The 144179-nt window shown below is 36.0% G+C and overlaps 1 protein-coding gene across 2 annotated transcripts; it reads left to right on the top strand.

Moving 5' to 3' along the window:
- Positions 1-60304: 60304 nt before the first annotated feature.
- LOC145252792 (transmembrane protein 33-like) lies at positions 60305-127239 on the top strand. Of its 2 annotated transcripts, none has more exons than XM_080112752.1 (8): positions 60305-60411; positions 81065-81168; positions 84780-84874; positions 109440-109624; positions 116077-116144; positions 116394-116527; positions 121721-121804; positions 127046-127239. In XM_080112752.1, the coding sequence occupies exons 2-8, from the start codon at positions 81079-81081 to the stop codon at positions 127176-127178; spliced, it is 789 nt and encodes a 262-aa protein (XP_079968878.1). In that variant the 5' UTR covers positions 60305-60411; positions 81065-81078; the 3' UTR covers positions 127179-127239. The 2 variants fall into 2 exon arrangements, with proteins under 2 accessions (XP_079968878.1, XP_079968868.1); XM_080112742.1 differs by having other exon boundaries at positions 60404-60549.
- Positions 127240-144179: the final 16940 nt, after the last annotated feature.

Below are 144179 nucleotides of genomic sequence, written 5' to 3'. Positions count from 1 at the left end.
TCGGACTTCGCCGCGGTTTGCTTGATCTGTGTTTGTTAACAGACTTTCTTGTGCATGACGCGGTTACTCAAGTAGTAGAGAGCCAGCCTTGCCTGCAAGAGACGAGGGTTTCGAACCCCGAGTTCGGATGTGTTCATCTAACGAGCTAAAAATGAGGGCGAAACTCGAGTATTGGCCTTTCGGTTTGTTAATTAGCATCGCTCTTTTGAGCTGCGACGTTATTTGGCCGTGGAAATAATTATATATATATACATATATATATATATATATATATATATATATATATATTTCTTTTGATGAGTTAAGGGCATAATAGATTCGCTGATTGATATAATAAAGTGATTGATTTTGCGCTACGAAACAGATACTGTGAAGAATTGTATAAGTCAACTGAATTAAATGAATAAATTATAAGATGGTCAACATCATGAATTTTGGAATATAACTTTTTGTCTGTTTCTCTCTCTCTCTTTCTCTCTCTCTTTCTCTCTCTCTCTCTCTCTATATATATATATATATAAATATGTATATATATATATATATATATATATATATATATATATCTGATGAAAATAATAGAAAGAGTATTCTGACAAAATAGAGAAATAAAAAGGAACAAAACGAGTTATGTGTTCATCAACTTTTCGTCTTTATTTCATCCAGAGGAAGTCTCGAAATAAAGACGAAACGTTGATGAACGCATAATTCATTTTGTTCCTTTTTATTTCTCTCTCTCTCTCTTTCTCTCTCTCTCTCTCTCTCTCTCTCTCTCTCTCTCTATATATATATATATATATATATATATATATATATATATATATATATATATATATATATATATATAAGAACTAGTAGTTGATAAAACATGTTAAAAACACTTTGAAAAAGAGTTAAAAACATTTATTTTTAATTTTATTTTATTTTATTTTATATATATATATATATATATATATATATATATATATATATATATATATATATATATGTATGTATGTATAATGCAAAAATTAAATAATACAGACATAAATAATACTGAATACTCAGTTCCCTCAAATTCGCATCAGCGTGCAAGGTTTTGGATTCCGTATTTTTGGTATGCACAAGGTATTTTGTTCAGCAAGGAGATGATTTTAAGTTAAACGTATATAGCAAATTAAAAACGCATCTAAAAATTAAACAGTAAGGTTTTACATTTATCAAAATCATTTGAAAAGTTTATGTTTGAGTCGATTAATGAAATATGTTTCTTACGTGAAAATTAAATAATAAAACATTTAGAGTTTGATTAAATATGAACCTGGATTAAGGTCGGGGTCATTTAACGTTAAACTGACATCATCACATGAATCACTGTTCTAAAAATAAATCGATTTTACAAAATAGTGCTTGATTAAAGACTGACAACGAGGGTACAAGCGATTTGTTTTGAATCAAAAATTGAGCCCGATTAAAAACTTCAAAAAAAACATTAAATCAGAGAATTATCTGATAGTAATGATTTTCTTGGTATTTATTAATTACTTCTTAATTCGCTTCTTACTTTCTCGTGTATGTGTTACTTTTTAGGGTTTTGAAAAGATTTCCATTAACTGAAAATACTTTACAGTTCACGCGCCTATGTCCAAGGGGAGTGAATGCCAACGAAGCGAAAAAAGAAAGAGCGTGGCAATTTTAGCCAATTGTATTTCAGCGTTCGTAAGAATCACTTCGAAATTTAAGTCACCACATTTCATCGATGTACCAATTTCCATAATAACCTTGTAATTTTTAAACATTAAATTTCAAAGAAAAAAAGATTAAACGTGACAGACCAACCACAAAGAAAAGGAGAAACGGAACAAATACACAGAGCCAGCCAGAGAGCTGAAAGGGATATGGAAGATGAAGAAAATCAAAATAATACCGATAATAGTAGGAGCACTAGCAACAATCCCGAAAAACTTCGAAAAAGTATGGGATACATTGGAATCAGAGGAATAACTGGAAAAAATACAACGAATAACAATGATATAAAAACAGCTAGAATATTAAGGAAAAGCCTTGAATGCGGAAACTAATACACAGGAGCCATGTGAGTGGGTCAAATAAACTGCTGCGGAGGCAAAACATGAAGAAGCGTCACATGGAAGCAAGAACATTAAAGTTAAAAACCTATAAGTTCTCTATCCCTTCCCCCATCCCCTCTACTTGCTCCATCACCCCCTCCCAAAAAAAAAGATTGATACCAAATAACCGAGAAGGGTCAATGAGGATGAAAAAACCGAGGAGAGAGCACTAACCAGACCTCCGCTCGACACATGCGAAGAGAACTTAGGGAGATTTATTGCTACTCAAATTCCAGTGGAGACCAATGGCCACTACCAGCGAGAAATCAATGGTAAACGACTGTTGCGATAACGCAAATTCATTTGCAAATGTTATCGAAAGAGGTGGAGAGTACTGGAAATAAGGGGAGACTTGTTGTCATTCAACTTCCAGGGAACACCACAGGTTGTCTTCAAGAATAGATCTTTGATAACCCCTGTGAAAGCTCCTTGAGAGCCAATAATAAGAATAAATAAATAAAAGAGGAAAAGTATCGATGAAAAAAAATACTAATTTTTAATGGTGGAATTGAATTCTCGTTCCACCAAAAGATCACGCGAGATTAACGTTTTAATTTCAGTCACTTTTTACGCGTGTTTGGAAATCTAATTTGAACCTTGAATAAGGCAGAGGATGAGGGATGGGGGAAGCCGAGTGCGTTCTCGAAGGAAACTGATACGAGACCATTAGACAAGATAAAGCTGGTCTCACCCTGTTCTAGATCGGCGTGCAAGGCGAATAGGCCAACGCTATCATAGCCTGAAGGTCTGCAGGGCGACACAGAAGTTAACGTGTTTGTGTTTTTCTCAATCTTATCAGCGCTTATTGTCTTACAACTTGTTCAGTACGGTTCAGTGGCCGCTCGTTGCGGTGTGGATTTGACACGAATTGAAACCGGGTCTCCTTTGCTCACACTGGTAACGCGTGCTAACACCTGTCGCAAACGATGCTGCCACCCACGTGGATTGAGAACAAAGAAAGTTATGCTGTCCTTTAAGTCGACGTGTATACGATTTAGCTTACTTTCAGAAACAAGAATATATAAATCAGTGGTTTTCCAGAATAGTTTAAAAAACAAGGGGGGGGGATAAATATATAATAAAAATAAATATATAATAAAAATAAATATGCAACAAATAATTGTTACCAAAGGCAAGATAATTTATGCTGACGACACTACCATTTATGGTAGCACATCTAAGACAGTAAACGACCAAGTTCTCTCCAATTCTCTCTCCTCTGATCTTGAGCACGTAGTACAATGGGGAAAGGAGTGGCTGGTTACTTTTAATGCATCTAAAACCAAGCTTCTCTCTTTACATCATCAACATTCTGATCCACATCTGGCATCAATTGAAATGAATGACTCTCATCTTCAGGAGGCCTCAAGTTTTGACAAGCTTCTGGGCTTGACCATTACTCCTGATCTTTAATGAAACACGTACATCAAATCTGTTGCCAAGGCCGCTGGAAAAATGGTGGGATCTTTCTATCAATCCGGTAGATATCTCACTGCTGATGCAATTCTCTATCTATATAAGAGCCAGGTACATCCAAGGATGGAATACTGTTGCCACATCTGGGCAGGAGCTGCTAGAAAGGACTTGTCCTGCCTTGATAGAGTTCAAAATAGACTTCGTAGCCTCGTTGGAGATGTCCTTTTCTCTTCCCTGCAACCTCTATCTCACAGAAGAGATGTTGCGAGTTTGTCTCTGATGTATCGTTATTTTCATGGAAAGTGTTTGACTGAGTTTCAGTCTATGGTTCCCCCCTCGCCTAACTTTCACAACAAACACTCGTCTAGCTGTAAACACTATCAATAATTCCCCCCAATCTTTATCTGTGCCTAAACCTAAACGTAGATTCCATGAACAAAGCTTCTTTCTTAGAACTGCACGCCTGTGGAATTGTCTTCCGTTTTCCTGCTTTCCGGCTGACTACAATATGGTTGTGTTCATTACTAATGATTACTATATTGTCCAATTTCTACTGTACACTCTTTAACCTTTATCCTTGAGTGGCCTCTTGGCCTTGATAATGTGGTGATGCCTATGTAAAAAAAAAAAGAAAGTTACACTTATACCAATCTGGAAAAGTATTTTGTGTTTTAACTTATTTAAAAAAAAAAAATTACTTAAAAATAAAGGTGGCATAAAGACTGTTCATTTAGAGTGAAAAACAAAATAGTGGTTTCATTCGAGCCATGGTCGAAGCTCGATAATCGCTCAAACATCGAAAAATAAACAAAATACCGGTAAAACATTACATTTTCGCACGATTGGTGACATTGATTGTATATGTTTCGATCAGTATTTTCTTTAATTTTCGACTTTTAAGCGATTATCGAAGTTCAAATGAAACCGACATTTGTTTTTTTTTGTTCTAACTCTACACGTTTGACACTACCTATATTTTTTTTACATACGAGTTACCACATATCAAGGCCCAGAGGTCACTCGAGGATAAGGGTTAATGAATGTACAGTAGTCAATGGGACAATATTGTAGTCATCGTTAGCAGTGGACATTTGGTAAATTAGATTACTTAAGGGGGCGGCTCATCAAGAACTTGTTTATGTTGGACTTGAAGACAATCAGATTGTAGTCAGCTGGAAAGCAGACAAAAGAAACAGAGTTCCACAGGCGTGCAGTTCTAATAAAGAAGCTTTGTTCATGGAATGTACGTTTACGCTTAGGCACAGATAAAGAGTGGGGGGGGGGAAATTATTGATAGTAGTTTCAGCTAGACGAGTGTTTTTCATGAAAGTTTGGTGAGGGAGGGGCCATAGATTGGAGCTCAGACGAGCACTTGCCATAAAAATAATGATAATACAGAGACAGGCTCGTAACGTCTCTTCTGTGGGAAAGAGGTTGCAGGGAAGAGAAAAGGGCATCCACCACTAAGCTATGAAGTCTATTTTGAACTTTGTCAAGGCAAGATAAGATCTTTTTAGCAGTTTTTGCCCAAATGTGGCAACAGTACTCCATCCTTGGACGTACCTGGCCCTTATATAGGTAGAGAATTGCATCTGCAGTGAGATATCTACTGGAACGGTAGAAGGATCTCACCATTTCTCCAGCGATCTTGGCAATAGATTTGATGTATGTGTTCCATCTCAGATCAAGAGTACAGGTCAAACCCAGAAGCTTGTCAAAACATGGAACCTCCCCAAGATGAAAGCGATTCATTTCAATTGATGTCAGACATGGATCAGAGCGTTTATGATGTAAAGATAGAAGCTTGGTTTTAGATGTATTAAAATTAACCTGCCACCTCTTTCCCTATTGCACCATGTGCTCAAGATCAGAGGAGAGAGAATCAGTGAGAACTTGGTCATTTACGGCCTTTGATATGTTACTATAGACGGTAGTGTTGTAAGCATAAATGTCTACGAATGATTTTAGAATATGTTTTGAAGTAGATCAGGAAGAGAGTTGGGCTCAGTATAGACTCCTGAGGAACTTCGGCATTAATACTGTGAGCAGGTTCTGGATATGACCTAAAACTATATCCGATAGTGAGGCCCCACCTTACGGGCCTTGGGGAGTGTGGAGCCACCCTTTAATTGCCATTGCTCCCAGGTCCACTCTGACTCGGATTGGTAGTACCTGTTAGGGTCCCAACTATGGGTTAAATAGAATCCGACTTAAAAAACAAATATACTCCATTAAAAATCGTTCCTCAAAATAACTAGATTCGGCATTAAAATAGCCTGAAAAAGGTTGATATGCCGTAAAACAAAAACAACTAACCAATCAACCAATACTGTGAGCTCCTGATTTGTGCCCATCAACCACTACTCTTATGAACCTATCAAAGAAATGATTAAATAATTGAGAAGACATTCCCAGCTATACAATAGCTGGAGATTTTGTTGAGTAGACATTTATGCTATACCCTATCAAAGGCCTTTGATATGTCAAGAGCAATTGCCCTAGAAAAGAAGCATCTGTCAACAGATTCACTAATCTTATGAGATATAGCCGTTAGCATATCTGCTGTAGATCTAGCAGAACGGAAACAATGCTGCATGTCACTAAGAAGGTGATTTTTGGTGAGATGGTTGACAATTCTCTATTTAACACAGATTCCAGCGACTTACTCATGGCATACAGAAAACTCATTGGTCTGTACTGAAAGGGAGATGATCGATCAACTGAATTCTTAAATACGGGACATACTGATGAGGTTTTCCAGGGTGTTGGAAAGCAGTTAGTCCAAAGGCCACACTTAAACAGCTTTGTAATTATAGGAGCTAGTTCTGGTTGAAGTTTTTTCAGCACTTACAACTGGAATGCCGTCAGGGCCAGTTGTTTTACTGGAATCCAAAAAATTAAACTAAAAAACACTTTAAAATAAGTTAAAGCACACAAATAAAAAAAAAAATTATGCAGGTTGGTAGAATAGTAACTTAGGTTGGCTTTGATAACATATATTTTTTGTGTAGTATTATTTTTTATTTATTTATTTTATTTATTTATTTTTATTTTTATTTTATTTATTTATTTATTTATTTATTTACTTTGTTAGCAATTCTGAAAAATCACCAACAATTCTAAGGATTGTGCAAAAATTTGCGTGGCATGTCAACATAATTTGAAAAAGAAAAAAGTTATGATTTAAGTTTGATTAAACTTCAAGAAAATTTGAGTACTGGTACACCACTGAGAAGGAAACATTTTTCTTGTTTTCCAGTTTGGAGATTTGGAGAGTTCATAGCAAGAGCAGACAAATGCAATTTCAGGAAATCGAATTGAAAATCTCACAACAATAAATGCATGTTTTTTTTTGTTTTGTTTTTAAAAAGTTTTTTGTTTCACATTTATTTAATGAAAATAAACATAAGAAAATTATAATAACACAAAAATAATTTTTTTTTTGCTTCTATTTTGTGTTATTGTAATTTTACTTAAATCTATTTTAATTCAATAAATGTGTAACAAAAAACTTTCTTTATTCTTGAGATTTTCAATTCGATTTCCTGAAATTGCATTTATCTGCTCCTGCTATGAACTCTCCAAATGCCCCAACTGAAAACGAAGAAAATTATTCCTTCGCAGAAGTGCACAAGTGTCGAAATTGGGTATTTTAAACGTGTATCAATTGGTTACATTATCAATGATGAACTTTACTGGGAGCAACTTCATCGATAGTAGAAATGTTTCTCAAGCTAATATTTTATTATATATTAATGAGAGAGAGGGTGTGAGAAAGAGAGGGGGAGAGTGTGTGTGTGGTTATGTGTGTGTGTACGTGTGAATGAGAGTGTGCATGTGTGAGAGTGTGTGTGACAGAATGTGTAAAAGAGTATTGTGTGTGTGTGCGTGTGTGTATGTGTGTATGTGTGTGTGTGTGAGAGAAAGAGAGGGAGAGAGAGAAAGCAAGTGCAGAAGAATTAGAGAGAAATAGTCATTTATTTATACAAAATACTTCACTAATAAAATTTAATCCTTTAGAATGCATTCCAGTTGCTTTAAAACAATTATTTTAATGAATTGTAGTGTAAAAATAAATTTCTGATTTCTAAATGAAGATTTGTTTCTAAAAGTGATTCTTGAGTTGATGCTAGACATTTCGAACTCGAATAAAAAGTGCAGTAGTTTTCCTGCTCTCCTTTTTTTTTGGGGGGGGGGGCTTTTAGAAAACAAAATAATTTCGTGAAATCAAAAATTCTATTTAGTAATAATTTAGTCATTAATCTACTAAAATGTATTTCGATTTCTTGAAAACAAGTCAGCCATTTTAATGCATTAATCTCTTAAATAAAATTCCGATTTATAAACAATAGTCTATTTTTAAAATTATTTTTCTCGTGGTGGTTCCAAGCATTTCGGGCCCGGATCAAAGTGTAACATCTGTAACAGACGAAATTGCAACAAACACAGGCAGGGGCGAATTCTTGCGGCTAGAGATTTTGAATTACACTTCCTTCCTGGCTTGTCTAGTCAGAAGTCAACTCTCAGTCATGTGACTGAGTTTATAAAAGGTTAAACCGCCAACACACACTCTCTCTTTCTTCCTAGATCTTGGACTGACAATAACTCGATGTGGAACAGACCTGTCTACTCCACAACTTCTCTATTGGAGTTCAATAGAACTCATTCGGCCTTTGGGGTGGGTTTCAACTAAGACGTGAATACAAACAAGCCAAGATGGCTACCTCCACATATGGACTTCCATGCGGTACACGCCCAAACTCTCGTTCTCATCCTATGGTGCTGTCTTCAATCATTCGTGACGCATGCTTCTGTAATATTTGTTTATTCGTTGTTATAACTGACAAAGTGGATACAAATATTAGCTTGAGAGGAATATTTTATTTTCTTAGTTTTTACATACTTTTAGAATTCTGTGTCTGCTCTTTGCAGGACACGTGTGACAACGTAGAAACCTCGAGACTGACTGACTCATCCTTTTTAGGTCAATCCCACAGAAGAGACGTTGCGTGCCTATCCTTGTTTTATCGTTATTTCCATGGCAGGTGCTCGTCTGAACTCCAATCTCTGGTCCCCCCTTGCCAGTCTTTCACGAAAAACACCCGTCTAGCCGAATCCACTGTGAAAAATTTCCCCCACTCTATATCTTTGCCTAAATCAAAACGCGGATTCCATGAACAAAGCTTCTTTCTTAGAACTGCACGCCTGTGGAACTCTGTTCCGTCTGCCTGCTTCCCACCGGACTACAACTTGGATGTGTTCAAGTCCAACGTTAACAAATTCCTAATGAACCGCCCCCTTAAGTAAACACTTCATCAAATCTCCACACTAACGTAATGTACTTGCAATAACCCTTATCCCTGAGTGGCTTCCGGGCCTTGATAAGTGGTGATCACTGTGTAAAAAAAAAAATCATCGGTCAAAGAGAGAGAGAGAGAGAGAGTAAGTGTGCTGGTGAGCGAGCAGCAACAGCAGAAGAGAAAAGGGAATAGAATTTTGGGTATCTTGGTTAGTTGAGTTCTTTTAGAGAAAGAGAGGATTAAAGAAACAATGTCTTTTCTTTATGGTAGCCTTTATGTGGCCTGAGGTCACTTAGGTTCACTCCTACACTTTCACTACTACTTTAGACACAAGCATACATGAACTCTGTCTCTTTCAACATATAACTGTATAATCTTCAATCTACGTCTCCACACAGGAACACTTTCCACGATTCCTTATTTTTACTAAAATGAGATTTCTTTTCTTCATTTCCTGTCCTCGGTTAAAGACGGAAAGATCTTTTGGGAGTGTTTGACGGTTTCGTGGAAAACAAGTCAGCCGTTTTAATAATTTAAAAAGAAAAAGAAAATAGCTCACCTGACCACTAACCATAAGTCCAAGTGGATGTTCTCCCACATTTATTGTTATTGGTAGAGTAAGTCATTTTCGCTTCTTGTTGTTTTTTTTTTTGTTTTTGTTTTTTGTTTTTCTTTCTTTTAATTTTTCAGAAATAAAGACTATCGACAGTTAAGCAACAAGCGGACATTTTTTTTCTCGAATTATGTAAAAACAGTTTTAAAATATTAACATTTTTTTCTCTCGAATTATGTAAAAACAGTTTTAAAATATTAACATTTTTTTTCTCGAATTATGTAAAAACAGTTTTAAAATATTAACATTTTTTTCTCTCGAATTATGTAAAAACAGTTTTAAAATATTAACATTTTTTTTCTCTCGAATTATGTAAAAACAGTTTTAAAATATTAACATTTTTTTTCTCGAATTATGTAAAAACAGTTTTAAAATATTAACATTTTTTTTCTCGAATTATGTAAAAACAGTTTTAAAATATTAACATTTTTTTTTCTCGAATTATGTAAAAACAGTTTTAAAATATTAACATTTTGGATTGACATGTGTACACACCCCTTAATTTGTTTTTCGTCTTTTTTCATTTTTTTTTTTTCAGATGATTATTATCGATTGGACATTAATCTAATGGATTATCAAAAAATGCAAAGAAAAAAATCAATATTTAAATATTTACAGGTGGTAAATCGATCCCCCATATTGGAATACTCAACAAGAACACGCACACCATTCTTATATAAAGGATTTTCCATTTACCAATCTAAGGGCAATAATTAATGGTCAATATGCTCTAGAATACGAACTAAAAAATTACTTTTAAAATAATTTTTACATGTATTGGCGTTTGTTTTTGAATGACTATCACAATTAAAGTTGTCGCCGACAAGTAGTTTTTCTGGTATTAAGACCTTTATTATCCAATGTATTCCATGTTGCTTTTACTGATTGCCATGTTTTTTGCACGCATTTAATTTTTCAATTTATTGTTTGTTTTAAAAGAAAATCGTTTTCTTAAGTTTTAGAAGACGATGTTCTATTCTTTTTTATAGCAGATAAACATCCTTCATAGTGAACCCATATCGTATAGTTTTGTTTTTTAATAAATCATTGTATTGTTTTTTGTTTTTGTTTTTTTACATGGAGGTCACCACTTATCAAGGCTCAGAGGCCACTTGAGGATAAGAGTTAATGGGTATACATTAGTCATTGTGATTTTAGCGTAGTAAACATTAGTGGGAATTTTGTAACTTGGATTACTTAGGGGGGCGGTTCAATAAGAACTTGTTCATGTTGGACTTGAAGACAATCAGATTGTAGTCAGCTGGAAAGCAGGCAAACGGAATAGATTTCCACAGGCGAGCAGTTCTAAGAAAGAAGCTCTGTTTATGGAATCTACGTTTAGGTGTAAGCACGGATAAAGTGGGAAATTATTGATAGTGGTTTTGGCTAGACAAGTGTTTTTCGTGAAAGTCTGGCGAGGGGGGACCATAGATTGAAGTTCAGAAGAGCACCTGCCATGAAAATAACGATAAAGAAGGGCAGGTTCGCTACGTCTCTTCTGTGGGAAAGAGGTTGCAGGGAAGAGAAAAGGGCATTCCCCACTAAACTACAAAGTCTATTTTGAACTCTGTCAAGACAGGATAAGCTGTTTGTAGCAGCACCTTCCCAGATGTGACAACAGTACTCCATCGTTGACCGAACCTGGCTTCCATATAGGTAGAAAATGGCATCAAGAGTGAGATATCTACTGAAGCAGTAGAAGGATCCCACCATTTTTCCAGCGACTTTGGCAATGGATTTGATATACATGTTTTTTTTTTTGTATTTACATGTAAGTTTCTGCATGATAAATAAATGATTATTAATAAACATGATATTGCCCAACTAAAAGCACAACTTAATTACTATGATTAAGTTTATGATTAGAAATCTAATTTCTAAACTTATATATCATGCACTGGATAAGGCAGGAGAGGCTAGGGCAGTAGCTCTAGATATATCTAAGACCTTTGACAGCATTTTGTATGATGGTCTTCTCATGAAAATTAAATCATATGGTATCACTGGACGAATATTTAACATAATTAAATCCTTCTTTGATAAGAGAAAAATCCAGACTGTCCTCAATGTCCGAACATCAAAACAATATGATATAAATGTGGATGTGCCTCGGGGATTTTTATTATTCCTCTTATTGATAAATAACCTTCATGATGAAATTGTATTTGAGATGAATATATGTGCTGATGACACCACGCTCTATACCAGACATGAGGGGAAAACTAATGAACACATATCTAAGGAAACGGCTGAAACCCTATGTAGTATACTGAGGGTGTATATAAACAGCGTAGCTGTATAACGAGCGTATATATGTTTTCTTGTATATATATATATATATATATATATATATATATATATATATATATATATATATATATATATATACGAGTGTATATATAACGGATGTGTGTTTCTATAATGAGTCTCTTTTAAATTATGAGTGTTAACGTTCTGATATGTGATTCGCTTAGTGCAGTGGCGTAACGGGGGGGGGGTCCACTTCGGGCGGCACGTGTCAAAGGGCGGCATTTTTAGAGGAAAAAAATAGAAAATATAATAAACAAAAATAAATAAAAGCTAACAAAAAAATCTGAATGAATCTTTAATGTTGTAAAATATCGGAACTTTTGAGGTATCGGAATCGGACAAATGTGTCCCTATTTTCGGATTTCAAAACCGATTGTTTTAAATTTTTAACTTAGTTGTTCATTATTGGTACTAATGATAGATATTTATTGTTTTTAAATTATCACTAAAACTAAAATGGCAATAACATCAAAATATGATGTAAATTTATTTTACGATGCTATTATAAAAACCTTTATATTGCAAAAGCATGTGGACCTGATCTGAGGTTTCTCCAGTTCTCTCCAAACTTTACAATAAATGCCTCAATGAATCTTGCTTTCCTGACTTCTGGAAAACTGCTTCTGTGGTACCAGTTTTCAAGAATTCTGGCGAAGAACTGACCAATTAAATTATCGCCCCATTAGCCTCTTCCCACTTTTTGCCAAAATATTTGAGTCCATAATTAACCAAACTCTAGTCCATCACCTTACTTCTGACCAACCAACAATATGGATTTAGGCAAGCCCATTCCACAGCAGATATCCTAACTGTAATCTCTGAACGTATATACCATTCACTAGACAAAGTAGGGGAGAGTAGAGTGGTAGTTCTGGATATATCTAAGACTTTTGACAGGGTATGGCATGAAGGTCTTCTCAAGAAAATCAGATCATACAGTATCACTGGAGGAATACTTAACATAATTAAATCCTTCTTAGATAAGAGAAAAATCCAGGTTGTCCTCGATGGCCATACATCTAAACAATATGATATGAATGTGGGAGTGCCTCAGAGGTCTATCCTTGGACCTCTGTTATTCCTTATATTCATAAATGACCTCCCTGACAAAATTGTCTGTGATATGTGTATATTTGCCGATGCCACCACTCTCTATAACAGACACGACAGGAAAACAAATGAACACATATCTAAGGAAATGACAGAAACACTAGAGGATGACCTCCAATCTGTAGTGAAATGGGGGCAAAAATGGATGGTCACATTCAATGCTGCCAAGACTAAGCTTGTTTCCTTAAATAATTACAAGAAACCTTCTCTACCACCAATAGCAATGGCCAAGAACACATTATCTGAAAGTACTTCTTTTAAACTCCTCGACCTAACGTTCACAGGAAACATGAGTTGGATCAATTACATTGAGAGCATTGCCAGAACAGCTGCAAAGAAGGTAGGCTCTCTCTACTGTGCTAGAAAACTACTAACGCCCAAAAGTATCCTGTACCTCTATAAGGCCACCATTCGCCCATGAGTATTGTCATATTTGGGCTGGTGCATCTGCTACTAGTCTCTCGCTCCAAAGTTTAAAAGAGAGTCACCAACCTGATAGGTCCTGAACTGTTATCTAAGTTTCATTTTCAAAGGATAAAAAAGAATTATAACAATTATTTATTTATTTTCACCATTGAAATACTTGTAGAACAGTGATGCAACATTTTGTCGATGGAACAGAAGTTGAAGCCTAGAAGACAGTTTAGAACTTATCAGGTTGGCAACTCTCTTTTGAACCCTTTTGAACTTACAGGATACTTTCAGGCGTAACTTTCTAACATGGTAGAGAGAGCCCACCTTCCTCACAGTGGCTCTAGCAATGCTCTCTACAAAAATAAATATTCTGACAGTTTTTTGGAATTTTGAAAGTTAACAGGTTATCAAATGCCAGGAAGGGGCTGACAAATTTTACGACCACCTCGAACAGCAAAAACAGTTGCTAGACCACTGGTCTAGTGTATTCTTTATTGGGTGTTGATGTGTGTATCCATGTATTAACATTTTATAGATGTCATTGTCGGTTGGAACACCAGCAAAAACATTCCTGAAATCTTCCTTCCATGTGTCCTTTCCATGTGTCCCTTCCATGCATCCTGAAATTAAAGGTGCTTCTCTCTGAAAGTGAAAACACTCAAACGGGAATTATATTTTGATATATAATCATTTATTCTTTGCTGGGTTCTTTTTCAGAGTTGCCACACTTTGTATAAAATTACATTTTTCTAAGTCGCCCCCTTCTGACTTCCATGGGCGTTCTATCATAAACTCCATCCGAGGAAAACCTCCAGTCTTCTTTCCTTTAATAACTACAATGATAGTCATAGCTATGATAGTCATGGCTATGATAGTCATGGCTAATGATACATTAACTGAAAGTACTTCGTTCAAACTCTTCGACTTAATGTTCATAAAGAATATGAATTGGAACAGATACATTGAGTGCATTGCCAAGGCTGCTGCAAAGAAATTGGGTTCACTCTACCGTGCTAGAAAATTATTTATGCCTGAGAGTATCCAGTACCTCTACAAGGCCACCATTCGCTTATGTATGGAATATTGTTACCACATTTGAGCATCTGCTACTAGACTCTCCCCCTTACACAAGGTCCAAAAGAGAGTCGCCAACCTAAAAGGTCCCATATTATCAGCTAGGCTTCAACCTCTGTCCCATCGACAAAATGCTGCATCCCTCTGCCTGTTTTACAAATATTTTAATGGAAGGTGCTCCGACAAACTACAAGCCCTTGTACCCCCTCGACATAAATACTCCAAACAAATCTCACAAGCAGCAAAATCCCACCCCTACACAGTAAAAATCCCTATATGCCAGAAAACCTTCTACTCCTATATTTTCTTCTCTAGGACTCCTAGACTTTGGAATTCCCTTCCAGGTTTCTGCTTCACTGACTGTACTGACATGCAGAAGTTCAAGTGTAATGTAAACTGACATGTTGCTGCTCAACTCCCTACATAGTATCCCTGCAAATTATGTGCCAGATAATTTTGCAGTATATTTCGTAGTTTGAGTTCCAAAATGTAATGGCTGTTTGAATTGTTATTTGTTGATTATTTTAAAATTTATGACCACCAATGAATAAGTTCTTAAGAACGTTCAAAGAAATTCTTCTATGTAGGTTTTAGTGTGGCATGATCTTGAAGCTGAGACCCACTACAGTATTGTGGTGCTAGTACTTTGGTGTTTCCATGCTATAGAGAATTTCTGTAGGGCTGTTATTTCCTGGCATGTCCAAACCAGCTTCCAAAGGGATATACGATAGGAACATCCTCTTTAAAATGTAATCTTAGGCCGGGTTAAGACATCATTAATTCTCTCCAGAGAATTAATTATTAGAGCTGAGGGAAGCGTCATGCTGAAATTGGATGCTTGTCTAAAAGGATTGAACAACACATATTTTTATGTCAATCATAACTTTTACGTAAGGTATTATGTCAGGAAACATATTTCCATATAAAAATCTATCACGTTTGACTGAATCGAGATACGATTTGGATGAATATTAAAAATCAAAGGCTTAAATAGCTATCTACTTTCTTTTTATGCTTTGTGACAATGCGCTTCCCTCTTCACTTCCAAAAGCAATTCCTATTTACACCTAATAGTATGTGTATGTAAGTAATATACTTATGTATATATTTGGCAGCATGGTATTGTGCATGTGTGTGGGTTTACCTTGTTCTTGTTAATGTGTATCAACAAGAAGAAGGTAAACCAACACACATACACAATACCACGCTGCCAAATATATACATATATTATTTACATGCACATACTATTCACACTATGAACATTTTAACATACACATCTATAAGTCTTGTCTAAGTCTTTTCCTTATCAAATTGATTGAAAATAATTTTTAGAAAATTTTAGATATAAAAATATTTTGTTATAAAATTTCATTTTTTCTCAATTTTTCATTTACAAAACTCTGTTTATGTTTTAGTTAGCACTTGCTAACAGGTGACCCCTTTATTCTCACAATGTTTCATCAAGCCTACGTGTGCTTTCGACTATGCTTTTAACAGTGCATTAGTTACTTATATTTTCTCTGCTGCTCTTGTTGCATATTGGTTATATTAGAAGAGTCTTAGTGAGAGAGATGCTTAGAAGGAGTCTTATTACAGTGAGGGACGTTGTAAGACTCAGAGAGAGAGAGAAGTTGTTGTACGAGACAGAGAGATATTGTTCATTTATAAGAAGACTTATATATTAAAATGTTCTTTCTTAGATCTTGCTGATGGAAGAAGGAGAAAGCTCTTTGAGTGAGGACATAGTGTTCAGACAGTTCGGACATTGTGTAGACATGATCATGTTGAGACGTGTATGTAAAGACATATATTAACACAAATATATAATACAATTCCACTTTTCGTAAGAATCATAAAACAAGACGAGCTTTACAAAAAACACTTGATGGTTTATTCTTCACACGGCCGTGTTTCCATCACCAAGAATTCAAGGTCTCACATTTTTCCTTGAAGTGACGTCTCGCTCCTAGACGTCTGACTCCCTCCGAGTTTCTTCACTGACTGTTTTCTAACTAAAGTTTTTCTCTATTCCTAGAACTTTCTATTTTCCGTGACGTCATACACATGTTAAAACATATGCATTCTTTCACGTGTCCTGGACATACGTGTCCAAAACTTTTCCTATTTCTACAAAAGGAATTTTAACCTATATTCGATATGTTAAAAACATTATCTTATAAGCTGCATTCTTTCAATTTAAAATTTCATAATAAACTTGACAGCTCACATTCTTTTCTTGAAATATTTATCTATTTCTAAACAAATGTTTTGTTTTACATTGTTAAATTCTCACACGTAATCTATTTCTGAACTAGATTACGAGGTTCGAATTTCGCCTATGCCATTTCATTTTCATTTTAAACTAAATCTCTCCATTTTTATACTTACATGAAAAGGGGACAGCCCTTATCATGTAACACTCTCCTTCGTATCAGGATTGTACCGTAATCGATCATGTCTTTGATCATATAGATGAAGTACTTTCATTAGATATTGATATCTAAGTACATGTGTTTAGTGATTTTAATGTCCGCCATAGTAATTAGCTTGGCTTCTCAAGTTACACTGGACTCATAGTTTCTCTATAGTTTATTCCTTTACACAGATGGTTATGTTTCCGCTTCTAGATCATGAAGACGAACAAACTTCACTTCTAGACCTATTTCTAAACCGAGTACCAGAGGATTGTGTGACAAATACCCACAGTCCACACAAAAACACAAACCACCTAGTGACATCAGTAGACATCACCTTTAAATCCCAACCCTAATTTGAGGAGCTGTTGTCAAAATGACAAAGCACTATAAAAAAGATTGTGACGTCATCAGAGAACATATGTCTTATGAACGAATATCATTTCTCTTTCTGCTGAATAGTTTGCCAATGAGACAACCAAATGGAGCAAAGTGGGCATTGAAACGCATATTCCCACATGGAAGTATTATAGCAAACCCCATTCACCCTCAATGGGTCATTTCAAATTGTGCAGCTGCCATCGCATTCTGCTGATTCATATGTCAAGTACAAAAATATATAAATGCTAGAAATCATTCTAAGAGTGAAATAGCTGCAGCCAAAACAACGAGGAAACAGAATCACTGAAGATAAAAACTCATGATTCTTGGAAAATTTATAACAGTGTAATAAATAAAGAGCAATCAGTAGAAATTCGTCCACTTTCCAACAACCAGGAGTTTGATTGCACGGCAGCTGAGAAGGCTGAACTGCTTGCCTGGTGATTTGCTTTTAACCTCAACAAACTCCTTCCCAAATTTCCCTATGTGAATTGAAGCTTCACTTGATGATCTGAAAATCTCATGTCTGTGATATCATAAAAAAACGGAGATACCTCCAAGGCGTATGGGTCTGATCACATACACAGCTGAGCTAGCTCGCATAGTTTCCAAACTCTACAACAAATATCTTACTGAATCTTGCTTCCCATATAGCTGGAAAATTACTTCTGTGGTGCCAGTGTACAAGAATTCTGGTAAAAGAACTAACCCGCTCAATTATTGCAAATCAGTCTCTTCCCTCTCGTCATGAAAACCTTGGAGTCATTACTGACGCAACCAATCACCTCGTAAAAATTGATTAAAAATTAAAAATTAAATTTCTCTATAACTAACAGTATGGATTTAGGTAACGCTGTTTTTTTTTGTTTTATTTTTTTACTTTATAGTTATCAAGGCCCGAGAACCACTCAAGGATAAGGGTTAATGCATATCGTGATTGTAGAAATTGGATAAATTCATTTATTTTGGAGAACAACTTGTCAAGAACTTGTTTACATTTAACATGAAAACGCCCATGTTAGAATCAGCCAGGAAGCAGCTCTGTGGCATTGTGTTCCACAGATAAGCACTTCATGGAAAAAAAACTCTGTTCATGGAACTTTTGTTTAGTTTTCGGCACAAATTGATAGTACGGAAATTGATGCTAGTTGTTGTTGTTGTTAGTGAAGTGATTGCTGCGAATGTCTTACAGTGAGGTGGTCCTGGATATGACCTAAAACTATATCCGATGGTGAAGCCCCACCTTGCGGGCTTTGGGGAGTGTGGAGCAACCCTTTAATTGCCATTGCTCCCAAGTCCACTCTGACCCGGAGTGGTAGTACCTGTTAGGGTCCCAACTATGGGTTAAATAGAATCTGACTTAAAAAAAACAAATATACTCCATTAAAAATCGTTCCTACAAAATAACTAGATTCGGCATTAAATAACCTGAAAAAGGTTGATACGCCGTAAAACAAAAACAACCAACCAACCAACCAACCAACTTACAGTGAGGAACCATAGATTGGAGCTCAGTCGAGCATTTGCCATGAAAATAATGATAGAGCAGGGATAGACATCTCTTCTGTGAGAAAGATGTAGCAAGGAGTAGAAAAGGACATTGCTCACTAGATTTCGAAGTTGATTTTATACCCTGTCCAGGCAGGAAAGGGCGTTCTGAGCAGCTCCTCTGCAGATGTAGCAACAGTACTTCATCGTAGGGTGTATTTGGCTCTTATACAGGTAAACGATTGCACCAGGAGTGAAATACTGGAGTAGTGGAATGATTCAACAATTTTTCTGACCACCTTGGCAATGGACATGTTGCATTTTAGATCAGGAATGAAGATCAGTCCCAGAAGCTTGTAAAGACATGAGAGAGAGCCATTCATTTCAATTGGTGCTAGAAGAGGATCAGAGCGTTGATGATGAAAAGAGAGAAGTTTGATTTTAGATGCATTAAAATTATCCAACAACCTTTTCCCCATTGCTGCAGGTGCTCAACGTCAGATGACAGAGAATCAAACAGATCCTACCATTCTACTGACTGCATCAGTGGCGTAGCAAAGGAGAGCAGGAAGAGCAGTCCACCTGGGGTGACATGTGCCAGGGGGCGGCATTTTTAGGAAGTAAAAATAGAAAATAGAAAAAATGAAAATAAAAAAAAAGCTAAGAAAAATGTTAAACCAAAATGAATTTTTATGGTCGTAAAATGTTTTTTTGTTTTATGTGTGAAATATGTTTTTTTGTTTTATGTGTGAAATATGCTTTTTTGTTTTATGTGTGAAAAATGTTTTTTTGTTTTATGTGTGAAATATGTTTTTTTGTTTTATGCATGAAATACTGTTTTTGATCCTTGATTGTAATTCTTTGAAAATAAATATTTTGAGGACTTTCTGGAATTTTGAAGATTAACAAATTATCAACAGCTAGAGGTGGGACAAATCTTACAACAGCCCCAGATGGCAAAAATAGTTGCTATACGACTGGACAACATATACTATGCACTAGATAAGGCGAGGAAAGCCAAGGCTGTAGCTCTTGATATATTCAAAGCCTTTGAAAAAGTCTGGCATAAATGGCTCCTAATACAAATGAAATCATACGGTCTAACTGGATGAATGCTAAATATAATTAGATCTTTCTTAAACAGATTGTCGGTGTTGTTGCCATAGAAACCAGGGCAGTAGAATGTGATGCATACTCCACTCTGCTGCTTGCCTCCCGTAAGTTCTTGAATTCCTGAACCTGCAACTTTAACTCAAGCTCACTTCCAGTGACTCCAGTTTACTTCTGGGCTTCCAGCTCACTCCTGCAGTTTCCAACGACTCCAGCTCACTCCTGCAGCTTTTAACGACTCCTGTTTACTTGTGCAGCAACCCCAGTGCTGCCAACTCTCTCCTGCAGCTCCTATGGCCCTTAACGTCCAGCTATCCGTACTAGTGCCCACTGATGTCCAGCTATTTATACTAGTGCCCACTGAAATCCAGCTACCTGTCCCAGTGTCCACTGACATCCAGCCACCAGTTCCTACTTCACAGAACCAAAAATATTAACCTTACAAGATACCCATTTTCACTCTAGCTGATCTGTAATCCATTGCCGTACATTTTTGTGAGCTGTTATGTCTGCTAAATTTGGTTTGTGTCTGGCCCAAACACAGACGCAAAGCAAGTCACATGCATGTCACAAGTCACATGCAAAACAGCGTTACACTGCATGTGACTTGTGACACGACATGTGCACCATTTCCTGTGACCTTTGACCCGTTTTCGTTCTTCCCTTTTCGTTCTTTTTCTCTTCTTGCCTCGACACGACAATGAACAGATGTGACTAAACTTTGCTCCACATATTCGGCCCAGCACAGAAATGACTCTCGCCTGCACGCATGCATACATTCTCAAGGTAAGAGAACTTGATTCCGTCACAAACAAAATCGTGAACAATTAATTCTTAATAACAATATTCAACGAGATTAGGAGAACTTTGTCAGCTCACACACACATATAAACGCACAACGGGTGCTTCACCATTATGCATGCTCATCCATGTGCACCTGCACACACGCTTTTATTGTTCATTTTCCATTGTGTATAAATGTCCCTTGCATATATGTAGCTGCATGTTCATTGTACTAATTTGAGGTTGGAGTCACTTTTATATCCTCTACAGATCGGTAACCCTGATCTCCACACATTTGAACTTTTTCTCGGTAAGCAATAAAACACGATATCCTACCATCTTTAACCAAACATCCATGTTTGTCATCTGTCTTTCCTATAGCTGTTAGGCCCTGTCGGTGGGGCATTAGAATACGCCGACTGCCCCTCTGCAAAGGGTAAAAGTCCCTCAATGAGGGTCCTGGATATACCTTAAACTATATCCGATGGTGAGGCCCCAGCTTGCAGGCTTTGGGGAGTGTGGAGCCACCCTTCAATTGCCTTTGCTCCTAGGTCCACTCTGACCCGGAGTGGTAGTACCTATTAGGGTCCCAATCATGGGTTAAATAGAAACTGACTTGCAAAAAACAAATATATTCTATTAAAAAAATTGTTCTTCAAAATCACTGGATTCGGCATTAAATAACCTGAAAAGGGTTGATATGCCGTAAAACAAAAAACAACCAATCTAAAGCCGTTGCCTCTTTACCTTGTGTTTACTTTATTCATTGTATGGTCGATTGGCACCTTCACATTTGCCTTTCGCCTCTCTGCAACACGTGTGACTTTTGCTTTGTTTTGAGAAAACATTTGTTTAAAGAAAATTTGAATAACACAAAATAGAATTTAGTTTTTTAAGTTTTCTTTTGTACACAAAAAATGTGTAATATTATCTGAACATTTATAGATTAAACTGAAATTAAAAATTTTTTTGTCTCCCCCTTATTCAGCACTCTTCAAAATAAAACCAAAAAAACTTGTGCCATAACAGTAATACACAAGTGCCAACAATTTTACTTAGTCATGTCTGACAGAACGAGAACAATCAACCCCTATAAATTATATGAATGGTTCAGGTTTATTGGAATTTTAACCTATGTTTTAAAAGAGGTAACTCAATTTTTCTAAAGTAGTTTTAAAAAACTCATTTTTTCTTTCATTTACTCGAATGTCATAAGAAAAATGACAACATCGTTGCATTTTTTTTTTTTTTATTAATGTTATAAAACTTTGTTACATGGAATAAAATTGTTGAAAAAAGTTATTTTTTGATAATTCTTAGTAAAATAGAGTTTTCCTCCTTCAGTTAAAATTCCAAAATAAACAGGTTCATTTCTAAATTATATATATAGGTTCTCGAATTCAACAAAAGTATTCCCGACCTAAAAAGGATGCACTTAAATATTTTAGAGATTACATCGGCCGAAACGTAGTGAAAATAACAACCAAGAATGCAAATTATCTGTTCCGTCTGCCTGCTTCCCACCTGACTACACGTTAACAAATTCCTAATAAACCGCCCCCTTAAATAAACACTTCATCAAATCTCCACACTAACGTAATGTACTTGCAATAACCCTTATCCCTGAGTGGCTTCCGGGCCTTGATAAGTGGTGACGACTGTGTAAAAAAAAAAAAAAAAAAAAGTCCTCATTCCAAAAAATTCCGAAATATTTCAAAGATTTTATACATTTTTGGACAATGGAATTGTGTGGAGGGGGCTTGGAATATTGAAAAGATCTTGTATTTATTTATTTATTTATTTATTTATTTATTTATTGAAAAAAATGGTAAAAAATAAATCAATAAAATGAAATCGTTATAATTTACAACAAAATTTGACAGTGAAAGGGAAGCAACTCTTGAAAACGAAACGAAACAATTTGTAAAATGTTTCTCAAACTCGGAAACATTTTACAGCGCAAGGGAAGCAACTCTTCAAAACCATTTGATTTTGATTTCAAGAAAATCACATTATAATCACATTAAAATCTTTTTTATATTTTTAATGGGTAATAAACTCATCTGTCCGATTGTCACGCTTAAATCAAAAATATTCTTTTTGTATTTGTTTACATTGGTGATCTTTTGCGCCACAGCATTTCAGGTGAAAAAATTATTACGTACTTACATGTCTTGGTGAAATTAGTATAAATTCCAAAAATTACGAAAAATGATCTTGTAGAAAAATAATTATAATTAAAAGTAAAATTCATCGAATTATCAAATTTTACCGTAGATGGCCTGTGGAAGAGCTGTGCGACTAATTCAGTATGGCAAACTGATTTTCTCCTTTGATTTAAATTGACTTAAATTAAGGGTCTGCCATTTTTAAACAGAATATAATTGTGCATGGTTAAAAAGAAAAATAGATCAAGCACATTTTCTACTGGATCATTTTCTACTGGATCATTTTCTACTGGATCATTTTCTACTGGATCATTTTCGGGAAAATGAATGAATATGCTTCTAAGGTAAAGTCTGAAACTTTAGAGGAAGACAAAAAATAACAATTTGTTAAACAAATAATTTTTTTATGTTTTTGAACTTTTTAGATCAGAATTTGTTTTTTGGTTTGTTTTTTTTTGTTTTTTTTGGGGGGGTTATTATGTTTTTCTTGGGGGGGTGTATTATTTGGACAACTGTTCTTGTTTTGCATGCTATTTCCACAACGTCCGGCCTTCTTCAGGTGTATCTTATCAAACTCAGAAGTCTTTCTGTTGGACTCGTTAATCCGCACAGAATTTATAACAGAACTTTCTATTTAATCAACAGGAGTAGCATGTTCTTGTTTTGTCAGCCATGACTGGGTAGAGGTTTGAAGTAATTAGCAAGGACCCATGGTGCAATGAATAAAATACTTGTAAATATTTGTGTAAAAGTGAGAAATTACTGTAAGAAAAAAAATGTAGGGAAAAATTCAAGATGGCGCCCGACTCTCTCTTTAACACGGTAAGATATCCTCAACACGGCACAAGAAGCAACAGCCACACGATTCCCCAGCCAACTCAATCGTCACTCCCCACGTCTTTCCCCTCACCCGCTTTTATCGTCGTTCTAGGTCGGCTAAATTTGCATATTCCGAGAATTCGTGTGACTTTGCGAGACATCATACTTTACAAAAGATGGCGGTCGCCATCTTGGTCCCTCTTTTCTATTTTTGGTCGGTAACGCTGAGCTGGTCTCGAGGTAAGTCTTTTTCCCCTCATCCGTCTCTCCCACGTACCCACACAACACGCAAACACGCGGGCGCTTATCTCCTGGATGCACGTTACACTCCCCCCTGATCTGATGATCACATAGAGGGCACTGGGGGGGGTGGCCTTTTAGTGCGTGTGCTTCTGCGAAGAGGTACATTCACTGTTTCAGATTCGGGCTCTGGATCTGGTTCCGCCTCATCAGATGAAGTATCGCTATCAGTCTCTGGAAGGGGCTCACTGAATCCGTGCATCGGCAGCTCATCGCTAGACGCTTCACTGCTTTCTTCTGTAGTTGTATGACGCACCTCGGTAGCTGGGCGAAGATCTCGCACATGTCGTGGGGTTCCATCGACCAAAACAGACTGCTGGCTAATCACTCCAGATATGTGTCCTCGCTTAAACTTGTCGGTGCACCGATTTCCTGGAGGCCGCACCCACACTGGATCTCCCACTTCATATCTGTTATATGTTCCCTTGTCGGTTGGCTGCGTAGTGTTGATTCCCTTCACTCCGACTTGGTACGTGTAAATAGCATTCGCAGGTGCGGTTGAAGGGGACGTCTCGTCCTTTGGCGTAATGTTGTACCAATATGTTGCTTCCGCAATAGTACATCGCTTCCTGGCAGCAATTCTCTTGATGCTGCGATGGCTTCTTTCAGCAATGCCATTTCCTGATGGCACATGCGCACATCGCAACCGTAGACGGACGCCCCACTCATCTAACAACTGCCGGACTTGCTGGCTACAAAACGCTGCATCATTGTCAGTCAGGAGCTCTTCCGGCGCACCTCGCTCAAAAAAAATGGATGATAGGTGGCGAACAACATTTGCTGAATCCTGTCTGGTCATCTGCCGCCACACCGCAAATCTCGTAGGCCCACAATCAATGAGAGTTAGAAAGGGCTTGCCACTGTAATGGGTAATATCCATGGCCAGCCGCTGCCACACACTCTCAACTTCCAAGCGACCCTTCTGCCATCGCTCTGGTGCAGGATCAATAGACTGGCAAGCCTCACAATTTCTGACGATCTGTCTGACATCCATCTTGGTCACTGCTGGGTATGCACGCCTCACAAAATAAAGGGTCCTCTTGATACCCGGATGTCCGCTCTGTGCATGAATTTTTTGTATTTGACATGGGTCGATTGCAACTGCACAAGATCGAGCAGTAATCTCCATTCCCATCTTCGCGGCTTCATACCATTTGTGAGGTACACGGGTCAGTTGGTCAGCACGATTACAATGTGATGGCACCAGAGTGACGCTCAGTGATAGCCCATACTCAGATACCAGGTTTTTTAGCGTGTCTAGCCTTCTCCGTATTAACATTTCGCTTGCTGCCTTGGTACGGATTCGTGTCCGTCCTGAAAGTGTGTCAGACACTCAGTGGTAGACACAGAGAGAATCTGTGTACAAGGTCAACTTCTTAGACTGCCACTGCAGGGCCAGATTTACCCCCTTTACAACAGCGTCCAGCTCTGCCAGGTTGATATGCTGAGAATCTGTTACGGGCCGCAGCCAACATGCATCCTCGAACACGTTTCCTCCTTGCTCCAACGATACTCCCAACGCCAAAGAACTGGCATCAACCCACACACCTACGTTGTCTCCGTTAACACACCACCGCCCACAGGCAGGGTCCTTCTTGTTCATTCTCTCCAGTGTCTCCTTAATCATCAGAGTTAGTAGGACATCATCGGATATGTCATCCCAACCCGTGGTTGTTAAATTTGCTCTGCGTTTAATCACACCAACAGCTGCGCGGAGCCAGCCACAGACCGGTAAGTGACCAACAAGTTTTCCACACCAAGAAAAAACGGTCCGCCTTGTAACGAGGTTGGGGATGCTTGGAATTTAACTGCCACGCCTCCATTGTAGGGTGCCATCCTCTTCATAAACATCCAATCCCAATACACGTGCTCCTTCCCTTAAACGTTCGGGATTCTTGCATTCCAGACCAAACTGAGCCAACTTTTCTTTGACACACGACGCAGACTGTACATCTTCATTGACGTATACGTCATCAATGTAAGCTGACGTTGAGTCCCTCATGGGCTTTTCTTGGGACAATACTGTGTTGACAATAGTCTTCATGATCTGTGGTGCCACATTTAGGCCGAAGCCAAGGCGTGTAAGGCAGTACCTCTGCCCCTGGAACCAAACTGTCTGGAACGGCCACAACGTCTCATCAACTCGCACCTGTAAATAGGCTTTTCGTAAATCCAATATTGAGACATTAGTGCCTTTCTGACGCCATTCTGGCGCATACGTCAGCATCGGCAGTGTAGGCTTCAATATGCTTGTTAAGCTCCCTATAGTCCAGCACGGGCCGTACTTTCGACTTGTTATGCTGGACTACTGCCATCAAGGGTATTAGACCCTTTGGAGGCCCAAGCTTGTCCATCTTGGATCCACGCCTTTAGTTCCCTTTCGTATTCTGCTCGGGCCTCACTGGGTATAGGGTACTCTGCAACCCCATTCTTGAGTTTAGTCGGTGCCATTCCCTCGGTCCACTTCCAAGATGCAATCCAGGCCCTCTTGCGCGAGTCGTAGTCCACTGTAAAATCCGGCCGATCGATATGGAGCGCTGCACACACTGGGGCCTCTAAGAATCGCACCTTTCCATCCCGATGAATTGCGACTCCCCCCAGCGCCTTGATGGCATCGTATCCGAGCAACAGGTCAAACCCCAGGAGATTTCCTTGGGTCACGAGCACATTGATCTTAGTGGCTGCACCGGTGTCCGTGTAGATCTTGACAGTTCCAGCTCCACAGCATGTCTGGGTCTCGCCTCCTATCGTGGTGACTTTGATCTTCCTCTTAGTCCAACTTGGACACAGCCTGGTGCTCACTATAGTATGCGAACAGCCTGAGTCGAGAAGTGCTGAGCAGGGTATCCTGTTTACGTAGACGGTTATTACTGGTTGCGCCTTGTTCAAATTTTGCTCGGGGAGCAGGGCGGCGCTGACGTCCTCTCCCCTGATACGTTTCCCGCACAGTTTTGGGCTAGATGCCCCAAACCGCCACACTTAAAACAGCACACACGCCCCCTGTTGGTGCAATTCCTTGCAAAATGTCCGCGTCAGCCGCAGCGAAAACATTTCCCATTGCTTGCAGGGTTCTGATTCGGAATCTCCCGAGCGCCAATCTGGCCTGTCTGTGTCGCCATCACAACTGGTTCCCCCAGGTCCTCCTCATCTTTGATGATGGCTCGAGCACGTTCCATCAAGTGTTCCATGGTCGTTGTTGAAACGCTGGTTGAGGCTCTCAGTAGCTGCTTCACCCGAGTGGGAAGGCCCGCCACAAACGCGTACGCAAGCGTCCGCTCCGACACCCCTCCACCGAACAGAACTGCGAGTTTCTTTAACTCAGCGAAGAAAACGTCCACGCTTTCCTCCGGTAGAAGTTTTCGGGAAGCAAATTTTTCATAGGCCGTACAAGGATCCATGGCAAATGCCTTGTACAGCGCAGCTTTAATTGCGGTGACATCTCCCTTTTCGGCAGCACTGAGTTGCTGATATACACTCAAGGCACCCCCAGCCAATCTCAGGGGAATTACAGTGTGTACCCTTTTCACCTCACAAAGGTCGCACGTCAGCTCGACCCTTTCAACCCAGTCGACGATGGACGTGGACCCGTCAAACTCGGGTATGAGCTTTAAGTCAAATTTCGACTCGGTCATAGTCCTAGAGGCCAAATGGCCGGAATAGCTTGTAAAAGTGAGAAATTACTGTAAGAAAAAAAAATGTAGGGAAAAATTCAAGATGGCGCCCGACTCTCTCTTTAACACGGTAAGATATCCTCAACACGGCACAAGAAGCAACAGCCACACGATTCCCCAGCCAACTCAATCGTCACTCCCCACGTCTTTCCCCTCACCCGCTTTTATCGTCGTTCTAGGTCGGCTAAATTTGCATATTCCGAGAATTCGTGTGACTTTGCGAGACATCATACTTTACAAAAGACGGCGGTCGCCATCTTGGTCCCTCTTTTCTATTTTTGGTCGGTAACGCTGAGCTGGTCTCGAGGTAAGTCTTTTTCCCCTCATCCGTCTCTCCCACGTACCCACACAACACGCAAACACGCGGGCGCTTATCTCCTGGATGCACGTTACAATTTGCTGTTATCTCGTTTGAATAAGACACAACACAAATATTAATTTGAAGGATTATTTTATTTTCTGTTAACACCGCGAACATGGTAAGATGACGTGAGTACAGCAGTCGTCAAAACATGTGTGTACTGGACGTCGACTCAGTGAACTCTGCCTCATTCTCGTTGAAAAGACACCAGCGTGCTCTACTTGGATGGTAGCAGCAGACTGGAAGGGGAGGGGCAGTAAGCAGGGTGACTAGGTGTAAGGAAGGGTTAAAGAGTGAGAATTGTCTTTCACACTGTAGGGAAGAGGAAGGTTTAATATAGTGCTGAAGAGGATGGTAGCAGTGGTTTTGGTTTTGTGACCTAAATCTTTGGTCAGTACAGAGAGGTAACCTGCCAGTAAACAGAGTGCTCATATATATGTATATTTTTTAATTTATTTATTTATTTTTTTAATAATAAATGTATTCATTGCCTTTTTTCCATGTAACTCTCCTACTTGAAGTTCTTGTTTTTATCTTATGTTCCTGCACTTTTTCAGGAAGTAAAATGTCGGGTTTTTATTTTTGTTGGTAGTTGTATTTTGCGTACATTTTTACTTGTTTTCAATGTAAGGTTTTAAACGGTCTATTGAAACTTGTGTGTGCGTGTTTGGGTTCGTTTCTATTAGGAAATATTTCGGTGTTCATTCGAGTACAATGTAAGGACCTGAATAGGTTGCTTCTAATGGTTTTCGAATGCGGTTTATCCTAATCCAAACTTTATCATAAGTTTGAAGTTGATTTGTTACGTATGCTTTCTTTGTTGATTTTTCTTTGTTTGAAAAATTTGTCAGATCAAATTTTGCCATAGTTTTGTGTAGTTCTCTTGTAAAATTTTGTGTAATTGTTTCTGTATTTTCTGTACCAATCATTAGTTGTGATAATAACATTTGTGTACCTGTGACCGCATAAAATGGGGAAAAATTGGAGCAGTTGGGCATACTTCGAATTCCCAAGAGGACTATTGGTAGAGATGAACTCCAAGCTTCTTTTCGGGTAATTATAGCTGCTTTAATAGTTTTGTGGGCTCTTTCTATAAGTCTGTTGCATTGTGGATGATAAGATGTTGTTCGTAGCCTATAGAATCCAATAATTTTTGACAATTCAAGGAATAGTTCGCTTTCAACTTGTGTGTCTCTGTCAGTTATGACATGTAGTGGGACACCAAAGCCAGTAATCAACGTGTTAACAAAAGTTTCTGCTACAGTTTGTGCTGTAATATCTGCTATGGGTTGTGCTTCTATCCATCGACTGGTTTGATCTACACATGTTAAAACATACCGACATGGATTTGTATAAGGATTGTTGGCACATTTTGCTGGGAGTAATGATCCAATTATATCAATGTGTATGGTATGGAATTTTGATGATGGTATTTCCAACGTTTGAATTGGTGATTTGGTTTGTCTGTATATTTTTGCTTGTTGACAAGATGTGCATGATGCACATAATTCTTTGAAGGTTTTATCCATACGCGGCCAGTAAAATCTAGCCTTAATCATTTTGATAGATGATTTTATTCCAGGATGTGATACTGAATGTAAGCCGTCGAAGATAGATTTCCGTAGTGTATATGGTACAAAAGGTCTAGGGTATGACGTTGATGTATCACATAACACAAATTGATCTTTTCCATATAATGTGAATTTCTTTAAGTCTGGATAGGACTGTATTTCGGTGTCTCTTTTCTGTGCATCTGCGAGTGCAGGGAGGTCGTACATATCTATTTGTACAGCAAATGTTGGGCGAGATAAGCAATCTGCAACTATATTTTGGTCACCCTTCACATGGGCAATATCTGAAATTAATTCTGTGATAATGGCTAGTTGTCTTTGTTGCCTATCTGATTTTGCAGGTTTTAGACTGTGAAATGCAACACATATTGGTTTGTGGTCTGTCAGAAGCAATACTTCGTGACTTTCTATTATGTGGCAAAAGTGTAATACAGCCAAATATGCTGCTAAAAGTTCACGGTCGAAAGTGGAATATCTTGTCTGTGTTGCTGTGAGTTTTTTTGAGAAAAACCCTATTCGTACTGGGGTTTCATCTATGACTTGATGTAAGGCAGCACCTACTGCATATTTGCTGCTGTCCGTGACCAGTTGATACTGTGTACAAGTTGGTTGAGGGTGGGGTAATTCTGTTAGGTTACCTAGTATTTTTGTCATAGTAGAGAAGGCTTCTTTTTCCGAGGTATTTAAGGTGATTAAACCTTTCAGTGTTAGTCTCATTCTCTCAGATAAATGTAAGACTAATTTCGCAAATTCTGGTATTAATTTTCTATAAAATCCTACCATACCAAGAAATCTGCGTAGGCTTTTTGCATCTTTAGGGCACGGAAAATATTCTATTTCTTTAACTTTATTTGCAGGGTGTGATTTCTTTTGAGTTGATTCTAAATCGTAGGAAGTCAAGAGATGTCACATTGAAGATGGATTTGGAAAGTGATATTTTTAGGCTGTTTTCTAAGATTTGAAAAACTGTGTCGATATCTTGTTTGTGGGATTGTTCGTTGTCACTGAAGATCAATATGTCGTCTATATAAATAAAAACACAGTCGATATCTCAGGAAATTTTGTCCATATATCTTTGAAATGTAGCGGCTGAGTTTTTTTAGTTCAAACGGCATGTATTCGTATTGATAAAGTCCCATCGATGAGATTACGGCAGTTTTTGGAATATCATCGGGGTGCATCTTAATCTGATGAAATGCCGAAATCAAGTCAATTTTTGAAAATCGCTGTTCATCAGTTTAGCCGTAAAGGAGTTTATATTGGGGATGGGGTATCTGTCACTTTTAGTGATGCTTTTTAAGGCGCGGTAGTCTCCACAGCAGCGGTAACTTCCACTTTGTTTGGGTACCAGATGTAGTGGGCTTGATCACTCACTGTTTAAAGGGGTTATTACACCTTCGTTTATTAAACGTTTAAATTCCTCTTTTGTCGCCGCCAGCCTTTCAGCAGACAGTTGTCTGGATTTAGTGAAGACTGGGGAGTGGTTGCATGTGTCGATTCTGTGATAAACACCACAGTACTCACTGTTTTTGTTGGTGTGCGGAGAAATAATTTCTGGGTGTTTATCCAGGCTTTTTCTAATGAATACAGGCAGTTCTATTTCATTTATGACCACATTTACTGGTGCTGCAGAATTTAATAGTAACTTTTTGTTGGTGGTAGTAACTGGATCGTAAATTGTTCTATTTTTGCAGTCTATTGTAAGGCCAAATTTATTTCAGAAATCAAGTCCGATCAGGGGATTGATGATGTTTGCGATAACAAATGTCCAGGAAAATGATCTTCTCAAACTTGGTATCCCAATTTCAAGGTTAGCTTGGCCATGGTATTCTATTTTCTCACCATTGGCAGTGGTTAGTGATACTGGTGTTGGGTGTAAGGTGACACCGTTTATCATGGCTGCTGGTATTATCGAGATACTTGCGCCTGTATCTACAATAAATTTCAATGTTTTTGTCCCTAGTCTTGCTTTGACTTGTAGTAGTGGCGAACTCAAGGGGACGGACATGGCTCGCGCTACTAGTTTTCCGAGTCACTTCTCAGCAATTACTACCATCCATAGTTGTTGTCGTCTCACCACGTTTTGGATAGAGATGTTGAATCTCTATGGTTCCAGGTGAAAATTGTCTGAAGATAACGGTTTCAATCCTATCCAAAACCGGCCAGAGGTTTACTTGGCCAAAATGTGGTGAGATAACAATAAAACTCAGTCGTAAGTGACAATCTTATGGAGGTTGAAGGTTCAATTTTCAGTTCAAGTGATACAAAATATACAATTGCAAAAAGAAATTAAAATAATTAGATAATAAATAATTTTATAACGTATAAAGATGCATGGATACAACTAAAAAGTAAAAAAAAAAAAAAGAAATTTGTTTTTAAAATAGTTTAAAAAAATGGTTGAACAAATAATTTTGTAAAGTTTTTTTTTAATCATAAAATCGCTCCAATTCTGAAGATTGCTAACAATTCTGTTACACGTTGGATTATTCAGATCACCGTTCTCATTTTGCTTGCTATTTTGATGACGTTTCATTAAAAATATTACCAAGCTCAAGGACTTACGGTAGAAGGGTGAATTGAGATATTTTTCTGTAAGATACAGAAATTTGCCGACCTGGGTGACAAACAGGAAGATTATATCTTATTTCTCCATCCCCCTTTCGACGAAAGGTTTGCAGATGAAGAAGAAGCCTGACGACCTTTTCAGAGAAAAGGAATTTTAATTCAAGCGAAAGAAGAAGAAGCAGAAGAAGAAGAAAAACAACAACACCAAGAAAAACTAAGGAAGACTTTTCTATCGAGATTTCCTTCTCTTCAAAGAAGACAAAAACATTAATACCAGCATTTATCTTGTGTAGGGAACACACAGCGTTATGGACTCTGTCAGGGAATACAGGCATGAAATTATTTTATTTGTATCCTTAAAGTTTAGCGTGGTCACTAAAGTGGCTTTTTAGTTTTGATTAATCTCCTTTGAATTAAAAGTATCATAGCCATCACAAAGGAAAAATATTTACCCCCTTCATCCTCTTTAAAGTCAAAAGGATTTATTTTGTTGTGGCTCCCATTCGAGGAAAAAAACCTTTTTGTTAAAAGAAAGACTGAACTTGAAACAAGAATTTAAAAGAACTATTTTTTATTTTTTGTATGTTCCTTTCCTTTCAGCCAATCAAGTAAGAATTGTTGTTTTCTTGTATTTCTTTTGGATTTGATATATTTCTTTAAGGGTTTTCTTACTCCAACTTTAGAAAATAAAAGCAACCGTAAAAAAATTTTCTTTTCTTTTAATAAAATTTGGATCATTTTAATCACATTTCGGGTCTGTACTTCATTTGCTTATTTCTTTCGTTTCCCATTTACGGAAAATTTGCTATATATATGTTTTTTCCCCAGTTTTCTCTTTCAATGTGTTACCAAGGAACACGGATTTTGATAACCACCTAAAAATTCTGTTAATGTTAGAAGAGAAGATGCAAGAATAAATACGTGAAAAGTAATAATATGCATATCCTGTTGGAAGGAAACAAAAACATTGCGTTTGTGTTTGTGTTTGTATTTGTGTTTATGTTTGTATTTTGTGTTTGTATTTGTGTTTATGTTTGTATTTGTGTTTGTGTTTGTATTGGTGTTTGTATTTGTGTTTGTGTTTGTATTTGTGTTTGTATTTGTGTTTGTGTTTGTATTTGTGTTTGTATTTGTGTTTGTATTTGTGTTTGTGTTTATGTTTGTATTTGTATTTGTGTTTATGTTTGTATTTGTGTTTATTTTTTATTTTTATTTGTGTTTATGTTTGTATTTTTGTTTGTGTTTGTATTTGTGTTTGTATTTGTATTTGTGTTTGTATTTGTGTTTATGTTTGTATTTGTGTTTGTGTTTGTATTTGTGTTTGTATTTGTGTTTGTCTTTGTGTTTGTATTTGTGTTTGTATTTGTGTTTTTGTTTGTATTTATGTCTGTACTTGTGTTTGTATTTGTGTTTGTGTTTGTATTTGTGTTTGTGTTTGTGTTTGTGTTTGTGTTTGTATTTGTATTTGTGTTTGTATATGTGTTTATATTTGTATTTGTGTTTATGTTTGTATTTGTGTTTGTGTTTGTGTTTATGTTTGTGTTTGTATTTGTGTTTGTGTTTGTATTTGTGTTTATGTTTGTGTTTGTATTTGTGTTTGTATTTGTGTTTATGTTTATGTTTGTATTTGTATTTGTATTTATGTTTGTATTTGTGTCTGTGTTTTTATTCGTGTTTGTGTTTTTATTTGTGTTTGTATTAGTGTTTGTATTTGTGTTTGTGTTTGTGTTTGTATTTGTGTTTATATTTGTTTTTGTATTGGTGTTTGTGTTTGTATTTGTGTTTGTGTTTGTATTTGTGTTTGTATTTGTGTTTGTTTTTGTATTTGTGTTGGTTTTTGTATTTGTGTTTGTATTTGTGTTTGGGTTTGTATTTGCGTTTGTGCTTGTATTTGCGTTTGTATTTGTGTTTGTATTTGTCATTGTGTTTGTGTTTGTATTTGTGTTTGTATTTGTGTTTTTATTTATGTTTGTATTTGTGTTTGTGTTTGTATTTGTATTTGTGTTTGTGATTGTGCTTGTGCTTGTGTTTGTGTTTGTATTAGTGTTTTTGTTTGTATTTGTGTTTGTATTTGTGTTTGTGTTTGTATTTGTGTTTGTATTTGTGTTTGTATTTGTGTTTGTATTTGTGTTTGTGTTTATGTTTGTATTTGTGTTTGTATTTATGTTTGTATTTGTGTTTGTATTTGTGTTTGTCTCTGTGTTTGTATTTGTGTTTGTATTTGTGTTTGTGTTTGTATTTGTGTTTGTATTTGTGTTTGTATTTGTGTTTGTGTTTATGTATTTGTTTGTGTTTGTATTTGTGTTTGTATTTGCGTTTGTGTTTGTATTTGTGTTTGTGTTTGTACTCAGGTGTACGAGTCAAGCTGTGTCATGTGTGCATGTAAGCATGTGTGTTATATTATTTATCCATGTGTTGGTTGTTGTAATATTGAATTGCTTGCCAAACAGCCCAAAGCATTTACCAAAATCGTTGCATAATGACTCAACTTGCTGTCAGGTTTCCTGGCCAGAAAGAGAAAGAGTGTTGTGGGTACTCCCTTTTATCAATTTTGGTAGTGTACTCCGCTCACCTGAGAGACGGCCTCTGATTGAGCAAGCTAGAAAAGAAGTTGAATACTTGCACCAATTCGTACTGAGCTTAGAAATTAAGCACTGATTCAAAATCGTAAACCACGAGTTGTTGTTGTTGTTTCAAATCGTTTCTGCTTCTTGTCCATCTTGTCGAATGTGATGATCTTTAAGTTGAACACAGACGGAACTCTGAGCTGAATCCTTTATTTAATACAATAGATTGTTCTCATTCTGGGTAGAAATGGTTAATATGGACTTATGGCATAACAGTTAATAGTGTGGGTTAACAATAACAATCAGTTTTAAATGACAGTCTCCTGAGAGTTGAAGGTTCAAAAATAACAAAACAAAAAAATAAAAAATAAAATAAGAAGGTGATTAACCAGTTATGGGTGACAAAATGAACACAATCTTTCTGCATGGATTAAATAAAGAATCCAGTTCCAATTTCTGTCTAGGTTCTCAAGTTTGGAAAGTTGCATGCAAAGACAGTCAGAGGTTACGCCTGCAAAAATATTGTGAAAATTGTAATAGTCACTGTTTAATCTTCGACGTCGAAAATCAAAGTGCATAAACTCGTTTCTGTCCACCAAATTTGTGCAGGACTGAATTAATAAAAACATCAGTAAAGTATATCTTAACCGATCAGAGAAATTTTTGAATTTATTCGAAATGATTTTTTTGGGGAGTTACCTAAACCCTTTAAAAGGCCCAAATTTTCACACACACACACACACACACACACACACACACACACACACACACACACACACACACACACACACAATAATTGCTTGAAAAATCCTTTAGTGTTGTCTGTTTATTTAAAACAACTCATCAATTGAAATATTCCCAAACTTTATCACTGAACTATTATAATTTATTTGAGCAGACAAGTTTTAAAAACAATTTTTCTAAACCTGAAACGCAATGTTATTAATTAATCAATTCATACTTCTTTAATATCTCAATTGATGAATTCCCTTGGTTTTACAAGAATTCTAAAAATATTCACGAACGTTCCAAGTTTTTCTTATTCATGTAAACTTCCATAAACATAGATAAAATATCGCTTTGGTGAATGTATGATTTCTGAACTCATTATTTTGTGCTTTGTTTTACTGTATAATATGTCGCTCGTATTTTTTTTGTTTTTTTTTTCACAATTGATTAAACCTGCAAACCTTTTTCCCCGAAAATATTTCTCTGAATCCAGCTCATCACAAAAATGCATCTCCCATTACAAAACAAACTAAAGTAAAAAATAAATAAATAAATAAATAAAAACCCCAAAACTGACGTGGAAGCATCCCTATGAACTGGTGACACCAACACCCCCCAAAATAATCAATATGAGAATAGTAGTCTGAATTAGCAATCTTTAGTTAAAAAAATTCCGAAACTTTTATAAAAATTGTATACATTTTACGGCAAGAAAATTGGAGAAAATGTTGGAGTTTTGGAACAATTATTTGAAGAAAAGCATTGAAATAAAACGACATAAAACCGAATAAAAACCTTTCAATAATTGTCAAAAAAAAAAAAAAAAAATATTTGCAGTTAAAGGGAAGCAACTCTGCAAAACGGCTTATTAACTCCCTTGACGAGAAATATATCACAGAAAAAAAAAAAAAAAGAAAAGAAAAAAAAAAACGCCATAATTTGTAGGTTAATGTCCCTATTTACTATGCCTCCCCACGGGACAGAGTTAGACACCAGGGTCGTTTTTTAACGTGGAGAAAAGGAACAAAAATAAAAATTGTTTCAGTCGTGAAGGATTTCTCCTCCACTGACAGAGAACAAGAAATTGAAGTGGAGCATCTGAAGAACAGATAGTATTTATTTGCTCCCCCACCGAGCAAATTAGGCACAAGGCCGATTTTTAATGTGAGGAGTGAAGGGGAAATGGGGACCAACTCCCCGGGGAGTAGGGGAGCTGGATAGGGACAATTGGTATGAAGGGTTGCCCCTACATTGACCAAGGTCTTATCTGTGGGGTCGCCCCCACATAGGGTCTTTGCTTGCAGTATCTGCCGGAACAGATGGTATTTATTTGCTCCCCCACCGAACAAATTAGGCACAAGGCCGATTTTTAATGTGAGGAGTGAAGGGAGGGGGAAGGGAAAAAGGGGACCAGCTCCCGAGAGGTGGGAAATGGGAGCTGGTTAATGGTCAGGCATGTGGGGTTGCCCCCACATCTGGTCTTTGCTAGTCATAGCTAGTCCTAGCTAGTCATAGCTTGCAGTATCTGCCGGAACATCTTGTCCCGAAGCAATCATTGTAGGTTAATGTCGTCAGCTAAATCATCCTACCAACACAATAACAAAGATCTAACATTGTCTTTCCCAGTCGATTTAATTATACGAAACAGAGTAAATATTCTATCGTTCACTTATACCTATATCCTTATCAAATTTTTTGAAATTTTCAAATTTCTTTTCATACTTATTTGTTAAACGTCTGTATAACGCCTCTCAGCGAGAATACTAAAACGCTCGACACATTTATTTTGATAGTTTTGTCCTGCTTCTGGCCATTGTTTGATCCTCTGAAACTTTTTTTTTAGTTTGAAATTATTTAAATCTAATTCTTACTTTCATTTGAAATTAATCAAACGAATTTTCAATGCATGGAGAAATTAAAAATGAATGAATGAAAATAAGTATTTTCACTAAATTTAGGAAAAAATGGCACGGATAATAATGGCACAATTAATAGTAAATTAATAGTAAATAGGAACAAATTGCACAATAGGAAAATTTTTAACGGTGTAGTAAATAACGAGCGAACAACAATCCCTCTATTATCCAACAACCTTGAGATTGTTTGCACGTCAACTGAGAAGACAAACCTGCTTTCCCAATGGTTTGTCTCCAACTTCACTTTAGACCCCAAAAACCAACTTCATTTCAGACCCGAAAAAAACACTTTCTCCCAAATTTCAACTACGTCCACCAGAAATATGGTCATTTTACTTTTGTTTTCGTGAGGAAAGCATGTTGGTTTATTTGAAATTATGTCGTTGCTGGAAGAACTTATTTTTGTGCAAAATGCGCGGGGAAATTGAAATGAATAAGCGTTTGTTTATTTGTGCGCGCGTGTGTGTGTGTGATGTGTGTGAGTGACAGCACAGGGGTTCTGCCCTTTTCGCCTGTGTAGTTAGTCTGTTATGTTGCAGACCAGAGTATAATATCCTAGCTCGCCACAAGAAAATAAGGAAACAAATGGAATTGAAGGAAACAAAGACTCAATTGATGGATAAGATAAATGTCGTTTATTTGCTGTTGAAAGAATGAACGTTTTAGTTATAACATGTGTTCATGTCCGCGCGTGTGTAACCAATGTTCGTTGCGGGACTGGTCTTGTAGAAGGAATAGGAAATATGTGTTCATCTCAAGTTCGGGTCACTATCGTTTGTTCGCACGTGGGAAGAGAAATGAGTGTTGTAGTGGAAATGAGAATGATAGTCCAGCGTGTAGACAAAGAAGAGGATATGAGAGTTGACGTCAGTTAGTAGTCAGCTACGCGAAGGTGTTCTCAGGGACCAGTAGTAGATAGAGAAAGAGTGTAGGTACTGTCTGTTGGCTCGTGTCCCATACATAGTCGCAGGGGACGTAAACGCGCGTGAGCATGCGCCTCCCGAAAGGGAGGCGGCTGGTTAGCCCAACCTCTCTGGTCGAGAGTTGGTCCTAAAAAGGGTTAGAAACAGCTTGTCTCTTTGTTTTATACTCGTTTCCGGTGGTGTTTTGTGCATGTGTATATTTCCCTAGAAAGCGGAAGTGACGTCGTCCATGTGTGCGTTCGTGTGTGCGTGTGTGAGTACATATGTGTGCGTTAGCGTGTGTGTCTATACATGTGAATGTGAGTGTATGTACGCGAACGTGAATATATGTACGTGTGTGACGTGGGCGCATATGTTTGTGTGCGCGTATGTATATGACATAGCTTGAAATGTGAATGTGTGTTTTTATGTAAGACTTGAAAAAGGCTCGTACAGTTATGAGTCATCTGCTATGACTACTGTCTGTCACCATCCTGCCTCCATAGTAGTCCAGCCAAGGGGACAAAAGTGAAAGAGAGAGCGGGGGAGGGGGTGTTTGAAAAAGGAATTTGATGCCATGTCCATTTACTAGCAAAGAGACAATTTGTGTTTTTTTTTTTTAAAGTTTAATATATTTTGTGTTAACTTGAGCATTTACCTATTTGTTTCGGAACATTCTCCTCACAGAAAGGACACGTTTTTTTTGGACAACATCTGTAAGAGATACAAAAGTTAATGTTGTTGACCTCTCAAGAGAGAGGAAGAACAAACATTTGATAGAAAAGCAATTTCCTCTTCATTTAATAAATTCATCAACAACATGAGAAAGGAGTCTGAGAAGCTAATTTAAACCCAAATTTCTAATCTAAACCTTCTTAAATCGGTTTTATCATTTTCCCTTATATTTGTATAATGTCAGCTTTTGATGAGAAGCATTTAGCTTCGAAATGTCTTGACCTAAAGAGGATCTTTCCTACTCTCTTCTCTTTTTAATCCTTATTAATCTGATCGTAAAATAAAGTTCTATGTAACTTTAATTCCTTGTCTGTTTAATTTAATTTATGAATTGCTCCTCTTTACCATGTAGAGCTTTTTACTAACGATAGGTTTGTTTTGTTGAAGATAATATCTTTTCCAGCTACATTTATTACTTTTTGTAAATAGAAATTTCCAAGTAGGTTTGTTTTGTATAGAATTACCTAGCTTCCCCAAAAAGCTAAAAAAGAATTGTTGCATTTTTGTTATAAATTGGTTGTCCGACAGACAATGCATCAGTATGTATTCTTAATTTTATTTGAATATACTAATACCACTCGAGGATATATCTTTGACAATCAGTACAATAGAGGGTGGACTGTTGTGGCATCTTTTGGCCCTGCTCTGTCATCCTGGGGTATTTGTTTCGACAATATTTAGTAGATCAACCCTCCCAGGTATTGCCTTCTCATTTAAAAAAAAGGGGGTTATTAAAAATCGTCTGAGACACCTCTACCAGGGTATGCCATGTGAGCTGCTATGGCAGTTGTAGCGCCAGAGTTTGTTATTTCTTGTGTGCAGCTCTATCATCCCCATCTTCCGGCATTGTGCCACATCTTCCTGTGGTGGAAAAGATGTGAATATCATACATTATGAATTTATATACTATGATACCAGTTGATACATTCATTTATATACTATGATATCAGTTGATATATATATTGATATAATGTGATACCAGTTGATACATTCATTTATATACTATGATATCAGTTGATACATTCATTTATATACTATGATATCAGTTGATATATATATTGATATAATATGATACCAGTTGATACATTCATTTATATAATATGATACCAGTTGATACATTCATTTATATACTATGATATCAGTTGATATATATATTGATATAATATGATACCAGTTGATACATTCATTTATATAATATGATATTAGTTGATATATTTATTCATATAGTGATACCAGTTGATATATATATTCATATAATGATACCAGTTGATATATTCATTTATATACAATATTTGTTGATTTATTTCATATAATGATACAAGTATATATATTAATTCATATACAATAATGATACCAGTTGATATATATATTCATATAATATTACCAGTTGATATATGAATTCATATAATGATACCAGTTGATATATTAATTCATATGCAATGATATGATATATTAAATCATATACAATGATACTAGTTCATATATGAATTCATATATATGATACTAGCAGGAGTGCTCGGCATTGACCGGGTAATTACATTATGTAGAAAGGGCCCCTGAGGAGGGATGGGGGTGGGATTAAAAGGTGTAAAAAAAAATGGTATAGTAGTATAGTTCCTTGGCGTTGCTTGAATCGAGTAAGGAACCCCGCGGGGGGGAGGGGGGGGGTAAAAATAAATTGTTAGTAGCGGGAGGGGGGGGGGGCGAAACAACAGTAGTCAGATTGGGTGGAGAGAGAAAAAAAATCTAGTAGTAGGCAGGCAGGCTCAAACCTGTAAGGCGAAGGAGTAAAAAAAACATGAAATCTTTGCTGATGTCTCCGTCGTCAGACCGGGAGTTTGCAATGTTGAAATTAAGCAAAGTCAATCCAATCGATATGATGACTTGTAAAAATGGCGATGCAAAAAAACGACCCCTCCTTGTAAAAAGTCCCTGGCTTGTCCAATCACAAGCCAGCTCTCAATCATGTGACCGAGTACATAAAAGGCGAAATCAGCAAACCCTCCTCTCTTTCTCCCTGGCTTCAGCTGGCAGCAGACATTCGCCTGGACCTTTGGCCCCAGGCTAACGTGAGTATCACAATCCAACATAGCTATCGCCAAAACTTGTTTCCACATGCGCTTCACACATGTCCTCTTTCCTACCACGAGACACTAACCCTACATCTCTACTATTGGATTTCTTTATCTTTCAACAGGCCTGTCGGATATCTAATCTACATCCTCACATCAGAAACTCTTTTCACGACTACTGTAAATAAAAGTGGCATGAACACTGAACTCTCCTACCAACCTGTTTCTCTCTTGTTCTAATGCTACTAACAAAGATGACAAATAAAGTTTTTTTTATGTTAAAATGAGATTTTCTTTCGTTGTCTTCATTTTTAACTAAAAATCCATTCTGGCAGGACTTGTTTTTTCTATTTGAAAAGAAGTTGGTTTATAGTCAATCGCCTGAGGCATTTCTGCCAAGGAATGCTGACGAAGTTGCTCAAGCATTTTTTACAGGAGCAAAGTACACTACTACAGAGCATATTCCATTAAAGTAGTTGTAAACAAACACAGAGATAGAACATTGTGGTGATGGAACCGAGGTTGAACTTTATTCAATAGTGCAGAGCCTATTAGATTGGTGACTTATTTTTGTACTCTGTTTAAGCACCAGCCAAGTCATGGCAATAATACTCCACACATGGTTGATTGGTGGTTTTGTGGAGATATAGGATACTTTCAGGTGTGAGTAATTTAGCAGTGTATATATGTTGTTGCTATGTTTAGTAATTCCTATATATCTCTCATCATGAGTCATATGCATGTGCTGTCTATGAAAGAAAATCCAGAAAGTGGAAGGCAAATGCTGCGTTTGAGTTTTTATAGTATGCATGAATATTTTTTTATTAATATTTCTTGTACTGTGATTGGTTAAAACTACTGATTTCTAGTTTTGTTCAATCAAGAATCAATATGCAAAAACAACATTCACTGCTGCTGTGTTGAACTAATTGTTTAGGTAATATTTTTTAGTAAGATAACTATACACTTTTGAAATATCCATCTATTCATTCATCCATTTGATACAAAAGAAATACCCGTGTCCTTATATGCGATGCCACAGATTAATATGGAATCTGTAGCAGACGAATTTGCAACAAGCACAGTAGCAGGAGTTAATTCTCGAGATTTGAAATCCATTTTCTCTCTGGCTTGTCCAATCACAAGCCAGCTCTCAGTCACGTGACCGAGTACATAAAAGGCAAAATCGGCAACTCTTCCTTCTTTTTCTCACTGGCTTCAGTTGGCAGCAGACATTCGCCTGGGGCCAAAGGCCCAGGCTAACCTGAGTACCACAAGCCAACATAGCTATCGTCAAAACTTGCTTCCACGTGTGCTTCACACACATACTCTTTACTACTACAAGACACTAACCCTTTGCCCCATCTCTACTATCGGACGCACACTCCTACAACATGTAAACACATTAAACCCTATTCTCTCTCTTTCAACAGGCCTGACTTATATCTAATCTTCGTCTCCACATCAGGAACTCTTTTCACGACTGCTATAAATATAAGCACGCACGAACACTGAACTCTCCTACTAACCCGTTTCTTTCATGTACACGCTACTAACGAAGATGACAAATAAAGTTGTTTTTAATGTTAAAATGAAATTTCGTTATTAACTAAAAATCCATTAATTCGTCGTCATCTACGAATGAAGACTGATGCAAACAGTGATAAACGTTTTTTGATCATTTGTGTTATTTCAATTATTCAGACAACTGTTCTTATGTTGAATGTTATTCTCACAACGTTTTGGCCGATGTAACCTTCGATCTTCTTCATGTGTAGCTTTTTGCACTCGTGAATTTTTCTCTTGAACTTGTGAATCTACACAGAATTTTGAATGGAACTCTTAATCTACAATCGTAACATGCTCTCGTTCCATCATCGATGACCTGGTAAAGGTCTTAAGTAATTCCCAATAGTATTAGGTGCACTGAACCGTCAACCTCCAAAAGAGTGTCACTTAGAATTTAATTTTAGCAAGTACTTTATCTGTTATGCCATGGGTCCTTGTAGACCTTTTTTGTTTAGTTAGTTTGATTTGAATTTGATTAAAGATTTGTGTTTGCCAAAGTTGACTGAATTGTTGGCGCGTAGATTACAAGAAAAAGGGCTGCTAAAACTGAAGATAGTTTTTATCAAAATAAAGTATGGCCCAATCTCAAAATTCTGGAGAATTAAAAATAAAGCCAGAATATGCTGTTGTTTCACAAGGGAAAAGAGATGGAACAAAAAAATGTATTGTTATCATATGCAGCAGTATGACTGCGACAACCGTCAAGTCAACCGAACAACAAATGTAACCCGAATATTTCCATCTATACAATTCATCATCATCATGTGCTGTCCTTCGTATCCGAAGACGACTTCCTGTAAACCATCATTCTCCACTTGTCACGGTCGCAACTGAGGGTCTGCCAGCTTCCAGTAGGGATCAACCTGTCCTTTAGATTTCGTTTGACGGTGTCACGAAACCTGAGCTTAGGTCTGCCTATGCCTCGTACCCCATCCTCCAGTTGTGAAAACAGTATCTGTTTTGGTAGTCGGGAATTCTCCATTCTGTTTACGTGCCCTGCCCATCTCAGGTTTTTCCGGATGAGCAGGTCATACATGCTTGGGAGTTTGGCTTGTGATAGGATCTCCCTGTTGCTGACAAAGTCATACCGCTTGACATTTAAAATCTGCCGGAGGTGTCTCATCATATAGGTGTTGAGCTTGCGGACTACTAGTTTGTACACTGGCCAAGTTTCTGCACCGTATAAGAGTGACGAGAGGACGATGGCGCGGTACACCAAGCATTTAGTTCTGAAAGTCAGGTCTTTATTTTGCCAGACCTTCTGTTTGAGTTTTCCATAGGATATGGAGGCGTTAGCCATTCTTGTAGAAATTTCCTCGTCCATTTTGTTGTTGTTCATGACAGTGGTCCCTAGGTATTTGAATTTGCTGACATTGTAAAGCTCTTGGTCTTGAATCTTAATTGGCTGGCTTGTTGCTGGTGATCCAGGGGATTGTTGGTCCATCATTTCGGTTTTCTTGATGTTACACAACTCAATACAAACAATATCATCAATATCATCCGACACATACCAAACACTTCTGTTAATATGACCTAACATGGTTGTGAACAATTCCCTCAACATAACTCAACACAATTCCGAACAACTCTGTTGATACAATCCTAAACAACTCCATTGTTTCGACACAATGTGAACAACTCCATTGATATGATCCAACACACTACAAAATTAACCTCGGTAGTCACTCTCTGACATCGTCTTTTTCTAGCCCTTGGAAGAACTTATTTTTGCCATAGGTGGACCCGACTAAGGAAATGGAAAAATGGGTCGTTTCAGTTTGGCTGATTCGACGGCATGGCCGATTTGGTGGAGGGACAATTCTGCATCGATTACACCAGTCACATTTTTAGAAAGATTTTATAACTTTTTTTTGGAAATTAAGGAAAACAATCTGAACATATATCACTTTAACTGTTTCAATCATGTTTTTCCAAAACTGTTTTTGGTTAATTATGTTTTAATTAATTATTTTTTAATTAATTTTTTAAGAATTAAAAACTAAATATTTTTTAGTTATTTTTTTAATTGAGAAAAACAATACGAAAATATAATCTCGTTGTTGACGACTGAGTGTTATCTATTTTTATGTTGTGTTTTAAAGAAACAGTTATTTTTATTTTTTTTTAAATTAAGAAAAATAATCTAGAAATATAACCTCGTTGTTAACAATTGAATGTTGTCTGTAGTTTTGTTGTGTTTTAAGTAAACATGGTTCAAAGTTTTTAATTTTTATGGCACTTTAACTGTTTTTTAAGGAAAAATCGTGTTTTTGTGAAACAATTTTGGTTGATTATTTGATAATTAATTTTTTTAAGGATTAAAACTTTAAAATATTTTATGATTTTTTAATTAAGAAAAACAATATAAAAATATAATCGCATTGTTGCTGAGTGTTGTTTGTTTTTGTGTTTTAAATAAACGCGATTATTTTTAGTTCTTTTTTTAAAATTAAATTAAATTTTTTACTTAATTTTTATTTCAATTTTATTCAAAGAAAAAAATATCTTCAGTTACTGAATTAATTTTAAAACAAGTTACTAGTGCACAAATATTTTTTAATTTAATTTAGAGAAAAATCATATGGGTTGAATGTTATTTTTTGGAACTTTAGAGATGAGGATTGATAATTTGTATTATTCAGACTAATGTTCTCATCTTGCGTGCTTATTTCACAACGTTTCGGCCGATTAAACTTCCGACCTTCATCAGGTGTACTTTGTCAAACTCAGAAATCTGTTCCTGATGAAGGTCGGAGGTTACATCAGCCAAATCATTGTGAGATATGCATGCAAGGCGAGTACAATAGTCAGAATACTACAAATAATAAAAATTAGTTGAATGTTTGAAATTTTCTTTTTCTTATTAATTTATTCTTATTAATATTATTTCACTTAATACAAAAATTATTTAAAAGAGAATTTGAAGAACTCCAGATAATCTTTTTTTCTATTTTTTCAATTCTGTGACCATCATCACATGAGTCGACATGAAAAAGAAGATTAGCATCTGCCAAAACATTCACTGCTATGTGCATGGTTAATGGGGGGGGCGCATTTGCGCGTACAACAATGGGCACCACTTATTGCTTAATATCCGGAAAACTTATTTGCGAAAAATTTAAATGTGATATTTGTTTTCATTCTAATATACTTGACATCACTTTTGTTTGGAAGTAAAGAAAAACGTAAGTTAAAACACAGTTGGAACATTAGTAATTTATCTTGTCTTTAGTAACATTTATCTTCGGCACAGGATCACAGTGTAGTATCTGTTCTGATGCTACACTTCATTTGTTCTGTCCTCGGTCAGTGGAGGAGAAATCCTTCATGACTGAGATAATTTTTATTCTATTTTTGTTCCTATCCAGAGTGCCCCTTTTTGGGGAGCTAGATTTTCCCACATTAAAAACCGACCTTGTGTCTAACTGTGCCCTCGTGGAGAGGCAAGTAAATAAATTTAAAAAAAAACATATTTTTGAAAAATATTCTCATGTTAAAATTATTTGTTTATAATTCTAAAAAGAAACAATCAGATTTAATATATAACGTTCGCAGCTAATTTTATTAGTAGCCGTATAGTGATTTAATTTAATTTTCAAACTGACTTTAGAAAAATATATAGAACTTTAAAATATTTGAAAATACTCAATGAAAGGTTTTATTTATTATTAAAAAGACATTTTGAAAAATATTCTCATGTAAAAATTATTTGTTTACAATTTTAAAAACTAAAACAAAATTAAATTAAATTTTCAAACTTCCTGATAGACTTTTTTAGCCTTATATGAAAATAAACAGTTAAAAATATGAACATAATATTTACTGTATTAGCAATAAATAGTATTCTTTCTTTAATTTATATTAACAATGTTATCAAACGTTATGAAAGTACTTGAATACAATTCTAATTAAATATGCATTTAATTATTAAAAAATAACATTACTATATTTGGTTGAAATAAAAATTTCCCTTCTAATAGCACGTATACAAATTGAGAGTTGGTCCTTCTCTTTAGGAAAAGAAAATATATGTACTTTGGGGCCTTTTGGATAATTTCCCTGGCAATTTGGAACAACGCAAAAATAAACCATGTTGGACAGCAAACTGAAAACTGTAGACGAAATTGCTGCTGATATGGACCTTTAGCCTAGACCATAGACCTACAAGTTGATCTGGCAATGACGTCACGCTGTCATGTTCATTGGCCTGTACTTACTCTCGGTAGCCTCGGTTCGAGTCAATCAGATCAGAGAAAGCAGTAGAGACAGATCAGTCCGGGTCGAGTCATGAAGGAGGAGAGTTAGCTGCCCCTTTCGGAAGCGAAAGAAAGGAAAGAAAGACAATATAGAAATCAGTAAGGCATTCAAACCCCTGATCATTTCATCTGGATGAATTAAAGATCATTATATTTAGAAGTCTTTGTTTAAACCTGAAAGGTAATGTGTTTTTGTGATCATCTTTGTAAACGAACTTTGTATGAAACATCCTTCCAAAGTGTAACTGAGCCCTCCTCTTCAAAAATGTTAACGGTCTGTCCCCGTCCTCAATAATGTTATATGAATCTTCTTTCATAAATAATGAATCCGCATCCTCTATTTATTAAAACAATTGTCTCATCGTCGTCCCTGATATGTACCTGTCACGAGACACTGATATGTGTCCCCACTATTTAGCACTAAGACATACAATTTTTTAGCGTTTCCGCATATGCCCATCACATATCATCAAGGTTAGAAAACTGTGCTCATAAATGGTTAATGTATATAGATGTGAAAATGACATGTTATAGAGCAGAGTGCCGTCAACAAATACACCCATCTCGGACACAATTTTATCAGGGAGGTTGTAGATGTGAAAATGACAAATTTTCATGTTAATCAGACAGGAGAAGGTTACACAAAATATGTTTATTGTACAAATGGGATAAAAGGGCTACAGTAAAGAAGGAATGTTCACCAAGAAACAGCCAATATGAACTGAAACAAATATATTGAGGACATTGCGAAGGCTGCTACAAAGAAGGTGGGTTCCCTCTATCATGCTAGAGGATTACTCACACCTGTAACTATCCTGTATCTCTACAAAGCCACCATTCACCTATGCATGGAGTATTGTTCCCACATCTGGGCTAGTGTATCTATCACTGGTCTCTTCCTCTTGGATAGGGTCCAAAAAAGAGTTTTTAATCTAATAGGCCCACTTCATGAACTAGGCTCCAACCCCTGTCCCATCGCCATAATGTTGCACCCCTGTGTCGGTTTTACAAGTATTTTTTATGGAATGTGCTCTGATGAACTCATTGCACTTGTGGGTGGTTGTGCAATTTTGCCACTGCGCTATTTTGAAATAGTTTTTTCAGGTTAAATTCAAGCTTCACAATATCTTGCTTATATTAAATTGTTAGGTGGAGGCACAGAATAGTTACAAAACACCATCCTCTCCCCATGTTAAGAATGGCTTTCAAAATAATAATGTTATTATTTCAGCATGGTGGCAAAAGTGCACAAGTACCCACTTGTGCCCCCTCGACGTACATATCCCTGATAAATCTGCTTAGCAACAAAATCACACCCCTTCGCTGTTGAGGTCCCTAAATGCCAGAAAGCTTTCTACTCTAATGGTTTCTTCTCTCAAACAGTTAAACTTTGGAATTCCATTCCTGCTACCTGCCTTGACTGTGTTGATATGCACAAGTTTAAATGTAATGTAAACTAACATCTTGTTAATCTTTCCTAGGCATGGTCCTAAATAGTAGCCCCTTATGTCCAAGTGGCGATATGCCTTGTTAGGGGTGAACGTGAGTAAAAAAACAAAATTTAGTGCCTGCTGATAAAGACATCATTTCTGAGCCTTTCACTGATAGCAATAGAATTTTTTGTTTTACTCATTGTACATAAAAATAGTGTAATGAAGCAATTTGTTAAAGCAATTCGAGGTGTTTGTGCTCTTAAATAAAAAAGAAGCACGGGGGGAGGGGGTAAAAAAGTTTTGGTAAGTAGGTAGGATCGAACCCGAAGCCCTGAGGTGAAGTTGGAAAATAAAATGTGAAAAAAACATGATACGTTAACCGCTTGGTCAGCAAGAATGAGTTACTGAAAGAAGTTTGAATTTATTTAAGTAAGAAGAGAATTGACAGGTGGCTGCACTTAATGACGTCAAGTGGAAGTTGTAGAGTCAACATTTTGCATGAGCGTTACGAAGATGTAATCAATAGCTATTCAGCAGTTAACATTTTCTGCGGGACAGTTTTTAATGAGGTCAATAACACGGTTTGTTTGTTTTTACCCAACTTTGGGGAAAACCAGCTCCCCCATTTATTAGAGGAATGTCTCGTCTCGAAATGAAAGCAACCGTCTGATATGACGATGATAAGCCAACATTGACCAAACGTTACATCACTTTCTGGAGACCACTGGTCATGGGCCAGAGATTCAAATCGAGTTTCGCTTTTTTTATACCAAAAAACGAAAGCAACACAAGCAATGAAGTCTTGATGCGCAGTTGGGAAATAGTAAAGTGTGAAAAAAAACAGGTGCCCGTTTTTGACGAGTTATTGATGTGAACTTTGAGTGCAGGACAGTATTTACCGCGAGTCTGTTGGCTTCTTTTTTTTATACGAAAAAGCTTAATGCACATGCGGCGATCATAAGCAATAGCTATTCAGCAGTTAACATTTTCTGTGGGACAGTTTTTAATGAGGTCAATAAACCGGTTTGTTTGTTTTACCTAAGTTTGGTGGAAACCAGCTCCCTGTTTATTAGGGAGAGTGTCACGTCTCAAAATGAAAGCAACCGTCTGATATGACGATAAGCTGACATTGACCAAACGTTAAATCGTTTTCTAGAAACCACTGGCCGTGGGCCAGTGTTCAAATTGAATTTCGCTTTTTTTATACCGAAAAACGAAAGTAACACGTGCCGATCCGAAAATGTTGAATATTTAATGTTTCAAAGTCGGGCAAATTAAATAGAGAGGCGACCACCGTTGTTAAGTCATAGATATTATCATTTAGATGTGATATAAAAAGTTTTAAGAAGTTGTGAGGCGACCGATTAGTTCTCTGAAAAAAGCCTTTGGAAGACATACACAAAAAGCGAACATACATACGCACATTTTCGCTTTTATATATATAGATGTCCAATTTTTCCAATTCTCAGGAACAAGTGTATTATCAATAATGTACAAAGATAGGAAAGCGTGTATATTTGCTGGGCACTTGGCTAGCAGTTGAAATGCAGTCGCATCTCTCTCACCGGTGTTGGAATTACTAGCGCTATTTATAGTGCTAATCGGTGTAAATTCCTCTGTTCAAGTTAGGCCGGTATAACATTAATCTTTGGACAGCTTTGATGCATATAGCAAAGATAGACAGTTTTCTTTTCTTGGGCACATTGAAATCTTGCTAAATTCTCACCAATTGTATGCAGATTAGATGATCTTAGACGGTATATAAGCAAGCTGTTTATTTATTTTTTATTTTTCTTCCTTTGAAGATTGTAATGCTGAGTATGGGGCAGCCAAACCAGCTGCCAACATTGCCCCGCTTTTTTATTGAAACCAACCGAGAGCTCTTTTTAGTATCCTTGCTGTTCTCTTAAGTGCAATTGTCTGAATCTCTTTTGCACTTAGTTCTCCAGGAATATTAGTTAGGTAGGACTTCAGGTTCTTCTTCATAAGTCCTGTGACACCTATGATAACTGGTATGATTGATATCCCCTTAAGATTCCAGTTTCTTTTCATATCATACATGAGACGTTGATATTTGGTCTGTTTCTCTCTTTCAGCTCTGTTCAGACCGCCATCATTAGGAACACTCACTTCAACCAGGGTTGTCACTCTTTCTGACTTATGCCATATAACTATGTCAGGTTTCACAGCAGTATTTTCAAGGTAGGTGGCTGTAGGGATTACATGGTCATAATGTATGGTATATAAGTCATTTTCAACTGTTCTTTCAGGTTGATGTTCCCAGGATTTGCTGCTACACTGGATGTTTAATTTTTTACAGATGGTCCAGTGGAGGTACTTGCATACTCCATCATGTCTCGCTGTATAGTAGCCGTCCCCTAGAAGAACTTTGCAACTTGATATCAGATGACCAACACTTTCCAATTCTGTATGGCAGAACCTGCATAATGGGGGAGTTCATGTTTGAGGAAGCTGAACTGTATGCAAGTGTTACATTGAAGCATGACGTGATGTTGAAGTTGTGCGAGTTACGACGTCTGACTCCAGAAAAAAGGATGTTGTCAATTTCCATAATTTTTAAACCAACAGATGCATTCAAGATGTCGCTATCAGCAGCAGTCAACCAGACAGTATAAATGAAGATGACTGACTAGTAACAGTATCTATGATGTCTGCGATGAGCAACAACCAAATTGGCAATGACGTTTGCTACTCAAACAAATGAACAGTTTGTTGTCTTAAGGAAAACAGAAGTCTTACCACGTGTGTGTGTTGGGCAATGTCAGGTGATAAAGAGAGAGAGATTAAAGATGGCGCCGGTGGTTTTATAAGCTGCGGTCTCACAAAATCTCACCGCACACATGCAAATGGGGAGGATAGGCTGTATAAAAGCAGTCTGAGTTGAGAAATAGGATTGTGACATTTGACGATCGTTGGATTTCTAGACACGCGTTTAGGGGACCACTGTCATGAATTCTCACAAGTTAATCAACAAAATAGCAAGTTATTTCTGGCTATGGCCACTGGCCTAAACAATATGATAAAGCCGTTCAGTGGCGAAGGTGATGTGGTGGCTTGGCTAAAGAAAATGGACCTAGTGGCGAAGCTTCAAAAGATAGGTGATGTTGCCACAGTGATACCATTCTTCCTGGATGGAGATGCACTAGCCCTATACTTGGAGCTGAATGAGCAGGAACAAGATGATGCTGATGCAGTTAAAGTCAGATTGATTCAGGCATTTGCTGAGGAGCCGTTTGAGGTGTTCAACAGATTAAAAGAGATGAGGTGGATGGGGGAATCCATCGATGTGTACACTAATGAGATTAAAAAATTGGTGAAGCTATCAGGAATTAGGAGGCAGGCAGCAGATCACATGGCCAAGATCGTGTTTGTCGCCGGGTTCCCAGAGGAGATTTCCAAGAGGTTGCAGCAGATCCTAGGTGTCGAGACCTTGGAGGTGAGTGAGCTGCTTCAAACTGCAAAAATATTAGTGAGTACCTACCCCGTGGGTCTGCAGGAATGCGACAACAGTGCAGAAGGATGTGAGCCGAAGTTGGCCGCAAAGTGCATGTTTCGAATGTGGGGGCCCGCACTTGTGGAGAGACTGCAGGCAGTTCCATGAAAAGATGGTGTACCACAGGTGTAACCGGAGTGGTCACATGGTAGTAAACTGCATAAGTCTGGGAAACTGGCAAGGGAGAGCCGAAGCGCCAGTGGCTGCCCCAACTCAGGAATAATGGCATGCTCGTAGCAGATGCCCAAGCGAGAGATTGTTGTAGAAGGACAAGAAGTCATGGCCATGATCGACACTGGCTGTACCACAAGTCTGGTCGGAGGATGGAAAGAGAAGGGCGAAGTAGTGGCATTTAATTACGAGTGAAGTGTTGAGGTAGTCAGAGACAACAGAGATCATCAAACTTGGGGGTGAAGGATAAGTGAACCCCTAGGGGCGCAATGTAGCACACAGTGAAGTAGAGGACGCGTGACTGGGAGTAATACGAGTAACAACATTGCAGTAGACAGGGTACCAAGACATATTCTTGACATCAGGCCAGTTGAAAGTGAAACAGTGGAAAGCGATATGCAGCAAGAGGGTAGTGAAACACCTCGGAGGCCGAGTAGGGAAAGACAATTATCACAGTGGATGTGATCTAGAGATCGGGGGAGGGGGCATGTTGTCTTTAAGGAAAACAGAAGTCTTACTTCGTATGTATGTCAGGCGAGATCAGATGATGCGTGTAGGTCAGGCGATAAAGAGAGAGATTAAAGATGGCGTCTGTGGTTTTATAAGCTGTGGTCTCATGAAATCTTACCACACACATGCAAAAGAATGGGGAAGATTAGTTGTATAAAAGCAACCCGAGTTGAAAAGTAGGATTGTGACCTTTGACGATTGTTGGATTTCTAGCCACGTGTTTGGGGGACCATCGTCATGACTTCTCAAGAGTTGATCAACAAAAGAATAAGCTATTTCTTAAAACAAATGAACAGTTTATATTTTATTTTCTTCAAACTTAATTCTTTTTCTTTTTTTTTTACTTTTATTCAAACCAGGCACATTGCTACTCAGATTATAATCTAAAACAAAAAGAAATTAACATCATCCCACAACATTTGTCCTTCTTATCACAACCACTCCTCTCATATGCAAATTACATTTTAAAACCACACAGATGTAAGGAGTTACTATGATTAGAGACCAAATATATATAGGGGGAATCTGAAGTGGTGAGTTAGGCAGCAAGATGTTTGTTTACATTAAATTTAAATTTCTGCATGTTGGTAAAATTGAGTAAACAAGGAGTAAGGAGGGAATTCCAAAGGCAAGTTAACTGTGAAAAGAAACTGTTCAAGTAGAAAGTTTTGAGGATTTTTCTAATGAAAACGCAGGAATTTTTTGCTAGTTGGGTTAGTTGATGGGGTATTTATGTTACAGGGGTACAAGTATTTATGTTGCGGGGCTAACTTTATTGAAGTACATTCTGTGGAGGTAGTTGGAAAACATGCACTGGGATGCAACATTGTGGTGATAGGCCAGGAACTGGAACTTGGTAGGCAGTGCAAGGCTTATTATGCTAAAGACTTTTTCGTACCCTCTCCAAGAGAGAGAGAGAGAGAGAGAGAGAGAGAGAGAGAGATAGAGAGAGAGAGAGAAAGAGAAAGAGAGCAAGAGAGAGAGAGAGAGAGAGGTGTAGTGGTTGGTGTAATTAAAAAAAGGATTTTTGTCAGCGTCCGTACAACATTCTAATTTCCGACCTGTTCAATTCAGTTCCATGAAATCGACTGCGCTGCTCTCTTGACTTTAGTCTGTTTATACCGCCTTTTGGGGGGGGGGGCGAAGCCTCATTGATATGCAAATCAATGCAAATCAAACCACAGTTAGTACACCAGCCCAGAAGTGGCAACAATACTCCATGCAGGGACGAATGATTCTTTCTAGAAATAGAGCATATACTGGCATATGTGCTAAGTTTTCTAGCCCGGTAGAGAGAGCCCACTTTAGGGAAGGTAATTGTTTTAATTATAATAAATTATAGCAAGCTCACCTTGGCCTTCGGGACAAGATCAAAGTGTAGTATCTGTTCTTCAGATGCTGCACTTCTATTTCTTGTTCTCTTTCGGTGGAGGAGAAATCCTTCACGACTGAGACAATTTTTATTTTTGTACCTTTTCTCCACGTTAAAAAACGACCCTGGTATCTAACTCTGTCCCGTGGGGAGGCATAGTAAATAGGTATAATAAATTATAGCAAAGAACAAGGCACAAAAGAAATCCAAACTCCTTTTTAAACAATAACAATGAAGAGTATTTTATTTGTAGCATGAACTAGCAGGTCAGGCTGCTAAAAGGGAAAAAGAAAAAGAAAGTTCTTTTAAGGCCGTCGAAGGTTAGTCAGTATCGTGTCGTCCCCGGCTGGATAGCAGTTGTCTCAAATCGAGACCGTCAATGCTATAGCGAGATGTCCGGTGGACAGGGGACAAAAGAGGATAGATGTTGCTAGGCTGGCGGTCCGGATCTGACTGGCTGACATTTCCTTAAGACTTTTAGGGAGCAGATAAATCAATGTGCCCTGTTAGCTGATTGGTCAGCTTGTGGCTGGAGAACTCAGAGGGGGGCATTGATTCACAAGAGAAAATAGTTCTCTGTGACTGCTACAATCCCCCCTGCTTAGGCTGAAAGCCGATAGAGAAGAAAAGAAATGGTACAGTTATTTTACAGTTGTTTGTGAAAAAAAAATGTTCTTGCTTTTCTGTGAAAAAATGTTCTTGCTTTTCTGTGAAAAAATGTTCTTCCTTTTCTGTGAAAAGCTGGTTTTCCTGAAGAAGAAGAAGAAAAATGTCTTTCTTGTAAAAAGTTCTGTTTTTTTGTTTGTTTTTTTTGAAAAAAAAGAAAATCCTAGCAGAAATTGGACAAAGGCATATTAAATGTACAGAGTCTTACATAATTTCTTTGGCCAATGTACTCTATGACCACTACGTGTAGTGGTTATATAATTGTCTTTGGGTGGAGTACTCAGTTCTGGTGTATGTGTATTTTGATGCTGTGTGTAAGTAGGGGGAATGTGTGGCTCGTTTGTTTTTGTGTCTAGAAAGGCTTTTTTACTCTGTCAATAGAGACAGTTTCTCTTTTACCACTGATATCTAGGATGAAAATTTTATCAGTACATGAAAGCATGCGACAAGGGCCAGTATAAGGTGGAGTTAGGCGGGGTGGGGGCTTTCATGGCATTCTTTCTGAGAAAAACGTGAGTCCAAGATGAAATGTCCTTTGGGACCAATGATCTTATGGTCTGTTCCCTAGTGTGCATCGGTGGGAGCTTACTAAAATAAACTCGCTGTCTGCCGACATACAGAGCTGAATTGGTTGTTGTTAATTCTATCAGGGTCAGCATTTGACCTCGCAACAATAGAGGTACTCCATAGTTCAGCTGGGGAGTATCCCAGGTCCTCCTTGATCGAAGCACGACAGCCAAGAAGAACACCCGGTACATATTCGCTTCATCGCTGTTGGTCGGGGTAAGCACATAATGCTGCTTTCAATTGGCAATGGAAGTGTTCTATCATCCCATTAGAAGCTGGGTGATAGCTTGTTGTCCGAATCCATGTGATCCTGGACAGTTTCCTGGACAGATAGGTGAGATTCATACTGTACACCACAGTCTGTGGTGATGGTTGTGGGAACTCTGTAACGTGATATCCAGCCTGATATAAGGGCTTGCACTATGGATTCAGCCGAAATGTCTGTAGGGGGAATGGCTTCAGGCCACCGTGTGAAATGGTCTATGCAGGTCAAGAGATAAGTAAATCCCTGATTGCCCGACCAAGGTCCAACCAGATCGATATGAACATGACTAAATCGAGCATCTGGGGTGGTGAATGTTCCAAGGGGTGCACGGATTTGCTTGTGCACCTTTGACTTTTGGCAGGATACACAGGAACGTGTCCAGGCAGTGATATCACACCTCATATTTGGCCAGAAAAATCCAGCTGTAATCAGCTTCAGTGTGGCTTTGCATCCGGGGTGTGCTAGATTGTGTAGGGTGTCAAAAACAACTATACAATGAGTCAATGGAACAAATGGTTGAGGTGAATCCATTGAAATGTCACAAATGATCTGCGTGTCCGAGGTAGGCACGGGCAGGTATGCGAATTTGCAAGTTGCAAATTTAGGTGACGACGGATCCTAAGTGTCCAGACAAGGCCATCTGTTGTAAGTCGATATCTAATGGGAAAGCAGGACAAAGCGTCTGCCGCTGTATTCTGCTCACCTGAGATATGTCGGATATTGCTGGTAAATTGCGAAACAAAATCCAAGTGGTGCATTTCGCGGGGAGAATATTTGTCCAGCTTAGAACGCAGTGCATATGTAAACAAATGGTGATCAGTGTAGATCACAAATTGATGGCCCTTGAGTTAATGTTGGAAGTGTTTCACTGTGAGGTACATTGCCAGGAGTTCATGGCCAAACGTACTGTAATGTTGTTCTGCCGGTTTCAGCGGTCTTGAAAAGTATGCGAGAGGTTGTAACTGTTGTTGGTGCTGCTGTTGCAATACTGCACCTACAGCTGTGCCTGATGCGTCAAAACCCAGTAAAAACTGGGCATCGGGTACAGGATGTGCAAGTAGAGATGTTGTCACCAGTTTTGTTTTCACTTCATTAAAGCTTTAAGCTGAATCTCATTAAGTGAGATTTGCTCATATTTCTTCTTCCTGTTATGTAACAGGTTGGAAAGAGGTGCTAGAAGATCCACACAGTGTGGGATAAAGCGTCTGTAATAGTTTAACAGATGGAGGAAGTGCCTTAGTTGGCGAAGTGAAGTGGGTAGTTGAAGGTCTTGTAGAGCCTTCACCTTTTCCAGTAACGGAGATATACCGTCTGGGCTGATAATGTGGCCCAGTAAAACTAGTGATGAAGTACCGAAAACAGATTTACCGGGGTGTATCCTCACCTGGTATTGCTGAAACCATTCGAATAGTAGGCGAGGGTGAGTGACGTGTTCCTCAGGTGAGGCATTTGCCATGAGAATGTCGTCTATATAGTTATAGATGAAGTCCAAGTCACACACTACTTCGTCCATGAAGCGCTGAAAGGTACTAACCGCGTTTCTTAAACTGAAGGGCATAGTTAAAAATTCAAATGCTCCAAACGGAGTTGTTACCGCTGTTTTGGGTATATCGGCTGCATTCACTGGGATAATGATGGTAAGCCTTAACTAGATCTAGTTTGGAGAAGGTCTTACAACCATGCAGAGAGGAAGCAACCTAACGACATCGCAAGCCAACCACTCATGAATATGGCTATTTTAAAAGCCATAGAGAGCCTCACTCACAAGGTAAAAAATCTGGATCTGCAGTCGCACAGGCACCTACTCCAGACTAGCTCCTTGCCTTCACGCCGCTACCGTCACCACCATACACCATCTCCACATCGCCGCCGTCACTTTAACAAGCCAGGACTATGCTTCTATGATAGTCGTTTTGGTGCTGAGGTAAGGTGATGTAAAATTCCTTGTTCGTATTTGAACCAGGGAAACGATCGTCTGGAGAACTGAGCAGGGCACATTTTCCACAGAACTCCCACAACCGTGCCTATTATATTACTGACTATTATTATTCCCTGGCTGATACCAGAGCTGCTTGCAGTATTTGGCCACTGAAACTCCTCACTGAGAAGCCTTCAGTGTCGTCCATCACACTGCAAGCAGTAAACCACTCTCCCATTCCCACATACGGTCAAATTTCTTGTTCTCTGGACTTGGAATTATGGAGAGATTTTACGTGGGTCTTTACTATAGCGGACTTACCCTTCCCCAAAAATCAATGAATCAATGCCTCCCTCTGAGTTCTTCGGCCACAGGCTAACCAATCAGCTAACAGGGCACATTAATTCACAAGAGAAAATAGTTCTCTGTGACTGCTAGGTATGTCAGAAACTGACCTTACGAATGCATGAAAAAATATTGAATAATTCGAGCCCCTGTCTATCCAAGCTTATAATTACTCGAAAAATGTAATTCAAACCCTAATTTTTTTTCAATTAAAGCAGCAAAGACCAAATTTTAGAAAAATAACAGGTTTAATAGGAAATTATGCAATATTTGTTTTTTTAAATTGGTTTTCTTTAAAAGATTTGAAGAAAATAAACGAAATTTAATTTAGGTCGATTATAAAAAATCGATATAAATAAAAAAAAAACACTTACCAATAAAAATTACTAATCAATGTGTAGTTGCATTCTTCATTGTTAAAAATTTATCCATATTTATATTTTAAAATCCATTTATTTTTTAAATAAAAGAATTTTTTAAACCCCTATTTGAAAAACCCACCATGATGCAAACATTTTACGTTTTTATTTAAAACCAGAAGTAGTTTTTTTTTTATTGTTTTGAATTACGGGTGGATAGAAGGAAATAAAAACCACACATTCGCATTAGCCGTCTACCTTTGCGCATAAAGAAATTTGTGCCTCCATACCTGAAAACTAGTCACGTTTTATTTATAAATTTTTGCTTTAAAAAAAAACAGCTCAAGAATTTTTCTTTTTTTCTTTTCTCAAAAAATACACGAGTTTTTGATTTAATATGTTTAATTTCCACTTTATGGAGTTAATTTTTTTTTTTTAATATCTAAAAAAAACAAGAAAACCATTGAATGAAATAGAAATAATTTTCGAAATAAAACGTAACTTTCTGTAACATATAAGAAGATTATAAGATATCATTTAAGAAAAACAAAAACAAAAAACCCTGTTTTTAAAAAAAAAAGGTTTTAAACTTTGGACTTTACACTGTAGAGGACTAGGATATATAAATCCTAATCCCATTACAAAAGAAAATAATGAAATGAATGGAATGAAGGAAACAAAAACTCAATTGCTGGATAAAATAAACGTGTCATTTATTTACTGTTGAAAAATGAATGTTTTAGGTGTAACACGTGTCCATGTCCGCGTTCGGGTGTCACCATCGTTTGTTGCAGGACTAGTGATGTAGAAAGAAAAGGAAATGTGTGTTCATCTCACGTTCGGGTCACTATCGTTTGTTCACGCGTGGGAAGAGAAGTGAATAATGTAGTGGAAATGGGAATGATAGTCCAGCGTGTAGACAAAGACAAAGATAGAGGGTTGACATCAGTAAAGCTGTGCGCCATGTTAGCAGTCAGCTACGCGGAGGTGTTCTCCGGCACAAGTTGTAGATAGATAGATAGAGAGAGAGAGAGAGAGAGAGAGAGAGAGAGAGAGAGAGAGAGAGAGAAAATCAATCCAGGTTATGGAGATAGAAAGTGTATAAGGTGTACGTACTGTTTGTTAGCTTTTTTCCCTACATATAGTAGCAAGTGGTGTGAGGTGTGCGCGTGCGCGCGCCTGCCAAAATGGCGGCGACTGGTCTGTAGACCACTCAGCTCGGAAAGCGAGTTGGAGAAGAAAGAAGCTGCTTATTGCTCTTGCTTTTATAGTTTTTTCCAGTGGTCTTTTGCGCATGTGTGGATTTCCTTTGAAAGGGGAAGTGACGTTGTCCATGTGTGCGTACGTGTACGCGTATGTGAGTACATGTGTGTATGTTAGCGTGTGTATGTATACACGTGAATGTGAGTGTATATACGCGAACGTGAATATATGTACGTGTGTGGACGTGCACGCATATGTTTGTGTGCGCGTATGTATATGACAAGTAATATAGCTTGAGATGTGAACGCATGTTTTTGTGTGAGACTAGAAAAGGCTCGCGCAACACATAAATTTCTAAAAAACACTTCTTTTTTTGTTTTAAATTTGAATATATTATTTATTGTCTTTTATCTTCAATTTGTGATATATAAAACTTTGGTATATAAATTAATTATTAAAGTTTTAATAGACATTTCAAAATGGGGGGGGGGAGTGCATAAAAAAAAAACAACTTTTGTCTAAAATATTATATTCGGTTTATTGGAAAGAGCATAAAATTTCACATTGACCCTGAAAATATCGTAAAAATTTAACCAATGGAAAAATTTTGATATATTTTTAAATTTAAAAAAAATTAACTCGTAAAATTCAATTGATTTCATTACATAAAAAAAATGGCCGCATGAAGGCGCGCTGGCACTTTGTAAACACTGTTTTTTTTTAAATACAAAATAATATTTCTATTATTTTTTAAACAACTTTAATAGTTTATTTTGGAAGTATAATCCATAAAGAAAATAAACAACCCACTTTTAAAAGAGAAATTACGAGTTTTTTTTTAATATTTTATTCGCAGTTTCGTGTTAGGGGTGTCAAAAATTCCCCCCAAATTCTGATGCAGTGCATCAGTGATGCACCAACAACAACACCACCGTCTTTGCAGTAGACTTGGCAGCATCTTTTATGTATTTATTCCAATTCATATAGCTAGTGAATGATAAACCAACAAGTTTGAATGTTGGACTATCAAGAATGGTACTATCAGCGATGGATGGTATCGATAGATTTATTCATAACTTATTTGTAATGATTTAATAATTATTTCCGGTACATATTCTCCAACAATGTACGTTTTTAGTTGGATAGACAGGATGACCTTTATTTCTTACACTTTTGAAGGTAATGTACTTAATTTGTAAAAGTATATAATTGCTTTCTTTGTTGCGAATAAATAATAAAAAATGTGACGTTATAGGCCAAAAGTGACGACGAAGGATTTAAATTCGTAATAAAATGTATCGAGATGCATCTGCAAGTAGATCGAAAAGGGAGACAACTCTGCAGGTTAAGTGGAACTCTTCTTTTTGTAAGTCACGAAACACTTTTCCCTAAAATTTTAATACCCGACATCATTTTACGGAAACGAAATTTCTCGATTGACTATTTATTTGCAATCAGTCTGCATTAATCTTTAAGCATTTGTTTTCTTCCCGACATCAAACCAGTAAGTAAATAACCAAGTCCAGCAATTCTTTCGTAAAATGTTTAATTGCTGTAGTTTTTACAAAACCGAATTCACCGTCGGAATATGTCTGCTAAATGATTCGGCATTTTTTTCTCTCTATTTTCTGTTTAAATGATTTAGTTTCAACGAAGACAGAAAAGAAACATGAATATTAATTTAAAAGTGTAAATAATAATAATTCACACATTTAAAACCTTTTAAAGACATAATATGCAATAATTTAGTGTTTTACTTTTTTTATTTATTTATTTTTTATTTTTTGGTGATAATTATATTTTAGCCATCGAAAAACATCCTGTGTAGCGTTTTTCACTGATTTCTGTCTCGAAAATTTCAGATCTAATAAAGTAAAAATTCACAATAAATTTGATTTTATTTCAAAATGCACTTATTATACCGTGCTGAAATAATAACGTTGTTTAGAAAGTCATTCTTAATATGGGGAGTTAAAAGTGTTTTGTAGTTATTCTGTACTTTCACCTAACAATTTGATTAAAAAAAAAGTGTAGGCTATTTTACAATCCAAAGAGGTACGAAAAAGTGGTAAAAAATTAAAAAATATAACAAATGTTATCGAAGACAAAATAAGTTACTCTTCTATCTGGAAATGTTTTTAGTGGTTTTACTCTAAAACGTTTATTTGGTTCGAAAAACAAAACGGTGTTCAGCGATAAGTGTGAACTAGAGAAATGGCGACGAGCTGAACCCTAAAGATGTCAAGTGTAGAAAATGAGTAAAAAAAAAAAAACTAAAAAAATAATACAAAAACACTGGGCAGATGGCTATTTTAGGTGGCAAAATAGCCTCTAACCGAGGTGACCTCGCTCTAACCCTTTCACGCCGGAAAGGTAAAAATGTTACTGACACCGGCGCCTGGTTTCATTTTCTTTTCTATATCAACAGTCAACACGTGGTTAAAATTTAACATTAAATTACATCTTTATAAATATTTTCAAATTTACAGGCGAACCTGAACGAGCTTTCCCTCTGGCGTAAAATTAATTCCTTTTCACGTTTTTTTTTTTTTTTTTTTTTTCTCTGCGGGTTATTGTCGATAACAGACTTAACTTTCATATCAGGATTTTTTTTTTTTTTTAAAAAGTTTATTTAATAACTTTTATCATTGGGGATCGCTTTTCAATTATAACTTTCTATTAAATTGATACCCCACTTTGCGGCCGTTCTTCTGGTGCTTGTACAGTTTAATCAAGACATTAAAAAAGGAAAATATCAAAAAAGGTTATATTGTATGTATTCGTTTTGAACTGAAGATCTCTGAGAAAAAAAAAAAAAATTCACTTAATTTGATCGAGTAGTTTTTTTTTTTTTTTTTTTTTTTTTTTAGTGGAAAAACACGTTTCTATGAGAGCGCGTTTTTCAGGTTAAATTCAAGTTTCATGATATCTTTTTTGTTTTTCAATTGTAAGGCTGAAGCTAAGGAATGGCTTTCAAAATAAAATTATTTCAGCACCGTACCAAAAATACATAAGTATCCAAAATCTTTGTATTTTGAGTTGCAAAATAGTCTCTGACACTGAAAAGTCACATTTTAGTGACACCATAATCACATGATTAAAATTAAGACCAAAAATTCAAAGACAAAAGAACCAGGAGAACCAATTTTTTTTTTTTTTTTTTTTTTTTATATTAACATGTGGTTAAAATTTAACATTAATTACATCTTTATAAATATCTTTAAATTTATATTTTGGATACAAATGTGATTTAAAAACTCCAAAATGAACGGCTTCGGCTTCACTGTTGATGCCATTCACAAAATGATTTTATGATCTCAAACTATATTACTCGGGTTTTTTATTTATTTATTTTTTTTTTCGTATAAATTCAAATTCTACTTTGAATTTTTGCTGCTTATTCAGAATTACACTTATTAAAAAAATACTGTAAAAATCTTAACCCATCACGGAATGATGTCATTCAAAAAATCACGTAAATTGGCCAAGTATTTTATTTTAAAACTAATAAAATAAAAATTCAAAATTTTTAGCAATTCTAATACTAAATTGAATCCATTATAATGCTGATTTTGATCTGTTTGGATTGAGTTGTCTCCCTTTTATGCTGGATCAAAAAGCACGGCCGACCAAAAATCTGACGTCTCTTTCATCATAAAATTTGACTTAGTTAAACACAAAAACAACGGTAATTTGAAATCTTAATTCAACCTTCAAGGAAAGTAATTCTATTTTACTTAGGATTGTTAGAAAATGATTTTTTTTAACTACTTCAATGTAACAGTCTCATAAGATTAATAACAAAATGTATTTGAGAGAATGTCTGCACATGTAACAATGTGTCTTTACAGTAATCGTGGAAATATATCATTTTTATAAATATTTAGAGATTTATGAAGACTTGGAATCGGAATGGGGAATTTGGTACAGAATCGGTAAATGTACCGGAATCTGGAATAATATTGCAATCGTCCCATCACTAATAGTTATATAAGACTACAATCTGCTTGTCTTCAAGTCCAATGTAAACAAGTTCTTGATGAACCGTCCCCCTAAGTAACCAAATTTAGAAAATTCCCACTACTTATGTTTACTATGCTATAATCACATTGACTAATGTATACCAATTAACCCTTATCCTTGAGTGGCCTCTGGGCCTTGATAGGTGGTGATTCCTGTGTAAAAAGAAAAAAAAGTGCAGCAATATTGTAATTTTTCATAAAACATTTGAATAATTGAAAGAATTTTTTTTTTCAACTTTAGTAAAATAGTTACCTCCCTTGTTTCAACTGTTAAGATTAAAATGTTTTTGTTTATGAAGAAACTGACATGCATCATAATAGATTTAATTTTCTTTTTAAAGGGCTTAAAAAAAAAAGTTTAGCAGACCTGTACTAGAGTGCCCATCCCCTAAAAATATACGTTTTTCACCTTAAGTTTTTTCCAATGATTATCATAGACTTGTTAATCATATTAGCAGAAAAAATTTTGAAAAAAAAAAAAATAATGACGCTTCAAAAAGAGTTCTAATCACGTGTCACGTCGGTAAAGAACTGGACAGCAAGTCAGATACCAATGAAGTAGAACGTTATAACGAAAAAGTGAACCCCTCTCTTAGTTATTAAATTTTTTTTCTTTTTCCCCCCAATTTTTTTCTAACATTAAGTCTGTAATCTATGATAATCATCGGGGGTGGGAAAAGTTAAAATTTTTAGAGGAGTGGGCACTGTCGTACACGTCCACCAAAAAATTGTTTTAACCTTTTTATTTCGACAGATATTTGATTAATAAATAGAACAATACGTAAGTTTTGTAGACGCGAAAAACACCAACACAAAATGGTTGCATGATATTTGTTAAAATAGAAATGTAGTTATTGCCACATTATTACAAAAAAAATTTTTTTTTTTTTTTTTTTTTTTTTTTTTGTCATGTGCCCCCCCTCCTCTTCCTTAATTTGTAAAACTGACCTTTTCTTGAATTGGCACAATGACCTCGTTTACGTGTATCTTCAGTTTCAATCATCCTATAATGATCCGGTTAAAAGAAATTGGCTCAGATTACCAACTTTTCAATTGCCAGTTTAAAGGCTTCATTATTATCTGTGAATTTTCAGTTATTTTTTTAATCTCTATCTCTACTATCATATAAAAGTTACTTTGTGTGAGTTCCTCATACATTCCAAAACAGCTGAGCCTATCTTTTGCAAATTTCACACAAAGCAATTTATGTCTAGCAGTGTTCTTAGATATGTTTTGTACGAAAATTCATCTGATGAGTATCGGAAATCGAAAAAAAGCCGATCTTAAAAATAACTTTTCTATCTTGTAGATAAAAGAATTTTTACAAAGATATTTTGTTACACCAGCCAAATGAAATAATAAAATTTGAGCAAATCATTTCTTTAAAACAAAAACAGATTTCTTAAAATCTGGGGATAATAAGTGATAGGGCATTTAACTACAGATCGAATGATCTCCTTTTCAAGCCCGAATGTACCTCACCATTTTATTTTAAGGTTTTCTTATAATAAGTTCAATTTACGATAAAAGAGGTACCATTTTAAAATCACCGCAAATCATTTCTCCGTTTGCATATTTTAAAACTTAATATTAGTCAAGTGACTTTTCCAGGGCATTCATTGTCAAACCCAAATATACCCATCTCAAAGACAATTTTATCAGGGAGATCATTTATGAATAAGAGGATAATAAAAGTTCAAAGATTGACTCCTGAGGCATGCTCACATTTATATCATGTTGTTTTGATGTACGTTAGTTGAGGACAACCTAAATTTTTCTTTTAAGGAAGATTTGACTATATTAATATATCTAGAGCTACTGGCCTAGCCTCCTCTGCCTTATCTAATGCACGGTATAGACATTCAGAGATTAGTTAAGATATCTGCAGTAGAACAGGCTTGCTTAAATCCATACTGTTGGTCAAACAGAAGTTAAGTAGCTACTACCATGTCTCCTTCTCCAACATCAGGGGTCTACTTTCCAACCTTCCAGAGGTTGAAACCCAATTACAGGAGACGAAACCAAACATATTCTTCCTAAGCGAAACTGGCATAAGGCCGACCACTTCCCTTGACGAATCTGACCCCCAAGATCACCGTGGGCATGGAATATGTGCCTACATTAAAGATGGCTTTCCGTGTGGTAGGGATATCTCCAGGGAAGACCTTAATTTACCTTATATGTGCTTCTGGGTTGCACTTGCTTACACCACTGCATTTATATTTGCTCTCTATCGCCCACACAATAGCGGAGTTACTATCTTTAAGAGCATATCTAAAAAAATTGACCACATCCTGTCTGCTCACCCTTCAGCTAACATCCATATTTGTGGTGACTTCAATTTCCACAATGTGGAATGACTGGCCCACTCTAACAAGACAGATGACAAGGGGAGGTTCTGTCATGATTTTGCCATTGCCTATGACCTCACCCAGATTGTTCACGAACCCACCCGAGTGCCCTATACTTCCGGTCAGTATGCTAGCCTTCTAGACCTTTTTCTCACAATTTCCCCTGAGCTATGTTCAAGTTCTGTTCTGTCTCCTCTGGGATTTTCCGACCACTCGGCTGTATCAGTTAAGATGAAAACAAAATGCAATATGTCTTCAGACATACCTCTCCACCATACTGTATATCGATACTCTATGGCTGACTGGGATAGCTCCGTACACTTATATCCGATCTACCCTTGCATTCCATGTTTAAAAAGGATGTGTCCTCCATAGTATCAGACCTGACCGAATAGCTAATTGTAGGCATAGGCCGATTTATGCCATCCAAAAAATTCCAACGAAAACATAACAGCCAGCCATGGTTCTCCCCAGAATGTGCTGCTGCCATCGCGCACAGAAATCACTTTTTCCATAGCTAGCAACATAATAGATGCACTGAGACTAAAGCTGCCTTCAGAACTGCCAGCAACCATTGCAAAAAAGTAATAAAAAAATGCAAGAGAGCTATATGCTCAGCCTGTTAAATCCAAAGTAGCTGGGCAGTGGCTTGGTTCCCACCAGTTTTGGCAAATAGCAAATAGCGTTCTATCCCAACCATCATCAATGGAACTGAGGTCATCTCGACAGCATCAGGCGAGGCCAAACTATTTGCCAAGAACTTTGCAGCTAATTCTACCCTATGCGATGAAGGCCATCAACTCCCCGTATTTCCTCCTATAACGGACAACACGCTCTGCAACGTACAAATATCTGTGCGTGAGGTCGCGAAGCTAATCAAGAACCTTGATCCCAGTAAAGCAACTGGCCCTGACGGCATTCCAATCATTGTGCTAAAAAGCTTCAACCAGAACTTGCCCCCATACTTACAAAACTCTTTAAGTGTTGCCTTAAAGAGAAGTGCTTCCCAACACCCTGGAAAACCTCATCAGTATGCCGTATATTTAAGAATTCAGGTGATAAATCATCTCCCTCTCAGTACAGACTGATAAGTCTCCTGTGTGTCATGAGTAAGTTGCTGGAATCCATATTAGAGAAGTAGTCAACCACCTCAGCAGAAATAACCTTCTTAGTGACATGCAATATGGTTTCCATTCTGCCAGATCTACAGCAGATGTGTTAACTGTTATATCTCATAGGATTAGCGAATCTCTTGAAAAAGGTTTCCTCTCTCGGGCAATTGCTCTTGACATATCAAAGGCCTTCGATAAGGTATGGCATAAGGGACTACTTCACAAGATTTCCAGCTACGGTATAACTGGAAATGTTTTCTCGATCATTAAATCCTTTCTCTCTGATAGGCTCATAAGAGTAGTGGTTGATGGGCAGAAATCAGAGGTCCTCAATATTAATGCTGGAGTCCCTCAGGGGTCCGTCCTAGGCCCAACTCTCTTCCTGATATACATCAATGATCTCCCAAAACACATACTTAAATCATTTGTTGACATCTATGCTGATGACACGACCATCTATGGCAACACGTCAAAGGCTGTAAATGACAAGGTTCTCTCAGATTCTCTCTCCTCTGATCTTTAGCGCGTGGTACAGTGGGGAAGGAGGTGGCTGGTTACTTTTAATTCATCTAAAACCAAGCTTCTATCTTTACATCATCAACGCTCTGATCCCCATCTGGCATCAATTGAAATGGGTAGCTCTCATCTAGGGGAAGCTCCATGTTTTGATAAGCTTCTGGGCTTGACCTTTACTCCTGACCTGAAATGGAACACGTACATCAAGTCAGTTGTAAAGGTCGCTGGAAAAATGGTAGGATCCTTCTACTGCTCCAGAAGATATCTCACCCCTGATGCAACTCTCTCTGTATAAAAGCCAAGTACGTCTAAGGATGGAGTACTGCTACCACATCTGTACAGGAGCTGCTAAAAAACAGCCTATCCTGCCTTGACAGAGTACAAAATAGGCTTCGTGGCCTAGTGGGTGATGCCCTTTTCTCTTCCCTGCAACCTCTCTCCCACAGGAGAGACGTTGCGAGCCTGTCTTTGTTTTATCGTTACTACGATGGCAGGTGCTCATCTGAACTCCATCTTTGCCCCCCCCCCCAATCTTTCACGATAAACACCCGCCTAGCTGAAACCACTGTCAAAAATTTTTCCCACTCTTATCTGTGCCAAAATCAAAATGTAGATTCCATGAACAAAGCTTCTTTCTTAGAACTGCACACCTGTGGAACTCTGTTCTGGTTGCCTGTTTCCCACCTGACTACAACCTGGATGTCTTCAAGTCGAATGTAAACAAATTCCTGATGAACTGCCCCCTTAAGTAAGACACTTTATGAAACTCCAACACTAATGCACTGTACACACAATAACCTTATCCTCGAGTGGCTTCGGGGCCATAAGATTTTGGCGAAAAGAGAGGAGGTGAATGAGGCAATAATTTAATAGGTTAGTTTTATTTTATTTTTTTTGCAAGAATTCTTATAAGCTTGTACCACAGAAGCAGTTTTCCAACCATCAGGAAAGTAAGATTCGGTGTGCCATTTGTTGAAGAATTTGGAGAGAACTGGAGCAACCTCAGCGGAATATTTTTGTAGTAATATTGTCGGGATGAGATCGGTTCCATATGCTTTTGAAGTGTCTAGATTTTTTATCACAAACTTGAAGGGATGATTCTCGGATTACTATTGTGGTTTCTGTCTGCAAAAGAAAATTTGGGAGGGAGTGGTTTGCTGGGTTCAAAGTAGAGTTGGAGGCAAACTGTCGGGCAAGCAGACTATCCTTCTCAGTTGCCGTGCAAAGAATCTCAAGGTTGTTGGATAGTGGGCAAATTGTTGAGTGCCCATTATTTACTACACTGTTATAAATTTTCCAGAAATAATGTTTCTAATTTCTATTTTGCTCTTACAATTATTTCTAGCTTCTATAAACTTTTGTCTATTTACTAAACTTATGTTGAATAAATCTGCAGTATACTGCCTTTGAGCAATGGCAGCTGCGCAAATAGAAGTAAACCGTTGAGGAGTTTGGTTTGCTTTTGAACTTCCGCATGGGAACGTGTGCTTCAATTGCTGTTTTGAACCATTCGGTGGTCTCATTTGCATACTGTTCCATACTGACTGTGGTCAGAAAAAGGTTTAGAATTGAGGCTTACTGATCCTGTCACTGTGAGAGACTGGTGGGGAACGTTACTGTCTGTGTCAGGAATGGGATATGGAAAAGCTATGTGTGATGCTACCAACTGTGTCTGTAACAAGAGAAGTCAAACCAATTACTGTGGTGGACATTAAAGTCACCAAATACATGTAGTTGGGTGCTACATCTATGCTCTCAGTTTAAGTTTTAGAGTGAAAGGTGTTGGACTAAGTAGATATGCATAGACTCTAACATGCAACACAAGTAGATCATCAACAGACTTCTTGTCCACAGGAACGTGGCCTCGGAAATGCCCATCCGAAGATGAGTGCAGGGCCCCTTTCTATGTGTGACATGGAACTACAAACTTTGATATTATACAACTGTTGACAGAGCAGCCCCTCTATGCACTACTAAAAGTTAGGACTCCTGTACTGTCAGTCGGAATACAGTAGTCAGACATGATGTCAAACTAGTTCCTTCAAACCTGTCAGACAAGAGTTAGTTGGTTGTGTTTGTTTTACCGCATATCAACCCTTTTCAGGTTATTTAATGCCGAATCCAGTGATTTTGAAGAACAATTTTTTAATAGAATATATATATATATATATATATATATTATTTTTTTTAAGTCGGTTTCTATTTAACCCATAGTTGGGACCCTAACAGGTACTACCGGTCCGGGTCAGAGTGGACCTGGGAGCAATGGCAATTAAAGGGTAGCTCCACACTCCCCAAAGCCTGCAAGCTGAGGTCTCATTATCAGATATAGTTGTGGCCCAGTCCAATCACATGAGCATACCTGGCAAAAAAATATACCCAAGATGCCCAGTTTTAAGAGAAGGGAATGAGCTGGAAGTGGTGAACAAGTCAGAAAACAAGGCCAACCACTTGGTGTCTCTAATGAATCCTTGTGATCACACTTTTGCTCCTAGCTAATAGGGAAGTTGTCAACCAGGACTGGAGAGGTCTCTCTCGCTCGTTTGTTTGATACCAAGACATATCAGGTCAGTTACATATCAGTTTTCCTTCTCCTAGATGGATGACCTGACGAGATGTACAGATCCATTAGTACTGAGAGGATGCCTCACACATTGGTTCAAAGCCAGATATTTCTACCCCCCCATGCATTGGTGGTTAGGATTGAGTTTGTTTTTGTGTGAACTGTTATCCTCCTCTTCATAGTTGTTGTTTCACTGCGTTTCGGCCAACTTATCCTCTGGCCTTCTTTTTCTTCAGAAGCTCACAGTATAAATGCTGGAGTCTCTCAGGGGTCCTGATCTACATGAATGATCTTCTAAATCACATCCTTGCATCATTCGTAGGCATTTATGCTGATGACACTATGATCTATGGTAGCACATCTAAGACCGTAAACGACAAAGTTCTCTCCGATTCTCTCTCCTCTGATCTTGAGAACGTGGTACAATGGGGAAAGGAGTGGCTGGTTACTTTTAATGCATCTAAAACCAAGCTTTTATTTTTACATCATCAACACCCTGATTCCCATCTGGCATCAAGTGAAATGAATGGCTTGTCTTGGGGAGGCCTCATGCTTTGACAAGCTTCTGAGCTTGACCTTTACTCCTGATCTGAAATGGAACACTTACATCAAATCTGTTGCCAAGGCCGCTGGAAAAATGGTGGTCTCCTTCTATCGATCCAGTAGATATCTCACTGCTGATGCAATTAATTCTCTATCTATATAAGAACCAAGTATGTCCAAGGATGGAGTACTGTTGCCACATCGGCAGGAGTTGCTAGAAAGGACTTATCCTGCCTTGATAGAGTTCAAAATAGACTTTGTAGCCTTGTAGGAGATGTCCTTTTCTCTTCCCTGCAACCTCTATCTCACAGAAGAGATGTTGCGAGTTTGTCTCTGCTTTATTGTTATTTTTATGGAAAGTGCTTGACTGGTCCCCCCCCCCCCCTGCCAAACTTTCACAAGAAACACTTGTCTAGCTGAAAACACTATCAATAATTTCCCCCACTCTTTATCTGTGCTTAAAGCTAAATGTAGATTCCATGAACAAAGCTTCTTTCTTAGAACTGCACGCCTGTGGAACTGTCTTCCGTTTTCCTGCTTTCCAGCTGACTACAATATGGTTGTCTTCAAGTCCAACGTAAACAAGTTCTTGATGAGCCGTTCCACTTAATTTAACAAATTTACTGAATTTCCATTACTAACGATTACTATATTGTCCAATTGACTACTGTACACTCTTAACCCTTATCCTCGAGTGGTCTCTGGGTCTTCATAAGTGGTGATGCCTATGTAAAAAAAAAAAAAAAAAAAAAGTTAGTACTAAAGATAATTAGTATGTGCTATAAAATTACACACCTCACCAAAATAGAACTACGATTGGAAGATGTGATTATTAGGGCTATGACAACAGCATATTCTTTTCATTGTTTTGACTCTCGAGTGTGTATCCGTTGATATCTTATATGCTTTTATATAGTGATGTGGTTTCCGGTTGATTAACTGTGTCTAACTGTCTGATATATACTAGATTCAAAATAATGAATATGCTGCTGTTATAGCCTTACTGATTACCGACTTGTTATGATCGATAAAGTTGGGGGGGGGGGGAGGAACTTAATTATGAGCATGACGTGTAAATTTAAGGTTAGTATCTATTACAGGCTGGCCCATAAAGATTTACCCATGAATTCGGGTTGATTATTTACCAAAGGAATTTGAAAGTTTCTTTCATTAAACCTCTATGTATCTGTTCAACTGATGTTTCATTCATTTCTTTCGGGTATTCGGTAAGTTATGACTGATAAGGTTAAGCGCGTCCAGATTGTCGCTCTCAAGACTGCAGACATTAGCAACAAGTGCATCGTTAAACAGCTCAAGGTTTGTCGAAAAACAGTTTTCAATGCCTGGAAACCGTTTCAAGAGATAGACACAACCTCTGGTAAACCAATTCCAGGCAGACTGCGCTCAATTCGCACCAAAAGTGTTGTTTCTGCAGTGAAAAAGATGGAGCGAAATCCACAGAAGTGTGAGGAAAATTGCGAAAGAGGCAAAGATCTCAAGATCTTCGATGCAAAGGATTGTTAAAAATGATCTTCAGTTAAGTCCATACAAAAAAGTTAATCTCGGAACCCTTGAAGCAGAAATGGCTGCACAGGGGCAAGTTGATGTTGCAAGAGATGGAGTGAGCCGCAGGAAAGGTCTGATGAGATGTTCACGGTGGAGGCTGTGACCAATAAGCAGAATGATAGGGTTTATGCCAAAAGTTCAAAAGACTTGTCAGTCAACGCCAGAAGCCATTTGAAACGCCAGAAGCTTGCTTCAATCACGGTTTGGGCTGCTGTTGCATCCGATGGGAGCAAATCTCCGTTGATTGTGATTGAGGAAGACGTGAAAGTCAATAGTCAAGTTTATTTGAATATGTTGGAGGAAAAGGTTCTGCCATGGCCCACTGAATCATTTGGAGATGATTTCATCTTCACACAGGACGGTGCTCCAGCTCACACAGCGAATGTGGCTCGACAGTGGTGCAAAAACCATTTCCCAGGCTTCTGGGACAAGCAAATGTGGCCGCCATCAAGTCCAGATATCAATCCTATGGACTTCGCTATCTGGTCCATTTTGGAGAGCAACGTTTTGAGATGTTCCTACCCCAATTTGAACTCCCTGAAGGCCACCCTCCATTCTGCTTGGGCCAAGTTGGACAAAGAAGTGGTGCGGCGTTCTTGCGCTTCAGTGGCAGCACGTATCAAGCTAATGATCAAAGAAAAAGGCGGCCATTTTGAAATTTAATCTTTTTACTTTGTTTGGAATATACTTCTAAACAATAGTGATCAAGTATTTTTTCATTTTCCTTTCTAGTTTTAATTTTATTAAAGTTTTCCTATGGGTAAACATTTATGGGCCACCCTGTAGATTTAAACAAAATAAATATGGTTTATAGATTAATACATTCGAATAAGAATAATATAAAGAGTTAAGATGTGATTTAAAATGAACTGAGAACTTCAGATTTTGGTTTTCATGCAAATGGCAAACACTTTAGCTCATCAAAGGGAAAGAAAAATATAACGGGCATCTACTTAATATAGATAATTTAAAGTATAAGTATAAACTATGGCTAATGTTTCATTTGTACTTTAACCAAAACACAAATTTTCATGTCATATCTACCTATAATTTATATAATTTAATATATATATAATGTTCCAAATTTGTTTAATAACCCAACAAATATCACATTTTGAGGTTTAGTAATTTGGGCATTATTGAGATATTAACCTAATCTTATCTGAATATCAAGTAAATTATTTAAATTCTTATGAATTTGTTGGTTTATGAATAATTCAGGAGAATGTCTTCAATCCAGGTTTGAAATGTTAGGCTTACATCTAACTTGTTGCCAAGATGGCTGGAAAAATTTGAATCATTCCACTGCTCTAAAAAGTATCTCACTCCTGGTGTAATCTGTTGACTGTATAAGATGACACATGTGAGGGGGTGGGGGTTGCTGCTTGAAGCACCTTTTCCTGCCTTGTCAGGACAAAACGGACTTTGAAATCTAGTGGGCAATGTTCTCTTCTCCACTCTACGGCCTTGTTCTCCCAGAAAAAAAAAAACGTTGCTAGTCGTTTTCTGCTCATTTTTTTCATGGCCGATGCTCCATTAATCTTCAATCTATGGTCCTCCTCCCCTGCCAAACATTTATCACAAAAATTTATCTAACCACAACTACTCTCAATAAATTCACTTTTTCCCTCTGTATATCCAGAATGAGGTAGAATTTCCATAAGCAAAGTTTCTTTCTTAGGACTGCTCGTTTGTAGAACACCGTACCACAGGGTTGCTTCCTGGCTGATTATAACATCAGTTTTTAAATCCAATGTAAACAAAAACTAGTTGAGTTGTCCTCTTAAATAACCCATTTCTAAGCGGTAACAAACCAATATTCTAAATCTGTTTGACTGCCTAACATGCTAATCCTTAGCTTCAGTGATCTTTTGAACTTTGCGTTAAAAAGAAAAGTTATGGGGTCATTGTGGTTGACATTTCAACATTATATCATTCTGCTCTTCTACACAAACTTCAGTGTCTCTTTCTTCACTTTCCCTATGAATGCTGGTGTTGGTGTTCCTCTGATTCTATCTATTGTAGACTCAACACTATTTTTTTTTCTATATCAGTGATCTTCTTGTGATGATACCATTCTCTATTTTGGTGTTTCTTCTTGCTCATCTTTCTGGGATTAAATGGAATGTGCAGTTGATCTAGAAGTTTGCTTATGATTTCAGTTCTGAAATGACTTGTTTGGTCTAATCTTGTTAAAACTCTGTGTCTTTCAAATGTAAGCGCGTCCTTTTTAGATTTTCATGGATGGTGCTGTTCTTCAGAAATCAAGCTTTCCTATCAAATCTTGGAGTTGATATATTAGGTCCATTGCTCTTTTAACTTCTCGTAAAGTATGTTCTCTATGCTCCAAACACTGTCTCACATGCTATAAACGTCTCATCAAACCTTGTATGGCGTGCTGTTGTCATATTTGGGCTGGTGAATGTCGTATTTGAGGGTCCTTAATGAGATACAGAAACCTATCTGTAATTTGATTCGTTCCACCTTTTCTTCTCTGCATCCTCTCTCGCAGACATGATGTTGCTAGTCTATAAATACTATTATGGCATGTGTTCTTCAGAATTTTCTGCTTCATTTGCTCCAGCTTGTTTGTTCATCCGTCTTCAATTTGCTGTTTTGATACCTCGTTATAATACGGCTTCCTATTCTAGTGGTTTATTTCCAAGAGCTGCAAGTTTTTGGAATCTCTTTCTGTAGCTGTTTTTGTTCCTTGATTTTTTATTTATTTATTTTTTTTTCCAAGACTAACGTCAATAGGCATCTCGTGTCTTTGTGATAATTATCTTTCATTCTTTCTTAGCTTCTTATATCAAGTGGCTTCATGCTTTGTCTGGAACAATTTTCATTAAAAAAAATTTGTCAGCTAAATATGCTTTTGCTTGTTGTGGATAATTATCAGTTTATCATAATTTTCATATTTTTTTCTATTAAGTTTTATTTTGTAACTAGTCCTATTTACTTCACATTGTCTTGGTGGAGGGCATATTTAAAAATAATTAAAAATATAGTTTATAACTTTTGAAATTCTTTATACATAGGATTTAAATGTTTTAATCTTTTTATTTTTAATTTCAATAATTTTTTGATTTAAAAAAAAAAAAAAATTTAGTGTTGTAAAAGTTATAAACAAAAAACTTGCAAGGTTATGACTGATAATTTTATTAATATGAAAATTAAACAAGACTTTTTGTTTGGACTTTAAACAATGTTCTTATTAAAAGCATTACTTTATATTCAAGTGACATTTTATTAAAAACAAATTATTAAATGACAGTTAAATGTTAAAAAACAAATGATTGCGAATAAATTACTGCATATCCAACCAATGAGATATTCTACAAAACCACTGTTTTGCTTTAACCTTAATATTATCACACCAATTATCTGAGACTTGGGAATTCTTATACATGCACAAAGTATAACTTCACTTTTGGATTGAAACCAGATCCACAGCATCCTCCCAGCTTCATCCTGATGCGATTGAATCTCATGATTGGTTGTTTCCAGTTCATTTTTTGGTTTTCCTCTTTTTCTTTTTCTATCAAAAATCCGTTTGGGGTCTTGGTTTGCAATTCTTTCTGGGGTCAAACAGCTGAGATGCCATTTGCAGGTTATTGATGATCCCACCTGTTTGTTTGGTTAGGGTTAGGGTGGTCTCTGACTTGTTGGTTGGTAGTTTGGTAATCCCTTGAATCTTTCCAAAGTACTTGGAATAAAATGTTTAATTTTCTCTCTTGGTTGATTTGGATATGAGTTTCATATAGCAATGTTGACAAGTAGGTTACTGGTATAAAATCTTAATTTAGATTTAAAGGTGAATGTAATTGGACAACCCCAGAAATCCCCTCTGCCACTGGAATAAAAATAAACAAAGAATTTTTTTTTTTTTAAAAAGAAAACATTTTTTTTATGTACAAAGTTTGAAAAAGGTTTTCACTTGAAAAAAAAAAAAAAAATCTAAGTATTTGAAATCCCCTCTCTCTTCCCATCAGCCCACCTTTCTTCAAGTGTATCTCTGATAGGCACTGTTCATCAATCTGTCATGCTTCAGTTTGGAGTAGCATTTTTTTATTTTTTATTTTTTTTTCATTTTCAGTCACATTTTAAGAATTAAGTTTATATGAAAAACAAATGAAGATTTAAAAAAAAAAAAGAAAAAAAGTTTTTTAATAAACCTTTTTTTTTTTTTTTTTTTTAAACAAAACAGTGCCTTGACTGGTTAAACAAAAACGGTTAATGACAATAGAATATCCTTAGTTATAATTTACTTTCATTGCAGCCCCCCCCCTCTCCCACTTCCTTCCTTTCCAAACTTTCATCCATCTATTGAAATGAGTTGGACTGCCTCTGATTCTCTCACTTTTGCTCAAATTTTTGCAACATTTTTCATGGATCTTTGTAATCATGCCATTTTTTTCACATGAAAATGACTTTGAATATCCCATTTCAGGATTGAAGAGGTGGGAGGTAGTTTTCTTTCCCCCTCCATCCTGTAGAGGAAATGGAACAGACCCAGCTAACCTTAAAATTGATGACCTGTATTTGTTGAAAGCAAAAAATCCATTTCTGAAGCAACTTTTCAAAGCCATTTAGCATTTTCTTTTTTTCTATTTTGTTTTTATGTGATGGAAGTTTGGTTAAGTTGAAGATTCTGTTAGAAGTTAAAATTCGAATTATGGCTACATGTGGGGATATTGCATCATTAAAAGGAGATTGCCATTTAGCGCCTAGTAAAGAAAAAAAAAACAAAAAAAACAACTTTTAATTTAAAAGAACGATTAGGTTTGGGACAGCTATGTTCTCTCCCTACAGGGATGGCTCGGATTTGGGAAGTATTATGTATTCTGTAAATAACCCCTCTCAAACAAAGAAAAGCATTGTCTTTCAAAAACTATTTTCAACTTTCGTCACATAAAATAATTAAATTTTATCACAAGCAAATTTTTCTGTATAAATACAAAAAAGGTGTTTTATAAGCAATTGGCATATTAAAAGTTTGCAGACATGATTTTGTAATTTTTCATAATTTCAATTTGACAAATTTATTTACTAACTAGTGGGGATACCCGGCGTTGCTTGGATGCAAAAGTTTGGAACGTTGAAATTAAATGAAGTCAATCCAACCGATATGATGACTTGCAAAAATGGCGATACAAAAAAAAAAAACGACCAGGTGAAGGGGGTAAAAAAAAAAAGAGATTTTTTTTTTTTTTTTTTTTTTTTTTTTTACAAAGGCAACACCACATTATCAAGGCCCAGAGGCCACTCAAGGATAAGGGTTAAAGAGTGTACAGTAGAAGTTGGTCAATATAGTAATCATTAGTAATGAAAATTTGGTAAATTTAATAACTTATATGGAACGGCTCATCAAGAACTTATTTACTTTAGACTTGAAGACAACCATATTGTAGTCAGCCGGAAAGCAGGAAAACGGAAGACAATTCCACAGGCGTGCAGTTCTAAGAAAGAAGCTTTGTTCATGGAATCTACGTTTAGGTTTAGGCACAGATAAAGAGTGGGGGAAATTATTGATAGTGTTTACAGCTAGACGAGTGTTTCTTGTGAAAGTTTGGCGAGGGGGGACCATAGATTGAAGCTCAGTTGAACACTTTCCATGAAAATAACGATACATCAGAGACAAACTCGCAACATCTCTTCTAGTAGTAGGGGGGGGCATAAAAACAGTAGGCAGTTTGAGTTCAGAGAGGTGGGGGGAAGTGGTAGTAGGCAGACAGGCTCAAACTCCTAACGCGAAGGAGGAAAAAAAACCCCCAAAAATCATGGAGTCTTTGCCGATGTCTCCAGTCTGACCAGAAGTTCGGAACGTTGAAATCAAGCAAAGTTAATCCAAGCGATACGATGAATTGCAAAAATGGCGACTCAAAAAACCGACCCCTTCTTGTAGAAAACTGCCGAGTTTAGGGTGAAAGAATTAATGTTTTTGGACAATTTTTTGATACTTGTCGTCCGAAAGATTGAGCTTTAAAACGATACAGATCTCGTGAGGATCCGTCGCCTCTGCCGAAAGATTTTGCGACACACACACACACACACACACACACACACACACAAATATTTTGTCTTTTATATATTAGACTAGAGGGATTGCCCGGGTGTTTGTAGATGTGTGCTTGGGTGGGGGGAAAGTGGTGGCAGGCAGGCAGGCTCAAACCTGCGAGGTGAAGGCGGAAAAGTGAAAGAAAACCTGAGAATTTACCGCTACGCCATGACACAAGTGGAAGTGTAAAGCGTTCAAATTTAGCGATGAAAAAGAAATGAACGAGTTGTTAATTAGGTTAAGAATCATGCAGGCGCAGAAATGAACGTCTGGCTGGAGGCCAGTTAAGCTTCCCACTTTCTGCTGTATTTGTTTCCTCACAATGTTGGGAAAAACCAGCCCCCCCCCCCAAGCAATGGCAGATGTCTTATATGAAGGGTTTCCCCCACATTGATCAAAGCTAAATTGCTTTCAAGCAAGCGGATCAGGAGGCGCTGGTGTTTGCTTCGATCAATTTCGCTTTATTTATATGAAAAAAGACGGACAAACACTGCAAAGGACGGGATGGAGGGAATTTTTTAAAAGTTGATCAAAATAGACAAAGTCCGTTTTCGAATCTGAGATATTATTTTCTAGAAAGTATAAGGAAGGTTCTCCATAAATGTAACGGACACGAGAACCCCAGTGAAAAAAACTTTTTTTGCACATACAAAAATGCTTGTGCCCATTTTGCCTTTTATATAGACTAGCAGGGGGTACCTTGCGTTGCCCAGGTGTGATGAGGTCTTTGAGTGGGTGGGGGATCAAAATAAAATTAAAAATAAAGAATAAGTGAACAAAATAACCCAGTTTAAATGTTAAAACTTTTTTAAAAATTGGAAAATAAAAAAAAAACAAAAAAAACTGAACGTGATGGAAAATAAAGAATAAGTGAACGGAAAAAAAACTGGCATAAAACCCCCGTTTTTAAATGTTTAAACTTAAAAAATCAAAAAGAAAATGCCTGATATGTCGGTACGAATGTGCAACCTTAAACAATGATGCTGTCATTATAACCACTAGTCTATGATGGCATCAGCGAAGTAACGTTTTTTTTGTTTTTTTAAAAATTTTTTTTTTAATGTTATATATATAACAAACAAATTCAAGAAAGAACGCATACGTGCTTAGTTAAATTATCATGAAGGAAAGATTTTTTGCTACTCTCCCCCATTGCAAACGTGTATTTCTATAGGAAATAATTCACCGGTTTTTCTAATTTTCACATATTATTTGACCGAGACATCACCCTTTTGGACGGTATCGAGTCTGTCCAATGCCGCTGAGAAAAGTTTTAGGCAGACATATGAACGTACATTTAAATAGACAGGTAAGATTTATATAATAGACTAGCGGGGTACCAGGTGTTGCCTGGGTGTTTGGAGGTGTGTGTGTTGGGGCGGGGGGTAGATTAAAACAACCCTGTTAAGAAAAAAAAATGTTGCCTGAGTGTTTTGGAGGTGTACAAGAAAAGAAAACAGTTTTGGTAGGAAGCTAGGCTGGGACCCAAAGCCTTGACGTGAAAGCGGAAAAGAAAGGGGGGGGGGGCTATAATTTTTAACGCCTCATCATCCCCTCAATTAAGAAATACATCAGTCCTACATTCTTACAGATTTCACCAAAAAATCAATTTAAAGTCCCCAATAAAATTCACTTGTTCAATTTTTAATTATTTTAAATACAAAAATAAAAACAATATTTTGTGACATTTTTAAAAGTTTTTTTTCACAAAAAAATCTAGATTTAAATATTCACTATTAAAACAAAAGGATATTTTTAAAAAAGCTATTTTCACAATTTTTCAAATAATCCAAAGAAAATTTTTAAATCTGTTGAAATTTCCTTCAATTAAATCCTATTATTCGTTTTATATATTAAAAAAAAAAAAAAAAAAAATTCAGCAATGTTTGCCAGTCCTGCAACCACCATTTTGTATGTTGTGGTCTCATGAATAATTCACACTAAAGATGGGAAAACTGGGGAAAATAGAACCATGGTAGAAAACAAACAAAACAGATTTACATGCATACACACACATTCTCACATTATCAAAGAGAAATATAAAAACATGTGCTTAACATTAAAGGAATAAAATTTAAAAAAAAATGCATTAATATCGCAAAACAATTGATAAAAATGTTTTTGATCGAGGTCAGAGAATAGATTGATTAAAGTGAATGAGGGAGTTTAAAATTTGCAGATGGTTACCAAACCCGCATGTACATCCCCATAAATGGAGGTTTGGCTGTTACTCAACCCATTTGGCTTGTGCTCATAAAGGAAGCAGCCTTGGATTGCTGTGTTTGGTTAGCTAGTATTCAGAGTGAATGTCGCAAGTATGACGATGGGAACTAGAGATGCATGAGCAATGTTTAGGTGAATATAACTCTGTTGCTATCAGGAAAGACCTTGGATAGATTGGAAAATCGGCCAGAAAAGAGAAACTAACCTCATTTTAAATTCCTCATCTAAGCGAAGTTAGATTTTTTTTTTTCTTCTCATATAAACTTAAATTTTACTTCTAAACAGGAGACTACATTCTTTTCATTCACCATTATAAATAAAGGGAGATAACTCTGGAGTAATCCAAGGGAGATCACTCCTAATTATGGAGCCAACAATCCTTTAAAAAATTTATATCTTAATATGATAGCGTGTCCACCGAGAGTAAGAAGGCCTGTTAACTGAAAAATGTTTGCAGGCAATGTAGGTAAGATTTGTCAGACTGTCAGTACTATATGAGGGCCATTTGAAAAAGAGCAATAAAACATTTTTAAAAAGAAAAAGGAACATGGTTTGATTAATACTGAAACTGAACTTTATTCAATATAAAATATAAATATTATCTATGTAAAATTAAGTAGTTTTAAAACAATATGCAATTTAATATTGATAAAACTGGATTATGAATTTAGAGAACAAACAATTAAAGAAACGTTAAACATTGTTTGGCCTTCGAAACAAGATCAGTGTAATATGTTTTGATGCTGCACTCTACCTTTTCTGTCCTCGGTTGGTGGAGGAGAAATCCTTCATGACTGAGATTATTTTTGTTCCTATCCAGAGTGCCCCTTATTGGGAAGCTGGATTTTGCCTACAAGATTATATGTTGAAATATTTAAATAACTATTACTTTAATTATATTTAAAGTTTTGGTTTTCTGTTCTATGTCCATTTTTTTTTTTTTTTTTTTTTTTTGTTTCCCTCATGTTTTTCATGTTTTTTCTAACTTTTTATTTTTTTTTCCTTTTGTCTATTTTTGTCTTTTTAAGTCTGTCATCTTGCATATTTTTTTATTTTCTTTTGTAGAAGAATTTTCCAAAATGGCAGATGAAAGCAACAGCACAGGTGGGGGGAACAACACCAACACCAACACTAGCAGTAGTTCATCCTCGCCGAGAACATCTGTAGTGGTATGTTTGTTTCCTTTTGATAGAAAAAAAAAAATTTGATTTCTTGAATGTAACACGAAAAATATGCTTCTGTTTGAAAATTTAATTTTATCTTTGTTTTTATAAGCAAGACTAATGAAAGTTTTAGAACATTTTGCTAATATTTCTTTTTCACAATTTCTTTTCGTCATCTGTCGAGCAAGAACCAAGTCTTATGATTTTTATTTATTTTTATAACGAATTTAGTTGTTGATAAAGAATTATTTCATCAGATGGATGAGCTGGATAACAATTTTTAAGTATGATACGGATGAAACAGATTTTTGTTTAAATACGAGAGAGGTGGAGTTCAAGCTGTAGTCTAGAAGGGCGTGTGTGCTGGTGGTGAAAATTTATTGCTTTTGGAATCTTTTATAATTTAGGAGTCAAAATCATTTGATCTTTTTATTCCACAGTTCCGTTTTTATTGTGTGTATTTTTAATTCTTTAAATGTTGTTCACCAAACACCAAAATAAAAACCATAAAGTCAATTTTTAGGAACTCATATCCTCTTCTTTAAAAGCCAAACTTGAGTAACATAATTATTGCTCCTCGGGTTTGCGGCTGAATGTTAAAACTGTCATTCGGAGTTGAGCATTCTAGCATAGCACTAATCTTAGAACTGCATGTGTTAGCTAAGGTTTTTCTTAGGCTGTTGTGTTTGTTTTGCTTTGTGCCATTAAATAATGGTTGTTTGTTGCTTCTCAACAAAAAAAAATGGTTTTCTTAAAAGTGTGTGCATAATTGCAAAGTCTACAGTCGTTATCATATTTGAAATTGTTGCGTGCTGATGGTTGTGGCATTCATTGTGGTCAGCTCTTTTTAACAAGTTCACCACGTCCCGAACACTTGTTAGATTATGCAGAGCAATGTTCATTTCAGCTTTTGGCAGATTCATCAATCATGATCCCCCAGATGAATGAAGATATTGTTTAGCAAAATATAATTCCCCCAGTAGTTGTTTCGTCCCTTTGTTGTTAAGAAGGCTAACATGCTTGCCAGACGGTTTGCCTCCAACTCCACACTGAACTCTGCTAACCACCCCCCTCCCTCACTTTCCTTTGTGGACAGACGCCACACTAGACGATCTGAAAATCACCCCTGCTCAGGTGCATGCTATCATAAGAAAGCTTGACACTGCAAAAGCATTTGGGCCTGATCTTATCCCGGCTTTGCTATTAAAAAAGTGCTCTGCCGAAGTAGCTCCAGTTCTCTCCAAACTTTACAACAAATGCCTTAATGAATCTTGCTTTCCTGCCTGCTGGAAAACTGCTTCCGTAGTGCCAGTTTTCAAGAATTCTGGCAAGAGAATTGACCCAATAAATTATTGCCCCATTAGCCTCCTTCCACTTTTCGCCAAAATATTTGAGACCATAATTAACCAAGCTCTAGTCCATCACCTTACAGATGCTAAACTTCTGACTGACCAACAATATGGATTTAGGCAATCCCGTTCCATAGCAGACATCCTAACTGTAATCTCAGAATGTATATACCAGTCACTGGACAAAGCAGCTGGTGCATCTGCCACTAGTCTCTCGCTCCTAGACAAGGTTCAAAAGAGAGTCGCCAATCTGATAGGTCCTGAACTGTATATATATATATATATATATATATATATATATATATATAATGTGTGTGTGTGTGTATGTATGCATTTATGAACATAAGACACAACTTCACTATGTACACAACTCATCATATACCCAAGTGACTTTCTATACAATACCTAACACACATATATATATATAGATTCGTTTTTCTTGTGTGTATTAATATTCATATTAAAAACCCTCTTTTCTATTTATTTAAAAAGAAAATACAATTTTCTTATATATGGGTTGTGGAATTGCATTCACAAGCAAAAGATCTAACTAATTTGCATATTCTTTTAAACATTCATTTTAATTAATTCCCCATTAGTTTTTTCGGTTTTCTTATGGGATGATCATCTTTAGTTAACTATTACGTGTAATTATATTCATGCAGATATTCTACATGATTTATACTTGCATAATATTTGCGTAAAAAGTTTACAGTAAACACAAAGTTGTTTCCATATGTATTTATGTATACGTATATATTTTTGTTTAATCTATCTATAAAAGTGAACGTGTCTGTGTGTGTCTGTACATTTCCCTACGCAATAACTCTGTCAATTTTAAGTCTACAGACTCAAAATTTGATATACAGGGTACTGAGATTTGGGGAAATTTTTAATCCGTTTTCGGCCAGAAATTTGGCTGTTAAGGGGTCAAAGTTCACCGATTTGATCTTTGAGAACTCTACCGCACTCCTCCGACAATTTTGGGTCTAAACACTTGAAATTTTAGATATAGGTTCCTTGGACATTGATCTAACTTAACTTGATTTGAGCCCAAAGCAATAAATTTTAAGGGGTCATAATAGGGGTCAAGTTAAAAAAAATTGACTTTTTTTTTTTTTTAAACATACACCTCCAAACACCCGGGCAATGCCGGGCTAAAATGCTTATATATATATATATATATATATATATATATATATATGAGAAGCTCTACTCTATTGCATATTGAGCTTTTTTTAAATTCGGTTGGGATTAAATTTTTTATATACAAATACTGTTATTTATATTAGTTTTAAGTTTACCATTGTGTATATCAGGTAAACACTACATTCCTTTGATTTTATAAATATATATATATATATATATATATATACACACACACACCTTATACTCCCCAACAATTTAACACACTGGCTGACCAGATACGGCAATTCAAGACTGTTTCTGTTATAAGTGGATGCCATTCGCGGTTTTAGTGACAAACCCTTAAAGGCTCAGTCGTCAATGCAGACAATACTAGTAATAAAATTGCAGATTACTTTGACTTCTAATCAGTCATGACTGATGGAACAAGAACATGCTACCTCCATGGATTGAATAAAGTGTTCCATTCAAAATTTTGAAAGATTCCAAAGTTTGACAGAAAAATTCTGAGTTTCAACAAAGCTAAAATTTTAAGGTGAAAAACTTGCGAATGATAAGTGTTAAATAGAATAGTCCGAACCATAAAACAGCAATTCTTCCCTGTTTGTCAGAAACATCGCTCGTGGAATGTGATGACTAAAGGACAAAATAAGGGAAGCTAGTTATGCGGCTGTCAGAAGTAAACCCAAGATGTTATTTTCCAAAACGTCTTTGAGGTGTCAAAATATTGATAATTAAAATAAGCTAAAAGTTAAAGAAAATAATTCTTTCCAAATTTTACTATTTTAATGTCATTGTAATGATAAATGTTATTTTACAAAATAAAAATCAGTGAAATATGAATGTTATATCATTTTTAACATGAAATTATTTTCAAAATTTATGTAAAAAAACAAAAATTAAAAACAAAAAGATGTTTCTGATCTAGTCCATATTTCGTAAAGAATCGAAATTTAAAAAAAAAATGCCAGTTATCTCCCTTGTTCCATGAGAATCAGATTCTACTTTTTTTGTTACAAGTTGAGCTTTACATGATCTTCTGTGAGATAAAACATGATTTTTTTTTTTTTTGTTATAAATGATATCCTACATAAATATCTTTGACTTTTCTCCCCATTTCAGAGTTTTATGTTATCGGATAAAGTTGCAGCTAGTTTATGGATCACTCGGATCATGACTCTTCACTTCACCATTTTCTTTTTTATTCCAATATTTGGGTAAGTCTTTCTTTGTGTTTTTTTTCTCTTTTCAAGCATTCATTTCTGATCTCTTTGCTTTTTGAAGTTTTCAATTTGTGTTTTTGTACACAAATGCAAATTCTTAACAGATGTGCATTCAATCTGCATGCGTACATGTTATCCTATGTTTAGCCTGAAATGGCATCGAGTGATAAAGTTCCTAATTTGAAAAGTGTGGAGTCCCTCCTTCGTTTTCATTAGTCCTATGTTTGATACAAAGTAGTTGTACCTGTCACGGTTCGATCTAAGAGTTACATAGTTTACAAAAAGATGTCTACAAAAGAAATTAATCTCTAAACCATTTATAACATGAAACAAATTTATAAGATATATATTTGAATTTAAAGCATCAGAACTTTTACCTAAATCACTTGAATGGTTGAAATGTTTTTAAATTGGAGTTAAGTATGAAAAAATAAGTCAGATTTTACAAAAAAGTTTTCAGTTGATCCAATGCAGTTATTAGGCACATATTCAGAACTATTGTCACCATCTTATTATGCAAATGTTTATCGTGCATGATAGTGTAGTTTTATTTTTTATTTAAAAAAAATAAATAAATAAAATAAAACTCATCACTCGCTAGGAAACAATTGTCATAGCAGAAACACGACATGTCTAGAAATACGGTTCATATTATTTGGATTCTATGGATTACTATTCTCATCTTAGTTTTTACTAGCTTTGCTCAGGCCCTATGTACTGTTCATAACTTGCCCTACGTGTGAATACACTTTATGTAAGATTTTAAATGTTTAGACCAAAATTTGTCAGTCATTTCGTAGAGACCGCAGAGGTCATTTTTTTTTTTTTTTAAACTTTGACCCCAATTTTGACCCCTTAATATTTATTTTGGTCTCAAATAAAAAGTTTTACCCATGTCCAAGTTACCTACATCTAAAATTTAAAGTCTTTAGACCCAAAATTGGCGGAGGAATTTGGTAGAATTTGCAAAGATCAACTCTTTCAACTTTGACCTCTTGGCAGCCAAATTTTCACCCCAAAACTGATTAAAATGCTTGCCGCATGTCTGAATACCTGTTATGTATTAGACCAAAAATTGGTTGAGTAGTTTGCTACACACCGCAAAGGTCAGATCTTTTGAACTTTAACCCCTTGGCAGCTCAAATGTTTGACCAAAACTGATTAAAAAGCTTGCCCTATCTTTGAATACCCTTTATGTAAAATTTCAAATGCTTAGACCAGAAATTGGCAGAATAATTTGGTAGAAACTGCAGAGGTCAAATGTTTTAAAATTTTGACCCCATAACATTTATTTTTTTGGTTCAAATCAAATTAAAGTTTGATTCATGTCCAAGTAACCTACATTTAAAATTTGAAGTGTTTAGACTCAAAATTGGTGGAGGGGTTTAGTAGTTTTCAAAGGTCAAATCATTGAACTTTGACCCCTTGGCAGCCAAATTTCTGACGGAAAACAGATTAAAGATTTTCCCTAATCTCAATATTCCTTATATCAAATCCCGAATCTCTAGACCGAAAAGTGACAGTTATTTGGTATTGAAATGTACACACACACACACAGACATTTCCACTTTCATAGATCTATAGATTTTAACAATTACAAGATGCTTCTCCAACCACTGATATCCATGACAAATAACACCCTACCCGAGAATTCTTCCTTCAAACTCCTTGGCCTAACATTCACATGCAATATGAACTGGAACAAATACATTGAGGACATTGCGAAGGCTGCTGCAAAGAAGGTTGGTTCCCTCTATCGAGCTAGAAGACTACTTACACCTGAGAGTATCCTGTACCTCTACAAGGTCACTATTCGCCCACGCATGGAGTATTGTTGCCACATCTGGGCTGGTGCATCTACCACTTGTCTCTCCCTCTTGGATAGGATCCAAAGGAGTTTTCAATCTAATGGGTCCCACTTTGTCAACTAAGCTCCAACCCCTGTCTCATCACCACAATGTTGCATCTCTGTGCCTATTTTACAAGTATTTTAATGGAATGTGCTCTCAACTCGTGCACTGTGCCCCCTTGATGTACATATCCCCGACAAACCTGCTTAGCAACAAGATCACACCCTTTCACTATTAAGGTCCCTAAATACCAGAAGACTTTCTACACTAATAGTTTCTTCCCTCAAACAGCTAGACTTGGGAATTCTCTCCTGTTACCTGCTTCTCTGACTGTACTGATATCCAGACATTTAAATGTAATGTAAACGAACATCTTGTTAATCTTTCCTAAGCATGGTCCCAAATAGTAGCCCCTTACGTTAGAGTGGCGATATGCCTTGTTAGGGGTAAGCGGGAGTAAAAAAAAAAAAAAAAAAAAAAATTCATATTTCGGCCATTGTAACCTTTTGACATTTTGACATTCTTGTTCAGGGGCATTCTTTTGGAACTTTTTTAACTTCTATTTATTTTTATTTTTTGGATGTGGGAACTTAGAATTTTACACTGAACATTTATTTAATCCACGGGATAGATTGTTCTTGTTTTGTTAGTCTTGACTGTATAAAAATGTTGATTTTTATCTTAATTATTGTCTGTAGTAAGGATTGAACCATTTGTGAAAGGTGCTTCTGCTCAGGTCAGCAATTGGCCTCTGACCTCATCGAAACTGTTGGTCGTGATCGTCTATTCTGCTGGGAGGTCCTCACATGGGGTCTCTTCTGAAAAAGCAAATAGCTTTGCATGCACGCCAGAAAAAAAGACACTCAGGATTTCTAACTACGAAAAAAGTTAATTTCAGGAAAGTTAAAGTTTTTACATATATACAACGTTCAGTTCGATTACACCAGAAAATATCAAGTCTCCCAAAATCTTATTCTTCGTTCTCACGATGGCGGTGGTAGTGATGGTATTCCTTCTTATACTAAGGTGACGGGGTGGGTCTTGTGATCTGATAAATAATCAGGGTCTGAGATAATTTCTTGGAAATCCCCAGATACATTTTGCGTGTGTGCATTTGAGCAATTCGTCCTCAGTTTTGTAAATTTGCAACCAAAAATGAAATTCTTTTCACACGACCTGAAGGTGACCCCTTATCACTTAGAAACAAGTACATGTTCTTGTTTCTACATTATTCTGACATTTCCTGTCATTGTTTTAAACAATTAAAAATGTTTTTTTTTTATCAAACAATAAACTCGTCCCTTTTTATAGGTCACCTGCCGCTTAACGGATAATATCAGCATATTTACCCTGTCTTACTTAGGGTTTTAGGGGATTTTAACCTCCCCAATGGGAGCAGTATCGCTCCTCAAGACGGTCACGTCATACATTAACCTTTGAAGATTGTCACTTAGTGCTGTTACCATGGTGACATGGTGTCTCAACTCATTTGTTTCACTTATCACTATAAAATTGGAGTCAGCCATAATTCACATATTTTCTTCCATAGTTAATTTGTGTATGCATGGTTTAAGCATGTATCTTGAACTTTTTTATTCGTCTCTCTCCAATCAAAATAACATTTCTTTTGTCAAAAGAAAATGCTTCAAATTTCACATTCAATTCTTGTTATTAATTTATTCTATATTTTCAAGATCAAATATAAGTTTTGTGTTTCTTTTTTAAAAAAGAAGTGAGACTAACCTACACTCCTAACCACTTTAACATACCTGGATATCTCCCACTCTGCCGTAAGGACTCTGACAGACACATGCACGGACTTGGAGTTTATATTCGTAATATCCTCCCCCTAACTAGAGAAACAAACCTAGAAACAGATGATCAAGCCTTTATGTGCTTTAGACTAAACATGCAACACAATATTAGCTACTATTATTTTCTCTACCGCTCTCCCTCAACTCAGGACTGCACCATAATAAACAAAGTCTCTGACAGCATAGACACGGCACTTTCCCTTGACACTAGCGCACAAATACATGTATTTGGTGACTTTAATGTCCACCACAAAAACTGGCTTGGATTCTCTACTTCCACAGATGCAGCGGGCAGCACAACTCATAGCTTCACTATCACAAATTGTTACGTTTCCAACCCGTTTCCCTGACCAGGAAGAACAACACGCATCACTTCTAGATCTGTTTTTGACCACAGTTCCCGATGACTGCATAACAAAGGCCCACAGCCCACTCGAGAATGCTGATCATGCAGTGATAATCGTTGAAATCGCCCTAAACTCTAGAGCCAAAACTGAAGAGCCAGTGCTCAAAACAACAGGATATTATAAAAAGGCTGACTGGGAAGCCATCAGGGAACTAATCAGAGATGCCCCATGGAGAAATATTTTTTCTCTCCCTGCTGAACAGTGTGCAAACGAGACCACTGACTGGTTCAAAACTGCAATCGAAGCGCATGTTCCCATGCGGAAATTTTATAGTAAGCCCCACTCTCCCCAATGGTTTACATCGACTTGCGCAACTGCCATTACTCAAAAGCAGCATGCATACCATAGGTTTAACCGACATAAGTCCAATTCAAACAGACTGAAGTATATAGAAGCTAGAAATAATGTTAAGAAAGAAATAGCGACAGCTAAGAGAGAATTTACGGAAACCACTAAAAAGCGCATCGAAGCACAAATCTACAACGGTGTAGTAAATAATGGGCAATCAACAATTCCTGTACTAACCAACAATCACGAGGTTGTCTCCTCAGCAACCGACAAGGCTAACATGCTTGCCAGTCAGTTTGCCTCAAACTCCACACTGGACCCTTCCAACCACCCCCTACCTGACTTTCCTATGCGGACAGACGCCACGCTAGACGATCTGAAAACCACCCCTGCTCAGGATTATGCTATCATAAAAACCCTTGACACTTCAAAAGCATGTGGACCCGATCTTATCCCAGCTGTACTATTAAAAAAGTGCTCAGCCGAAGTAGGTCCAGTTCTCTCCAAACTCTACAACAAATGCGTTAATGAAGCTTGGTTTCCGGGCTGTTGGAAAACTGCTTCTGTTGTACCAGTATTCAAGAATTCTGACGAAAGGACTGACCCATCAAATTATCGCCCCCATTAACCTCCTCCCACTTTTTGCCAAAATATTTGAGACCTTAATTAACCATGCTCTAGTCCATCACCTTACAGATGCTAAACTTCTGACTGACAAACAATATGGATTTAGACAAGCCCGTTCCATAGCAGACATCCTAACTGTGATCTCTGAACCTATATACCATTCACTGGATAAAGCGGGGGAGGGCAGAGCGGTAGCTCTAGATATATCTAAGGCTTTTGACAGGGTATAGCATGAGGGTCTCCTCAGGAAAATTAGATCATACGGTATCACTGGTAGAATACTTAACATAATTAAATCCTTCTTAAATAAGAGAAAAATCCAGGTAGTCCTCGACGGTCGCACATCTAAACAATATGATATAAATGCGGGAGTACCTCAGGGATCTATCCTTGGACCTCTATTGTTCCTGATATTCATAAATGACCTCCCCGACAAAATTGCCTCTGAGATGGGTATATATGCTGATGACACTACACTCTATGGCAGGCACGACAGGAAGACGAATGAACACATTTCTAAAGAAATGGTAGAAACACTAGAGGAAGACCTTCAATCCGTGGTGGAATGGGGACAAAAGTGGTTGGTCGCGTTCAATGCTGCCAAGACTAAACTAGTTTCATTCAATAATTACAAGAAACCCTCTCTACCACCTATAGCAATGGAGTACGACTCTCTATCTGAGAGTACATCTTTCAAACTCCTTGGCCTAACGTTCACAGGAAACATGAGTTGGAACAATTACATTGGAGGCATTGCCAGGGCCGCTGCAAGAAAGGTGGGCTCTCTCTACCGTGCTAGAAAACTACTAACACCTGAAAGTATCCTGTACCTCTATAAGGCCACCATTCGCCCATGTATGGAGTATTGCTGTCACATCTGGGCTGGTGCATCTGCTACTAGTCTCTCGCTCCTTGACAAGGTTCAAAAGAGAGTCACAAACCTGATAGGCCCTGAACTGGCATCTAAGCTTCAGCCTCTGTCCCATCGACGAAATGTTGCATCCCTCTGCCTTTTCTACAAGTATTTTAGTGGTGAATGCTCTGACGAACTGCAATCACTTGTGCCCCCACGACGTGAGCACCCTCGACAAACCCGACAGGCTGCTAAATCCCACCCCCACACTGTAGAGATCCCTAGATGTAAAAGATCTTTTTACTCCAATAGTTTCTTCCCTAGAACCGCTAGACTCTGGAATTCCATTCCAGGTCCCTGCTTCCCCAACAGTACTGACGTGCAGAAGTTCAAGTGTAACGTGAACCGACATCTTGCTGGCCAAATCCCTACATAGTACCCCAGTAGTTGTTGCCCTGATAGTAGCCCCCTACACCAAAGTGGCAATTTGCCTTGTTTGGGGTGAAATGTAATAAAAAAAAAAAAAAAAAAAAAAAGTACTGATTATCTATGTAATTCCATTTCTATTCACCTCTCTTCGAATTTTTTTCAATGGTAGTGAATCCGATTTTTTTTTTTTTTTTTTTTTTTTTTTTTTTTTTTTACAGTGATCACCACTTATCAAGGCCCGGAAGCCATTCAGGGATAAGGGTTATTGCAAGTACATTACGTTAGTGTGGAGATTTGATGAAGTGCTTAATTAAGGGGGCGGTTCATTAGGAATTTGTTAACATTGGACTTGGTAATTGTTAAAAAAAAACTGAGTTAAAACCTATCATAAAGTAAATAATTATGATTCAACTAACATGAAACTTTCTCTTCTGACAAGTTACGTAACATTTTGAACCGCACAAAAAACAATCCAATATAATCAGATGACATTTAATATAGAAATCGAAACCTTCACTATTCTTGATCTTATCAACTATCGTTAGCTTTTTAGAGGCTACATGTACTGTGAAATGTTTTAATCTCCAGATTAAATAGTTCTCGTATGATACAGTAAATATAGGAATGTATATTATGTAACTTTGTGTGAGGATTCCTCTTAAATGATTAATTTGGTCCATGAAGCTGAGAACAAAAACCATAAAAAGAAATGAGACCGAAAGATGGGACCATCTGTTGTGGGTGCTATCTTAACCACTCACTATTGTGACAGGTGGTTCCTATTCACATTCAAACCTTATATGGGGTCAAAATTCATTAGTTTTTCACTTAGCAATCCACATGAAAAAAAAAGTTTGTATTGCTTAAACTATCAATAATGGCAGAGATAGAAATATCTTGATAATTTAAGAATCTTTTTAAAAATTGTTTACATTTGATGAAAAAATAAAGTTATGGCTATTTTTGTACCTTGCATGTTTGAATATTTTTTTTTCTGGTTTTGAATTAAATGCATTTCATCAGGCATTTTTTTGTACACTATTTTCTCTGTAAAAAATGTTATGAAATTTGTTATAAGTGCATTCTTATGCAAAGATTTAGAATATGCCACTGAAAATATCTAAAATTCAAAGATTTTTAAGAAATCGGCAAAAAATACACATAAATTGCAATATCTTAAATACTATTTATCCATTAGATAAAACGTTATGGAACTTAGTTGAATTTTTATGCATTTTATGTACGGCATCAGAAACTTAGACAAAGAATGTCTTGAAATGAATACATTGCAAGATTATTAGGTATTATTAAAGAAAACAAAAACATTTGAACTTTTTTTATATAATTATGTTTGAACACCTAGAAAAACTTGGCAGCAAAAAAATATCAAAAAAAATTTTTTAATTTAGAGTAAGAGATAGATTTGCATATAAATTTAATGCAAACTAGTAACCCATTTCCTATCCAGTCTCGCATTTTAGAGCAGTTGACTAATTTTTTTACAAGGGATAAATCGATCCATGGGAGACGATTATGTAGTTTTTGTTGGGGGTGGGGGTGGGGGGGAGAGACTTTCCACTCTGACTGAAGATTAAGGATTTTTTTAGTAAGGGTCTTGCCACTTATACCTAGAGTTAAGGTAGCATTAAAGGAGTCTTTATATCCTTCTGTTATTGTTAAGAGATAGGATAAAGGGGAAGGTGTTTTTAGGAAGTAAGTTTGTAATTCAAACTTAAGGTGATTATATTTTTCTACCAACGTTTTTAGCATTAAAAAATTCTTAAGGAATTTTAAAGGTCAACTGTTCTAAAAGGCAAGATTGGCTTGCAAATTAAGCATCATTTTATATTTATTTGCAAAATTGATCCTGTCTTATTTCAAAACTTTAACTTTTCTTTTGGAAAATGGGAGGGGTAACTTTTTAGGATATTCAAATTTAATTGTCTAAAGTACTTTTTAAAATTGTTGGTTAGAAAGTACTTGGAATCAAAATTTGAAAGTTCAGCGTTTAAATTCTTGATTTTTTTTTTTTTTTTTTTTAAGAACTTTTTTATGAAAGAATTTTAAATTGTATTAACATTGGAATTTATCCGAAAAATACTCAAATGGCAATCAATTTTTGTTTTATGTTCAAAATAAAATAGTCTGTAAAATTAGTTTGTAAAAATCAATCTTAATATCTGCTACCCTTGCTTTTTAATACTATTATTGCTGATAATACTGTCAGGTAAATAGTCAAATTGTTAACTTGGATTGAAACAGAAACAATATCTTTTCAGATAGAGCTATTAAAAATTGTTACCATAGAAAAGATAAAGCATAAATTATAATTTTAATGCATAAAAAGAGTAAAAGGATTGATTTGTCATTTGGGTTACAAAAAGTCTTTTGAAAATGTTAAGTATTAATTGTGTTGAATGATTCTTTTTGACAGCAAAAAAGGAATTCAAATTGATTTTTTTTACACTTAGTAAAATTAAGGCCTTCATTTTTACTAATTCTTTCTCAAATTTCATGACCAAATTCCCTCTAGAGGAGTGGTAACAAACTTAAAAAGAACCTTCGAAAATTGGAAAAAATTTTCCACACTTATATTTGAAAAGCTTTAAGCAAATAATCTTACAGATTATTATTTATTGATTTGTCAAAGTTTATTTCCAAACAAAATGGTGGAAGTCTTGAAATGTGTTTTTTAAATATAGCTATTTTGGTAGAACCACATTGAAATTTGTACTGCTCAAGGATTTTTTAGCAGGTGGATATTACTACCTTTTCCATCTTCACTATTACGGTTGATTGCATTGCAACAACAAAAAAATTTGAAAGCATGAGAGAAGTTTCATAGATGCTACTGAACTAAGAAAACCAAATCGTAATCTTCTTGCATACGGTTTATCAAATTTTATTTGCAATTTCTAAAGATGACGTCATTGGCATCATTATATTTGGTTTAACGTCTATCTTTACATGCTGCCATCTGTTGGACAGCTTTAAAAAATGCAAAAATGGTTTAAAAAAAATAAATAGAAGTTAATTGTTGGTATAGATTGCATCATACTCTCCAAGAAATTCTATCAAAAACCCAACAGTCAGCTGTGCTTCACGCCAGTGTGCCACTGCCATCACATATTGTTTCCATTGCTTTCAATAAAATAGATGTTCTTAAACTAAGTCTGCTTTTAGGACTGCCAACAATCACTGCAAAAGAGTAGCTGAGCAGTGGCTTGATTCCCCACAAGTTTTGGCGAATGACAAAGTCCCAAACAGAGGCGTGTCCTTCATCCCAACCATTATCAATGGACCTGAGGTAATTTGGTCAGCATCCGACAAAGCCAAACTCTTTGCCAAGGACTTTGCAGCAAATTCTGTCCTTTGTAATCAGAGCTGCCTATCTGTGACTGAAAACATACTATGTGACATACAAATATTTGTGCATGATGTTGCCAAATTTATCGCTGGTGTTACCAAATCAGGCTGTCTATTGGCTTCCTGAGATGAAAGGCACCTACATCGATTTTCTGTTTTTGTTTTCTATTCTCTTTTGTAAAACATATGTTCTGCAAAAACAAAAGCAACAACCCCCTTTCCCTCTCCTTTCCTTTTCCTTCTTCCCTACTTCCCAACCTCGTCGGCCCCCCTCTTTCTCCCTCCTTTTTTTTGCCCTGTTGGTAGGGCACTAGAATAAGCAGACTTCTCCCCCTGCAGAGGGTAAAAATCCCTCAATGAGGCAACCAATTAGCCGTGGATTGCTCTCTGTAATGCCATAGGACGTGATCCTGGTGATTGAGCTAACCTAGACCTGGGTGCATAAAAGTCTAGGCACTGCAAAACATTACTTCGGCCAGACAGGCGGTCGGAGAGACCCGATCTGACTAATCGGCCAGTCACGCCAAGTTCTAGCACTTACACCCAAAGTACCAACTACCACAACAAAGAACGAAACTGAAAGGTATGCCCATCTTTTTTTTTTTTTTTTATTTCTTCCTCCACTACAAAAAATAGGCTAACCAAGTAAGTGCTAGAAGGCGGTGGCAAGAGTCAATCAATTGGAAAGACCAGAACTCAACACTCCATCTGAACAAATGTATTTTTGAGGACATATTGAACAGAAAATATAGTGCTTGAGAACTCCTTACCAAGAGTATATCCTCCACGTAGCCCCGACATGATCAAGGCGAATGGGTTTCCCCCTTACTATACCCCAATTTTGGACTCCGAAGTGGGTAGGGAGCGTGGTTGATGAAAAATAAATCCCAAAATCCATGGCTGATGAAAACAAAAGCATCCCCCTCAAAACCCTTAAAAGAAACCATTCCTCTGACTCTGACCTCTCAAGCTCAGATGAAGAACAAAAATTCAAAACTAGAAAAACCGTTCCAACTATAGATGAAGAAAACTTCCCACGATTCTTGGTTATTGAATTAATCGAAAATAAAAAAAAATTGGAAATTTATCAACTTTTCTAATAGAAAAGACATTATCCATAAAAAGTAAACCAAAAATGATAAAAAAAAACGAAAGATGGAAATCTACTAGTTGAGATAACCAATCTTAGAGATGCTCAATCTCTACTCAAAATGAAGAACTTCCATGAGTACAAGTGCAAAGTCTTTCCCCATAAAACACTAAACACTTCGAAAGGAGTAATTCGAAGTTATGAACTATCGCTGGCAACTGAAGAAGAAATAAAAACCAAATTAGAAAAACAAAGAGTAATCAACCACATCCGCATAAACATAAAAAGAAACAATAAAATAATAAACACCAACACATACATATTAACGTTTAACAAACCAACAATACCTAAGGACATAAAAATTGGCTACTTAAATGTAAAAGTAGACCAATATATCCCAGCTCCATTAAGATGTTTCCATTGCCAAAAATATGGACATCATAAAGAAGCCTGTACAGGAATAAAAATATGGAAAATGCGTTAGCAAAGAGCCTGGCCATACTGAAGAAAAATGCATAAATGAGATGAAATGCGCTAACTGCAAAGAAGATCACCCGGTCTTCTCTAAAATATGCAAAACATATAAAAAAGAGAAATTATAGAAGTAAAGTACAAAAAAAACACAACCTTACCAGAAGCCAGAAAAATAGTTGAGACGTACATGAAAGACAACACATATGCTGAGACAACAAAAAAGACAACTAAACCATACCAACATAATGAAATACATGATCAATATAGGGAGCTGATAAACAAAATAATTACATTAAATATTAAGGAATGGCCAGAATTTCAAAATAGCCTAAAAGAAAAATACTCAAATCTGGGAAACAAAATAGAAATAATAAATCCAAACAAAGAAAGTAATATTCCATCCACAACAGAACCATTTAAAAAAAATTATCACAGAAACCAAGAAAACAACCACCAGAAATTAATAAAAACATAAGCAATTATAAAACAGCAAATAAAGAACGTTCCAGAAAAGAAGAAAACCAAACAATAGACACTCAAAATAGATTCCAAATTCTAGAAAAAATGGAAACCGAAAACACCCTAGATAAAAAATAGAAACCAAACACAAGTAATCAAGAGGGAAAAAATGAACAAGAAGCCAAAACAGCAACATCTCAAGCAAGATCCAGATCGACGTCCAGATCCAAACAAAAAAAAGAATAAACCCAGCAAAACACTTCACGAAAGACACAAACTCCAACAAAAGATAAACCCTCTACTTTTAAAGAGATGGAAATAGAGGAAAACTAAACATCCTCATGGATAGAAATAAAACACAACAAATTATCCAATGGAATTGTCGTGGAATAAGATCTAACTATAATGAGCTTCTTATACTTATCTCACTCTTCAACCCAGCCATTGTTTGCTTACAAGAAACCTTCCTACAAAACCATTTCAAAACACCAAACTATGAACAATACAACTATTTTCATAACACAGGCCTTTGTGCTAATGTAGACACCTCAATTCTTGTAAGAAATAACATACCTTGAAGCAATTTCTCTGTCAAAACAAATCTCCAAGCAATTACAACTCAAGTCACATTACACAAAACAATCACAATCTGCTCAATATACCTCCCTCTTCATGAACCAATAAATGAAAATGAACTAGAAAATTTAATAAAACAACTACCTTTACCATTCATTCTCCTAGGAGACTTTAACTGCCACAGTATGTTATGGGGATGTAAAGTCACAAACTCAAAAGGAAACAAAATTGAACAACTAATTAACAAAAATAACTTATGCCTTCTCAATCAAAAATATCCCACATACTTAAATCCAGCAAACGGATCAACTAGTGCCATTGATCTTACCATGTGTGATCCATCAAGCTTCTTGGATTATACATGGAGCACTTACGAAGAACCCTGTGGAAGTGATCACTTCCCTATAATAATCAATTACAGTAACTCCATCCAAAACCATATACCCAGGTGGAACACAATCCAGAATGTAAAACAGCCATTAGACAGAAAGGCAGCCTTAAGAAAATTTAAAAAACAATGAACAACTTAATAGAATACAAACACCAAAGAGCTAAAACTCAAAAAACAATTAAAGAATGCAAAAGATCCTGCTGGCAACAATTTGTCAACAAAATCAACATCACCACTAAACCCAAATGGGAAATGATTAGGAAAATAACTGGAAAATATAATCCGAATCCAATCAAACACCTTCTCACAAATAAACAGAAAATAACTGATAAAAAAAGATATTGCTAACACACTAGCTAAAACCTTTGCCGAAAATTCATCATCAAAACACAATAGACAATTTTAAATACTTAAGAAACATGAAGAAAAGTACCAAATAAACTTTAACTCCAAAAACCAAGAACCTTACAATGAAATCTTCTCACTCAACTAACTAGAAACCGCCATAGAAAAATCCTATAACTCAACTGTAGGACCAGATGAAGTGCACTACAGCTTCCTTAAAGAAATTCCGCCCGAATCATTAAAACTCCTTCTCAAAATTTATAATAAAATATGGGAAACAAAAGATTTCCCAACTTCATGGAAAAATGCAACAATAATACCGATACCCAAATTGGGAAAAGATACATTAAACCCAGAAAACTACAGACCAATAGCACTCACAAACTGCCTATGCAAAAGGTTCGAAAGAATGATTAACTACAGTCTTATATGGTATCTAAATGACAACAAAATAATTTCTAAAATCCAGTGTGGATGCCAAAAAAATCGAGGATGTATAGACCCCATCACTAACCTCGAAAATTACATCAGAGAAGCTTTTATCAATAAGGAACACGTAACATTTGTTTTTTTTTTGATCTTGAGAAAGCATATGAAACCACCTGGAAACATTGTATCATAAAAGATCTCCACAACATCGGACTAAGAGGCAGATTACCTGAATTCATAAAAAACTTCCTAACAGACAGATCTTTCCAAGTTTGCATAGACTCGACTTTATCAGACCCACAAAATCAAGGAGTGCCCCAAGGCAGCATATTATCAACAACTATCTTTAACATAAAAATCAATAACATTATAAAAGAACTCTCTCCTGATATACATAGCTTCTTATATGTAGATGACTGCTCAATCAGCTACAGATCTAAATACACTCACACTATTGAGATAAAACTACAACATAACATAAATAAAATTAATAAATGGGCTACGCAAACTCCACCCTGACCCAACCTTACAGATTGAAGGCGAAAAAAATTCCATTCGTAAACGAACACAAGCACCTTGGAATCATTTTTGACAAAAAACTAAATTTCATTCCACACCTCAATCACATCAAAAACAAATGTAATAAAGCATTACAACTCCTACAAGTCGTCGCCCATACAGATTGGGGAGCTGACAAGAACACACTACTCAAACTATATTGAGCATTAATTAGATCAAAAATATATTATGGTAGCTTCATATATCAATCCACCAGAAAGTCATATCTAAAAACCCTCAACACAATATACCACTCTGGACTAAGACTAGCACTAGGAGCATTTCCAACCTCCCCTGTAGAAAGCCTGTATGCAGAAGCACATGAAACTCATCCAATGCTTAGAAATCAAAACCTTGGTCTAAAATACTACACAAAACTTACAGCCAACCCCACAAACCCAGCACACAATAGCACTTTAAATCCAAACCGTAAACACCTTTTCGACCAAAAAGAAAATGCAATCAAAACCTTTGGACTTAGAATAAAATCGATTTCCAAAGAAGCAAATCTACCCATAACCAAAATTCATGAAACTGTCCTACTCAAAACCCCTCTCTGGAAAATCGTATCCCCTAAAATCGACCTAAGTTTAAGTAAATATGAAAAGAAACATACTCATCCAATAACTTATGATAATCTCGATAAAATCAAAGGAAAGTATCCAGATCACACACACATAACCTGAAGTCCTATCTAACTAATATTCCTGGTGAACCAAGTGCAAAAGAGATTCAGACAATTGCACTTAAGGGAACAGCGAGGATACTAAAAAGAGCTCTCGGTTGGTTTCAATGAAAAAGCGGGGCAATGTTGGCAGCTGGTTTGGCTGCCCCATACCCGGCATTACAATCTTCAAAGGAAGAAAAATAAAAAAAAAATAAAAAAATGAAAAAAAAAAATGGGTCTAAACAAAATAACGCAACAGCCAGTGCAGCAATACTCAATAAATCAATCAAAAAACAATCAAACCTCCCAAAAGAAACCTCAATCTTCAGTGCTGAAATACATGCTCTAATCCTAGCTCTCAAACTCACCTCCAATAACAAAAAAAACAAACAAATTTATAATCCTTTCAGACTCCCAATCTACTCTAAAAGTGATTAAAAATAAAAAGATGGACAACCACCTAATCGCAAAATTACTCCAAAAATTAACTGAATTAAACAGTAAAAAAGAAATCATTTTCTGCTGGATACAGAGCCATTCCAGTATTAAAGGTAATGAATTAGCAGACTCAGCAGCAAAAAACACCTTAAATCTCCCAATCGATGCAAATTTTAAAATTCCATACATAGATCTAAAAAGACGTATCAACGCATATACAACAGAGAAATGGCAAACCTACTGGAATGAACACCCTAACAACAAACTTCATGATATCATGCCAAAAAAAAAACCCCCAAAAAAACGAGAAAAAAGAAAGCCAACCCATCTGTATACCTTGTCAAACACCACTCACAATCAAACACATATTAATTGAATGTACTGATTTTGTAACAGTAAGAAATCGATTCTACACAGAAAACAATATTAAAGAGTTATTTGATAAAAACAATCCCCACACCATACTCTCATATCTTAAAAAAATTGGCCTTTATAAAACAATTTAAAAAGAACCCTTTATACAACGGTCCTGGATATGAACTAAAATTATATCCGATGGTGAGGCTTGCGGGGTTTGGGGAGTGTGGAGCCACTCTTTAATTGCCATTGCTCCCAGGTCCACTCTGACCTGGAGTGGTAATACCTGTTAGGGTCCCAACTATGGGTTAAATAGAATCTGACTTAAAAAAAAACAAATATACTCCATTAAAAAATCGTTCCTCAAAATAACTAGATTTGGCATTAAATAACCTGAAAAGCGTTGATATGCCATAAAACAAAAAAAAAACAACCAACCAAATTTATCGAAAACCTTGATTCCAGTCAAGCAACTGGCTCTGGCGGCATTCCAATCATATTGCTAAAGCAGCTTTAAGCTAATCTAGTTCTCATACTTACAAAGCTGTTTAAATATTGCCTCGAGGAGAAATGCTTCCAAACACCTTGGAAAACTTTATTAGTTTGTTCCTGTATTTAAAAATTCTGGAGATTGGTCATCTGCCTCTCAGTACAGACCAATCAGTCTTCTGTATATCACGAGTAAGTTGCTGGAATCTGTTAGAAGTGGTCAACCACTTCAGTAAAAATAACCTACTTGGAGACATATGATATGGTTTCTGTTTTGCTAGATCTGCAGCTGATGTACTAACTGTAATATCACACAGGATTAGTGAATCTCTTGATGAGGGCTTTGTCGAGCAATTGCTCTTGGCATGTCAAAGGCTTTTGATAAGGTATAGCATAAAGCTCTTCAAGATTTCCAGCTACAAAATAGCTGAAAATGTCCTCAATTATTAAATACTTTCTCTCTGATTTAGAAGAGTAGTCGTCGATGGGCAAAAATCGGCTCATAATATCAATGCTATTGTCCCTCTGGTTCTATCCTGGCCCAAATCTCTTCCTGACCTTCATCAATGATCTCTCAAATCACAGTCTTAGATCATTTGTAGACGTTTTTGGAGACAAAACTACCATATGCGCTTCAATCTTGCCCCCCCCCCCGGCTAAACTTCCACAAAAAACCCACTCGTCTACCTACAACCACTATCAACAATTTCTCCTCTCTATCTGTGCTTAAATCTAAATGCAAATTCCATGAACAAAGCTTCTTTCCTATAACTGGCCACTTGTGGAACTTTCCAGCTCACTACAATATGGTAGTCATCAAGTCTAATGTAAACAAGTTCTTGTTGAGCCATTCCCTTAAACAATAAAATTATACCAGATTTCCACCACTAATGGTTATTACACTGTTGTCCTTGTGATCAATCTACTCTCATTAATCCCTATCCTCAAGTGGCCTTTGGGCCTTGATAAGTGGTCAAACCCACTTTTAGATCTAATCTTCATAGATAACCTCCTTGCTAAAATTGTTTGTCATCTGCAAATATAACTATCACATTGTCGACATGGCAAAACGAATGCGCATATATTTTCAAAGCAATGGCTAAATCCTTAGAAAATGACCTCCAGTTTGTAGCAGCACGGGTGCACAAACCTTTTTAGCTAATGATTGCCATCCACTACCTGAGAGTTGAACATTCAAACTTTCTTGCCTTACATTCACAGACAACATAAATTGGAATAAACACATAGAAGATACTGCCAAGTTTGCTGCAAAGAAGGTTGGCTCCCTCTACTAAGCTAGAAAACTTCACTCACCTGACAGTATCTTGTATATCTCTGCAAATCTACCATTCACCCAAGCATGAAGTATTGCTGCCACATCTTAGCTTATGTACTTGCCATTCATCTCTCGCTCCCTGACAGTGTCCCAAAAAGTCTCTAATCTTATGTCCCATACAGTCTACCAAGCTTTAGCCCCTGTCCATCCCTGCAATGTTGCATTGCTGTGCTTGTTTTACAAGTACTTCAGCAGGAATGAGTTTCCTGGCCTTGTGTCCTTTCAATGTAAATACCTCTGAACAACTTGCAATCGGCAAATCTCCCCCTCCATTCACTGTTAAGATTTATGGGTGCTTGAAGGCTTTCTATTCTAATAGCTTTTCTTTAAACTGCTCCCCTTGGAATTCCTTCCCCCTCATTTCCCTAATTGTACTAACATGCATAAATTTCAAAAACAAACCTCTTGCAAGTATGATGCCCTTATAAATTATGACCTTAAAATAATGACAAAAAAGAAATAAAATTTGGCACAGTCCCGTTGTTGTTGCAGTCTAAAAAATGATGCGCCCTGCACCTGACGGACATTTTTTCTCTCATTTCTCTGTTCTCTCGTCATCTCAAAAATGGTTGCAATTTATCAATTCCCTTTCAACATGAATGCCTTTCTCGTTTCCCAGTCAACATAATTCACCTCTTAGTCTCTTGCTATCGTGTCTATGCAAAATGTTTGATGACTTTTCACCTTGAGATTTCATTCATGAACAATGATATACATATCATGTTGACAAGTTTTTTTAATTTTTTAAATTCAGATGAACATATCTTGGCTAAAACAAAAATTTATTGATTGAAATAAGCACCATCAAAATCCACATGTATTTATGCCAGTGACGTAAAAATCTTGTGTCCTGGTGGTGATGAAATTGCTGAAGGCGTTTTTGATATCCCTTACTTTTATATCACTTAGATTTTTGATATTGCTTAGGTTTTTGAAACATTTCTCATACAGAAAGTTGTCAAGATGCTTAAAAAAGTGGTAGTCAGTAGGTGAGAGATTTGGAGAGTATGGTGGATGAGGCAGTTTTGTAGCCCAATTTGTTGAACTTCTGCAGGGTCGGTTTAGCAATGTACGGTCGTGGTGGAGAATTTGTCCTTTTCTGTTGACTAATGCTGGGTGTTGTCGAAGTTTCTGATGCATTTCATCCATTTGTTGACAGTACTTTTCAGTCATAAAAGTTTTCCCTGCATTAAAAAAACTAATGGCTGAGACCGGTTGCAGACTACCAACCAGTCAGCATGGCCTTATTTTGGTGCAACTCTGGCTTTGGAAAGTGTTGTGGAGCTTTGTTAGTGTGTAACCACTGAGTTAAGCATTGGCAGTTATCATAAAGAAGCCACGTTTTATCACAAGTCGCACCCCAGTTGAGAAACTGGTTGTTCGTGTGTAAAAGAAGAGATGACACTTCATAATGTTTCTTTTTGTAGTTGTTCCATTTGTGAGGCACCCATTTATCAAGTCTTTTTTTTTTTCTTGTTGAAGCAAGTTCTCGAACAGTTGTGTCTGTATTGGCTTCGACCAAGGCCATTAATTGATCGTTGTCAACATCTGATGGCTGACCACTACACTCACCACCTTCAAGACTCTTGTCATCGCCACAAAATTTCTTAAACCGCCATTATGCTGTTTGTTCAGTAATGGTTACTGGACCAAACACTGTTGATATCGCAAGCTGTTTTAGCAGTTTTTCAGCCTAAGTTGAATTAAAATAAAAACAATTGTGCGAATTTGCTTTTTTTTCCATCTTGTATTGAATGTTCTGATATAATTGAAAACAAATTGTTTTAAAACGATCGTAATTTAAATTAGATACTGAAATATGCTCTTTAAAATGATATAATTTATTTGAGATCTAAATTCCAAAAGAACTTTTCTCAACTGTGTGTTCGTGTATGTATGTATGTGTGTGTGTGTGTATATATATATATATATATATATATATATATATATATATATATGATGATAATGATTGCAACGTCTTGTCAGACGAGTGCCACTCCCTCAGACATTTAAAATCCATGAGCCCAAATGCCTGAGGGAGTATCTATACAAAGATGATGTTACAGAGTCTTAGCTTTGTACGACAGCTACGTCTCTCTCTCGGTTCAAAATGTTGAGATCCAGCAACAAGCAAGAGCAAGATAGCCAGCAACAAATTAAACTGCAGATCAGCTTAATGCGGGTAATGGTCTTCCGCTTTATGGTTTTTTAAATCAGAGATTTGCTTCTCCTAGAAAGGTTGCCTTCACCACGGCTTACGGGAGCCCTCTCCACCCCAATACACATATACACACACAAATATACACGGTGTTAGTTGGCCGTTGACCCAGAAAAAGAGTTCATTCGCCCTTTGGAAGGTCTTGTTTTTAATCCTTCAGGGAGACTAGCCGCCCTCCTCACCAAACAAGTCTGGTGGGGGAACCAGTTTAGTTGCCGGTGACCCAACCATGAGGCAGGTAGTACTGGGTTACATGGTACCAGTAGCACATGACATGACCTGACATACAATATATATATATATATATATATATATATATATATATACACGCGCACACATGCATACATGTTATTCTGTGACATCGCTATCAGCTGTCATCTCAGGGCCTGGTATCTTATCGCAATGCATCTGGGTCTGTCTATGTCCACATGAAATGCATGTTGTCACACCAATTCTTTTGGCGACTAAAGTGAGATGTTTTCGCAAGACCTTCACAATAGCTCTTACATGCTTACATGTCCGTGGCAATGTACCTTGTTTGATTTTGTTTTAGTTTTGTCTTTCCAACTTTATCTGTTTATCACATTTCGCTTTGAAAGAATATCGGCTACATTGCTAAAACATATTCAATGAAAGCTTAACAGGTTTATTCTGTTGCTTTGTCACGCTCAAGTTTCAAATAGATTTTTGTTAAATCGATTGATTGTATGCTTCTTATTGATTGGCTCTTGTTTTGTATTTGAAAGGATCGGAGGTGGGGGTAAGAAAAGCAGAGGAGTCCCCAATAAATATGAACATTGTACGATAACATCCACTTCTCTCGTCTTTTTCACGTCAACGCTTGATATTTTGAAAGCAAAATGTCACACTTGAATGAATGCACTGATGTTTCACTTTTGTTTGACCCCCCCCTTTTTTTTTCTTGTAAAAAAAAAAAAAAAATATAAATAATCTGTCAGACAATGCGTGCAAATGTGGGTTAACAAAAAAGCAACTGCAGGTCATGTCGCCACAGCTTTCATCTTTCATCCACACCTTGAACCACCCCTTAACTAACATCTTTCTCCTGGAATTATTCAACCATAATAAGCATGTTTTTTTTGTTTTTTTTTCATATCTTCGGAGGAGTGTGGTGGTGAGATAGATATGATGATAATGACTGAAGTCATGCAACATGTGATTGGAGGGGGGGGTGTTGTCCTTAAAGGACTTAACATTTTTTCTTTCTTAAATAAAATCTTTTTGTACAAAAAACAAAAAAAAAACAATGATGTGCGTTTGTAAAGTCAAGTTCTGTTTCATGTACTAAATGATGTGAAGTGGTTTGGAATCGAGCAAGTTAGGAAGGACTTGGAGGAGGACGAGCACAAACCAACAAAAGCCCCCCCCCCCTCAATTTAATAGGCTGAGAATTACAAACACAAGAGAAAGTGATTTTGCAGTCTAAAGAATTGGGTTTACTTTTGATATTCATCTAACTCTCGCTTCCCTTATTTTGTCCTTTAGTTCTCTCATTCCATGAGTGATATTTCTGACAAAGAGGGAAGACTTGCTGTTTTGTGGGTCACAATTAATTTCGTCTAACACTTATGATTGACTTTGAAGTTTTTTTTTTTTTTACATCAAGCGACTTTATGCCTTTTCTGGAGCAATTTCCATAAAAAAAAACTTGAACAAATCTGTTTTTAAGATGCGTCCATTTAATCCATGTTTGATAAAATGTTTTCAAACTGAAGTATTACAGAATACTGTTCTGAATTTTTGTGATGAGGATTGAATATTCGTATTATTTGGATTCTGCAAACTATTGTTCTCATTGAGTTTTGTTTTCAATGTTTTGGTTGACGTGCTGTAGTGGATGAAATAAAATGAAGGTTCAATCCTCAGTGCTGGCGACACTAAAAATACAATTGTGAATTACTTAGGACTTCTACTTTGTCATGGCTGATGGAATGAGAGCATGCTACTCCCATGTTTTAAATTAAGGGTTGCATTAAAAATTCTGTATAGATTTCTGAATTCAAAGATTCCCCGAGTTCAACAAGGTACACTTGAAGAAGGTCAGAAGTTACATTGATCGAAACGTTGTGAAAATGACGTGCAAGATAAGAATAGTAGTTTGAAGAATCCAAATAATACACTCTCTCAAAAGTTACTTTGACAAACTGAATAAGTGTCTAATTTAAATGTTCAGACACATAAAATAGAATGTGTTTATGAGTAGGCATCTAAAAAAAAAAGAAAAAAAGTCTTTTACAACGAAGAATAGAAGTTTTTGCACGTCAGTATTTTAAACCCAACCGATAATATCAACCGGTTTTACAAAATGTTTGTATAAATTCGCAAATCTTATAAATAGTTTTAAGTATTCGACTAATCAATTCATGTCATCCCTTTCATGCCAACCTAAGCAAACTTTGAATTGTGTGGGTAAAAAAAGCATCACGATAAAAGCTTACTTTGTTAACCCGCTTGTCACACCTATATTTTATAGTACTTGTGCAGATTTTGAAATGCTTACCTTTGTCTGGAACATGACATCAACTGTCAAACTATACGGTACGAAATAGAAAAAATGGAAATTGAAAAATACAAAACCAAATGACCTACCGTCATTTTGTTTTATTATTCGTTTAATATTTCATGGCAAACAATTTTTTTTTATGCTAGAGTGGGAGGATGGGTTTATCATTTTTTTTCTGTTTTGTATTTCTTACATTTTTTGATAATGTAACAAAAGTTTGAAAAGGTTCAATTTAAAAAAATTTAAAAATGGTTTATGCATCTCCAGCTACATCTGTTAATTATGGAATCTCTTTGCAATGATGCATCTAATGCCACATGTAATGCTTTTTGGCATCTCATTAATTTCTTATTTTGACAAAAAAAAAACTACTTTGGCATCTCATTAATTTCTTATTTTGACAAAAAAAAACTACTTTGGCATCTCATTAATTTCTTATTTTGACAAAAAAAAAACTACTTTGGCATCTCATTAATTTCTTATTTTGACAAAAAAAAAACTACTTTGGCATCTCATTAATTTCTTATTTTGACAAAAAAAAAACTACTTTGGCATCTCATTAATTTCTTATTTTGACAAAAAAAAAACTACTTTGGCATCTCATTAATTTCTTATTTTGACAAAAAAAAAACTACTTTGGCATCTCATTAATTTCTTATTTTGACAAAAAAAAACTACTTTGGCATCTCATTAATTTCTTATTTTGACAAAAAAAAAACTACTTTGGCATCTCATTAATTTCTTATTTTGACAAAAAAAAACTACTTTGGCATCTCATTAATTTCTTATTTTGACAAAAAAAAAAACTGCTTTGGCATCTCATTAATTTCTTATTTTGACAAAAAAAAAACTACTTTGGCATCTCATTAATTTCTTATTTTGACAAAAAAAAAACTACTTTGGCATCTCATTAATTTCTTATTTTGACAAAAAAAAAACTACTTTGGCATCTCATTAATTTCTTATTTTGACAAAAAAAAAACTACTTTGGCATCTCATTAATTTCTTATTTTGACAAAAAAAAAACTACTTTGGCATCTCATTAATTTCTTATTTTGACAAAAAAAAACTACTTTGGCATCTCATTAATTTCTTATTTTGACAAAAAAAAAACTACTTTGGCATGTGTATTCGTTTGTCTAATAAATTCATGTTAGTTTCCATGCTTTCCATCTTTTTTTTTATTTATCCAAAAGTCAAAAGTTGTCAGCTCATTGCTTAGCATCTTACATCGGATTACAAATCCGAGCAGTAGATATGTTTCAGATAAAACTGAGCAAACGCTGGTAGAAAGAAATTGCACAAGTACCCGTTTTATTTTATGTACAAACGAGTCGTTGCTTATCAAAGGCCAAAATTGATTTGAGGATAAAGGTTAATGAATCCTGTGAACAGTAAGTCAACACGATGAGGGTTGCTGATGAGTGTCGAAACTGAGCAGGGTTTGATGACTTAAGAGGATGACTTGATGAGAACTTGGTAACAATCATGTTGTAGTTACTCAGAAAGTTTTTGTTGTGAACGTTTTTACAGGGTTACCACAGGCGAGCACCTACCATGAAAATAACGATAGAGGACGAGATTGCGGAGAAGAAAAGATGTTTCTGCAATTCATCAAAACTCAAGTGGGACAGAGATTGACGAGTTCAATTAACAGTACTTCATGCTGCATAGTTTGAGAGTAGATTTGTAGAAAATGGCCTAAAGTATGAAACTGTTTAAAGCGAAAGAACTTTGTGAGGATTAGAAAGAGCAATGGATCTAATATACAAACTTCAAGAAATTTCAAAGTCAATATTTCTGCAAGAGTAGAGCCTAACCTGGTGGGAATCTCTGGAAGAAAAGGCATGCCTACGCTTGAAAGACATGATGTCAAGACACTTCCTCAAATGTAGCGACAGGACTTCATCTGAGAACCTAATTTTGAAATGGTATTTTTCATGCTAAATGTTGATGTTGTCCCGAGTGTAGTTCTAAATTACCTCGTACACCATTCGACGAAGTGTTTACTTCTACTGGATGCTTTTTTTTTTTTTTTTTTTTTTTTTGTCCATTCTATTTCCCAATTTTATTATTTACTCAAACCCTATCCCCTTGCCCATTTAACAGAAAATGGATGATATTTGGTAATGCAATTCTACTTTTGGAGCTTTGTGGAAGTGTGAAGTGATCTCTTGGTTATCACTATTCTCAAATCTACTCTGACCTGGATTGGTAGTAATTCTCAATTTATGAATTGAATCTTGATTGAAAATGATCTATTTACAAAATATTTGCCCGCAACACAAATTAATCTACATAACATGTACAGTTATGGCATAAAATGACCCAACAGTTTTGGACATGGCCTAAAACTGATCGCCTAACTAATCATTGCTAAACGTTCAGATTGAACAAATGCATCTTAAAAATGTTTTTTGCAAAAGGATTTTTAAAAAGTGCAAGAAGAATAAAATTCCTTTTATTTCTTTAAAAAGATTTTAAAGTTTTTTTTATACTGATGACTTTTTGTTTAATTCAAACATAATTTACATGAATTAAAACGAATATTTTTTTTTTCTTTTTTCATTCCAGCGGCAACTATTACAGTTTCTATCACCGTGCATTATTAAGCAATGCAGCCACAAGTGCGCTACGATTATATCAACGACTCCCAAATTTCCAGCTTAACCGAGTTTACTTTGGCCAATTGATCATGGAAGATAGCTGCCATTATCTGCTCTATTCCCTCATCTTTCTCAATTCTTATCCAATCACAAGTATCCTTTTAAACGGTTTGCTTGCACTTTCCTCTTTATTACACGAGGCTAGTGTTTGTTCGATGTTTGGAAAAATTTATTGAGTGTAAAAAAAAAAAGCATGAAAAAGTTTATATTATGTTATTATGTATTTGGCCAGAAATTTTCTTGCAGATTTGTTGGATTATGCAAGACTTTGTCATTTAGAACTAGCCTAGGTGCCTGGTGTTGCGAAAGTGTTTGGAGGTGTTTTTAAAAAAAATAAAAAAATAAAAAAAAAGTGGTAGTAGGCAAGGAGGCTCGAACCTGTGACACAAAGGTGGAAAAGAAAGTGGAAGAAAATCTGTCATCTTACCCTTACTCCATGATGCGATCGGAAGTGTAAAGCGTTCAAATTTAATGTAGTCAATCAAAAAGATGCCTAGCAGAATTTGTGCTGGATTTAAATGCCATATTCATTGTTAGCAGACCCCCCACTCCCCCAAATAAAAACCCCAACCTGTGCTGAAATAATGTTAGAAAACTTTCAAAAAGTTGATAAGCAATAATAATCCGCAGAAATAGTTGAAAGAAAACGAAAAGGAAAAAAATTGTAAGAGTGGGGTGCCGATTGTTTACATGCACCTTAAATTGTTAAAAAATGAAAATTAAAGTTTTTTAAGAAGCGTAATTGGATTGCAATTTTTGTTTCTTTTTAAATAAAATCTCAACCCTGATTGGATTTAAACAGCTGATAAAAAAAAATTGAAATATGGAAACTTTTTGTTTAGGCGCCAAAATTACAAAACAATACTGTTTAAACAAAACAAAAACGACCACTTGTAGATGTGCGCAAACCTCAAACCTAATGATTATGGGACAACCTTTTAATCCACTGGGTCACAAATCACGGTAAGAATTCTTTTATTTAAACGAATTCAAAGAACAATGGTTGACGCATACACAGTTGTTGAAATCGTTTAGAAAGAGACTAGTTTAGCTGACCCCCCCCGTTCGATATAAAACGCAATTTATATATGAAATAATTGACCATTTTTTCCCCAATTTTTACATGTCTGAGAGATTGATCTTTCTAATGGTACCATGTTCATGCCTGTTTGATATGGATCACACAGACATTTGCCCTTTATATAATAGAACTCATTAAATGTTTAGCATCTAATTTTGTTTAATTATAAAATTATACTAATTTAATTGTAAATGAAAAAAATGATTTTTTTTTTTTTTTTTTTTTTTTTTACAAAGGCATCACCACATTATCAAGGCCCAGAGGCCACTCAAGGATAAGGGTTAAAGAGTGTACAGTAGAAGTTGGTCAATATAGTAATCATTAGTAATGAAAATTTGGTAAATTTAATAACTTATATGGAACAGCTCATCAAGAACTTATTTACTTTAGACTTGAACACAACCATATTGTAGTCAGCCGGAAAGCAGGAAAACGGAAGACAATTCCACAGGCGTGCAGTTCTAAGAAAGAAGCTTTGTTCATGGAATCTACGTTTAGGTTTAGGCACAGATAAAGAGTGGGGGAAATTATTGATAGTGTTTACAGCTAGACGAGTGTTTCTTGTGAAAGTTTGGCGAGGGGGGACCATAGATTGAAGCTCAGTTGAACACTTTCCATGAAAATAACGATACATCAGAGACAAACTCGCAACATCTCTTCTGTGAGATAGAGGTTGCAAGGAGGAGAAAAGGACATCTCCTACGAGGCTACGAAGTCTATTTTGAACTCTATCAAGGCAGGACAAGTCCTTTCTAGCAGCTCCTGCCCAGATGTGGCAACAGTATTCCATCCTTGGATGTACCTGGCTCTTATATAGGTAGAGAATAGCATCAGCAGTGAGATCTACTGGATCGATAGAAAGATCCCACCATTTTTCCAGCGGCCTTGGCAACAGATTTGATATACGTGTTCCATTTAAGATCAGGAGTAATGGTCAAGCCCAGAAGCTTGTCAAAACTTGAGGCCTCCTGAAGACGAGAGCCATTCATTTCAATTGATGACAAATGTGAATTAGAATGTTGATGATGTAAAGAGAGAAGCTTGGTTTTAGATGCATTAAAAGTAACCAGCCACTCCTTTCCCCATTGTACTACGTGCTCAAGATCAGAGGAGAGAGAATTGGAGAGAACTTGATTGAAAGTTTTTTTTTTTAACGAATATTTTGAGTCGGCTTTCCAACAAGAAAGTTTATTTTGATTTCAAGTTTGCCATTGTTGGTTTTGTATTTTAGTGTGTGTCAGCTGATACTACCAGGCATTATTGATAACTAATGTGGATTAAAACTTTTCCGGTATTTATTCAGAGTGCTCGATGCATAGTTTAATAACAATAAAGGAGCATGTTCAGTGGTGAGCCAAATGCAATCACATTTTGCTGTCTCATCTGATCAATTAAGTTCATGGAAATGGGGACAAAATTCCCCACAACTAAACGTGTGGTTTAGAATGATTAAAAATTAAGTCCAAGCAGAACAACAACAAATCCGCTTCCATTCAGACAACACTGAATATTACAATCAAATCCTTACTATGTACGAATTAGAAGAATCTCTCAAAAACATCCATAATTCAACAGCCAGACCAGATGAAATCCCCTATGTCTTCCTAAAAGAATTGCCAATGAAATCAAAAGAATACCTCCTCAAAATTTTCAATGATATCTGGATCAATGAAAAATTCCCCGACACTTGGAGACATGCCATTATAATTCCCATACCTAAACCTTCAAAAGACCCCTCAGATCCAATAAACTACCGTCCCATTGCACTTACTAGTTGCATTTGCAAAACCCTCGAGCGAATGATCAATAGAAGACTATCCTGGTTTCTAGAAAGAAATCACCTAATCTCTGAACACCAAGCAGTCTTCCAAAAGGGCAGAAGCCCTATTGACCATATCATAAATTTGGAAACCTATATTAGAGAAGCTTTCATCCTCAAAGAACATGTGGTAACAGTTTTCTTTGACATAGAAAAAGCTTTTGATACCACTTGGAAGTATGGAATATTAAAAGACCTGAATGAACTAGGTCTAAGAGGCAGAATGCCAACATTTATCAAAAACTATCTGAGTGACAGAACCTTCCAAGTAAGACTCGGAAACATCTTATCAAAGTCTCAAAAACAAGAATTGGGAGTTCCCCAAGGTGGAATTCTTTCAGTTACACTCTTTAATGTGAAAATAAACAATATAGTTAATAGCATAAGCTTCGGAACAAACTATGCCATCTATGTTGACGATCTCATGATTAGTTTTAAGGCCAAACATATGAACACTATTGAACGACACCTACAATTATGCATCAACAAAATTACTAGCTGGGCTACCAAAAATGGCTTCAGTTTTTCTCAAACAAAAACAAAATGTGTTCACTTCTACCAACATAGAAAAATGCATCCTGACCCCGAGCTAAAAATTAACAATAATAGACTAACAGTTACGGATCAATACAAGTATCTTGGAATCACCTTTGACAAAAAACTCACCTTCATACCCCACATTAAATACTTAAGGAAAAAATGCAACCAAAGAATGCAACTTGTGAGAACCATAGCTCATACAAACTGGGGAGCTGATTGCAAAACAATTCTAAAACTCTATCAAACACTGATAAGATCAAAGTTGGACTATGGCTGCTTTATCTACGGTGCAACAAGAAAATCCTACATTAAAGAACTGAACACAATTCACCACCAAGGACTCCGACTAGCACTTGGAGCATTTCCCACTACACCAGTCGAGAGTCTTTATGCAGAAGCGAATGAACCTACACTTGAAATGAGACGGACAAAATTAGCCCTACAATACTATACAAAACTTGCATCTAACACTTCAAGCTCTATATACCAGAGTGTCTCTCACCCCAAACACCAAATCCTATTCCAAAAAAAGGAAAAAGCAATCAAGCCTTATGGTCTCCGTATGAAAGAAATAAAAGACGAAGCCAAAATTAACGTCTCGCAAATCCACAAAGCTTCTACACTCAAACATCCACCCTGGCTTTTCAAAACTGCTGTAAACCCACCCGAACATCCAAAACACTCTCCTATACTATTAGATCTCTCTAAACACCCCAAATCGAACACAATCAAATCCATCTATATGGAAAAAATACATGACATCCTTCATGACTATCCGGACTATGAACACATTTATACTGACTGAGCTAAAACCAAAGAAAAAGTCGGAAGCTCTGCTATTTATCGGCAAAGAAAAATCCAAAAACGCCTACCTGATAGGTCCTCCATCTTTAGTGCTGAAGCCTCAGCAATAAACCTGGCCCTTAATATTATAAGTGCTGATCAAGCAAACAAGTTTATAATATTTTCGGACTCTTTATCAGTTCTAACTTCATTAAAAGAAAAGAACATTTGCAATCCGCTAATAACTAATCTATTAAACAAACTCGATTTTCTTCATACTCAAAAACAAATCATCCTATGCTGGATCCCAAGCCATATTGGCATCCTAGGGAATACAAAAGCTGACCTAGCTGCTAAAGAGTCACTAAACTTGGAAATCTCCAACATAAAAATCCCCTACACTGACTTTAAACCAACCATAAACCTGTATATCAAAACAAAATGGCAACAACAATGGAACACTTATACAAAAAACAAGCTACAAGAAATCAAACCTACACTTGGAGAATAGAATCCCAAATCTAAACTAAACCGGAGAGAAGAAGTGATCATTACAAGATTAAGAACAGGCATACAAATATCACCCACTCATTCCTATTAAAAGGAGAAAATCCACCTGAATGCTTACCTTGCCAAGAAAACTACACCGTTAAACATTTTTTAATTAACTGCATCGACCTAGCTCCCCTACGCCAAAAACACTATGGCATTAACAACATTAAAGATCTCTTTGAAAAAATAAATGAAAAAACAATTCTAAATTACTTGAAAGAGGTAAACCTCTCCTCCAAAGTATAAATCTACCAAAAAAGAAAAAAAAAAAAAAAAAATTTCAACCCAAATCTCTTACAGACCTTCCTCCAATCTTATCTTGACATACTGGAAAATAAAGAACACCTACCTTACTAAGACATCCAAAGAAAAAAAAATGAACTTATTTGGCCTTAAATGACCATGCAGCTGTTGATAGGCCAATAAACTGAACAAACAAACAAACAAACAAAAAAAAATTAAGTTTCTAAAATTTAGAATTTATGGGCCAATTTTTATTGCAAGAACCCAACTTTATATTAAGATCCAGTTTTTAGAACCGCAATTTGTGTATTATGGCATTGTTGATGTTATCGTGTTTCAACAAAATGGTGCGTCATATAAATTACATTCTAGTTTATACAAGAGTACCTGAGTAGATGCTTTCTAGATAAATTGGTTGCGGAGGATTCAAACCGTGGTTTCCACATTCTCCACACTTAACTCGTCTCGATTTCTTTGCGGTTTTATCAAAAAAAAATTTTTTTTATCTAACTGAACTCAAAGAATGCATTCGTCAATTCAAGAAATAACACCGGAAATTTGTTTGGTTTTTAGAATTGTTAAGGATTTGAAACTTGTACAGACACGGACAGTACACACCTAGAATAAATTGTCTTATTTGTTTAATCTTTTTCCTGTGATCTAAATTGTGCTGGAAAAAAATACGATTATAGCGCAAGAAAATTTTATGTATTGTATATTTAAAAATGTTAACATATTTCAAGAAAATATTTTTATAGAAAAATGACTTTTCATCGAAATAGATGATTTTCATCCTAAAAAAATGTCTAAAATTTAACCTTTAAAAACTGAAGAAATCTTAAGAAATTGAAAGTTGAGGAATTTTTCTTTGTTAGTAATGTAATGACTGGATGAAATTTAATGCAAATATGAATTAAATTATGCTGATATTATGTCCCTAGAAAATCATCTAAAAGGAACTAAAACTTAGGGAATTTCTTAATTGATGTAATAATGCTGTTATAAAGTGTTCTGATTTCATAAAAAATCAAGTTTCTGAATTTTCAGTTGCTACCCACTAAAACTAAACGGTTCATATTAGGACCCTTAGGTTTAGCAACTCTGTTCCAAAATTCATGATGATCAGTTAATTAGTTTAGAAATGTGGCATACAAGTATATAAACATACCACACTTTAAGGGAACAGCGAGGATACTAAAAAGAGCTCTCGGTTGGTTTCAATAAAAAAGCGGTGCTATGTTGGCAGCTGGTTTGGCTGCCCCATACCCAGGATTACAATCTTCAAAGGAAGAAAAAAAAAAAAAAAAAAAGAAAAAGATATTTCATCAGCATGGCCATGAAGTAATCATTTAACATTATCATTGAGTTTTTCAATATAATGTTCAGAAGTTTGTCTTTTAAATATTTATTGAAATTTTCTATATAAAAAAATTTATCAAATTTTATTTGATTACACTTTCTTAAAATTTAAATGTTTTATTTTTTATTCATTTGTGTTGTTCTTCCTTAACTTGGTTCCTTTTTCAGTGGTTTTGGCACCTTTGTTTTTGTTTGCTTTGCTTCATGCTTGTGCGTATACAAAAGCAGTTCTGAATGTAAGTTTTTTACTTTTTTATTCATTGAATAAATATTGATATGTTAAAAATTACAAATCTTTTTCATTTTAAGTAAATATTTTCTATAAAAATGTTCTTTACATTCATCAAACGAGTAATTTGAGAATTTAAAGTTGATAACAAAAAATTTAATAAAGACGATATATAATATGGAGATTTTTTTTTTTTTTTTTTTAATTCCTATTTTTCCTTCAGATTTTAGAAAAAGATAGTAACTTTATTTTTCAGATTTTAAACATGAATTCATTACAATTTGTGTTGAATCTAATAACCAAATTAGAAACTCAACAAGTTAATATGCTGCGTTTTATTGCCTGCAATGAAATCTTTTTGATGCCTGGTATCGTCTTGATGATATTTTTGTAAGTATCGAGTTTTTGAAATTTTTGTTTTAATCTGTCCAAATCAATTAAAACTTCTGGTTGTAAGTTCATGTGATGAAAATAGAATCCCCAACATGATTAAAACTAATTTTTATTTACAGAAGACAAATAATTTGTTTGGCTGTGTGTGAGTGTGTGTGTATATATATATATATATATATATATGTGTGTGTGTTAGAAAAGCATTTCATCCAAGGCATGAAAATTGTTAAACAAAATGTTTTTACTATAGGCTTTAAAAATAAAGGTACAAGATTCAATTTGAAATTTATTTATCTTCAAAGTGCACTTTTATAAATTTTACTAAGTAAGGTATGAAAATTTAATTTAAATTGAATCAAAAGATTACCTTGGATTTATTTTATGTAATGCACATTTTGTTGCAATTATTTAAAAATATCTTTCTATCAATTAATGATATAGATATAAAATTTTCAATGATTTTTTTTAAAGTGCAACAAAATGTACATTACATAAAATAAATCCAAGGTAATTTTTTGATTCAATTTAAATTTTTATACCTTACTATTGCATGTACAGTACGTTAGTGTGGAGATTTAATAAAGTGTCTACTAAAGAGGGCGGTTCATCAAGAATTTGTTTACGTTGGACTTGAAGACATCCAGGTTGTAGTCAGGTGGGAAGCAGGCAGACGGACAGTTCCACAGGCATGCAGTTCTAAGAAAGAAGCTTTGTTCATGGAATCTACGTTTTGATTTAGGCACAGATAAAGAGTGGGGAAAATTTTTGACAGTGATTTCAGCTAGACAGGTGTTTTTCGTAAAAGATTGGCGAGGGGGGACCAGAGATTGGAGCTCAAATGAACACCTGCCATGGAAATAACGATAAAACAAAGATAGGCTCGTAACGTCTCTTCTGTGGGAGAGAGGTTGCAGGGAAGAGAAAAGGGCACCCCCCACTAAGCCACGAAGTCTATTTTGTATTCTGTCAAGGCAGGATAGGCTGTTTTTAGCAGCTCCTGCCCAGATATGGCAGGAGTATTCCATCCTTGGATGTACTTGGCTTTTATATAGATAGAGAATTGCATCAGTAGTGAGATATCTTCTGGAGTGGTAGAAGGATCCCACCATCTTTCCAGCGACCTTGGCAACAGACTTGATGTACGTGTTCATTTCAGATCAGGAGTAAAGTTCAAGCCCAGAAGCTTGTAAAAACATGGAGCTTCTCCTAGGTGAGAGCCATCCATTTCAATTAATGCCATATGGGGATCAGAGCATTGATGATGTAAAGATAGGAGCTTGGTTTTAGATGCATTAAAGGTAACCAGCCACGTATTCCCCCACTGAACCATGCGCTCAAGATCAGAGGAGAGAGAATCGGAGAGAACTTTGTCATTTAGGGCCTTTGATGTGTTGCCGTAGATGGTCGTGTCATCAGCATAGATGTCAATGAATGATTTAAGTATGTGTTTTGGGAGATCATTGATGTAGATCAGGAAGAGAGTTGGTCCCAGGATGGATCCCTCTGATTTTTGTCCATCAACCACTACTCATGAGTCTATCAGAGAGAAATGATTTAATGATTGAGAAAACATTTCCAGTTATACCGTAGCATGAAATCTTGTGAAGTAGGCCTTTATGCCATACCTTATCGAAGGCTTTTGATATGTTAAGAGCAATTGCCCTAGAAAGAAGCCTTTGTCAAGAGATTTTCTAATCCTAGCACATCTGCGGTAGATCTTGCAGAACGGAAACCATATTGCATGTCACTAAGAAGGTTATTTCTGCTGAGGTGGTTGACTATTTAATATGGACTCCAGCAACTTACTCATGACACACAGGAGACTTATTGGTCTGTACTGAGAGGGAGATGACTTATCACCTGCATTCTTAAATACAGGGCATACTGATGAGGTTTTCCAGGGTGTTGGAAAGCACTTCTCCTTAAGGCAACGCTTAAATAGTTTTGTAAGTATGGGAGCAAGTTCTGGTTGAAGCTTTTTTAACACTATAATTGGAATGCCGTCAGGGCCAGTTGCTTTACTGGAATCAAGGCTCTTGATTAGCTTGGTGACCTCATGCACAGATATTTGTATGTTACCTAGCTTGTTCTGTGTTATAGGAGGAAATATGGAGAGTTGATGGCCTTCGTCGCATAGGGTAGAATTAGCTGCAAAGTTCTTGGCAAATAGTTTGGCCTTGTATGATACTGATGAGATGACCTCTGGTCCATTGATAATGGTTGGGATAGAACACACACTTCTGTTCAGGACCTATTTGTTATTTGCTAAAACTGGTGGGAACCAAGCCGCTGCTCAGCTACTTTAGATTTAACAAACTAAGCATATAGCTCTCTTGCATTTTTTATTACTCTTTTACAGTGGTTGCTGGCGTTCCTGAAAGCAGCTTTAGTCTCAGTGCATCTCTTATGTTGGTAGCTATGGAAAAAGTGATTTCTGTGCGCGATGGCAGCAGCACATTCTGGGGAGAACCATGGCTGGCTGTTAGGTTTTTGTTGGAATTTTTTAGATGGTATGAATCGGTCTATGCCTACAATTAACCATTCGGTCAGGTCTGATACTATAGAGGACACTTCCTTTTTAAACATGGAGTGCAGAGGTAAATCAGATATGAATGTACGGAAGCTATCCCAGTCAGCCATGGAGTATCGGTATACAGTATGGTGGAGAGGTACGTCTGGGGACTTATTACATTTCATTTTTATCTTAACTGATACGACGGAGTGGTCGGAGGATTCTAGAGGAGAAAGAACGGAACATGAACATAGCTCAGGGGAAGTGGAGAGAAAAAGGTCTAGAAGGCTTGCATACGGACCTGTAGTATCAGGCACACGAGTGAGTTCGCAAGCAATGGCAAAATCATTACAGAACCTCCCATCATCGTCTGTCTTATTTAAGTGGGTCAGCCATTCCACTTCATGGACCTTGAAGTCACCACAGATGTGAATGTTAGCCGAGGGATGTACAGACAGGATGTGGTCTACTTTCTCAGATATGCTCTTAAAGATAGTAAGTCTGCTGTTATGGGGCCGATAGAGGGCAAATATAAATGCAGTGGTGTAAGCAAGTGCAACCCGGAAGCATATATAAGGTAAATTAGGATCTTCTCTAGAGATATCCCTGCCACATGGGAAGCCATCTTTAATGTAGGCACATATTCCATGCCCATGGCGATCGTGAGGGTCAGATTTAGATGTTAAGTTAGAGTATCCGTCAATTATGAACTCATCTAGGGAAGTAGTCGGCCCTATTCCAGTTTCGCTTAGAAAGAACATGTCCGGTTTCATCTCCTGTAATTGGGTTTCAACCTCTGGAAGGTTGGAACGTAGACCTCTGATGTTGGAGACATGGTAGTAGGGGTCTACGTTGGAAGATGGGGTTCTAGGTTATTCTATTATTATTTAAAACATTTTGTGTCCTGCTCTTTTGCGCAAGGACTAATATGCTTGCTTATTATGTAGACATTTTTAATACTTGAGTTTATTTATCATAGATTTAGTTTAGCTTGAGCAGACTAACCTTTATGAAAACTACAGATCTAGGTGGGTGTTAGCTGCAATCTATGTATATAAAGTAGTATTTGTTCGTTTGTTTGTGTACAACTCTCGCTCCATTGGACTGATCATGACCAAACCAGGCATGATGATGGTCCCTCACCTAGGGATGATGTACACCATTTTTCAAGGTCAAGGTCATAGCCTGTGTTATATATACTACAGCCCACACCACTGAACTGATGATGACCAAACCTGACATGATGATGGTCTGCCACCTAGGAATGGTGCACAGTATTTTTCAAGGTCAAATGTCAAAGTCAGAACTTTGCTAGATTATTTTTGAACATGTTTGTACATCATTGTTATTAGGTGATTTGACCTGCAGAGTTGCAAGTTTAGGATACCAAGAGGATAGGTGGGAAATGCCAACCGACGAAGAAAAAAAAAAAAAATTAAAACTTATCCTAACAGAACCATTTTTTCTCAAAGTTTTACATATCACAAAAGAAAATTGTCAGCGTTGAAAGCTCATGCTCATAAAAATGAAAGTTTCTACAATCGAAATATACAAATTGAGTGAGAATTTTGCTAATTTTTTAAATTTTTTTAATGCAATTTCATTTAGTGAAGGTTAAGATTTTCCTATCATTTTTGCTGTCATCAAAACTTGTTCTTGCATGATTTTCACTTGTTTTGAAACCGAGTTGAAAACAAGAAACCTTCAAGAGTTGTTAAGCTTATCAACTCCTGTTTTCAAAAATATGGATCGTAATGATCCGTTTCATAATGCTCTTTGTTTTATCACCTTGGAATTTCCCTTCAGCAATGTTCGTTTTTGGTTTCAATATAATCGATCAAAAACGTCCTATTTCATTTTTCACCTTGTCTACCGAGTTAACAATGTTCGCTGAAATTTCTAACCTGTTGTTCTTTTACCTTGTATATGTGCACTCCAACATGAGAAAAAACTTTTTCTGCTTCCTGTACGAAAAAGAAATCCATTTTTTTTTTCTTTTTTTTTTTTTTTTTTTTTGTGAATAGTGATTGTCATGTTGCATACCCCTCCCTGTATTTGGATTTTACCGAATCGTTCTTTCAAAATCTTTTATTATCCGTCGTCTCAACTACATTTAGATTATTTGCCAATTACGCCCTTTCTTACCTTTATAAAAAAGTTTCCATTTCCTTTTGTTTGGGTTTTATTGTATTTTAATCACTCTCATCTTACGATCTCTTCTGAAACTTCATGATAACCATGTCGGATTTCCATTTTTCTGCATTTCTGTTCTAACACTGATGTTAATTGGTTGCATTGACGGTTCAACTTCGTTATGATTAAAAAGAGGGGGACAGATATGTTTATGAAATTAAAGGAAAATATTTCAATTTCCTGTGCATTACTTGTTTGAAAACTGAGTATTTATCTTTTGATGGTGCAAATTCCTGGTTATTCCATTTTGTTAGTCAACTTCAACAAAAAACAAATTGTACAACTTTTTATCTGTTTAATGTAGGAAGCTAAAAGAATTTTTTGTTAATCATTTTATGCTTAAAAACTCTTTTCAGTTAAATTATACTTTAGAAAATATTTAGAAAAAATATTGTCATTTGGTCACAAATAGCTGATCTGTTTTTGCAAATTTTGTTATTCCTGAATTTCACGCTTATCTCCCTTATATAACTTTTCTCTTTCAGCGCGAAAGCATCACTTTTTCTCTTATTTATTTATTACCGTTTCCTAACGATGAGGTATTCATCTCGAAGAAATCCTTATTGCAGGTAAGATGATTTCTCCATTTTTTTTTTTTTTTTTTTTTTTTTTTTTTTTTTTTTTTTTTTTTTTTTTTCCCAATTTAATAGAAAGGAAAAACACTTCTGATGAGCAAAATTGGATTTGATTTTCATGTGATCTTTTCATGGCCATTTCTGTCTGAATATGAATTTTATGAAATTTCAAACAAAGGTACTTTATGATGTTTTGTATTGGAATGTCTTCGATAAGTATCAATTGAAATAATCTGATGAAAGAAGGAACAGACGATTTTGACCAAAGTTAACACCTTATACAGCTTAACATGACAAATGCCTTTAAGAGCTTTTATTACCACACAAGCTGAAAAGCCTGGCATATAAAATCAGCAGTAGGTTCTTTGATATAATAGGGTGTTCAAATGAATGTTTCTGTTTAAAGCACAATTTCTCTATGAAAAGTGACCTTTTCATTTTGAACTTACATTCAAGCTATTATCACTGCACAAGCAATAAGGCGAAGCATATAAAGTCAACAGTAGATTCTTTGATATGACAGGGGCACGTTCAAAATTTTCTGTTTAGAGCACTACTGAAGCATGATACTTTTGCATTTTAAACTTAATTCAAGTCATATATAAAAGGTTGATAAAATCAACAATAATTTCTCTACAGTGCAATGTAGATTACAATGTATTGTGAACTAAGGCTAGAGGCATGTGAAGCTTCCTCCAGGTGCGTTGTGGTGGGTCCCCAACTAGAACAGGTAATCAGTTTGTTTTGAAAAATGGGTGATTTCACCAATTTCGATGACAATAAAAATTAATGTGAAACATTTTTTGATCATCATTCAATCTTGGGCAAGGTCAGGTCTCCCTGCTAGTGTATTTATAAAATATATCTTTGTTTCAGTATTTACTTCTCTAGTGCTTGCTACACAAATTGAAGTATGCATGGATTTAATGAAATCTGACAATTCCTCTTTAGTCATCAGTGTCAACTCTACCTCTCAATAAATCGCTTTTTATTTCCATCTTCAACTTGTAAGTTTTCTCTATCGTTTACAAAGTTTTGAAGTTTTTTAGTTTTCAGCATGTTGAACAAAAATCTAGTTACAATGGATTTAGCTTTTTTACATTTTTACTGCAAACAAGGCATGTTGCCACTTTGATGTAGGGGGCTTCTAGCAGGGACCTAAGTTGCAGGGGTACTATGTAGGGAGTTTAGCAGCAAGATGACCTTCTGCATGTCAGTACAGTTGGGGAAGCAGGAAATCGGAAGAGAATTCCAAAGTCCTGCAGTTTTGGGGAAGAAGCTTTTAGAGTAAAAGACTTTCTTACATCTAGGGATCTCAACTGTATAGGGGTGGGATTTTGCTGCTTGTCGGGGGTATTTTCGTCGAGGAGGTACAAGGGCTTGTAGTTCGTCAGAGCATCCACCATTAAAATACTTGTAAAACAGGCAGAGGGATGCAACATTTCGTTGGTGGGACAGGGGCTGAAGTTTAGATGACAGTTTGGGACCTATTAGGTTAGTGACTCTCTTTTAGATCCTGTCCAGGAGTGAGGCATAAGTAGCAGATGCACCAGCCCAAATGTGATAGCAGTACTCCATACACGGACGAATGGTGGCTTTGTAGAGGTACAGGACACTTTCAGGCGTAAGTAACTTTCTAGCACGATAGAAAGAGCCCACTTTCTTTGCAGCAGCCTTAGCAATAATCTCTAGGTATCTATTCCAACTTGTGTTTCCTGTGAACGTTAAGCCAAGGAGCTTGAATGAAATGCTCTCAGATAAAGTATCTCTAGCCATAGCTATTACTGATTAGTAAGGTTTCATGTAATTATTAAAAGAAATGAGCTTTGTCTTGGCAGCGTTGAATGTTACCATCCATTTTTGACCCCATTCCACTACAGACTGAAGGTCTTCCTCTAGGGTTTCGGCCATTACCTTAGATATATGCTCATTAGTTTTCCCCACGTGCCTGCTATAGAACATGGTGTCGTCGGCAAATATACCCATTTCCGAGACAATTTTATGTAATTTTAGCTAAGTTCATTTATGAATATCAGAAATAATAAAGGCCCAAGAATCGATCCCTGAGGCACAACCGCATTTATATAAAATTTTTTGGACATATACCCATCGAGGACAACGTTGATTCTTCTCTCATTTAAGGATCTAATTATGCTAAGCATTCGTCTAGTAATACCATAGGATTTTATTTTCATCAGGCCATCGTGCCATACCCTGTCAAAGGCCTTAGATATATCAAGGGCTACTGCCCTCCCCTCCCCTGCCTTATCCAGTCCTTGGTATAAAAGTTCAGAGATTAGTTAAAATATCTGCAGTAGAACGGGCTTGCCTAAATCCAGATTGGTGGTCTGACAGAAGTTTAGCAGCTGTAAGGTGTTGGACAAGAACTTGATTAATTAAGGACTCAAATATTTGGCCGATAATTTAATGGATCAGTTCTTTCGCCAGAGTTTTTTAATAGCACAGCCGGGATGAGGTCAGGTTCACATACTTTTGAGGTGTCTAGGTTTTTTATAATATGTACTTGGGAAGGCGTGATGCACAGGTGAAGTTGGGGACATCGTGATGCACAGGTCAAGTTGGGGGACATCGTGATGCACAGGTCAAGTTGGGGGACATCGTGATGCACAGGTCAAGTTGGGGGACATCGTGATGCACAGGTCAAGTTGGGGGACATCGTGATGCACAGGTCAAGTTGGGGGACATCGTGATGCACAGGTCAAGTTGGGGGACATCGTGATGCACAGGTCAAGTTGGGGGACATCGTGATGCACAGGTCAAGTTGGGGGACATCGTGATGCACAGGTCAAGTTGGGGGACATCGTGATGCACAGGTCAAGTTGGGGGACATCGTGATGCACAGGTCAAGTTGGGGGACATCGTGATGCACAGGTCAAGTTGGGGGACATCGTGATGCACAGGTCAAGTTGGGGGACATCGTGATGCACAGGTCAAGTTGGGGGACATCGTGATGCACAGGTCAAGTTGGGGGACATCGTGATGCACAGGTCAAGTTGGGGGACATCGTGATGCACAGGTCAAGTTGGGGGACATCGTGATGCACAGGTCAAGTTGGGGGACATCGTGATGCACAATTGAAGCTTTACATGCTTCACCACAGCGACTTCTTCCACGAAACATTGCACTATAGATAACGTACTGTTTATTTTATAACTTTTTTTTATATAATAACTTGAGTTAAAATTTAACATGAAAAGGTCAAATATTATGGCACAATTGTGTTTTAAACAGAAACAATCATTTCGAATGCGCCCCTGTCATATCAAAGAACCTACTGTTTTTATATGTCAGGTCTTTTGGCTTGTGTGGTGATATGACTTCTGAAATACACAAATGTTAGGCTGCGTAAGGTATTAACTTTGGTCAAAATCATCTGTTCCTTCTTTCATTGGATTATTTCGATTATTGATATTTATTGAAGACATTCCAATACAAAATATAAAAACACATAAAGTACATTTGTGTGAAATTTCATAAAAAACAGCCCAGCCGTTTTCGAGTCCATAGGGAACGGACTCGCCAACACACAGTTCTTTAATATGCCATAATAATTAATAGTGCACTAAAAATAAAACCATCCAATCGTAAAAGGAATTATTCAAAGATTGAATTAGTGAATCAAAATCACTGTAAATTTTTTTACAATTCCTCAAAAAAAAAAAAGCCTCAAAAGTTTTAAGCCAGAGTGACGTCCCTTGGATTGCAGTTAATGTTTAGTAAAAAAAAAAAAATTCTTTTTAAAACCTTGTAATTTAGAATATTTGGCATATTAACACATGCAAAATGTCAATTTATGATGAAATATCAGGAAAACTTATGGCTATACTTATCAAAAATATTAGTATACACAAAATTATGGACAATTTATCAATATTTAATAAGTCAGCATAGTGTAGAAAATTATCCTTTTTTTTTCCTAATATAAATGAGAAATTTTGTAATTATATTAGAATACATTTTTACTTCTTCATAGACAAGTTTAATCTTTTGTCAATAGTTGAAATCATATTTGTGCAGCAGTGGTTAGTGCTCGGAAAATCAATTGTAAAAGTGACCTTCTGAAGATTGAATGTTCAATTCTAAGTGTGGACGTCCGAAAAATATAATTGCACATTAGGACCTCTATCCAGTCGTGGCTGACGAGATAAGAGAATGCTCCCCACGTGAAGTAAAGGGTTCCATTCAAAGTTCTGTCCAGATTCCGGAGTTTGATGGAAACATTCCAGAGTTCAACAAGATGCACCTGAAGAAGGTCGGAGGTTACATCGACTGAAACATGAAAATAACACTCAAGATAAGAACTGTAGTCTGAAGAATGCAATTCTCATCTAAAAAATTAAGAAACATAATCATTGTATTTGGTTTAATGTTTTTTGCATACTGGCATATGTTGGACGGCTTTTAGAAATTGATTTTCCGACTGATTTATCTTGGGCCAGGTTATTTATTGCTCTTATTTTTTTTCTTTCTTTTAATCCATCCTTGTCATATCCTCCCTCCTCATGTTATCCGTGACTTTTCTATCTACTCTGCTACCTCAACTGTTTGACATCAAATAAACCAAGAACTCACATCCATTCTTGTAATGTGACCAAACTAACGAAATCTCCTTTTTTGTACTCTTCTCTCAATACCATTTAGATTTTATCTTTCTCTGAGCTACTCAACCTGTCTAAATTACACATCCATTGCATCATTCAGGGTATTGTTTTTTTTTTATGTTAAAATTCCTAAGATAAATTTAATTATAAAATTTTTCTAGATAAATGCATGATTTGTAAAAAAAAAAAACAAAAAAAAAATATTTTTCAATTTGCTTTTTGCATTTCCAGATTTCCATTAAAAGTTAGTTATTCCCCTTGAAATTGTATTTTTAATGAAATTGGTTTCATATTCAGAAATTGAAATTAGCTATATCTCATTCAAATGGGATGGGGTTGAATCTTAAGTTTCACTTATGTTTTTATTTTATAAAATTTTTTTCAATACCGTTTTTAAAGGTAACTTTAGTTTTTGCCATATGATTACGTCATTAAATTGATTGACTATCCTGAATGCTTTATTCTTCTGCTCTTCATAATATCTGAAAACATGCCCCGCCCAATTTTTTCTTGCATTGTTTTCTTTTTTTATTTTTATTTGTTTTTATTTATCAATCTTTTATCTTCTTTTTGAAGATCTTTAATTAATTGTAATTGTTTTTATTTTTCCCAGGACTTTGTTCACTGAAATGCGTATGGTTGTGGAAGTTCTCTGCTCCAAACCGCAGTGCCCGAGCTTTATGCGGAACCTTTGCCAAAAGTCCATTGGTGTTATTTCACGCCTTGCCCCACAGGTTTACTCGTAGACAAATCTGACACCAGCCTTCAAGTGTTATAATCACTCAACAACCTTCTTGACCCCCCCCCCTCTGTATTTCCCGTTACTCCACCCCCTCCTCTGTATCTCCCATTATTCCTTCCCCTCCTTCCCTATATTTCCCATACATCCTCCACTTGCTAGCCTGTATTTCCCCACTATTCTTCTTCACCCTCCTCCTTTCAATCAGCTCCTCTGGATAAGGATTTTTCCATTGAAAATTCCAATCGTAATAAACTCTAAAAGTCTTGGTGCATTTTAATAAGAAACTAACTTTTCTTATTTTTCATTCTTACCCGATATTAAGTGTGCCGTGATCTTGTCTCGCTCTGTCTATTAAACTATGGCAAAAAAAAACCGTCGTCTTTTTGCTGTATAAAAAGTTTTTTAATACCAAGACTCTGTTCTGCTGTCGTTTAATACAGACATAAGACACATTTCCACACCAGAGTGTTAACATATAATTAATAAAATTTTGAATAAAAAAAAACTAATATAAATTTTTTTTTTTTTTTTTTTTATACAAATCTTGAATTTAAAAAGTTATGTAGAGTAAAACAGCATGTTATCACGTAATTTTGATGTTATTAAAATTCAACGTTTTTTAAGAGTTTGACGATTGGAATTTCACTATTAATGGAGTGATTGAAAAGGAGCTCTGAAAAATGGTTGATAAACCCGACTCCATTTATCTACTTCCCTTAAGAAGAAAACTAAAATTCCTTCCATTTTTTTGGAGTTGGCTAATTATTTTCTGTGTTTTTATTTAGTTCTTGATTTTTATTATTTTAGTCCAGTATATGTGAATATACATCTTAGATTTCTTCCCTATCGTGTGCAAAGAGTTAAAAAAACAAAAACAAAAAAAACCCCTAAAAAATGCTGAAGGCTGACTGAAAATCCTTAATTTTTTTAATTTTTCCTTCAAATCTCTCGTTTTGAAAGAAGGAAAATGTTTCTATTTATTTTGGAGTGAACGGCTTCAGAATTGAAAGCAAGTTAAAGTGAATAGCAGCAATTCTCTCTCGCTCTTGAGATGTATTCGTCTTTCTGCTTAGTTTGAAAAAAAATGTGAAAGTTTTTGAAGAATGCAAAATGACAAGAAGAATCATTTGAATGACTTCAATAAAGCTTAATGTAGTTTGCTTGAAGCATTGTGTAGTGTGTATATAAATGGAAATTAAAATTTATGAAAGCCAATACAATGCAAAGGTGTAACGGATCGACACAAGCTGACGCAAATAAGACGTGGTGGTGTAATAAGTTATGCAGATTCACCTTTTTTTTTGCCCTTTCTGACCTGAATTATAATGTCGTTTGTGTTTATTTGTTGCACCTCTGAATTGTATTGATTTCACGTAAACTCTAATATTATTTTTGATTGTAAACGGCAAAGAATGGATTCATTAAAATGCATCCAAGCTGTTTATTTAGCAGTGAAAATGCAATTTCAAATTTGATAAAGCCTCTCGTAGACATCCGAAGATGCATCTTTAAAAAAAAAAAAGTATAAAGAAACACATAGGTTACCCCCCCCACCCTTCCCATTATCAATGTCAGTGTCCCATCTCGGTAAAATATACTTTTTGCTAAATATCTGCAACGTTATTACTTGTTTAATCTTTGTGTTTGTTTCTATCCTCCCCAATGTGAAATAGTTTGGATTATTTCTCATTTGTTAATCAAGAGCTTGAAATTATTTAGCAATAAATTCAGTGATAATGCATTCTCGTGCTGCTTTACGAAAATCTAGCCATGAAATAAGCATTTTATTATTTTCTTTTGAAACGTTCAATAGTTTTAGTTGTTCTTCTAATAGAATTTTGCTGCGTTTTGATGTCAAACATTTTCTTGAACAACAAAATGATTTCATGATAACATTTTAACATCTTGGTGCTTACTCGACTCTAATAGAAGTAACCCTCCCAAAATATTTTATTCACGAATGCCCAACAATCTTTTATTTCTGTTCAATGATATGCGGGGAACACTTTGGTGATTACCTTATCAGTTTGAAAGTGCTTTTCTCAATAAGTTTCATACTCAGCAAATATTATAACCAACTCCCTCCTGGATTTTTTTTTATCTGAGGTGGTGGGGGAGTGGAGGCAGTCTCAAAGATAATCTCTATCAAAACAATTTCACGACTATTCTTTAATTGAAGCCAAAATCGAGGTTAAAAGAGGATTTGCACATTTTAAGATGTTATCATTTAAACAGTGATAAAATGAAGAGTGTTGAATATTCATGATTGAAACTTGGTGGGCAAGCCAGGCATAGACATAAGTTTATTTGTATCAAATATGGTGGGATTGCAGAAAGGGTTATAAATTTTCTTAACGGTTTCATAGATGCAATTTTTGTGGTGTTTACCTTGTATCCCAGCACTGATATTTCTCAGCTGATTGCTTTTGATGAACTGAAATGTTGGAAGCAACTACGAAAATCTTATACACTGACTTGTCACGTTTTTGAATCTTTAAGGAACATCTGTGTCTGACTAATTGCCTTGGGTTTCTGAATATCCAACCCAAAACTGGAAATTCTTTTTCTCTTGATCATATTCAGTGTTCTTCTGTTCAAAGAACATTCTGTTGAATTTTGTTTATTTTAATTTTTGCATTTATATTTTTATGCACTCTTAAACGAGCGTCCAACCATGTTTGCATTTGTATGAGACAGCAACGATACAAAATTGTCGCGATTTTTACGTTTTCTTTTTTTTTTTTTTTTTTTTTCTTTGAGAACCAATTTTACAGAAATTGAATTTTTGGAAATGGTTGTTAAAAAAAAAAATGAGGACATTAAAGAAAACTTTTTTATAAATTTCTTTGACAGAATTTTGAAAGTGTCATTGAATTTAAAGAATATGCAAAAAATTAGCTTATAAAACGTGTAAATCTTTCAATTTCCACAAGTGAATAAAAACCTGTAAAAATGATTGAGAGTTAGGTAGAATTCAGAACATGACAGATCAAAACAGCAGGTCTTAGCACAATGCTGTCATATTTGAAATAAAAACTATTTTGTTATCGAAATGCACAAATATTTGAAAAGTTTCTGACTTTTGTAGTTTCCATTATGGAAAATGAATTATAAAATGCTTTTTGGCTGTTTGATTGTGAAGAAGTACACCCTTTAATCAATATTTGACGGGTTCGCCATTAGAGATGCAGTAATATTGTTTGACGTTTCTACAAATAAAAAGAATCACAAGAAAATGCCTCTAATTTTCTTAGGGGTTTCCAAATCTTGTGCAAAGCTTAATGTAATTATTTGGCGACTATTTTTCTAAATAACCGTTCAATATTCGTTATTTTCTCCTTAAAAAAAAAACAAACAAACAAAAAAACCATCATTTGTATATAGTAAAAATAGACGACCAGCGAAGGTTTTCTTTTTCATTCTAAAAAAGGAATTTTCTCTTCATCCTTGTTCATTGGTTTTTGGAAATTTTTTTTTTTCTCTCAAACATTTTTATTTAAAGAACAAAAAAGAATATCATAATTAAAACAAAAAAAAAAAGACATGAACTTTTCATTCAATCTAAAATTTGGACTTTGAAAATGAAATTTCCCCAGACTTTGACAAGTTTTTTTTTGTTTTTTTATTTTAAAATTAAAACTTCAAATAAAATCATTTTAAAAAGAAAAATATTTTGGTTTCAATGGTCTTTATTTTGTGTGTACATCTGCAGAGCCTAATTGATACTGATATGGACTATGAAATCAGCTTTGCTTTGCTCCAATATTGGTAATACCTGGGGAATAAATCGTGACACTTGATAAAACTCATAAGGTTAAGAGTTCATGTTGAGGAGAAAAGTGTAGCAGTTGCAGGAAGACGTGTGAAATGTGAGTTTAGAGATCAAGTACGAAAAATACCCCGAAATATCCGATGTCCAAATATGGAAGTTGAGAAGTGGAAACAAAAGTGAATAATTATCTGTGGAGGGAAGTGAAAAGAGCTAAGGAGGATGAACCATCCAAACTTTCAGACTAAAAAATGGAATGTTTAGCTAAAAAGATGGCAAAGACAAATATGAATTTGTTTGAGAACGTAATCAAAATGATAATAAACGAACAACACACGATGCTTGAAAATGCCATTATGAGAAATTGTTGAATATTGAGGTTTCTTTAAACTGAGAAAGTCTAGAAGCTGCAGAAGCAGTATCTGATCTTATGAGAATTAAGGAACTCGAAGATGGAAGAAGAATATTCTTCTTTCATCTTAGGATTATTGCAGAAATGTGAAACGTTTATTGAGATGATTAATAACTTGAAAAATTATATTAAAGAAGACATTATCTTGAAAAGAGTGAAGTTAAATATAATTGTGAACTGTTGCCCGGTCGTACAATACGCTTAAACATAATACTTTTATGCAGACTGCGTATGTATTATAAAATAAATCTTCTATTGATTATTACATATTACGAGGAATAATTTACCTGGTGGACTAATTCGAAAAAAAAAAAAAAAAAAAAAAAAAAAAAAAATGTTGTTCATCAAATTCTGTCTGTGTTTACAATATCTCATCAGCTGATATTTGGGCTTAACGATCTTAAAAATCTTTCTTCTCTTATAGATAAAGAATTTTTACAGGGGAATATTCTACACTACACTGGCCAAGCTTACACTGATGTAATGTAAAATATTACTCTATAAAAATTTTTTTTTTTATCTATTAGAGAGGAAGACTTTAAGATCAAATTTTTTCGATACTTATCGGATGAATTTCTGTACAAAACGCATCTCGGAACACTGCCAAACATAAATTAGCTTTGTGTGAAGTTTGCAAAAAGATAGCTCAGCCGTTTCGGAACATATGAGGTACGATTCCCCCCAACACAGTGATGTTTATATAATAGTAGAGATGTTGTATATTGAAGGGACATTTTTTGGTTTTAATTAGAAACAAAGTCATTAGGATCGAATATTATATACATTTTTGTTAGATATGATTCCAGGAATGCAGTGAATTATCCATTGTAGTGAGGAATGCAAGTAAGAAATAGCTTATATAACAAAAGAATGCGGTAAAAAGTTGTGTTAAATTTGGTTCGGAGCAGGAATAATGGAACAATGGAATTAAAGAATGTGAATAGAGAAACTCTGGGACTTGTGTCGCCAGGACACATGCTGGAAACATGTATGGGATCCACTTGTTTGGTTCGCATGCTGACGTCACAAAGAAGTATAGAATTAGTATATACACTTAAGTTAGGCTGTAAAATAGGCAGACAGAGATTCTGGGAAAGAGAAGCAGTTAGACTGACACGAGCTAGCTGAAACTCCTTAGAAAGTGAAGAGGCCAGGAAAGCACGACTATGTAACCCCTTATCAGGCATCGGATTCAAATCACCAGCTAATGATGAATAACCGTCTTCTATTTGTTATGTAAGCCTTTTGTCTTCATTCTTCATTCAACCACAAGGTAATGTGTTTTGTCTTCATTGTCTTGTATAAAGAACGTTGTATGAAAGCTTCACTTCCAAAGGTTGATTGTATCCCTCTTTTCGATAATGCATCTCGCTCCTGTTTAAAGAACTTTTGTTAACACTTCTCTTCACATCTATCACTCAACTCCGCTGTCATACGAATTGCTTCCTCTATCACTTCTATTATAAATGTGAACTTCCCAAGTATTGGGTTGTTGTCGTCATCGTTGCTGCGTAGTCAGCCCATGATAGAGAAGAGACGACAAATATATTAAAATGTCTCTTGTGAGTAGAAGAAAACCTAAACTTATGGACAGTCGAGTTTTTTGATTTGCATTTTTATGTTGCTTTGGAGTTTGTGTCATTTAGACATTTCTATTTTGAACGAATTCGCTTTTGGTTGGAAAGTTGATTCTTTTATCTATCGCAAGTTCAAAACATTTTGTTTTAGCTGATTAAAAACCAAATAAACACCTGCTTCCAATTTGTCATGAATCAGCATGAAAGTAGTAAGGCCTAGAAAACTGTCATGGTAATGCTCAAGCTTATCTAACCAAAGAGTGATTTTTTTTTAAAAGTCGGTGGTCACTTTTGCAATAGCACTTTGAAGGTGTGGATCAAAACATCTAATTTATAAAAACCCACTGTCTCTCTGTCTGTCTCCATGTTTTCAAACTCTATCTCTTCCGAAACTAAAAATAGCAGGCGTCAGGGGCCTCAAATGATTGGATCTTTTATGGATCCTTCTTTAATAGGTCTTTAGCCAGTTAAAAAGTTTTAAGAGGTCAAAATTGAAAAAAAAAAAAAAAATCGTTATACATTTTGTACATTAGTTTATTTTTCATCAATTCAAATCCGTGTCACGGTTGTACAGTGGTAAAGTCACCAGCATTAAATTCTACAGCTTTGTTTCAGTTTCGATTCTAGCTGGTAGCAGCCAAATACTTTTGTTTTTTTTACTTTTGAAATCACGACTCTATAATAATATATACGAAATCTGGACAAATTAAAATATATTTAAGGATATTTTATGACCGGGCAAAGTCAGCCCCCCCCCCACTAGTAGAAAATAATACTCAACGATTTGAAATTTAATTAAAAAATGCGAAGGTCTTGAGTTGTAAATATGAACTGCTTTTTAGCTGTATTTACTTGGTATATGGATTTCTTTTTAATGAAATTTACCGTTCGTATATTTGTCCATATAGTCTACATTTATGGGTTTCTTGGCTTTTATATAGTTCGTTGTGATTTCTTTGTTTCTGTGGCTTCTGATAATAATTCCGTTTCTCTGTTGATTTTTCTTTTGTTTGTAGTCACGTTTTTGAGAGCGTCTCTTTGGTCATTTTTATAAATCGTCCATGTTGCTGTTTCTCTTCCCATTTTGTATTTCTCATTTTGCTGTTTCCGGTTCCGCTGCTCTTGTTTTTATAGTGCACATTTGTTCGTTGGGTTTTATATTTTTTGTATCATCCAGTTTTATATCATGATATTTATGTCCTGCTCTGTTCATTCCTGCATTTCATCGGCGTTAATCTACCACAAGGGAGCAATACATTTTTGTGACGGATAGGGCCTTTCTTCATCAAAGTAGTAAAGAAAACTGTCATACGAATGCTCATGTCAGTGCGCAGTCTCATCTGACTGGAGATCCATCCCATCCATCCATAGCCCTTAGCCTATGCCCCTCCGGAGGCGATCTACAACTTTTGTAGATGTTTTTGTAGCGAGGAGTTCTTTTTACAGGGTGAGGGTACTGGCCCCACGCCCAACCTTCCCAGAAGGTACATATAGCGCGTAGCCTTTCCAAATGGTCACCCATCTGGTACTGGCCAGGCTCAACGTTGCTTAACTTCGATGATCTGGCGAGAGCTGGTGTGTCAACGTGATTGTGCCGTACACTGACTGGAGATCACTTTTTCTTTCCCTTCCCCTCTCTTTCTCTCCCTCCTCTCTTTCTTTTCTTGTTCTCGTACTGAAATCTTTTTTTTTTTTTTGTGATTACGAAATAATGCCAACAATCAACTGCACTTCATTTGCTGAAGTGTTGCATTTCTTATATTGAAAGACCATTCGTGTGTTATTAAAGACGTTCGTCTCTTATAACTGAATTGTTGGCTTTTCTAAAAATAAGTTTCAACGAAAACGTTTCTATTGGTTTAGGTGAGTACGTAAGAAAATATTTCGGCAATTTTAATACGAACGAACGAAAGGCACCCAAAGTGTAACTCTTTTCCTTGAAAAAAAGATTGCGGGGAAAAAAAAAAGCGACAAATAAATGAAATGTTGGCCTTTTGTTTTTTCGTTTCGCCAAAAGACCACGCCCCTAAATAGAGACGAAACAGAGACAGGTCTTCATAGTTTAGCAAAAAAGTTTGTTTTTATTTGAAAGACAATTGGACGCTGTATTGGACCAGAGACAAACAGAAAGTCATTTCACGACTTTTTTTTTATCAACAGACGACAATAATAACAAGAAAATAAGAATAAGAAAAACATGTCGCCTTCTTCAATCGAAAAATCGCGACTAAGTAACATTTTCGTTGGGCGCCGCAAGACAGACTGTCGGTTGAGAAATCTGTTTAGAGTTTACACGGCAAAAGAAAATGGCGCCTGTTTTGGCTGCAGCAATTACAATGATCGGAGGGAGAGAGAGAAGAATGATAATGTAAATAAACGGAGATAATAACATCCATATAACTAGAGAAAGAGGCTAACTCAAGTGAAATAGAGACATAGATGTAAAGAGAAAGGGAGATTGAGAGAAATAAAGGTAGAGATAAAGTAAAAGAGAGAGAGAGAGAGAAACATAGGTGTAAAAATTATAAGAGAGAGAGTGTGTTGCTTACGATGGATCGACGCGGCAGAAATGCTCAACAATCGTCAAATAAAAATACTTTCGTGTCAAGTCATTTTTATCTTCAAAATTTCAACGGAAATTCAAATATGGCGGCGACATTTTGTTTGTGGAATTTCGAGGCAAATTTTTACAATTCGCAGGCAAAAGTCGTTCGACTGTTTAAACGAAAAAGCTTTACACAAGCTTCCAATGTTTGAACTTGGAAAACTTTCAAACATGCGCAAGCTGTTTGTCATTTATAAGCAGAGTTATTTCCCTTTTTTTCAGTAAGATCTCTCTGCACATCGATAAGGGGTGCGTCACTGGCCGAACAAATACCGTCGCTGATTATTAGATTGTCCATTGTTCACCCTCTACTAGATCTATAGTGTGATAGAATGCACTTCGATTAACATGATCTCTTCAGAAACCATTATTGTTCTACAATAAAATTTCTGCAGCGGCATAATATTTCGGACAACGTTCTCTCTTTTTCAAAAAATATATTCCTTAAGAATTAAAAAAAAAAAAAAAATAACGCAATCTGGGTCTGAGGACAATTTAAAAGAACGATATGCAATAAAATTGTTTTAAACTTGGAAAAATACCCAGAAACGTATGGAATGCTTCAGACTGCTTTTGGACCATCTTGCATGAATCGAGCATCAGTTTTTGAGTGGCAAGGAAGACAAGGCGTCTGTAAGAGATGATGAGAGGGGTGGGGGGGAGTAAGGAAGTCAGAACACCAGTTGATTGGTGAAATAAAAAAATATGGATAAGAACAGTCGTGTGTCTATAGAGACAATAAGTTAAGAGTTTGATGTCAGTGTGGGAACTGTACACACAATTATTTGCGAGGAACTGAAAATGTGGAAGATTTGCGCGAAGTTTGTCCCAAGGGTGTTCAGAGAAGATCAGAAAGACGTTGTTATGACAACAGGGAGATAGTCGAGCTGGTCAATTCAAATCCCGCAGTTATTCATTCTCTGGTGACTTGCGATGATAACTGGATCTACTGTTATGACCCAGAAATCAAGAGACAGAATTTCCAGTGAAAACATGTTGGTTCTCCCAGACTCAAGAAGACCAGACAGAACAAATCCGCCCAGAAACATGATCTCTTTTTGACAGCACGGGCATGATCTACATGCACTGGGTTCCCACCAATCAACAAGGAATATGTTGTTGAGGTTTTAAGGGAGTTGATGAAGAAACGCCGCCAGAAGAGGCCAACACTCTTCAGATCGGGTCAATGGCATTTCAACCAGGACAATGCACCAGTCCACAACGCCATCCTTTTCACAGACTATTTGGCCAAGATGGACATCAAGACAGTTCATTACCTCCCTATAGTCCAGAACTTGCTTCCTGTGACTTTTGGTTATTGCCTAAGCTCAAAGAAAACCTTTGAAGCTGTTATTATGAAACAACTGAGGAGATGAAAGAGGGTGTGACGAGCGTCATTGACACAAGATGACTTCCATGGGGCGTTCCAGAAGTTGTTGGAACGATCCAATAAATGCATTGCAACCGGAGGAGATTACTTCGAAAGGGGACTAGTGTTTCATATGTGGACTATCAATAAAAGTGCCCCATACGAAAAAAGTCTGGGAACTTATTTAAGACACCTCGTGACTTTTTGTGATTTAGACGCATTTCAGAATTTAATTATTTCATAATAGTTTTATGTTCAGTTTTTACCAAGAAATAGTAAAGTTAAATATGTTTTACAATGACATGACAATACCCGTTAAACATGAACCAAAACGACTAGATGTTAGAAAAACACGAAACTATTACTACAACCGCTACTTAGCAATTCGAAGTAGTAGTAGTAGAAGGTCGACCATAGGTTTATTTCGGCAGCCTCGTAACTCCTGTTTCCTTTATTTTGTCCTTTAATCCTCGCATTCCATGCGTGATATTTCTGACAAAGGGGAAAATTGTTGATTTCTGGGTCGGAATCTATTTCATCTAGCTTATCATTGGCAAGTTTTTAACTTTAAAGTCATATTCTTTTAGCTGCTTACATCAAGAGGCTTCATGCTTGTCCGGAGCGATTTCTATAAAAAAGTAGTAGTAATTTTTTGCAAAATACGCAAAATCAGAATGTAAAGCTATCGTCCTTGTCCATAAAATATCACTTTGAGTTGTTTAGTTGGTGGAATAGATGCCATCACAGACTATGGGATCGTCCGTACAAAGATTTTTAATTTAATTAGATCTATTGCGTAAAAGAACAAACTAATTCTGATACAAACCTCATCGCCAACTCTTCGTAGACTCATTGATGACGATATGTATTGTGCTTCGCCAGTAAATAACACAAAACGGGTTGATATGCCGTAAGAGATGTATCAACAAATATTTATGACTTATATCGTTAATTTTAAATTGAACAGATGGTTCGGAAGAATTACCAAAATATGTCAAATTAAAACGAATAAAACGTAAATTCTTCCAATTTTCAAATTTCGGTAAAAATTGAAAACATTGGACTCAACAAGCAACATTATCAAAATTCGACAACATTATCAAAATTCGGCAACATTATCAAAATTCGACAACATTATGAAAATTCAACAACATTATCGAAATTTGACAACATTATCGAAATTCGACAACATTATCAAAATTTGACAACATTATCAAAATTCAACAACATTATCAAAATTCGACAACATTATCGAAATTTAACAACATTATCGAAATTTAACAACATTATCAAAATTTAACAACATTATCAAAATTTAACAACATTATCAAAATTTGACTACATTATTGAAATTTGACAACATTATCAAAATTTGACAACATTATCGAAATTCGACAACATTATCAAAATTTTAGCGAGAACTTCAAACTGAAGTTTTTTATTAATCAGATTATGAATAATCAAATACCCCTGTGTCTTTAGGTTTGTACGTGTCATTTTTTTACACATTATTTTTTTTTATTTAATTGCAACTCATTATTGAGATGAGTAATTTGTATTATTTATTTATTGCGGACTATTGTGCTCATCTTCTATGGAAGGCAGTAATTGCTGAGAATGCAGTTAGGAGATACGGCGATCCTATCACGTCGCGATTAACCACCTGACGAAGGCCAGAGGAATAATTGGCCGAAACGTCGTGAAACAACAATTAAAAGATGAGGATAATGGTCTGCAAAAAAAAAAAAAAAAAATAATAATAATATACATTTTTTTATTTACAATTTATCAATTATTTATATTTAGAAATCCCCCTTTTTGTTCTTTAGTCCTCACATTTAATGAGCCAGGTTTCTGATAAAAAGGAAAAATTGCTTTTATCTGAGTCGAACTCTTTACATATAACACTTATTTTTGGTTAGTTCTTGACCGTAAAATAATATTTTTAGCTCCTTACATCAAGTGGTTTGATGCCTTGTCTGGAGTGATTTCCATAAAAAAATCAAATATAGAACTGCGTAAAATACCCAAATCCGTTTAAGCAATCAGGATGGAAATCAAGTTCAAGTCCCATTTGATCTATTGCAATTAAATTATGCACTAGTACATTTTCTGGGAAGGTATGAACCCAGAAGCATTCCCAGCTAAATGCAAAATAGTGTCCAACAAATTGTTTTCAATAGTTGTAAATAAAAAAAAAGGGTTGATATGTCGTAAAACTAAACGAACGAAACTAATTCTGTAAAGGACTCATTTCGTACGTCTGTCGCGCTTTAATTATTTTTATTACTAATTACTATCACCACTTATCAAGACCAAAAGCTGTTTGAGGATTAGGATTAATGAGATAGTCGAATGATGAAGAATCTAATGAGAGGATTAATAATGACGAATGGAATAAACAGAATTTGATCACTTTACAAGAATGCTTTATGATAAGTATTTGTTGACATCGGACTTGTAAAGGACCATGCCCAAGCCTGTAGAGGACATTCCCATTGTAACATGTTACATAGGAAGTCCCCAGAAAGAAACTCTATTCATGGAAATGCTGTTTGATTTGAGGTAATCGAAAGAAAAATTTATTTAGAGTTCGAGCTGTAAGACAAGTCCTTGCTATGAATGAAGGGACCAAAGATTGAAGCTCAGTCGAGCACCATCATGAATATAAAGAAAGCACAGAAAAATACTAGCGACTTCTGTGCGAAGGGTTTGTAAAGAAATGAGATCATGTCATTCGATTGGAAAATCGGTTTTGTACCTGGTCAAAGCAGGAAAGATTTATAACGATATCGAACCAGATGCGCCAGTATCGCTCCATTTTAGGCAGCATCCGAAGCAGTCACGAATAAAAGAAAAGATTTATTTTCTCTCGCGAATCAATGCTCCTCCACTCGCTGAGTGATTCGACCACCCACCGACAAATCAGCTGGGAGAGCGAGAGCGCATTGATTTATTTGTTTCTTAAGGAACTTTTTTGCCCCTTTGGAAACCCCAGTTAGCAGAAAGAATCTAGCAAGCAATAGATGCAGACCTCCCCTCTTTCTCTCTCGTTCCTGTTCACTGAACATTCCAGTATTGACGATTTTCACTTGAACGTAACTACTGGCCAACTTGAGACACTTTAAAGGACTGCTGCTTGACGAAAGGACTTTCTACTCTTTTTTCAACCTGAACACAGTCCAACCTTCGACTTTCTATCGCCCAAAATAAACCTTTCGTTGTATTGTTTTACAAGAGAACTTGTACATTCTTTGCTTCACGTTTGATTATCGATTATTTTATTGGAAGTACTAACAAGTATTTCCAATAACATCTAAATCGGATATATTTCACCGTAGAGGTCCATAAATAGCGGAAAGCCTTCTATTTTAATAGTTTCTTCCCTCGGACAGCTAATCTTTGGAATTCTCTTTCTGCTACCCGCTTCCTAAACGTACTGACATGCAGAAGTTTAAATATAACGAGAACCAACATTTTGCTCATCTCCTCTAAACATGCTCCCAAATAGTACTCCCTTACGTCCAAGTGGTGATGTGCCTTGTTTGGGGTGAACGTGATTAAAAAACACCTTAGAGAAATTACATGAAAAGTCAATTACTTTCTGAAGCGATAGAATGATGTAAACATTTTCTCCGAAACCTTGGCAACGGATTTGACGAAATATGCCAAGTTAATAACAAAAAGCAAAAAAAAAAAAAAAACAACAAAAAAAAAAAACAATCCCCCCCCCCGCAAAAAAACAGAAATTACCTAGTTTCACTCGAATCTTTAAAACTGCCGATAAAAACGAAAATAAACAAAATGTCAAAAAAAGTTTGGGTACTTGTTAGATTAGAAAATAATACACCAAAATTACGCAAATTCCTGCAGTATTTTTGTTTTTTTATTTAAAAAGTAGTAAAATTAAATTTTTTCAGTAAAATCTGTCAGCGCCAATTTTTGCCCTTTGCCACTAGTTATCTGCCCCTTAATTAGCTCTTCTTAAAAAGAGAGTTTAAATCTCACGTAGTCATCGCAATAATACCGGTTACAAAGCGATTACCGCTAAAACGTAAAATTTGCATTTCTTTTATAAAAAGTAAAACCAAAAAATACTGGATAAATTCGCGTAAATTTTGGTGTATGATTTTTTTAAGCTAAGAGATAAGTAAACAATAATGTTTAGGTGCAATTATCATTTTTTAATATAGGGTGAAACTGGAGAAGAACCAAAAATATAGCAGCAATGACCCATTTCAAGTTTGAAATTATATTTCTATCACTAAACGCGTAGATTAAACGGACGTATCTTTAGAACATTTGTGTATTGTTTCGATTATTGGGACCATTTTTCTTAACTTGGATGTTATTCTCACAGCGTTTCGGACGATGTAAATTCCAATCTTCTTCAGGGGAGTCTTGTCGAATTCGGGAATTTTATGCTTGTCTTGAGAATTTGTACGAAATTTCCAGCAGAACCCTAATAGATTGTTCTCGTCCCGCCAGTCACGACGAAATGAGAATAAAATATAAATAATTTGTAATTGTATTCTTTTTTCGTAATTATACTGAGGATTGAACCTTCTTCACAAGACTGTCACTTAGTACTTTATACGTTTCGTGACTGGTCAATTTTTTTCTTACCTTCTTACGGATCAGTTATTCTCTAGTTCTCAACCTGTGGTACCGACACCACACACCCGAGAGGTATGAGTGCCGACTGTTTTCCACCCATATTATATCTCAACTCTTATATAAAAGTCACTTAGTATATGTGCGTTCCTTCCCCATAGGTTCTAAAACGGTTGAGACTGTCTTTTTCAAATTTCACACAAAGTTAATTTATATGTCTGGCAGTGTTCTTAGATATGTTTTGTATAGAAATTCATCCGATAAGTATCGAAAATGGAAAAATTCCGATCTTAAAATAGTCTTTATTCTCTTATAGATAAAAAAATAATTTTTACAACAGAATATTTTATGTTACACCGGTGTAACGCAAAATATTCCCCTGTAAATTTTTTTTTTTTAATCTATAAGAGAATAAAGAATATTTTTAAGGCCGTCAAGTCCAAATATCAGCTGACGTGATATTGTACACAATTACAGACGGAATTTGATGAACGACATTATCATTATTATTTTACAAAAATTTCTTTTTTGCGAATTAGTCCACCGGACAAATTATTTCTCGTAATATATGATATTTAATAGAGGATTGATTCTATGATAATACTTACATAATCTGCATAAATTAAATTATCGTGTTTAAGCGTATTGTACGACCAGGCAACGCTGGGCGTGCAGCTAGTTGTATCAATAAGGTTTCAAAGTGAACAGACTTTGCACGAAAGAACAAAAAAAAAAAAAACAAACAAAAACAAAGATAAAATAAAAAAAAGCAAAAAAAAGCGAAGGATATGTTTGCTTTCTTTTCCTGCATGCTTACGCATTATTTTCGCCGATCGAGCATAGGAAAAATATTCTTTTCATTCGTTCAAATCGTCCGTTCGTATTTACTCTCTTGCTGCCAACTAGTTGTGAACCCACGTTAAATATTGTGCCTTCCCTGCCCGTCTCTATTTGCAACGAGCTTGTCACTTATTTGCGATACAAGTTTGCGATAAATTTCCTGTTTACCATCGCGTCTCCCTCTAATGACACCGAGCTGATAAATAGCAAGTGTTTGCCTGGGCGGCCCCGTCGTGCGTTGTCCTCTGTTTGATGTGGGGTTTCCCTTGTTCCGGCTGTCAGACCACACGGGCGGGGACAATCCAATATGTCAGCCGATCAAGACGGCTAACCTTCAGCGATGGATGTCTGCACGCAGCTCACTCCAGTCGCAAGACATTGGCACCATTTAAACAGACAGACACGCACACAAAGAGTGGAACGTCATCATCATCATCATCATTACATGCAGCTGCAGTAGGAACAGCGTCATATTATATATGATGAGCTGTGAAACAGCGAAACAGTACTGTATGTGGATGACTATAATGCTTCCTATCTTGGGTTGAGCATTTTGGGAAGTGATATACAAACTGCCATTAGAGTATTAAGCGACGCTCTTTGTGTAAACAAATCGAGCGGAGGCATTTGGACGATCTCAAAACATCGTTAATTCATTACTCACACAGCAGCAGCCGCATCGCGTAATGGTGAGAAGACTTGACTGTCATTTGGGCGGTCGGGTTACGATCCTGGCTTGAGGCAGTTGCCTGTCTAGCCGCACTGAATAGCTGTGAAATAGCGAAACAGTACTGTATGTGGATGACTGTATGTATGTATGTATATATATATATATATATATATATATATATATATATATATATATATATTATATGCATGCAAAGTTAAAAATATCCAAAAGTAAAAACTCAATAAATAGAGCACGATTTATTTTATTCAATTCAGGTAAACAAGATGACCATAAGTCCAGAAAATAAATCTACTGCTCCAGTCTAAAAAGACTTCATCAGGTGATAAAAACAGCATCTGGTCTTAGGTGAGGCATTATCTTTAATTAAGATAAAGTATCATGCCTCAACTAAGAGCGGAGGCTTTTGTCTCCTGATGAACTCATTTTAAACTGAAACAGTAAATTCATTGTTGCGAATAATGAAAATTTTGTTTACCTAAATTGAATAATATATATATATATATATATAATAAATTATGCAATATTATATAAAATAAAATATAAAAAAAATACATATATATAAATATATAACCAAAGCTTACAACAGAAATAATACAATAAATATATAAGTAAAATAAAATATTTCTGCAGGACTGCCACGCTTTCTCTGCCATCTTGAATCCACTTTTGTCTTCTATTTTGAAAAAGAGAGGTAACTTTCTCTCGAAATTAATCAAAGTTCCACACCACCCACGAACTTTACATACACCGGACATACCAGCAACTTGGTAATAAATAATTATACATTGAAGTGAAGAATGATAGTCAAATAAAGGTTAGACACATCTGTTTGTTTTTCTTTTTTACTTCGTCTTTTCCGGTCTTCCTCCGCATTGTTTTTGGCTTAAAAAATAATATATATGTATATATATATATATATATATATATATATATATATATATATATATATATATAAGAGCAAATAGTTAATAAAGCATGTTAAAAACACTTTGAAAAAGAGTTAAAACATATTTAATCTGAAAGGCAAACACTTAATAAGTGAATAGTCCTTAATCCGCGGAGTTTCGAAGAAATAATTTCCTTCTCATCAGAGGGCAGGAATTAGCAAAATGCGGGATCGGATTTTGC

The sequence above is a fragment of the Euprymna scolopes genome, chromosome 3, assembly GCF_053919585.1.
Source record: "Euprymna scolopes isolate OS-2025 chromosome 3, ASM5391958v1, whole genome shotgun sequence".
NCBI classification, from domain to species: Eukaryota; Metazoa; Mollusca; class Cephalopoda; order Sepiida; family Sepiolidae; genus Euprymna; species Euprymna scolopes.
The sequence above is the reverse complement of the archived record's forward strand: the minus strand, read 5'-3'. Positions and strand labels throughout refer to the sequence as shown.

Coding starts and splice junctions, on each gene's coding strand:
- LOC145252792 (XM_080112752.1), top strand. CDS start 81,079: ATGGCAGATGAAAGCAACAGCACAGGTGGGGGGAACAACACCAACACC. Junction 81,169..84,779: donor CGCCGAGAACATCTGTAGTG/GTATGTTTGTTT, acceptor TCCCCATTTCAG/AGTTTTATGTTATCGGATAA. Junction 116,145..116,393: donor ATACAAAAGCAGTTCTGAAT/GTAAGTTTTTTA, acceptor TTTATTTTTCAG/ATTTTAAACATGAATTCATT.